The sequence below is a fragment of the Peromyscus maniculatus genome, chromosome 15 (genome assembly GCF_049852395.1).
Source record: "Peromyscus maniculatus bairdii isolate BWxNUB_F1_BW_parent chromosome 15, HU_Pman_BW_mat_3.1, whole genome shotgun sequence".
NCBI lineage: Eukaryota > Metazoa > Chordata > Mammalia > Rodentia > Cricetidae > Peromyscus > Peromyscus maniculatus.
In genome coordinates, this window is record NC_134866.1 from 30,709,655 (window position 1) to 30,853,833 (window position 144,179).

Consider the following 144,179-nt stretch of genomic DNA (forward strand, 5'->3'; position numbering starts at 1 on the left):
CCCCATGGGACTGGACTAGGCCCTGTGGATATGCAAGACAGTTGTTTAGCTTGAACTGTTTGGGGGGGGGGCAGACGGGGGATTGGGATCTGTCCCTGGTGCATGAGTGCGCTTTTTAGGAATCTGGCTTCCACTTCACCCAGTTTGATCATCATCCACCACTCCATTCACTTGCTCACTGGGATTATATTGCTTACTTTCTTTAGAAATAGCCCCTACTTCCCATAGCCATTTTCTTCCAAGAGCATGTACACATAGACTCACAGAGAGTCACCTGCACACATTCTCAGTCTATTTCCCATAGCCCTTTCCTTCCAGGAGCATGTACACATAGACTCACAGTCACCTGGCACATTCACAGTGCAGGACCCACCTAGGCACTCACAACTCTCGTGTAAGAAGGAAGGTAGTCAGCAGGCAACCTTCCACAAGGCTACTTTCTTTTCATTCTCCTTTACTGGTTCCTCTTCCCCACCTGAACCCCACACAGGGATGTCCCAGGACTCAGTCCTGCACCTTATTTTTCCTCCAACTGCTCCCTTCTATGACATCAGTCAGATAATAAGCTAGGGGTCCCCAAATGTGTATTTCTAGCTAAAATTCTCTAGCTAGCTCTTACAAGTCAACAGTGTTTATAGGTGGCCCCTCTGTGGGAAGCAAGATGAAGGCTGTAAGTAATACAGAAATTTCAAACTGGATTTTATCTGGGGAAGCAAAGATCTTGCCATTAAATCTTTTAAAATGAAAGATTTTTTTAAAGAGGAAGGAAATGAAAATATGCCTTAAAGTACTTTACAAAAAAAGTTTAAGGGAGCTTAAATATGCTTAGCAGAAAAGAGTTTTTTCTGTGAATAAGCATAATAAAATCATATATTTTGCGCCCCTCCCCCCCCTTATTTTACACTGGGGATGGAGAGCACATTCAATGTGTGAAGGGCTGAGAGCAACTCACATGAGTTCATTATCTCTTTCTACCTTGTGGGTTCCGGTGCTCAAACTCAAGTTGTCAGGTTTGGCCATTCTGATGTCAAGTTTAGTTTTTTTTTTTTTTTTTTTTTTGAGTAAATTCAAATTTGCTTTTCCTGTCCCCTCAATATTTCTAACAAACCCATATAGCAAGCAAAGGAAACATCTTTATATCTTTATCCAGGTTTATTCTGCAAAGGAACTGAACCCCACAAAAAGGCACAGCAAGTGTGTGTTGTGAGATATTTGATTACACTGTGTAAAGATATGTCACTGTGATTGGTTTAATAAAAAGCTAACTGGCCAATAGCTAGGCAGGAGCTGTAGCCAGGACTTCTGGACAGAGAGAGCTCTGGGAAGAAGAAAGGCAAAGTCACACAGACAGAACAAGACATACAGGAGGAGAGGTAAAAGCCATGAGTCATGTGGCAGTATGTAGATGGATAAAAATGAGTTAATTTAAGTTATAAGAGCTAGTGGGACAAGCCTAAGCTAAAGGCCGAGCATTTATAATTACTAAGAAGTCTCTGTATAGTTTTTTGGGAGCTGGCAGGAGGGACAGAGAAAAACTGGTTACAAGTATGTGGCTCAGTGGGGGAAAGGTAGCCTGTCTCCCAAGCCCAAGCCTTGAGAAGTCACCCTCATCCCACTGCCTCCTGGGCCCCTCCTCGGCCTCACTTACTAGCAGTCCCTAGGATTCATAGTAATAGAAACTTGTTGTCTTTCTTGTTGCTCTTAAGGAAGGAAAGGCTTATTGTGGCCACAGTTTGACAGGACACATTCCAAAGTGCAGCTGCAGGAGTATGAGACAGAGGGTCACACATTACATCTACAGCCAGAAAACAGGAAGACATGAATGTCTTCTGATGTTCAGCCCACTTTTTCCTTTTTATTCAGTTTTGTCTCCTAGCCCATGAGGTATTGTTACTCACTTTTAGGGTATGTGATGGTTTGAATAGGTATCGCCCCCTTAGAGTCAGGTGTTTGGATGCTTGGTCCATAGGAAGTGGCACTTTTAGGAGGTATGACCTTGTTGGAGTAGGTGTGGCCTTGTGGGAGGAAGTGTGTCACTGTGGGAGCAGACTTTGGGGTCTCATAAATGCTCAAGCAGTGCCCAGTACACAGTCCCTCCTTCTGCTGCCTGTGGATCAAGATGTAGAACTCTCAGCTCCTTCTCCAGCACCGTGTCTGCCTGTACACCATCGTGCCCCATGATGATGATCATTGACTGAACCTCTGAAGTGTAAGCCACCCCCAATTAAATGCTTTCCTTTATAAGAGTTGCTGTGGTCATGGTACCCCTTCACAGCAATAGAAACCCTAACTAAGACAGGATATATCTTCCTTGTCAGTTAGACCCTTCAGGAAACATGCTTAGACATATCCAGAAGTGTGTTTCCATGGTGATCCTCAGTCCCATCAAGTTGACGATGAGGACAAATCATCACAGAAGCAGAGAACAGTGCTGACTCTGGGAGTTTTGAGTTCTGCTCCTCACATGACTTCTAGTCTTCTGTATTTGCCACCTCAGTAAGCTTGTCACTTAGGATTTGATCCTCTTTATGCATCCCAGCAGGGAAGTCTGGCCTAAAAGAAGCTAAAAGTCCACGTCCTCTCATGAAAAGTACACTGGAAAAAGATATAGCAGGGTTGGTTTGGCAACTGAACTGTGTCATCAGAAACTCAGGATCTCATCTCTCTGTTCACCTTCATCATGGGCTTTTGTCTCCAAAAGTCCTCCTGGCCTAAGGTGGAATCGGAAGTTCTAGCCTTCAAGGTCATCTTCCAGTCTCACATCAGAAGGAAGCAAGAGAGAGCTGTTAAGCCCTCTCCTCTCCTTAAAATGCCTTTCAATGGTGGCTTATGCCTTGTTTCCAGCACTTGGGAGGCTGAGCCAGAAAGATCAACTCAAGTTCAAGGCCAGTATGGGTTGCATAGTGTGTTCTAAGACAGCTTGGCTGTGCACACACAAGCACAGCGAACTGTAGACACAGTCACCTGCACATTCACAGACCACATCTTAGAAATAAATAAGTAAGTACCTTTTTAAGACATTCCACATATCCAGTCAACTTAGATTTTCTTAAAACCTCATTGCATAACCAAGCCAAGATGCAAGAAAGGGAGGAGTCATAGTCTGTACTCTAACTGGCCAGTCCCCCAAGTCCACCTTAACTTGTACATTTATTTACTACTGTAGAGACACATGTGCCTCAATGAATGTTCTACTCACAGTAGTTAAAACATAGACACAACCTATATGTCTCTCAGCTGATGAATGGATGATGAAAAAGCGGTGCCTTAGACAATTAAATTTTACTCGGCTATAGGCAAAATCAAATTATGACTTTTGCAGGTGAATAGATGGATCTGGAAAGCATTGTACTCAATGAAGCAACCCATATCCAAAAAGAAAAGTATCACATGTCCTCACTCACGTGAATCTTAGAATTAAGTCTTTAGATTTGTGTGATTAGCCTAGAGTGTCTATAAAATCTAAAAAACTAGAAAGAGACCATTGATGAGAGAAAGAGATCGTAAGGGCAGATAGTAGAACACAGGTATATGAAGAGGAAGCAGAAAATAATGGGGGCGAGAGATTTAAGTGGGGAATGGCTGGGGGAGGTACAAGTAATAAGAATGATGTTTGAAAAGTCATATGGAAACCTACTATTTTATAACATATACAGATACAGACATATAGATATATAAGGAATTTATTTGTAGTTACTATATACAGGGGATAATATTCCTTCAGAAACCATAGGTTAACCGATAAAAAGTCCAGTAGCAGATATGGATTATCTCCCCTAGAATTTTTGAATGGGGGTGTCCTAGGGATTCCCCCCACAAGCCAACACAAGCTATTGCTCATGGCTTGCCACCAGATCTTGATGGTAAGACCCTGTCTTAGTTAAGGTTTCTATTGCTGTGATGAAACGTCATGACCAAAACGCAACTTGGGGAAGAAAAGATTTATTCGGCTTACACTTTCATATCACTGTTCATCATTGAAGGAAGTCAGGACAGGAATTCAAACAGGGCAGAGACCTGGGGCAGGAGCAGATACAGAGGCCATGGAGGAGTGCTGCTTACTGACTTGCTCGCTATGCCTTGTTCTGTGGTGATATTTTGTTTGTGGTCTAACAAATAAAGCTTGCCTGAAGATCAGAGTGAGGAGCTAAGCCACTAGTTAGCCATAGAGGCGAGGCAGTGGTAGCACACACCTTCAATTCCAGCACTCTGGAGGCAGCGGCAGAGGGATCTCTGTGAGTTCAAGGCCACCCTGGGCTACCCAAGATTGATCCAGTCTAAAAGAGAAACAGAGCCAGGCCGTGATGGCACATACCTTTGATCTCAGCCCTTGGGATATCACGCCTTTAATCCCAGCACTAGAGAAGTGAAGACAGGAAGTGATATAGCTGGGCGGAGAGAGGAAACAGGAGCTCAGCTCTATTTCAGGCTGAGGAGTTGGTAAGGTAGGGGTGATGGCTGTGGTTTGCTCTTTTGTCTCTCTGATCTTTCAGCATTTCCCCAATATCTGGCTCCAGGTTTTTCTTATTAAGACCAGTTAGGATTTGTGCTACATTGTTCTGCTTGCTCTTTTATAGAACCCAGGGCCACCAGCCCAGGAATGGCACCATCCACAATGGGAAGGACCCTCTCTCATCAATCACTACTTAGTAAATGCCTTATGATCTTACAGAAGCATTTTCTCAGTGGAGGTTCCCTCCTTTCAGATGACTCTAGCTTGCTTCAAATTGACAGACACAATTGCTGATTATGCCACTTAATGTGGCCACAGGACATGGAGAAATCAAGCTGAAACTGAGCAGGAAGCTTCCTCTTTGCTGGCCAGATTTCATAGTACTGGAAGGTGCTGAGTAGGCTGCCTGAGGGTAAAAGTCACCAATAGTCTTACTCAGCTGCAGACACTGTGACCTACAGTAATGAGCAGCGTGGAAATATATTCTCATGGGTGTAATAGTTGCATGAATGTTATGGGGGTAACCAACTGCTTTCTGGTTGGATTTAAGGTTTACTCTGCAAAAGAAATGCATGCCTGGTACCATGAATCTCTCAAAGAACCCATGGTTCAGGAGCTCTGATGGCTACTCTTGGTTGTCGTCTTGACTACATCTGGGATGAACCACAACCACAGTCTAGAAATGGAGGGCACACCTGTGAGAGATTTCGAGATTTCTTTCTTTCTTCTTTTTTTTTTTTGGGGGGGGGGGCTTGGTTTGAAGTGGATGAATCCACTTGTAGTCTGGAACTTTGAGGTAAGAAGATGCACTTTTGATCTGGATCTTGAGGCAGGAAGACACACACTTTTACTTTGGATCCTGAGGTGGAAAGATACACCTTCAATCCAGATCATGAGGCAGGAAGACACACCTTTGATCTGGGCCACGCCTTCTGTTGCAAGTTCACATAAGGACATAGAAGAAGGAGCTTTTGCTCTTTATCTGCTTGCCCTCGCCTTGCTAGCACATCTGTTTATTCACTGGCATTAGCCTACTTCTTTGGGATTCCAGCACATGCTGAAGACCAGCTGAGACATCCAGCCCTGTAGACTGAGCTGGATTGCAGCCTATAAATCATTCCAATAAATCCCCTTTATATACTATGTGTGAGTGTGTGTGTATGTATGTATGTGTGTATGTACGTATGTATGTATATACGTATATATGTATATATGTATGCATGCATGTATGTATGTATATGCAGAGAGAGAGATTCATTCGATAAGTTCTATTACTCTAGGAAATACTGATTAATATAGGACATCACAACCTTAAGGGTAAACTTACTGCCTTATTCTGCTAAGTAGACATATCATCCAGCTGCCTTCTAAATTCATATTTCTATCTCTACAGATTAGTCCTGCCCTCACACATTATCAGGGAAGTTTCTTTGTGCAGTGGACAATGACTAGTTGTGAATCTCATAACTGATCAAAATGCAGAAAATAAATGTTCATGGAGTTTTCAGTCACAAAACGACACATCAATATCATACCCTGCTCCCAGGATCGGGGACCATCCCGGAAGAAGGTATAGAAAGATTGTAAGGGACAGGTGTTGGGGAAGACTGGAGCAAAGCAGTGGACAGGAACACTGCATGCATAACCTCAGAGCAGCTGCGTTTGTCTGCACAAGACCAGCATAAAACCAAGCCAACGTTCTAGCAAGGAGTGGGAAGGACTTTATGATGACCCCCAGCCCAAACTAAAGAGCTATTGACCGTAGATGGTTTCTGGAAGGAGAGTCAGTTTTTGTAGACAAATTTCTAAACAGTCTTATTAAATAAGAAACACAGAGACAAATACAGGAGTGAAAGCCGTAGAGATCAGAGTAATAGCCACCAACTAACCTTCTTAGCTCACCACGCCACCATAGCTTCCCGAGAGAACTGATCCAGCTTCTTCCTGCCTAACCTGTGCCTTTATTGCCTTGCTGTTCTGCCTTCTCATTGGCTCTAAACCCAGCAACATCACTTCCTCATCACTGCCTGTCTATACAGACCTCCGGGTCTCTATGGTTGGTACTGGGATTAAACTGAATACAATAACCTTTATATTGAGGAATAACTATTGAATAGACACTGTGCACCATCATTTAACCCCAGTAATGATATTATGGGAAAAATAATGTTCGACAGGAAGAACTAAATACAGGCTTTGCAACTTGCCCAAGGCCACAGAGCTAATGAGCAAAGGAGTTAGATTATGTCAAATGATTTAGAGACTAAACTGTTAATGACTTCCTGTATCTTTGTTTTGTTCCTTAGCTAAAATAGACATATCATATTTAAGCTTGTTGAAAGTCTTCACAAACTCTGTGAGTTGTAAGGATGCTCAATAACCACTTGTTGGATGAGTGGTTGGTTTTACATTAGAAAAATTGCTTTGTGGTTTTTTTTTTTTTAAGTTCCTAACTACAACATGATGCAATTCTCTCTACCAGCAGGATTATAGCCCTATTTCATACAGAACACTCTTCTAGTTGCCTAATAACTGACAAATTTCTCACCGGAGAATACCATGTAGGAGAGCACTTACTGTCTATGTCTCTATCCATTCTAAAACACAACCAGCAGAGATTCTACATGCAGTGATCGGGGAAACGTGTAACCTGTGGCAGTCATCTGTATTTATTTACACAGCTGTACTTTCCCTTGCTCAAGCAGAAGACTGTGGCCCAGAAACCAGAGATGGAAATAAAATTAGGGGGCTTTTTGATGACTGCTGTGTGGGATCCTGCAGCCTGGGCTCTCAGCAGGGATGTGGTATCCAGGGACTTTCAAAGTCTTCCTTTGTGTTAAGGGTACTGGTACAAAATGAATAATGCTAAGGACTCAGGGCTGTGGGAGAGGTTATTATAAAGTATCCATGTCCTGCAGTGAGGGTTGAATGTGTTCTGGTCCTTGGGGCTCTTATCTGGAGCCCCAAGATAGAATAGGGATAGAGCAGTCTGCCTGAACTGTTTTAGGGTCGCCTTTGGCCTTCCCCTGGGAAAACCTAGCTACAAACACAAATCAAGAGGAAGCTGAAGAATTATTTTGTTAAAGGGTCGTCAAACAGCCAGGCTTTATTTCTTCAAGTGGGGAGACAAAAAGAAGAAATCGGAGCCAACTTTCTTTCTAATTAAGTTCTACGGACCTCCCAAAATACAACACAGATGCTGTGATGAGTATTAACAGGCTCTTCAGTTGAAAGCACTTGTACTCAATGGCAATTAGAGCACGATTTTTAAAACTGAAAATTTTAAAACCAAACACACAGAGAAAGACCATAAAAATGTGATGTAATTCTCCAGAAAGTTATGCAAGAAAGCATAATTTTTTCTCATCCCTAAAGTCAAAATAAATCCTTTCTTCTCTTTCTTTTTTCTTTTATTATTGTTGTTTTTGTTTTTCTTTGAGACAGGGTTTCTCTGTGCAGTTTTAGTGCCTGTCCTGGATCTCGCTCTGTAGACCAGGCTGGCCTTGAACTCACAGAGATCTGCCTGGCTCTGCCTCCCGAGTGCTGGGATTAAAGGCGTGGACCACCACCACCCAGCCCATTCTTTTTCAACCCCGTGCTGATATACAGATTAAGATCAATTCAAAAGTAAGCATTATTTTGTTTCAAAATATAAATTAAGGGACAATGTGTAAGTTTTAGGACTCCACAGAAACATATGGCTCAGGATAATAGACAGAGGTAAAAAGGACTGACCACCCAGAGGAATGAGTGAGTATAAAGAGAGACTATGGTCAGTTTGGGTACAACCAAATCCAATGGGAGAGGAGTGGAGGAGGTGGATATTAAGTGGTAAGTTCTGGGCAATTTTAGTTTCAAGTTCACCAAGCCACAGTGAACATTAGTCTTTTCTTCTAGACTCAAGGTTCATATTTATGATCTCATGGATAACATTAAGAAGACGAAGGGAACACTATGTAGCCAGCTCAATATCACTCAGTAAAACCAGATCATGGACTAGATTCCAAGAAAGACGGATGATGCTATTTTGAAACATGGACCAGTGGAAGAGTTGAACTCCATGTCCAAATTCCAAAAGGGAAGACAAGAATTCCATGTCCGTGAAACTGTAAAAATCATTATTTGTACATCACTTCAAGGAAGAAAAACAATGTAAATTGGTAACTATGTGTTTATTAGGCAACCTTGGAAATCCTTACCAAATATTAGGATACATCAGCTCATCATAAATACATATTTATTTTTGAGATGTGTTTGTGTTTGTGTGAGCATATTTGCACATGTGTCCAGGTACATTTGGAAGCCATAGAGGGAGTTGGGTGTCCACTTCTGTCATTCTCCACCTATTCCTTGGAAGCAGGGTCTGATCCTGACCCTGAGGCCCACATTTTGTCATCTCTGTCAGAAGCCAGCAAATCCTAGCCATCTTCCTGTTTCTACCCACTCAGAGTTCTGGTAACAGATGTTTGTGGGAAAGTCCCCCTTAGGTTAGTTCTGGAAGCTAAACTGTAATCCTTGTGATTGTAAAGAAAATGCTCTTCACCAATGAGCCATCTCTCCAGTCCATATATATATACATTTTTTAAAAGGCAAGAATAGCAAAGAGAGCTGTGAAGAACTATAATAAAGCTATAATGATTTAAACTGTAATAGTATTCACACAGTGGATGTGCACACAAACATGTGGGTTGGATTAGAATGTCCAAAAATAGGTCCATATATTGCAGACATGTGACAGGTCTTTATAAAGTCAGAAGGTGCTGTGCCTGCTCCTGGTGGGAAACGCTGTCAACAACCTTATTGACCCAGAACTATGTGCCACAGCACTCATGTACCTGACAAGATGCGCCCACGGCTGCAATAACGGCACAAATTTGGTGGGAGAAGGTGTAACTGTAGCACGAATCTTAGAAGGTCTTATTAATAAAAACAAACCTGGAGCCAAGTATTGGGGTGAATGCTGGAAGATCAGAGAAGCAGAACAAGCCACAGCCACCTCACCTCGCCAATTCTTCAGCTGATCCTGTTTCCTCAGACTGGATGCCTCTCAGCTGAACTGTGCTGCTCAAAAGCCTAAAAGCTTAACCAGCCTAAGTTCCTGGTCCTCATGCCTTAAATACCTTTCTGCTTTCTGCCATCACTTCCTGGGATTAAAAATTCTTGTTACCACACCTAGCTGTTTCCAGTGTGGCCTTGAACTCACAGAGATCCAGATGGATCTCTACCTCCAGAATGCTAGGATTAAAGGCGTGTGCTACCACTGCCTAACCTCTCTGTTTAATATTATGGCTCTTCTGTGAGGGTTGTTGAAGGGATTCTTAACAGATCAAAGTGTTGAAATTAAGTGGCTGCTGCCTGGTGAACCCTAAATCACCTATATCAAGGAGACGTCTGTATCACTCCTGCCAAGGGTCAGGGATTATCATTGTCTTGGTTACTTTTCTATTGCTGTGACAGAGCACCACGTCCAAGGAAACATATAGAAGAAAGGATTTACAGAGGCCTTGCAGCTTCAGAGGGTGAGTCCATGAGGTTCTGGCTGGCAGGCAGGTATAGCACTGAAGCAGAAACTGAAAGCTTACATCTGATCCAGAAGCATGAGACGAGAGAGAGAGAGAGAGAGAGAGAGAGAGAGAGAGAGAGAGACAGAGACAGAGACAGAGACAGAGACAGAGACAGAGACAGAGAGACAGAGAGAGTGCTAACTGGAAATGCCCTGGCTTTTGAAACCTCAAAGCCTACCCACCCCCTTCCCCCCAGTGACAGGTCTCCTCCAACAAAGCCGCACCTCCTAACCTTTCCCAAACAATTCCACCAACTAGAGAACCAAGAATTCAAACATATGAGCCTACCGAGGGGCATTCTCAATCAAACCACCACAACAATAGAACACAGGGAAGATTTTAAAGGTAAAGGATGAAGAGAGGTGCTATGAGAGTCTGTGTTCTGGATACGATATGGCTGTTAGGATCCTGAGCACATACCTGCTGTGATTACACACAAGACCTGCAGAAGATCAACATTTTGTCATGAAAGGGAGGGGCTTGTGAAGTTCACCTCTCTCTGAGAAGCTATTGGCAGGAGAGTCGTTTTCTTCAGTGATATGGCCACTGCTCCAGGAAATAGCTCAACACTCTTGCTCATATATGCAATGATATGATTAAACTCATCGAGATGTGAGTGTGCTCATGCACACACACGTACAAAGCAGGGGAGGGACTAGTTGCAAAGGAGGGTGTCTGAAGGAGTGAAAGAGGGCCGACAGGGAAATAGAGGGTGAATAGATTGCAACATATTGTATATATGCATGAAATGCCAAAAATAACTTTTAAACAAGATACAACACAGAATGACTTCTAAAGCTAGCATAAAATGTTTAGTGTCATTCATTAGGAAGATAAGTAAATATTAGGTTTTCTTTTCTGCCTATTAAGTTTGCAAAGGTAAACCTACACAAAACACTCACAGAGGAACCAGCAATATTAGTATATTATAATGTAAGAATATAAATCAATAGCTTCTACTGAGAATAACTGGACCATATCAGTTAAACTTCTCATGTGCACACATCTTTTGACCACAGAATTCCTCTTCTAGAACTGCTTCCTGCTAACATATGTGCATGTGTCCAGAACAATATAAGCACAAAGTATTGTCTCCAGCAATTAGAATAATAGCAAAAGACTGGAGTCATCTGAATGTCTTAGTAGGGAGCTGATTGCTTTATGATAGCTATCACTAAGACTATGACCTATGGCAAGAGATTCCTGATTGTTTTGTTCACTGATGTATCAAAGGCAAAAGAAGGGCTTCATGCCTGGTACAATCTCAATAAATACTTATTCAGAAAAGGCTGTTCTAAGCAGAAATTAAAAAAAAAAAAGAGTGCAGAATCTTTTCAAATATAAACATGGAGTGAGATTCAAATATTAATAAGGAGCTTCTTCCTCGGCGCTGCCTGCGAGGTGGCTGCCATCTCTACAGCGGCATCATGGCTGCCCTCCGGCCTCTGGGGAAACCCATGATCGTCAAAAAGAGGACCAAGTTCATCTGGCACCAGTCAGAACGGTAGGTCAAAATTAAGCGCAACTGGCGGAAACCCAGAGGTATCGACAACAGCGTGCAGAGAAGATTCAAGGGCCAGATTCTAATGCCTAACATTGGTTACGGGAGCAACAAGAAAACCAAGCACACGCTGCCCAGCGGCTTCCGGAAGTTTCTGATCCACAATGTCAAGGAGCTGGAAAAGATGCTGATGTGCAACAGATCTTATGGTGCTGAGATTGCTCACAGCGTTTCCTCCAAGAACGGAAAAGCCATCGCGGAAAGGGCAGCACAGCCGGCCATCAGAGTCACCAATCCCAACTCTAGGCTACGCAGTGAAAAAAACGAGTAGGTGTGTGTGTGTGTGTGTGTGTGTGTGTGTGTGTGTGTGTGTGTGTGTGTGTGTGTGTTTTATTTGTGTTTAAACAAAACCACAAAAACTGCCTTCTTGGTTAAAAAAAATTGATAAGCAAAAACAGAAATGTGAAAAACAACATTTATACTATTTTGTGTATATGTATGATGTTTATATGTTTCTTTACTTATATATAAAATACTTGCACTAAAACACAAAAGAAACAAATAACATCCATTACGTCCAGAGAAGGAACTCAAGAGTTGGAGCTGGGGTTAGGTGTGTAGTAACACAGAAACATTTCAATACATAACAATGTGTCTTTGAATCATGGATTGTACAAATATATTTATTAACAAATAAATAAATGCAATGTAAGTCATTTATAAATAAAAATGACTATCTCTATCATAGTGATGGTTGCACACATCTATATATAAGTTAAAACTTTAAAAAAGTAAGTTAAGATTTACCAAATTATACATGTTTATCAATATGCTATGGAGTATACATATATATAATATATAATACAATATACTATAAAGATTCTTAAAAATAAGGTGAGCTAGGAAAAGATTAACTATTCAATTAATGGAATAAAAAGTTAATTTCTTACATTATAACAAATTCCAGTTGGATAAATGTACTGGTTGAAAACAAAAACCCTATTAAAATGTTGGAAGAAGCTGGACCAGTGTCTAACACTCCACTATGGAAACTGAGGCAGAAGCATTACTTCAAGTGCAAGCCAGTCTGGCGTACAAAGCCAATTCCAGACCAGCAATGGCTATTTAGGAAGCAATGTCTCAAAAAACAAAAATTAAGCCAGGTGTGGTGGCCTAGGCCTCTAATCTCAGCACTCAAGAGGCACAGACAGGTGGTTCTCTGACTTTCAGGCCAGACTGGTCTATGGAGTAAGTTCCAGGACAACCAGAACTGTGGTGATATCGTGTCCCCCAATATATTGTGAACACTAATAAACTTATCTGGGGTCAGAGAACAGAACAGCTACTAGATATAGAGGCCAGAAAATGGCATACACACCTTTAATCCTAGCATTCCAGAGGCAGAGATCCATTCGGATCTCTGTGAGTTCAATGTCGCAATGGAAACAGCCAGGCATGGTGACTCATGCCTTTAATCCTAGGAAGTGATGGCAGGAAACAGAAAGGTATATAAGGCATGAGGACCAGGAACTAGAGCCTGGTTAGGCTTTAGACTTCTAGCAGCAGTTCAGCTGAGATCCATTTGGATGAAGACTCAGCGGCCTCCAGTCTGAGGAAAGAGAATCAGCTGAGAAATTGGCAGGGTGAGGCAGTTGTGGCTTGTCCTGCTTCTCTGATCTTCCAGCATTCACCCCAATACCTGGCACCTGGTTTGTTTTTGTTAATAAGACCTTTTAAGATTCTGTTGCACAGAACTACACAGAAATCCTGTCTTAAAAACAAAGAAACAAACAAATAAATGAACAAAAAAATTGAAATAAAATGTTGGAGAGTACAGAACACTTTCATAACTTGTGAATGGAGGAAGCCTTGCCAAGAAATACTCAAAACCCAAAGCCATAAATAAACAAGGAAGAATAAGAGATTCATCTTATAATACATCAAACTTCTGGCAAGAAAAAAAAAAACTCATAAATGAAGTTGATGTCCTTGTTAGTACCAATACCACATCAAGGTGAGACACCTTGGATAAAAAGCAAATGTATAAAGGATGTAAGTTCATAGGCAGCAAGGACTTAGCCTGTCTGCCTCATCGCTCCAGCAAGACCAATGAAATCCCTTCTCAGACCACAATAAAATGCCTATTAGGACAAAGCCAAACCCAAAAGATCATAGGGGGACCCACAGATGTGTTCTTTGTGCTTTGTTTGTTTGTGTGTGTGTGTGTGTCTGCATGTGGGTACCCCAGGGAGCACATCAGATCCCCTGTAACTGGAATTAGAGGTGTGTGATCCACATGATGTGAATCCTAGGAACTGAATCTGGGTCCTCTGGAAGAGCAGCGAGTGCTCTCAACCAATGAGCCATCTCTCCCGTGCTTTGTTGTAAGCCAGTGGGAGATAGTACCAAGTCCATGAAATACTGTGATCTCGTGCAGCAGTGAGCCTTAAAGCCTTGGAGATTCCTGGAACAGTTGGAAGATAGCTGTGGTTTTCAGCTGGTGACAAAGTCCAGAAAGTGATGTGATGTGCTGCCTCCATCCATCAAGGAAGAAATATGCTGGGTTTTATTAGAAAGTTCATAAATAAATATGCAATGCTTTTCCTACCCAAGTTCACGGACCCATGGGTTCTAGACATACAGTTTGGAAGTTCTCTGTGATACAAGGTTCAGTATTCCAGAGAGATCTTGACATAATCTAGAAGGACTAGCAATGGTAAATTACAAAATTCGAACTCCAGTCAAGTTGTTATCACTCAAGTTGCTTAAAGATAGCAAGGAAACAAAACCCCTAGGCATTCACTAATGTGATCATGCAGCCCTTCTCCCGCAAATACAGGATGAAGAAACTCTAAAGAGTGCTTGAGCGTGGCAGTCCCTCAGAGTCCAACTTCCTATCACATGACCAAAGACCCTAAACAATGGACAACATTGTAAGTGAACACATGATCTCCAAGAGTCGCTTTGGGAAAGCCATTCAAAGATGACTTGGATGGTGTAATTACATTCTCATCAGGTGTGTGTCTAAAATACTGGAGAGATTTCAACTTAAATGCAGACATGGCAGAAATCAAACCGACTACATTCTATGGATGGTCTGAGCTTAGAAAGCGTGTGAGAGTCTTTGGCATTTTAAGTTCTTTTATAGTTAAGATAATTGACATTTTAGACACCACTTCAGTTCTTTCCTTTATGACTTCAATGCCTTCTTCCACTGGCCCCAGATCTTCTCCTTTGTACACTCAGATGAGGACATGGGATGATCTCTTCAGCTAAGTTCACGTCCCATTCAAGCACTATGGATATGCTAATAAAACCAAATCTAATCTCTAGTCATGCCTCTCCCCTGAATTCTTCCTTCGGTATCTACAGCCTTCCCAACTTCCCTGTTTGACTGATTTGGAGCTTCCTGACCACGCCCTACACAACCTATTCCCCGTCTTCCCCAAATCAGTCCATTACAACTACCTTCCTCTAGTTGCTCAGGCCAAAAATCCTGGATGTCATCCTTTGAGAGCCAATGAATGCTTAAGGCCATTTGTCAACAATACAAAGCAGAGTAACGGAACTTGACAAGGTATCCCACCAGTTCTTGTAGTTTCCTGGTGAACTCGAAAGCACATGTTAAAATAACTCCATTTCACTTCCCGTTTTTTCCAACCCATGTATTTATGAATTGTCTCAAATGCCAGGCATTCTTATGCTTTCTTGGCACATCTACTCAGAGCTTCAAATTCCATGTGAGTGACAAGTCCCAAATGCAGAGTGCCAAGCCTCGTCTCTCTAGAATGTCGTGCCACCTGGGCATCCCCGTCTGGAGATTTGAAAGGACCCAAAACAAGGCTCTTCACAGTCTGAGCCTTCTGATTCTGTTCACTTCAGTCAAACCCAGGCTTAAAACCCCAGCTTCGCCCTTCAAGACTCCCCTTTATACCCACCGTCCACCACAGAGGCAACGAGTTCTGTGCCAGCATGCCAGGCACTTAAGGATTTGTGGTGGATTTCATCTTGTTTTCTATTTCTGGTGGCTAAATGAAATGTTTATGGCAGCCCCAGAACTGCAGGATTGACTGTAAAGTCCCACTTAATTGTTTGTTTTGGGTTTTGTTTATTTGTAGTTTTTGTTGTTGGCCTCACTTTTTGCAGACCTGATTGGCCTGAGTCAGGCCAGGCTAACCTTGAACTTGTGGCAATCCTCTAGTCTCTGCCTCTCAAGTGCTGGCACCACCATGTCCCTCAGTGAATGGCCTCTTGATGGAAGGGCTAGGCTTTGCCTGGAAAAAGACAAACAACAGGAAGTTACCCTCTTGTTCATACACCATCCCATACAAGTTAGCAAGAGCATGCCCCAGGCTAGGATCCCACTGATACAGCCTTCAAGTATTACACTTCTCTAAAGAAGCAGGAGAAAGCCCTGGAGGAATCTGAAACCAGATGGAAGGGGAAGCTCTAACTCCAGATTTGGGGAAAGATAAAAGTCCCTGCACCCATCTATCTAAAGGGCAGATGGTACTCACTGTCTCCAGGCTGCGAGGGGTAAGTTCAGTTTAAATTAAGCATCACATCTAAAACCGGTTGCAGATAACAAAATCACTGCTCTAGGTAGCAAAAAGGCTCTCTCTGTAGTCTTTTCTGCCTGAGTCTGAAATGTGAGTGATGGTTATTCCTTGGTAAATCTATCATTCTCACAACAGGGCTTCTTCTAATGAATCAGAAGAAAAGCCAGGGCTCTGCTCAAAGCCTGCGTAGAAAAGGGTGGGAGAAGGGGATAGAGTCTGGTGGGTGCGGCTGAGCAACCCCCATGCTGTCCGTCACTGTTCTTTGTGCCTCGTGGAGGTGGGACAGCTCTTAGACCAACTGCTGTGTGTTACGGCAAAGGCTGGGGAAACTGAGGCTTTCTACAGCGTGCATCGATACAAACCTACCCCGGATCTTCTAAATGCTGCGATCGTCCACTGGAGACATGAGGTGTATTTGATATATTTGTTTCTTTTTTGTTACTTTCCAGCTTGTATTATCATAAAGAGTATGGTGTCCTTCTCGTCCTTCTCCACCCCCATATCACACACACACAAACACACACACACACACACACACACACACACACATACACACACACACACACACCTTTTCTCTCTTTTTGTGGTATGCAAACAGAGCACATCCTAGGCCTTCTGCTGGGGGCCCCCTCAACTCTGGGGGAGAAGAAAAAAAAACCTTCCTCTTTTGAGTTCCATCCTAAATTCTGCCTTTTCTATGAAACCTACTTGCCTAGGGAATTTTTAATTTAGTCAACCCATGTTTACTTTGTTGACTCATTTATGAAAATACAAGTGTTGTACGTGTTAATTGGGAGCCATGTAATGTCTCTATACAGCGCATAATGTTTATTTTACATCGGGTTAGATATATTTATTCCTCAAACATAGGTTGTTTCTTGATGGTGAAAACTTTCAAAATCCTTTCTTCTGGGCTTGCGAAATGTGCCGCGTTGTTGTTACCTGTGACCACCCTCCTGTGCAAAGCACCTCAGGGCATTTATCACCTAATCTCTCCCATCAGGACTTCTGGGTCTTTATCTCATTGTGCCTGTTTCCTCCGCTCTGCTCTAGGATCCTTGAGGCCTGCAGGTATTTTGGCCCTCTCTGCATACCGTCTTCCCTGCACTGCTTTCCGGAGTCCTGAGAACTTTCAGACCCCCGAGGGTGGTATTTTCACTGAGAATTATATCTCAATGAAGCACAATTGCAGGGCACCAATGCGCCTGAGCTTTGAGAGGCTCGGAGGTGGGTCCCAGCTCCACCATCCCTCAAGCAGGTTCTGGCCTCGGCAGTTGCTAATTCTAGGAATCCCGGTTCCTTCGCTGCTAAAGTGGGGATAATAGAACTTCCGCTAACAATAAGATTGTTGTGGCAAGCAAGTGAGGCAAATATAAAGGATTTGGCACAGTGCCCGGCCTGCATAGAAGAGACTTAATGAGTGGTCGATATTTTTATGGTTATTACAGTATTCTTAACATTAAACCTCTGTACAGAAACCAAAATATTCTTACCACGTGTTAATCTATTTAAGTAAATTGGTCTGGAGAGGAAATTTCACTGGTCCTGCCAATTCCATCTTCTAACACTGCTCTGTAAGGAGCAATCATTTTGTAGGCGAGGCTACTGAATAGAAATAGAACGTGAGTCGCGTGTGTGGCTTAAAATTTCCACTAGTTATTTTAACAGGAGCAAAGGAAACAGGTGAGATTAATTTCAGCATGCATTTATTTATTTATTTCACCTGTTTTCAATGAGAGTTGTGTTCAAGATCATTCCATCCCTGCATAGTCTGGGTGATCTTTTCCTTTCCTATTGGGCAAGATTGGCTCTCTATTGCTTTTTCCTACCTTTCCCCAGTTTTGCCTGGCGATAGGCACCTTGCCAGGGTGAATGCCCACATGGACAGTTGCACCATTAGCCTTTTCCTGCCGCTCTTGTTAAATGTAAAGGGCCGTTTTCTTCCTAGAACCCCGGCGTTGCTAGCCTACTGACCTATCCTGTCCTCACACACCCAGAATTCCATTCTTTTGGATGGGTGTAGATCGGACATTGTGCTTTCGTCACAAGTCTTTGTGAAGAGACTAAGACACAACCTTCCTGCGGCTATGGATGGTGTGCTGAAATGCCTTTCAGGACTCTCGCTTTAGCCAAGAGTTACCAGGAGATTGACATCTCCCTGATGCAGCCAGCCCAGGACATCCTTTCTTCACTTTGGCAGCGGCTGCTCCAGCAATAGCTGTAAAAGGAAAAGGTGACATGTTCTGTTTAATCCAGCACAATAAAATAATATCATCATATTACGAAATTAATACAAATGATTCTTAATGAGACATTGTGCATTTGGGAGATGGTTGTATTTCAAAACCCAATGTGTGCTTTGCACCTAAATGGAGTATCCCAGTTACCAACTGAATTCAGTTTCCAAGTGACTGGCAGTTATCAGATTGAGCACCATAACTTCATAGCATTACACACAAAACTCCTGCCTCATACAGAAATCCTGTGGTACCAGACATCTACACAATGCAACTCATATCATAGGATGGTATGTTTTTCTGAAAATGATTAGCACTGGGCTACCAAACTTAGATTCTGTTCTTGGTGCTGCCATTCACTTAGTTAACTTTGGGCAAACTTTTTTTTTTTTTGTTACATGTCTCACCTTCATCCTGGGATTTAATGAGATCGCAGGGCCATAAAACATATGATCAACCTCTCAAACTGCTCTGTTTTAATACAACCCATTTTTTCCTATTGTACGAGTGACTGGTCACCTACATTAATTTTACTTCAGCAACTTACGATCTTTCTTTGATGGGGAGGCAGCTGGATGGAACTCTCCTTTGCATCTTCAATAACCCGGAAGTGAATTGTCTCATGAAGGTAACATTTCCCTTATGCAGCCAGCCCAGAGTATCCTTTCTCCTCTAATCTTTCAGTTTAGCATCCATCTAGACTTGGCAGAAGGTGGAACTTTTGCCCAGGAGCACAACATAAATCTTACATGTATGTTTTAATGCAGAAACTAACTGTATTCCAACCTTCCCGCCAGATCGCTATAACAGCATCAAAGGATCAAAAATGATTTCAGCCACTGAGGTTGATTTGTGATCAAGGCCCAGACAGTTTCTACCATCCCCCTGCTTTCTCAGCTCAAAGCTGCATTTTCTGTTGCTTAAAAATTTGCATATTTTCTCAGTGCCTGTTTCTGATTCACAATAAACAATGCTCAGACCTCCTGCCAAAAAAATGTCCAAATGCGAAATAGTTGCTATAATAGTCGTTTTTGTGATGGCAACTTTGAGCTGTGTGCTTTTAAATTATAATTACTTTTTTTTTGCCTTACAAAAGATGTGTATCTGTCTTGATTGCTATAATTATGATTCTCTACCCGCAAACAGTTATAAAAGACTCATGTCATCGCTCTGCCTCATGAAACCCTTGCCTTTCAACAAGCTTTCTCTGGTGGCTGTATTATGTTTGTGTTTAATTTGCAGCCGAGGAACCTAATGAGAAGCTATTAATCATTGAGCATATATAAAAATGTGTGTCCTTAACTAAACAGACCAAAGAGGAGACAGAAGGCAAGCCCATTATTAGCATGGTGCAATTTAGAATGGTAAAAGCGACTTGAGACAAAAAAAAAATCTGGTCGAATCTAACTTTATGGATGACACTCAAAATTGGAAGAGAGAGCGTGCAGTTTTGTGATTGAAAACATCGTGGGGCCAGGAGTCAAGGGACCCGAATTCTGAACCTCAAGTTGACACGTCAAGAGCTATGGCAAATGCTGACTTGACTTCCTTGTCATCTGTTTCCAAACTGTGAAGCACAGTTTCAACCCACGGACTCGGGAGGTACTCCAGCGAAAGGGAAGGCGCTAGCGGAGGGAGGCTTGAAGCGAACACGTGACCCATTCAGTGAGCGCAGCCTGCCTGTGTGTATTTTATATGGCGACGATTAAGAAGAGGGGAACACTTGGCCTTTTTTCCTTTTGAAGTTTGGTGTTTACTGTTACGCTTTCCACAGGTGTTAGCATCATGGATGGACGGAGAGGGAGTACTCAAGGGCTGAGTGGTAATGACTTTAGAAATGTACGCCCAAGGGTCTAGAGAGCACAGGGAGACACAGCAGTTCTGCTGGATTTGGAGACCTGGTGGGTGGGTGGGGGGCTTAGAGTTGACTTCCCAGAAGAAAACACAGATGAAGGACCTTCATTTTAATTCTCTCTCTCTCTCTCTCTCTCTCTCTCTCTCTCTCTCTCTCTCTCTCTGTTTTTTGAGACAGTTTTTTTTCTAATTTTCTTAACTTTCTTTCCTACCTGTCTTTAATAAAAGCTACTGAAAACGTCTTTTAAAAGGAGATTAGAAAAGATAAGAAATTGAAGTTCCAAGAATTATTGAAGCAGAACCCCTCTTTTACTATAATCCTGGGCAAACTGCTTAATCTCTACAAATCTCCATTTCAACATCTGGGCCCACGGGACTAGGATTAACAGAAATTGTCTCAAAAGTGTAATCATGAGATTTCTCCCATTCCTCAGTAGAATACAAGTTTTCCAGTATAAGTGAACCCTCTGGTTTCCTTTTCTCGTCTCAGCTTCCTAACTCAGGGGTTACCCATTAAAGGCTTTACATCCTATCTAAAATTAAAATTACTCATGTGCTTGTGTTTTACTGTTTCCACTACTTGAAAGTATAGTTCAAGATCTTCTGAGACAGTGGGGTTGAGATTAGGTCTTATGCTAAGGCCTAGGGCAGCTTAAACTCTGGGCTATTGCCCTGCCTCAGTCTCCCTAGTACCAGGACTACAGGCCTGAGACATGGCTCAGTGTAAGGTCTTTAATGTGATCCTTTGAGGCGTCCCTACCTCTTCTCCAGCAGGAATCCCACCCTACCCACAATGCTACACTTTCTTGGCCAGTGCCGGCCCCATGACTGCATATCCTGCAGGGGCCCACATAGCTCTCACTCTCATCTTGTTCTCAATCTTATTATCAAACTAACTGGCTAATAGGGCTCCCCTGGGATTCCTATAATACTCTCTGGTCTGCTGCATAGTGTTTATGAATGCGTGGTTAGGAACGAAACCAGCATTTGAAGCCCAGTGATTGCTTCATGCTGACTGAATGAAGACATGAATGAATAAAATTGATAAACTAATTAACCTCTACAGTGAGAAGAGTTGTGTGTTTCAGTCTTCATGTGAGTTTTAAAATGAAATCCGGTCAGTTAAAAACAACAGACTGGGGTTCACCACAGATATTTCTAGGGTGTGTGTGTGTGTGTGTGTGTGTGTGTGTGTGTGTGTGTGTCAAATATATATGACAAAACGAAAAACTGCCTCCAGCCATGCATCTACTCCTGCTCTCTCTAGCTCATCTACACTTGCGCACTAGGGGCCTGCTGTGGATATTGCTCTATATAAATAAAACACTGATGGCCAGTGACCAGACAAGAAGTATAGGCGGGACAAGGAGAGAGGAGAATTGGGGAAACAGGAAGAAGGGGGGAGAGACACTGCAGCCACCACCAGGACAAGCAACATGTAACGACACCGGTTAAGCCACCAGCCACGTGGCAAGGTATAGATTTATAAAAATGGGTTAATTTAAGATAAAAGAACAGTTAGCACCGGGTGGTGGTGGCGCACGCCTTTAATTCCAGCACTCGGGAGGCAGAGCCAGGCGGATCTCTGTGAGTTCGAGGCCAGCCTGGGCTACCAAGTGAGTTCCAGGAAAGGCGCAAAGCTACACAAAGAAACCCTGTCTCGAAAAAAACCAAAAAAAAAAAAAAAAAAAGAACAGTTAGCAAGAAGCCTGCCACGGCCATACAGTTTATAAGTATTATAAGTGTCTGAGTGATTATTTTATATGTGGATTGTGGGACTGCGGGGCTTGGTGGAACCTGGAGAGAAGCCCTCCAGCAACAGGGGCTGATCAGGTTCTTCTCATTATCCTAACAGTCCCAAAAGATTTCCAAACTGTAAGAAGAATTGGAGATCCTGAAGTGTTAGTTGTCTGAAGAAGGAATAACACAAATTCCTCCTGAGCTGGGCGGTGGTAGCACACGCCTTTAATCCCAGCACTATGGAGGCAGAGGCAGGTGGATCTCTGTGAGTTCAAAGCCAGTCTGGTCTACAGAGTGAGTTCCAGGACAGCCAGAGAGAGAGCTATACACAGAGAAACCCTGTCTTGAAAAAGAAAACAAAAACAAAAATTCCTCCTGAAACTAAACGATCAAAGAAGGAGACATTCAACAAAGCTTAAATTTTCTTAATTAACTTCCTTCTGGGGGTTGGTGCACAAAGAATAAAAACCACTTCCAGAGAGTTAGATTATGGGCTCTGACAGTCCTGTAGGTGGCAAGATCAGCCCTTATGGTCACCATCACTCATACTGCAAGCCAGGGGATGGGGTGCTTCATTTACAGATGCATTGCTCTGTTGTTAGATTAGCCTATTTTTCCCAGGTCGTCGTTGCATGCCCAAAACAAAAACTTGGTGAATTTTTCTCAAAACACCAGCATTTGCTCCCTGGATGTGTTTATTAGGAGGTTTGATTTGCTTTTATCTGGGACTCTAGCGCTAATGCTTCCTAGGTTCTGTGTCCAGTGTCCAAGTAGCTTTAAATGTAGTACAGCAGGCAGAGGTTTGTTCATGATGTCTTGATCTTTCGTTTATTTGATGCTTCTGTGAAGCAGGGGGGAATCCTTTTAAAGTTCAACAACGGTCCGCTTATAAAGTGGAGGGAACAGTAGGAGAAATACACAGAACAAATCCAGGCTGCCCCTGGGACATTACTGTTACAGTTCTCCAAAAGAGTAGTGCCCAGAAGAAGTAATTCCCGATATTTGGCCCAGACCCAAACCTTGCGGTTCATATGAACTCTGAACCGAGGCTCTTTGCATCTCATTTTCTCATTAGCTTTTACTACAACCAACAAAACTTCCAAGGGTGAATTGCTTCCTTTCTCTATGAACACCAGACCCCCTTTGCTGTTTGCACAAATTGAAATAATAAAACTGTTTTAGCTGAGCTTTAGGGATTTGGAGAGGGTGGAAAAAAAAGAGGAAAGGGAAGCAAACCAGGCTCGCTCTCCTCTATGTTATCCAGCGTGGTTTTCCGGACCCTTCTCTTGCTGGCCTTGGGAGGTGGGCAGTGTGAGCAGAAATGCTTTTGATTGGAAACTCCACTTAAAAGTGTCCCATTTCTCTTTCAAGTTCCCTTAAAATGCAAATCATGTACAGCAAAACAAAGAAACAAACAACAAAAAAAAAAGTGACCATAGTTCCAAATGCATGACTCAGGAGAAGATGACTGTCTATGTTCTCCGTTATGCGTCCAAGCTCCCAACAGAAAAACAAGCAGAAAGCGGTAGAGCAGTGATATAATCTCCCAGATTATATCAGCCATTCATAAGAATTGCTTAATGCTCACCGTGCATCAGGCACAAGACAGGCTCTTGCCTTCAGTTGAGAAGCCCAGACTCAACATGATCTTAAAATGAAGGTCGCAGGACAAGGCAAGGTGTAATTTAAGTGTTAAGCAACAGGGTGTGGATATTATGAGGTCTGAGGGATCAGAGGAAAGGAAAGATCACCACGGGCTGAGACTGACAGGAGACTGGATTTTCATTAAATTATTAAAGGGGTGTCAAATTAGGAAGTTGTTATAATTGCTGCTAATTTGTCATCTGGGGCACGCCTGGAGTTCACCATTGCTTTCCAACTGGTAGCCGGTCCAAAGCACATACATGACCGATGAAGGCTGGCAGGGAACGTTTTTTTTTTTTTTCTAGCTCCCTGGAGTTGCCAATGAAGAACAAAAATACATACTTTGGTGTTGGATGGCAGACACAAAAGCTGAGCAGCCTTTGCCTGGGGAATTTAGGAAAGATGCAAACAGAACCCTGGCTGTGATCTTCAGGTTTCTAAGGAGCTGTTGTTTCCTTTCACCTAAACAAGGTTTTAAGTTGGGGGGGAGGGGCAAGTCACTCTCAACAATTCATTTTTTAATGTATAGGTTGTTTATTTGTGCAGTCCATTTTCCTTTGAAGAAAAACGGCCCAGCCAGGTGTAGTGGCGCATGCCTTGAATTCCAGCACCTGGGAGGCAGAAGCAGGCAGAGCTCTGAGTTCAAGGCCAGCCTGATCTACTGAGCAAATTCCAGGACAGCCAAGGCTACACAGAGAAACCTTGTCTCAAAAGCCCCAAAAACAAACAAAAAAGAAAAAAGGAGAGAGGGGGAAGAGAGAGAGAGAGAGAGACCAGTTATGTATCAAAACCAGAACTTTCTAACTCATAAAAATGGGGACAGGGACATCCAGCATCCTTTGAGACAGAGGAAGCAACCAAATAGCAATTTACCTTTGGAAATCGTGACTCTTGGTCTTAAAACACCCATTACTTTATAGTTTGGCTACGATCCTGGTACTGTTGTGATTCTTACCTTTCTGGCTGCAGAGCAGGCGGCCAGAGTTCAATTAGATTTGTTGTATTGGAGTTTAAACTGCTAAAACAAGGGCATGTCTCACCTTGTGTTTTGAGTAATTTTATACAAGTTGAGAAGGCGGCTGCAGTAAGCCTTCTCCTCACTATACTTAATTGTATTCAGGATCCTCCCAAGAAATGTCAATTATGTCCCCAATGCTGGGGGTGGGGTGGGGGTGGGGGGAGATACTTAACAGTTGTATGAGCAGGCAAAAGAACACCCTCTGACGTCTCCTGGAGGGGAGGAAACCTGAAATAAAGTGAGGTAATTAAATATGGCCTTGGAGAAGTCTTCCAAACGTTCTAATCGGGACTCCCAGCGACCAAGTGTGTGTGCGCTTTAGTTTCCGATTTTTTTTTCCAGGTTCTGATTTTGCATTTCTAATAAAAGTGAACTGACAAAGCGTGAAAGAGGTCTAAGGAGCAAAACAAAGCGAGCGAGCATGCTTCTGGTGTGCCAAGATTAATCAATATTCCGGAGAGCTCGGGCTTCTCCCTCCTCCCCCTGCTGTTTCCATTTCCCCACTCCCCCTTTCCCCAGCCCAGGCTCCGCCTCTTTTCTTAAGTTGCCTGATAGTAAGTGGCGGTTTCAGAGCACATGCATGTTGTCAGGGCCAGCCTGCCCCGCCGCTCGCTCGCTCGCTCGCTCAGCTGTTACTCCGAGCTACCTGCTGGGGAACTCACCTTGACATTGCCTGGGGTGTCTTCCACCCTTCACAGACTCAGAAAAGGTAAGCGCAGCCTCCGGTACCCCGCGGGGCTCAGTTTCGTGTCCCACTTTTCTGTTCGCCCGAGCGGCGGAGCAAAGCTAGCCATGTTGGTAGGTAAGGTCCTGCTAGGATCGAGTGCCGCCAGCGTGTGCTAACTGGCCAAGCCCAGTCCGCTCTCGATTTGAAATCCAGTGGTTCAAGGTGGACTGGGGGGTAAATGGAGGTCCGAGCTCTAGAAGTGAAATCAAGATTGAGCTGGTGTATTTTAAGGGGAACTGACGGTTTAAGGACATCAGAACTGTTAATTTAAAAAAAAAAAAAAAAAAAAATCTGGGCTCTCCTCTCTCCCTTTCTTCCACATTCTCTAAGCTTTTAATCTAGTGTAAAGTCTTAAACACATTGCAGGTCTTATTATCAATGACCACAACCTGCAATTTTATTTAAAAGTCAAACTGTTAAATCTTTCTTTTGCATTTGCCGAAAGCCAGCTAGTGTCTGGCTTGCAGCTGCCTCCCCCACAGACGCACACGCTGGCTCTGGCTTTGCCAGATACACACGTCCACAGGCAAAACTGATCACCGCCAAAGACTAGGGATTAAGAATCTTGCACAGCAGCGGGAGGAAGCCCATGATTTCCAGCAAGGAAAGTGGTTTAGACGTTTGTATTTGAATAACCTAAGAGCACTTTAAAGAAACCAGAAACCACACGCTGTAATGCTTGGAATGAAAACTGGATTCTCTCCTCATCTGTTCGAGAAATCCTAAATTTCAAAATAGGGAGACGGCAGTGATGGTCTCCCCAGAAGACTCGCGTCACATATGGGTTTGCCATAAGCACAAATGTCGCTTTATGCTCTTGCTTCTAATAATATGGAAATGGATTATGATTCCTGATAATTTGTAGATGTGCCTAGGGCAATGTGCTTATTTCATGGAAAAAGTTACCCTGTAAAAGCCTCAAATGCAGTTCTGCTGTCCCCTGGGCACATATGTTCTTTTTATGACCATATTTACAAGTTAATCTGTTCCTATTTCTTTCTTAGTGAAATTAATAAATAAAACCAAAGATTCACTACATCTATCAATAGCCACATGCCAATATCTCAATTATCTCAATTATTTTTATTGATATAGTTATATCTTCAACCACATACAAGACAGGTGCTTGTCAAGTGGAATTTTCTGTGTGTTCAGCTCAGTTGGGCACTTATTGAGTGCGTGGGTTGTGCAAGGCACTCGGCTAGGCGCTGAGGAACTGAGTGGAAGCGTGGGTGCTCGGTCATATCCAACTCTGAAGAACCCCTCACTCATTGAGGGGAAAGAGCAAATTGGAAATCGGAACACAATTTTTTGCCCATCTGTTCTAATTGTATGTCCATTTTGTACACATAGTTCAATAAAATAAACACAATCTAGCCTCATATTGTAGCTCTCCAGTCTTCGATTTCTAGTTCAGTGTAACCCAGTGCCCACCTTGGCATGAGCCAACATTGATTTCTCAACACAGGAAACTGTAACTTTTATCTCTTTATCTCCTGTTCTAGTGGTATTCTCTAACACCGAAGAGGAGATTTCACTTTCTGGGGACAATTTCAAGACCCTGAAGTAAAGAACACAGTATTCCTAGAAAGATAAAACATGACAAAAAGCAACGGAGAAGAGCCCAGGATGGGGGGCAGGATGGAGAGATTCCAGCAAGGAGTCCGCAAGCGCACACTTTTGGCCAAGAAGAAAGTCCAGAACATCACCAAGGAGGATGTTAAAAGTTACCTGTTTCGGAATGCTTTTGTGCTGCTCACTGTCACCGCGGTCATTGTGGGTGAGTCATCTGAACAAAACCCAAATTACAAAAGCCTGTATCCTGTTTCTGTGGGACACTTGAATGCCGGGGAGTGTTATCAGAGAGACTGATTGTAGGTATTCAAATTGATAGTTCAGGGTCTCCCCTGCATTTGAAGAAGTTCCCTGCCCTCCTCCCACCCCACCCCCCCCCAAAAAAAAACAGTTTACTGAGAGTCATATATATGCTAATCAGAAAGAATTGTCGGTAAGCATTGTGCGCATCCATTGATTGTGTGGATAAGATAAGAGAAATAAACGCTTTCCCAAGTCATGTGAGGATAAAGGAGTGATAACTGAATCATTCGGCACAAGTAGTTAAATACTAACAAAAACAAATAAGCAGGCTAGACCTGGCCAAAATAGAATCCTTAGACAATGCCACTTTTACTTAGAACTGATTTATACAATTAGTGAACCCAAGATGAATCGTGAACCTCTAGTAGTAATTATACCCTAGCTAGTGCAGCCTTGAACTTAGTGTCCCGGGCTTAAAAATGGAAGTCAAGTCGGCCTGTGTTTGCATGCTCTCATTCAGTGACTTGGGAAGGTAAATTGGGAAAACGTTAACACAGGTCTCTTTCATTCATTGCCTCATAGAGGCTGCCATAGCTAGCTACGTCACTTTTTAAATATTTCAGTCCCTTACTAATTTAGCATGGTTGACGGCAATCTGTATTAATAAAACTTCAGTTTGTTTGGTTTATGGCTATTTGAAGTTTTAGTTTATTACTTATAGACGACACAGATCTTACCTTAAAATACAGATTAAAAAAAAAAAACAAAACTAGGTTTCTGGAATTTTTCTCCAAACCAGTGTAGACATCCTTAGGCTGGAAACATCTAAACCAGCATACTAAATCCTAAAATAAGTTTCTACCAATTTGCCACCAAAAGGCATTCATGTCAAATTTTAATTGCTGCTTTGTAATTAGCCAAGAAATCCAGAAATTTTAAAGAATGAATGACTTCATAAAAATTATGAAACTTGTATAACATATAGACATAACTTTGTCAAGGAAATGGACTTTATGAATGGCAGACAAAGAGAAATACAGCCAGAGAGAAAAGTTTGTCATAAACTTTAGATTTATCCCATTTTAGCACCTCTGGCCCTTTCAGGGATGGCTGATTAGTGAGTTTCTGATTGATTATAGAAATACTCCAGGTGGCATGTCCTGATGGAGCCAGAGAAGTAATGGCTTTTCCTAGTAGGCTCCCAGCGATGAGTCCATTCCAGGAAGAAGAGTCAACACTGTGTCCTGGTCCTGGGAGTCAATGCAAACTGCGATACTCTTGCCTTATTTTATGCCCCGAATCCCAGTTGTTGTCAAGCCGAGAGACAGCATAATAGAGTCTTTGCATGAGACCAGTCTTGCCAGGGAGGGTTTCGTGTGCTCTCACTTATGATGATGGGTATAATACTACAGACACCCTCATATTACAGATGAAACTGGTCACAAAGAGATCAAGCAGCTTGCCCAAAGTCACTAGGCTAGAGAGGGGAAGCAAAGGCAGTCTAGGGCCGGACACTGTCCTCATAAGGGAAGAGCCATCTTGCCCTTGCTCTGCTGGCTACCAACTTGTATGAGAAATGCTAAGAAGGGAAATGTCCCATGGTATGGGGGCCAGTGAGGCTACGTGCTAGATGCAACCGTAGAGCATTAGCACTCTACCATTTGACTGATTCAGTTAAACTCAAGGAAAAGAATGGTCGTGCTTCCACAGTTAAGTCTCATCCCTCACACCCAATTATTAAATAACCACTTGCTTGGCAAGACTATAATATGTATGGAGCTCAGTATGGTTGGAAGAGAGACAGAAGGAGCTATTCAAAATGGTGTTCTAAACAAGACTTCAATCCGTATGACAAAAAAGATTTCCATTAAAGAATAAAGGAATGGAAAGGAGTAGAACATGAGCATGGAAGGCTGGAATAATAGAGAAGGAAGTTGTTAAATACAGAGAAATAGCATCACTCCTAACAAGAAGAAAACGCCAGGAATTAAGGGTCTGTTTTCTCCAGCGTGCTCACTTCCTAGCCCAGTGGGGCCCTTCCTCAGATTTGTGAGAACTGCAGTCCGACTTGGCGGGGCTGGGGTAGATAAGTTGGCTGGATGCCCTCATGGTTGGCTTTGCTAGTGGAAACTGGGGAGTTAGAAGCAGCAAAAAGGCACTGACAAAGAAACACAAAAAGCTCATTGACAGTCAGAGGGACCACCAAGCTTCCACCAAAGGTCCTGAATAGCAAACAGACAGCTTATAAGCAAACAGATCTAGGAGAAAAGGAAGAAGCCTTTTGGTTATCTTTTGGTGTGTCTTCCTCGGAGGACCCAGCCGAAACAAGGGCTCCTCTTGTCTTTGGAGTCCAAGTCTATATAAGCCCTAAACAAAATAATGGGGAAGGAATATGTCTGGACATCAGTTCTTACGGGGGAAGGAGTCAAGACATCTGCTAGCAAGTGAAAAAGAAGTCATTTCCCCAAAACCTGACTGATAACCATAGGTTTTAGTTTCCGAATTCTTAGGCGTTGTCAGTTCTCAGGAAGAGGTACTTAAAAGTTTATCCAATACATTTTGTTTTGTCTTTTTTTTTTAATAAGGTGAATATGCCTTTTATGTGAAAACTAGACAAAAATATTGTGGACTAGGGATAGAGACGTGGGAATCCATGACTCCAGAATAAAGCAGAGAAGTGTAGTTAATTCATCATCCTATCTGCAAGTATGAACACGTGCAATTGGGTGTCATCTCTAAGCAGCGGCAAGATGTGAGCGCGCCATGCTGTGACAAAACCTCATATAACCTGGGGGAATTGGCAGGGTGGTAGAAGATGGCACCAAGCTCCAAGTCCCTTCGGAAGGGTTTGTAAGGAAAGCCTTAGACAGCGTGTATTTTCCTGGGCTACGGCACACATTTGTTTGAGAGAAAGAACACACTAAAAAGAGGGGTCGCTGTTTCCCTTTCTCTAAAAAGCACTTTGTCATTCCCAATCGTGGTTGATTATGTTAGAGTGACCTTGCATCTTGCTAAAAGAAAGGGAAAGTTCTTTGTCTTATGAAAGGCACAGAATGTGACCGTGTCAAGGGAATGTGTTTTCACAGCAAAATAACCAGTAGTAAAGTGTCATGAGTGTGGTGATATATCGTGTACCCTAATAAACTTGCCTGATCCTCAACACATGATTCAAACAACACATGAGATTAAGTGCAAGGGACGGGAACCTGAACATAGCAATGCCTAGATCAACACAGCTCTTTGGCCTGAGGGAGCTTGTACAAGTAGCGTCTTCACTTACTGCTGGTCTTGCTGCAGCTACACACACACACAACACACACACACACACACACACACACACACACACACACACACACACACACACATGTACATACACAGCTGGCATCAGCATAGCCTTTACCTGAGTTTGAAAGAAATTGACTTCTCAGAAAAGAAAATATGTTGACTATATTTTTATAAATCATTTCCTCCCATTTTCTAACTTCTTTTGACAATAAGCTTAAGTAGACAATAATTCAATGTAATCCAATAACATCTCCAGAAAGTGGCCATTGTGGATGCCTCTTGGGATGGGAGATGGGTGTCTGGGACTTAGGTGGAAGGGATATTACTTTCCCCTGATTAAGTTTTAGTATAGTTTGAATTTTGTATCTCACTTATACTATCAACTGTTACCTTCTCTCTACTAAAGTAATAAGTTAAATTACTTATTTAAGAATTCAATGTTATTCACCAGTTTAACCGTTACTGAAGGTTGTGTATCGGTCCTGCGCTTTGCAGTGGGTTTCCAGATCTTGGGTAGTTTACTGGGAAGGATGGATAAAAGTCAGATGAAAGGGGAATATAGCAGAGCCAAAGGTTGTAATAGAGAAGTTTGTAATCTGAACCTCTAAAACAAGATAGCATGCACAGTTTGTTATAGTAGATGCCCTCTTTGCCTGCTGGTACCCCAGAGGTTCCATTTTCTCATAACACTTCCTTTGGGAACCCTTCAATGTACCAAATTAATAATAACTGAGTTTGAGCTTTTGATTAAAAAAAATGTACCTGGATTCCTACAGTAGTTGTATTATTCTACATCTATGTAATCCTAAACAAAGTACTTAATTATCTCTCCGAGGCTTGGTGTCCTCAGCTTTCATCACAGTCAGATTCAGCTAACAATGTCAGCCACCTCTCATGCTGGTCGCCACACCCTCCTCTGGATTAACTTTGCTTCAATTTGCTTCAATTTGCTTCACACTAACCCAAGGAGGGAAGCACCTTTATTACTCTTGTTCTGTAGACGAGGAAACGAAAGCACAGACACAAAGTGTCCATGCCTACTGAGGATTCTAGGCAGACATAGTGACACACACCTCTGGTCACAGCATTCAGTATGCTGGAGCCAAAGGATCACTTGGGTTCAAGAATCAGAGAGCCCATCACACGCATGTGTGAGCTCACTTGCACACATGTGTGTGCGCACGTGCATATGTGTGTATGTGAGTGTGCACACCCAGTTCTGTGTCCTGATTCTGGTCCCTGTTCTCAGGGATTGCTCATCCTTGTTTTGCTGTCGATTAAAGACCTGCACTGAGTTCTCCATGTGAGAAATGAGGAGAAACTGAGGTCATTAGAAAGGTCATTCATGAGACTCGATGACTAGATGAAAGAGGATGGTGGCCTTATTCTTAGATGACCAAGTGGTTGAATACAAGGGTTAGAAAACAGGAGAAAGATCAGGAATCAGAGTGTGTTCTACTAATAATAAGCTATTTGGGCTCCCATTGAGTCTGAGGCAGAATGCACCTCCTGGATCCTACAGTTGGAAGGGATTCACTTTTGGAGGATATTCCTATGACCTTGTGGAGGATGGGGATGGCTTTGGATTATGAGTAATTAGTGCATCAGGCCATCATCCTGTGAAAGCTTGGTCCTTCGTTCGGGCCTGAAAGTGGTCATCTTTCAGAAATGCTGCCATGGATTCTGAGCCTCAGACACTGGCCCTGCTCAAGTTGGCTGGCTTAGCTAAACAGAGTAAGCCATATGGATATAACATCGTTTACCATCAGCTAGAGGCCCGAGGAGACTGCTAGTGAGGCCACACTTGCCACCTGCTTGAGTCGTGGAGTGGGCACAGATTGATACCCATACTGATGTCGCTCAGCTTCCTGAAGCCCCTGGCGATCGGCATCTCCAGCCAGGCTGCACAACAGGAATCCAAAAAATAGTAGACAGGTTTTAGGTTCCCTGATTTCTTCAACACTTCTGTGAACAGAACTTCAGAGAGCTGGGAGGGATGATAACCCTGGCCAGCCCTCCCCTGGCATTACCAGAGGCACCCATGCTGCCATTTCTCGGAGGCTCTTCGGGCTGCGGACGGGGGTGGGGAAGGAAGCCATGATTTACAGTCCTTGCTCTAGAGAAGTAACGCAGGGATTGGGAGGAAGGAGTGAGTGCACGCACGTGCATGCATGCATGCATGCATGCACGCACGCACGCACGCACGCATGCACGCACTCAGAAGCCCACCTGCAGAAAGATGATCAGGGTAGACAGCTGCAAGCATCTGCAGGCATCTCTGTCTCCCGCAGTCTCACAAAGTGTTCCAGGAAGACACCAGCTTTGCCCTGATGGTCCCGTGAAGAGCAACGGAGATCAGAGCTCCGGCTTCTGGACTCAGACAACCTAACTCTATAGCCCAGTTTCTGGATCTAAGCCTCCGTTTCTTTACATAGAAAAGCTCTCTTCCCAGTTCTGTATCCAAGTTCGGCCTCGCGCAAGCCGTGAAACCTTAAATGGTTCTGCTATGTACTTGACCGAAGTGTATCCATGGGAAATGCAAAGCTGTGTTCTGCTTGCTCGTTACCATGGCAGAAATCCATATTATGCACTGATTTGGTAGGTCTTGTGGGCTAGAAAAGCCAGATCCAGGGCTTTAGGAGCATGGGGATGAAAGAAGACATTTAACCTGGTTTAGGCTTAAGAGATGTGGTTCGGATTTCCTTGGCTGGAGAAGAGAGCAGAAAGAGAATTGATAGTTGTAAAGGGCTTTGAGAGGCAGAAATGAAAGCCAGAGAGTGACCCAGTCACAATCTGACCCTTTCCACCATGGCCTCTTGAGCAGAACCAGAGAGAATCCCCAGGCAGCCATTATCAGAACACAGCCTACCCAGTGGAAGGAGCTCTTGACAGGAGGTGACTGGCTCCGGAAAGCTGGTCATTGCTGGGAATGGTGCTTTTAATAAATGTGTCATGGTCAAGAGTTTGGGTTTTGTTCATGCCACTTGAGGCCTACGGGAGAACTAGCTCTCTCAAACACCCCACTCTTTCTTTTCTCTAGTATTGTGTGTCTACCGCTCATCAGAGTTGGGGCTGACGGGAGGAACAGAGCTGCAAGAGAAATGTTACTGCTTCCCCAAGAGAGTTGGTTCAGGTTATTTTGAAGTGGAGGCTGAAGACTTGATGTTCTTAGATTATTTCCGGGTTTTCCTTTGCTATGTTTTCCTTGTTGTTAATTCAGCTATAGAGAAAAGTGAGCATGCAGTTTCAAATTTTCATTTTGAGTGGTTGATCAAATTGTTCAGAACAATTACCTGCAATCATAATGCCTTCCATTTTCAGCAGGTTACAGTTTACAACGTGCGTGTTCTCTGTAGTAGTGCAAGCCAGAGCCAGCCCACCCACAGTCTGGTTCCTTTTGGCAGATCTCTAGCATGCAGCTGAGAAACACTGAGAACCTTAAGATCCTGGGTACAGCCCCTGCTCTCCACACACTTACTTGATGATTGACTACCAGTCTCTTGGCCTCATTTCTCCTCAACACTTAAGCGTGAACTAATGTCCACTTCCAACACTTATGTTACAATATTTGAAGCATGCTTTAGCTTTCTCTAAATTTTTAGGATGTATGAAACAGTGTTTATTTCCATACCAACACTGACCACAGCAGAACCCTTTTCCTGGGCCGGATGATTTCCTACTCTATGGAGCCAGTTTCTCCAATGAAACGAGCCTTATCTCCTTGTGACTTCTAGAAGGTCATCATGTATCTGGCCATGTGTCTGATGATAGATGTTTCCTATCCAGGGTTTAAGGGCATGGGGGGAAGCATACCGCAAAAGCCACCTGCATGCATCCATCCAGTAATAGAACACAGGGAGTCTTTGTTTTTGGACTCATATAAACAAGATTGTAAAGAGTCCACGTTGTGTAGGGGAGGCAACCAGAGTTTAAGTGCCATCTTTTCCAAGTTGTACATTCCAGGTGTGAGAGTACACTGTATTTACAGAGCACTGGGATGTTATCATTCATCAGGTATTCGGTCTGGCAGCTGCGAGGCTGTATTATTGCCAGGAGATGAGAAAGCATTCAGAGCAGCAAGTTTAGCCATTAGACTCATTAAGTGTAAGAAATATGAGTTTTATGTCAAGGTTTAGGGCTATCAAAATTGCCCGGAACTTGTTTTCTAGGCCAAGAGTAGTCACATGGCTATGACCAATCAAAAGGTATGCTCTTCAAGCTTAATTGCTCAGGCCAAGGAAGAATACAGAGTCACTCAGTAGATTTATAACAGCAAAAATGTCTTCCATTCATGTATGTAAACTAAAAAAGGTAATTTTTAGTTCTTGCAGTTCTAAAAAAAGTTAAATATCCTAAAGAACTATTCACATACGAAAGAATGAAAGGGAGATACTCAAGAAGTTTTGAAATAAAAAAAAAAGAGAAGGATAAAAGTGCCAAGTAGGAAGGTTTAGATGAGAAAGATACACCCAGAGATAGGTTGAGGCAGGGGCTCCCCTTTTTCCTCGTGTACCATATCAAGGATCCAAGAGGAAATTAGAAGCAGCAGATTGAGATGCACAATTGAGTTTCGAATTTCAAGGCTGAGTTCTTGTCTCCAGAGAAGCCAAGCTCCATTCTTCCTCTTCCCAAGAGACTTCTTAGGTTCTCCTTCTTAGGCCTCCAGGCCACCACCTGAGGACAGGGCTTTGTTAGTGAGAGAACCTTGTAAGAAGAGGCGCAATTATCCCTAATGAGGGTAGAGACAAGGGCAGTTCTGACCCTTCTCACTCCGAAAGGGTGGCCCATGTTGTTCATCCCTTAAGCCCATCATTACAGCAAGAAGGACAGCCTCCAGGGATCCTGTGTTTGACAGACTGGCTGGGGTTTCCAGCTTACTGGTGAATGCGAAAGGAGAAGCATCAAGATTTAGGAGTCTCTTTAGAGATGGCCTGTGACCGGGATCGCCTTTGTTCTTCTTGTTGGCGAATTCGAAAGTCAAGGCGTCAAGACGGAACTTTTCAGAGGCCTGTGATCAAAGTTGCCCTTTCTGCTGCTGCTGATTCCTCTTTGCTTCCTTAGACTTTCATTTTTAAGTTTAGGGAAAATGAGACAATACTGCCAGCAAACTAAAACGTCTTTCTTCAGTAAAGCTCCTACTATGCTGTCGGTTCCACCACTATGGTGCTTTTCACAAGTTGACGGGTGGTGGCGGAGCATCCCGCCTTTGCTGGGTGAGGTACTGTAATTTAAGTGGCCTCTAGTTGAAAGGCTCAGTGATGAAGCAGCCCATGAGCCGAGAACAGCAGCTAAGTCCAGAGTTGTTCTAGATTCCGTTCCTGACCTCTAAAAAAAGAGAGATGTTGGTCCAAGTGATCCACTTACCAAGCTCCAGCTAGAGCCTTTCTCTCTGCTGTTCAAACTAAGGAAAGTCCTCATTGAACCCATTTAAAGCAGAACTCAGGAGAAACCAACTCAGAAGAAAAAAAGCAGCTTCTTAGAAATAAAGAGGTAATGTAGGAACAAATTCAGTGTTTTCAAAGTTGAGAGTTTTCATGGTTTAGACCTTTCTCATTTGTCTTTAGAGAAATTTAGTGAACATAAAAATAAGAATATACTTATTCTTTTTTATAATTCTGGAGTGTTTTTTTTTTCCTCTTATACACAAATAATAGCATGGTATAAAAATTTTGCTTTCTGACTTTCTATTTTCTATCCTGTATCTTGGATGTTATTCCTTACTGACACATAGAAGTTCCTCATTCTCTCTGAGCTACGGCTTATGTGGGTACCATAATTTTTTAAGCATCCCTAGTTGATGGACATTTGGATTGTTTTAACCTTTATATATCATTGTAAAAACAATGTGGTGGATAATACTGTATTGGGTAAATATTGTGTTATTATTTCATGCTGGTAAAAGAGATGTGTAAATTATATCCTTAGAAATGAACTTACTGAGTCTGAAGAAGTTTTGATAAGTCTGTATAATTTCTGTCCCATAAAGGTTATATCAGTTTTGCTTCTCTGAACTGTATGTTTTTGTTTTGCTTTTAAGTTCCTTGCTGATATCACTGCAAGATTTAAGAGGGGGGAAGCTTTAGGTGTGGCAAAAGAAAAAGAAAGAGAGAGAGAGAGAAAGAAAGAAAGAAAGAAAGAAAGAAAGAAAGAGGGAGGGAGGGAGGGAGGGAGGGAGGGAGGGAGGGAGGGAGGGAGGGAGGGGGAGGGAGGGAGGGAGAGAGAGAGAGAGAGAGAGAGAGAGAGAGAGAGAGAAAGAAAGAAAGAAAGAAAGAAAGAAAGAAAGAAAGAAAGAAAGAAAGAAAGAAAGAAAGAAAGAAAGAAAGAAAGAAAGAAACCCATATAAAGAAAACACAATTTGGGGGCTAGAATTAAGCAAACTCAGGTATTCTGTCTCCTTTCACAATTTGGATTTATTTCAGATGAAATGCCCAAAGCTTTTATTTGTATGAGCCATTCAACTTTTAAAGCATGTTCTTATCCCATACCATCTACAACCCTCACATCAAACCCAAAGGGATGGAGCAAGGTTTCGGGGTTTAATCTTTCTGGCCTCAAACCTCTCCTTCAATTTAACAGAAGTTCAGATGGGGGCGTGTTGAGCAGCAGGGGCTTTGGAAGAGGCAGCTGGGATTCGGACTCTTAAAAAAAAATGAGAGCCACTGCCTCCCAGGCCAATCCTGGCTCTTAGATGGGGCATCCGGCCCATAAACACACTCTCAGGGTCCTTGTGCCAGGAGACTGAGAATCTGGTATTGGAAGGTCTCACTGAATGTCAGAGAAGAAGGAGTAAGCTGTAATACGCGTATCAGGCAGAGACACATGTACTTGAATGAGTGGAGACTCTGACGGAACAGAAGTGGGTAGAAATGACTCACTGAGTGTGCAAGCTTAGGGCATGGGAGCAGAAGGCACAATGAGGAACCGGCAACTTTTGCCTGAATTTCATTTTGAGTTTCTCACTCATAATAATACCTTTCTCAAGGAAGTCAACAGACTCTGATGGTGTTGGCTGTGTTTTTTAGAGTAAATTTTAGGGGTTTTTTTCTTTTTTTTTTTTTTAACAGCAGTGTGTTGAATATGTAAAAGGCCCTTCTGATTACTTGAAAATTAAATTTTCATTTCATACTGAGTTCTTTTTTTTTGGGGGGGGAGGGGGAGGGGGAAGGGCATGGTGCTGGGAGTTGAACCCAGAGTAAGCATGTGCTTCCATTCACCCCCAACCTCACATAGGATTGTTAGTACGCTTTTAGGAAGAGCGCTCCTCCCGGCTTTTCTGAAAGGTTTTGCGACTGCTCTCAGTCCCCCACCCAGACCTGTGTCTGCACCCTGGTCATCCCTCAGTCGTCCTGAGCTGTCTCCTCTGAGCACTAATGGTGGAGCAGCTCAGCAACAGGAAATACCAAAGGACAAAAGAGTGACCCAGGCCAGGTCCCGAATCTCCGAAGGATGTGGGGGAGAGCTGAGAGGTTGCCTCCAACGCAGAGAAGCTTCTTAGCAGGAAATGCCTGAAAGTTTGAATTGAAACAAAGATCAGGGACAAGGGCCCAGCAGAACTCTTGGCCAGGTAAATTCACCATGATACCCTTGACCCGTTTGTAAAAACAAGCTAATGGGACCTTATGTCCACCAGATCCACCAGATTGGCCTTAACTTGGCCTATGACTTCTCCAGATTGAGAGACAAACCCTGAAATAGAAATATTTATTTGACCATTCAAATAATTATTTGTTACATTTCTCCATAAAAACTATAATAGGGAACTAGACAGATGGCTCAGTGGTTAAGAGCACTGACTGCTCTTCAAGAGGACCTGGGTTCGGTTCTCAGGACCCACAAGGCAGTTCATAACTACATGTACCTCCAGTTTCAGGAGATCTGATGCTCTCTTCTGCCCTCCATGGGTGCCAGACATTCAAGTGGTACAGAGACATACATGCAGGCAAAATACCTGTACACGTAAAATTAAAAATTAAAATTAAATGTAGTAGTGAAATTGATGAAACTTTTTTTTGCATGAATGCACTATGAAAGATATTAGAATTCATTAGAAGAAATAGGCTGAGTTCAAGTGAAATATCTAAGATTTACATGTGGACTTGCATGGTTCTTTTAAACTCTGGAACATTTAGCTGAGAATCTTAAAGCTCAAAAGGATCTTAGATACCACCTGTTCCAATCTACCTACCCCTGTCCCATTTTTCAGGTTAAAAAAAAAAAAAAGAACTCTGGTGAGATGATTTGAAAACTTCCAGGGAAACAGTTTGGAAGCTCATTTTGCAGCGTTGCTTACTACAACACAAATGATTTATTCCTCCACACCCAGTCTCCTCATCAGAGTGAAGTGATAAACTCTGTAGGTTTCATGGGGAGATTGCCCTTAATGGAAACACAGCCCTTAACTATCTGGAAACAGTGTATTAGGCGATAGAGGATCCCAGTGAGTGTCAACATCAGGAGGATGGAGGCACATTTCCACACTGTCACCAGTAGGAGCCTGTGGAGTTCACCTAATTTTGGAGTACCTCAACTCAGATTAAACCCAAGATTCAGGGCTTTCGTGATCCTTTTGTACATCATGTGTTTTGGCCAAGGCACCTTCTGATTGGTTTAATAAAAGAGTTGACTGGTCAATAGCTGGACAGGATAAGTAAGGTTAGGTGGGAAAACCAGACTAAAGACACTGGGATGAAAAAGGGCAGAGTCAGGGGAGTCGCCAGTGAGACACAGAGAAGAAACAGGAGATGCAAGGTGAAAGAGAGGTAATGCCATGTGGCAGAATGTAGATTAATATGAATGGGTTAGCTAGTAACAAGCCTGAGCCATCGGCCGAGCATTTATAATTAATATCGAGTCTCCGTGTCAGTTATTTGAGAATGGTGGGCGGGAAAGAAAAGTCCACCTGCAAGTCAGCCTGAAGCAGAGCTGGAGTTCACTTAAAATAGAAAGAAAGTTGCCAGGGAAAGAACACAGCACACTATGGCATGGGGCAAGCTTCTCAAAGAAGAGTTGCCACTTATGAAAGGTGTTTTTAACATAGATTTGTAAACACAAAGTGTGAATATGAACTTCTTAAGGGAGAGTCACCATTACACATGTTAATCCCAAAGATGGGAGGAGAAAGACCACCGACCCAAATCATCAGATTAATTAAAGCAAGCAATTAATTGAAGTAAGCTTTTTTTATTCATGTACAAGGACTGCTTTCCTGTAAGGTGGGGTTTGAGAGGTCAGCATTGGATGTGAGGAAGACAAGGCTTTTATAGCTCAGGGGTAGGAGGTTTCCAAATGGGGGATTTGGTGGGCAAAATAGGTGGGGTTACAGGAGCAAGAACATAAGCATAACAAGTTAGTCCCTCCTGAAACAAAGACGTGGTTGTGATGTGGGCAACATAAGGCAGTCATAGGTTCTCGTACAACCTTTTGAAGCAAAAGTAGGGATGCAAGATGGCTGTAAACAACACTTTGAAATAAAAACATGGCTGCTATTCCCAGAACAGGCAGCACAGAACCATTTGTAGTTAAGGTTACAGGTGGGTCATAGCCCAGTGCTTGAGAAACAGAGGTTTAGTGATAAAGAGGAATGAACCTAGCTTGTCTTTACTAGAAGATGGCTTTTAAGCCTGAGATGGTGGCAGGCTGGTTTGTTGCATGGTTTTTTTTTTTAAAGATTTATTTATTTATTTATGTATACGGAAGAGGGTGCCAGGTCTCATTACAGATGGTTGTGAGCCACCATGTGGGTGCTGGGAATTGAACTCAGGACCTCTGGAAGAGCAGTCGGTGCTCTTAACCTCTGAGCCATCTCTCCAGCCCCCTGTTGCATGTTTTAGCATTAGCCATATATTCTGTTTTGGTGACTTTCAAGTTATACCTCAAAGGGTTGCTAAAAACCTCTCCTTTTCTCCTATTTGGTGAGTGGGATCATAGGGTGGTTCCAGGGGTGTCTTGGATGGGATTGTAACTTGATAGAGTAAAGCCAGGGACCACTAGATTTGCCCAAGGTGTTCGGGAGACAGCTTTGTAAACGGAATTTCTAGTGAGATATCTAGAAGATTGTAGGTTTATAACCTAGGAAAGGGAGGGGAGCCTTAAGGAAATGCTAATTGTGCTGGAATTCTTGATTCTTAGCTTGATTCTTGGAGACTTCAGCCAAACTCCAGGGTAAGGGAATCTTCTCCCTTCCCACATCCCCATAATTTTCCCTGTTTCTAAACTTCTTCACAAAGAGCATGAGATGGGATTAATCCAACGTGATGGGAGAGCGATGGAGGGGCAAAGGTGGAAACAGAATCAAGGGAGGGTAGGGTAGGAGGAAGTTTCCTGATTCCACAGAGCCGTCAATCAAAAGGGTCTGATGCCACCAGAGGGAGGTATCAGTGACATCCTACTTCAGATGTTAAAGGGGTCCCTTTGGACATCAAGTTACTAGGGAGGCTAAGTAGAAGCAGGAAAACCAGCTGGAAGGTTACTTACTATAGCAATCCAGGCAAAGAGGTGATAGCTGAAGCCTTCATTTAGATAGATGATAGATAGATAGATAGATAGATAGATAGATAGATAGATAGATAGATAGATAGATAGATAGATAGATGTAGACATGTATGTATGTATGTGTATACACACACATTGTAATCAAAGCATAGGAGGTTAAGGACATGCCCAGGGTCATGGAGGAAGATAAAAGGCATGGCTGGGCCTAGCATCCCAGCATCAATCACTAACCAAGAGTAGAGCATCACTACCTATAAAGCATTCTCAGTGAGTGCTCCCACACTAGAAGCACAGCAGCAAGGAGACCCATAGATTTCTCAGCTTTGAGAGACGCTGACGTGTAGCTGCCCGGGGCTTGAGACTTGTTTCTAAGCAACAGAACACAGCAAAGCAGAGTTCCTTTGTGCCTTTGCACTCCACCTGTCCGCTCTAGCTCCTGCCTCGGAGCATATTGCATTGTGGGAAATAATGCTAGAAGGCTTCAGTCTGCCAATCCATTCAGCCCAAGAGTTTGTGGGTAAAAAAGATCTTTAGGAAAATGTCGCTATTCCAAATACCAACATTCACCAAAAGCTAACCAGAGTGATTTGATCCACATCTAACTTCAACTGTGTCTCACGTTCTCACTTTTTTTTTTTGTCCTTTTCAAGTTTTCCGTGATTTTGACAGTTGACATGTCAGCAAGTTCTTAATGCTCTTAATCTGTTGTGCATATTGAGCCTTTAAAAAACAATCCCACTTTGTCTTGATTTAGAAAGTGAGATGATATCAGTCTTCTGAAGAAATGCATGTGTGCCCTCTGCAGGGAAACACCGAATGCCTGTTGGAGTCCCTGCTGGAGTGTTTTATAAGTGAGAGCCTGTCTTTAGGCAAAAATGCACCAGTGTTCTTAGGATCCAACCACACAGAATTTTCACCACCTTAAACATCTCAGTTACGACCCTTACTAAACTCTAGGCTTCTTTTTAAAATACTTAAGAATCCTGGAAGATCGCAGACTGAATGTGAGCAGCATGACATCCATGTTTATATGTCACCGAGCTACAAATCTGGCTAAGTATGTTTTGGCTCTTACAGAATTATTCTGATTTTTGCAGACTAATCAACAATGAAGATCTGTCTTTTGACACTGACATTCTGGTGACCATCATAAGACTTTGTGTTGGCTCTGGGACCATCAGGCAGGGTTTAAAGTATCCACTGATGGGGATCAGCTTCTCAGGGACTTAGCTGCTAGACTAAAGGGAAGCCAGCTTATCAGAGCTCATCCAAAGACCTCACCTTGCTACCCCTCACTGGTCGGAAGGGCAGAGCAACAAGGGTTCTCAGAAGTCCGGGGCACTCTGGATTTCAGAGGTTTTTATTGTTGTTGTTTGGTTTGTTGGTTTTTGTTTGGTTTGTTTGTTTTCATTGCTGGGGTAAAAGTAATCAGAAAACTTTAACTGCTCACAGAAGGGCGGGGGGGGGGGGGCAGTTTTCCCATTAAGAGCATTTCCTCTTGATTTGGAGCTGATAGCCAGCCGACCTACCACTGGCTTGGAGCAGAAAACTGAAGAAAAATGTCTCTTGTTGACTCACTCGGCAGATGAGGGTGAAAGCTTCCTTGGGTAAAACTGACAGCCCTTTTCTCCCACTTAAACGCCAGAATTAGTTGACCTAAACAGTCTGTTTAACATGTAAAGTGTTCTGCTCTAATGGAGAACAAAAAGCTGGTCAGATGTGATGTGATAACTTTGGCTCCTTAAGTCAGCAGTGTGACTTCGAGAGGCCAAGAACAGTGAGAGGATGAAGCTGTGTCGTGGACAGCCTGGGTGCCGGGGCCCATCAGCTGGTCACTGTGTGCCTTAGGCAGACAGCTTGACCGACTCTAACCCCGCCGAAGCTGCGCTGTTTACCAGCTGTGTGGTGTTGGGGCTTGACCTGCCTTCTCAGTGGCCCTTGTTCTTTGAGATGTGTATAATAATAGTTCTGGCCTCAACAGTATTTGTGACGCAAGATGCTTGCAAGGCCTTGCCACCCACCGTTCGCCCAGAGATGATTTGCTTTTGTTAAGACTGAGCTCTGAAAGATGTAAGAGCCAGAGGGTGTGGAGGACACCAGGAGAACGCTCGGGCCTCTGAAACATCTGAGCAAGGCTCGTATGAGCTCAGAGAGACTGGAGCAGCAGGCACAGGGCCTACAAGGGTCTGCAGCAGGTCCTCTGTGTATTTATTACATCTTTCAGCTCAGTATCTTTATGGGGCTCCTGGGTGTGTGAATGAGTGCGTCTCTGGTTCCTGTGCCTGCTCTTTGGCTCTTTTCTTTCTTTTGGGTTGGCTTGTCCAACCTCGATGTGATGGTTTTTGTTTTATGTTATATTTTATTGTTATAATTGGTTGTTATCTCTTAGAAGCCCCTCCCTCCCTCCCTTCCTTCCTTCCTTCCTTCCTTCCTTCCTTCCTTCCTTCCTTCCTTCCTTCCTTCCTTCCTTCCATTTTGGTTTTTTGAGACAAGGTTTCTCTGTGTAGCCCTGGCTGTCCTGGAACTCACAGATATCATGCCTCTGCCTCCCAAGTGCTGGGATTAAAGGCGCCGCCGCCGCCACCACCACCAGCAGCCTGTTTTTTTCTAATGAGAGACTGGAGGGAAGGGAGATGGGGAGGAGTAGAGAGAGGAGAAACTGTAACCAGGATGTATTGTATGAGAAAAGAATCTATTTTCAATACAAGAGGAAAAATTGGAAAAAAAAAAAGGAAGAAAGAGAGAGAGAGAGACTCTGAAAGATTTTATTCATTTAATGTGAATGAATTTGATGCCCCCACCTTTGATGCTTCCCAGTGATTAGAAAGAGCACAATGGAGAGGGAGAGAAAAAGACAGGCTGTTTTATTTAATAAAGATCACTTAGCTAATTAAACTGTTCCTTAAGAGGAGGATTTGTTAAGATGGTGGTGGCACATGCCTGTGATCTTAGCACTTGGGAGGTTAAGACAGGAGGATGACAACTTCGGGGCCAGTCTGGGCTACATAGCAACATTGGGAGAGAGAGAGAGAAGAAAGGAAGGAAGGAAGGAAAGAAGGAAGGAAGGAAGGAAGGAAGGAAGGAAGGAAGGAAGGAAGGAAGGAAGGAAGGAAGGAAGGAAGGAGAAAAAGAAGGTGAGAAGATCTGTAGACATTTCACAATGTGCCAGGTGCCCCTGTGGCAGCTCTGGGCAATCCAACATCCCTGAAGGCTGTGAGCAACATGACACATGCTGTGAACTCGGGGACTAAATTTGCCCGAAAACTACCCTCAGGCCCAGGCTGCAGAGACGCATTTGTATTGGAGACACTTAACCGACGTGGTAGAAAAAGTACTGGCTTGTGTTTGGACCCTTCCAGGTCAGCCACTTACCAGCTTTTTAAGCTCGAGCAAGTTATCTGACTTAGCGTCGGTTTTATTAATTTTTAAAGTAGACGTGATAATATCTGCCCAGTAAAGTTATGATGAGGCCCAAACCCTGCCATTAACACATAATAAGGGCTCAATAAATATCCCCTTCCCCAGCATAAGCCTCTCTTTCTCAAGAGTACAAATGACTCACTTGGCAAAGAAGGGGTAGTAAACTCAACAAAATACAATCCAGGACCAAACTGAATCACGGTGCCTCTACAATCTGCCTCCATCCTACACGCCTTCACTCCTCCGAGCATTGCTCCTGAAGCGATACCTTACAAATAAATGCTGCTTCGGCTCTGCTGTTCCCACCACAAAGAAGAGCTTTTAGATGCAGCTTGTAGGGCAATGGCTGTAGTTCACAGTGCATACCTAGCATGCGTGAGGCCCCACTTCAATGCCCGGCACTAGAGGAGGAGAGGAAGGAGGAGGAGGAAGAAGAAGATTTCTTAAATGAGATATTTTATTTTTTTGTTTTTTGTTTTTTGTTTTTTGTTTTTTTTTTTGAGACAGGGTTTCTCTGTGTAGCTTTGTGCCTTTCCTGGAACTCGCTTTGTAGACCAGGCTGGCCTCGAACTCACAGAGATCCACCTACCTCTTCCTCCCGAGTGCTGGGATTAAAGGCGTGTGCAACCACTGCCCGGCTTAAATGAAATATTTTAAAGGGCCTCCTATCATAGAGATAATTGTACATCCATATTTATTGCTGTGTGTGTGCGTGTGCGTGCGTGCGTGCGTGCGTTCGTGTGTGTGTGTGTGTGTGTGTGTGTGTGTGTGTTTTTACTGTGTGGCTCTATAAGTCATGAAACTAGAAGAGGGGAGGAAGAGCTCGATCTTCAGGGAGAGGAGGGAAGAGGAGAGGAAGATGGAATATACATAGAAGAAAGCAGAAGGTGGTGGGTGACATCTCGGGAAACAGGAAACTGGCCAGAGCCGGTAGAGAGGGAAATGACAATGCGCGTGAATGTGCTAAACTGCACCCATTGCCTTGGATGCTAACCCACAGAGAAACTGAGGCACGTTCTAGAGGAGCAGTGTGGCCTGCGCTGTCCAGCAGGACCGGTTTGTTGACTGTCAGGAGACACACAGAATGTCACCACCTCCTGAGACGTTGCCTCCCTGACTGTCCTCCGTGGGCACTGTTCAACATCACATATTTGACAGTCAGAACGAAGGGACTTTGTTGGTGGCACGCTGCCCATATGTGAAATGATGTACCGGAGCATTCCAGAAATAAGCTCACTATGAACCACTAACAGTGTTTGCCAGGAGAGGCAGGAAGTGTCAGAGATGGGGGAAAACATGAGGTCTGAGTAGAAACGGCAGGGGCCTAAATCCTAGCTCCACCACCAGAGTGTATTCGACTCTGGACAAATTTTACATTCATCATGATCAGGTTTCTCCACCTATAAGTTGCTGAAACAGCATCTGCATGCTGGGGTTGTTGCTAACAGGGTGAAAGTACTGCCTGACTATGATGTCTGGCATGTAGTAAGAGCTTGGGGAGTGTCAATGATTTCCTTTTTATTTAAGTTGTAGTAAGAGCTCAGGGGCCATCAATGATTTCCTTTTCATTGAACATGGAGCCGACACTTTCGCTCCCAGCTCTCTGCATTTCCAGAATCTGTTTTTCTCTCTTGCCTATTACTCTTGCATTTCAGCAAACTGTTAAGTATTTTCCTGAAGACCCGAGACCTGGGTCCACTGGATTTTCTAGTTACATATATCGAGGTGCTTTTTATTACAAGGTCACAGTTGGAGAATGGGTAGTCGTGGTTTGCTGAGACCCAAGAACTGGCATTGGAGCTGCAGTGGTGGTTGAAGTGAACTTTGTGTTCCGTTTCATAAGGCAGAGAAGCCATTTCATAAGAAATTGGGAAAGTTCAGTTTCTGTAAGAACTTCTTGCATTCCTAGGAAAACCTTGGGTTCACCCCTCCCCGTTCCTACCCTTGACCCCTGGCTTCTGGTTACTTCAATATTAGGTATTTTATTTTCCCGATAATTTATTTGGTCTTTTTAAAATGTGAAACTGCAATGCAAGGCAAATATTTGAAAGTGTTTACAATATTGGAATGACTAAATTTTCCTGGGCAAAGAAAATAAGTTGGAGAAAGAGGAGAGGGAGTAAATGTATTGGATAGCTGTATTAATTTCTGAATGTCAGCGGGGCTCATGCATCATCTAGCTTATGTAGAAGTTTATTATTCTAAAAGAATATTTTAAAATTTCAAGACCAGAAAGAAAGCTAAGGAGGGAGCTTCTTTCTTTTCTTTGTACCCATCATTCACTGAGTTTTCAACAGGAAATCTTTGGGAAAGGTTTTTTTTTTTTTTCTCATTTTGAAGTCTTCTCTTGCCAACAAATAGCAAGTCTGTACGACAGGGTTGCCAAGGCAATGTCAAGACCATGTAGCGAGTGAGAGGAAAAGGGAGATGGTGGGACAGATTAACAATGGGAGCGCCAGGGCCTTTTGCAATTGGAAAGTTGAATTGTTTTTTATGAGTGGTCGTACTCGCAGCTGTACCATCTGTTCCTCAGCAGCTTTCTCTGGAGGCCTTTCCTTTCCATATCACCTTGCTGGGGACTGTGTGATTGGTCTCCTAACTATACTCTAGTCTTCATTCCGACACCGAGGCTTGTCCAAACGGGGTCTGTGTCAAAACGGGTTCCACTGCCTTTGAGTTAGACAAAAAGCAGTTTTCATTTGCTCAGCTCAGAATCGCTTTTCCTGTGAGTGCCACTTAAAGGACTTCCACGTAATGACTGCTAAGACAGATCCATCCCTCGCTCCCAACACTGTATAAATATTTGCTACCTAAAGTAAATGACTCATGTCAGACTTGAGTAAACACCAGCCAGATAGTTGCTCATTTTTAGAGATTGTTGCCTTAGTTTGAAAACTCAATTTTCCTTTCTCTGTCTTTTTCTCCCCCCGCCTTCAGGTACAATCCTTGGCTTTGCCCTCCGACCATATAAAATGAGCTACAGGGAAGTCAAATACTTCTCATTTCCCGGGGAGCTTCTGATGCGGATGTTGCAGATGTTGGTCTTACCCCTCATCATCTCCAGCCTCGTCACAGGTACTCACTCGTCACGGACAGTTTTTGCTGTGTGGGGGTTTTTTGTTTGTTTGTTTTTTAAGTGTGCTTACTGCAAAGGAATGCTTAGAAAAGTCAACGCTTTAGGTTTCTGCTGAATGCATGCTCTATTCTAGAAAAATAAATAAAAAAAAAACAAATCCCTTCGAAATGATGGGAAGGAGGGCTTTAGTAATGCATGAATGATTATGACTCTCGTATTTTTACCAATCACAAGAGGAAATGGATTTAAACAGCCACGTAGTCTGGTCTGCCTCCCCATGAACGAGGTACCCTGCTAAACACCACACAACCCGCCTTCTCTGACCACAGTGATGTAGTTGACAACAGCGTACAACAGGTCCTGTTTTCTCGCCCTCTTATCCCACCCAGATAACATCTGGTTGGACAGCCTATTAGCTATTGATGCAAGAATGCTTGTTCTCAGAGCCACCAGGACATGAGCGGGAACCTTCCTGGAAGCCTCATCAAGAGGTAATGCCCACCACACACCCGCCAACTCTGCCGCCACCAACACTTGTCTCTTCCTGGTGTACCCGCATGATGTCATTTCCTTCTCCGGTTTCCCCCGCCCACCCCCATTGCCTTTTATGCTGGTTGGGAGAATGGGGAGGGGGTGGGAGGCGCCTCCCGTGGGCTACCCTGTCCAGGGACACTTGGATTTTCAAGCGGTGGAAGCTTCACAGGATAGGGTCTCTCTACTGTGACCGTGAGATTGCAGCTTCCGTCTGCACGGGCTCAGGTTGAAGTCATTTAGCCGTGTGCTCAACACCAAACGTAGATGGGGCAAGAAGGTGCAGAGAGAAAAAAATGTTACTGTACATTCCTTCCCGCCCACTCTTCTCTTTCCCCACAGCACATCTCTGACTTGGAGAAAGAGCTTCCGTAAACACTGCCCCAGCAGGATGGTGTCTGGGTTTGTAGCTAAAGCTCCAGACCTCAGGTACTACTTACTGACCCTGGCTTCTTTTTCTACCTGTGGTCCCTGTCCTTCTTGGGCAGGCCAGTTTACCTCAGTGTGAGCTGCCTCTCTCCCGGCCTCCCAAGAGTGTTCAAAGACAGTTAGACTCGTTCAAGCTTTCTGTGTAACAAGAACTTCGTAGAGCAACTCAGAGGTCACGGGGCAGCATTCTGACTACTGCGTGCCTTAGAGGGCTGGCCATTACATGCACAGAAACTATGTCCGATCACTCCTCGGTGTCTTACAGATCTGTGCTGGCTACCACTTGTCCGGGGCCTCAAACAAGTCGTTGCATGTACCCAAGCTCAGAGCGGAGGATAAACGGCCCACAAACTAGTCTTGTCACCTTTAGGGGCCCTGTTTATGAAACTGGACCGGTCAGTTGCAGACTAGGGGTAATGATGGCAGCTACAGTTGTTATCACAGAAGCTGTATTAAATGTTGGCCTGGGGCACATGTTCATGGACTAACCATTTTTCTCAAAAAAAGAAATCTTTGTAGAAATGACTTAGAGGTCGGAGCCCACCTCCAATATTTTATTGAGTGAAACAGTGAATCCCTCTGCGTCGTCCCTAGCAGCTGACTTTCTAGGCTGAGAAGATGCTGTTCCCTGGACACACTGATGTGTCTGGATTCCTTTCTACTGTCTCTTCTAGAGTGGAACCCATGTTTCCGCTTTCTCACAATTGTGCTTTTTTTTTTTTTTTTTTTTTTGAGACACAGAAACTCTTACAACACAGTTAGAAAAAACATTGCTTCCCCTAGAAACAGTCGCCCTCTCCCGTGAAGTGGAATTCCCTGGTGTTTTAAATACTTAATAATCAACTTTATTAAAGGAACAAGAGCTTTGGTTGAATAATTTTTCAACAACAAAAAAAAATTACTCTGATCTAATCCCTTTCAGCGCTTCAAAAGAAAAATTTGGTCAAACATTGGGGAAATTAGCAGCCCTTATAATATGACTGTTTAAAAAAAAACAGAACGGCAAGTTGAAAGGAGTCAATATTAAAATGAACTCATAACCTACGTGCAAGTTGAGAGTGCTATCACATGGGATCATTAAGAGTTTTATCTCTTACCCAGGACTGGGTCAAGGAAAGGGGCCTGCAGCAGAGTTCAGTCAAAGATGTTTTTACAGAGTTCTTTTCCAAGGAGTAATCCCTGAGCTACACAGTAATCTAGATACTTGCAATCAATTAAAATGAATGATTGATTCAATGAGACGTCCCTTGGTGGCTTTAGATACAAAACATTCTAAAAGTGGGAATGTAGGGAGGAAATGTTTGCAAATTACACAGACCCCCTGAGGGTCCCCTGGGCTTTGCTGGGAGCCGTTCCTGGGGAAGGATGTTGCCCTGGGAGGCAACAAAGTGAGGCTCCATTATTCAAGAATGAAAAAGCAATCTCCAAAGCTCGAAGTCATCAAGTGGGTGACGTGTACCTATGAAGATGCCCTTTCAGGCTACTTTTGTTTTCCTACTTTGATAGTCATGGATACAGAGAAATATTTTCTTCACCAGGAGAGAGAGCAGGGCTAAGAGAGACGATTAAATAGAGAGTGACTGCATTGCAGAATAATGTGGACACAAGTCGGGCGAGCAGGCTGCTGAGACCTGAAAAATATAGGATATTATAAGATAATAATTAATCGGCTCCAGCCGGTTGCTGCTCTGTGTCCACTCGAGCAAAATATGACCATGTTTTGAAGAGAATTTAATTCTACAAAGTTTTAGGGGACCTTCTCAAAGCCTTCAGTTTTGGTACAGTTCACAAAACAGGACAATGTGGCCAAGCCAAGTACATCAACTGATTCAGTCAACCCTACTAATATCAAAACCTTGTTTGCGTATCAGGGCTACTGCCTGAGAAATGCCCCACTATTTCCAAACCTCCATCAGGCTTTTGCTGGTGTTACCCGACTCACGTGAGGGTAATCCTAAACTAAACAGAGCTTACTCCGTGGGGAATAAGCTGCTAAACACCACGTTCTTGGCTGTTAAAGGAGCAGCAAATGGGAAGGTTCTCCTCTACGTCTTCTGAATATGGTCATATTGTATCATTGCTGTTCTGTCTGTATCGAACATGAGCATCATAGTAAGAAATCAGAGCTCACACTGCCATACAAGAGACTTTCCTGTGAGAAAATGCTGCATGGTCTTCGTGTTCTTCCGTTCAAAAACCTTGGGGGGTCTGTGCAGATGGAAATGAAGTTGATTAAAAGTCATTATTGCATTTAGTTTTGGAAGAGTCTAGAGAATACACCATAACAGTTAGAGCCACCAAAGTCACATTTTATTTTGTTTCTTACATTTGTATTTGTTTGTGTGTGTGTGTTTATTGTGGTGCCAGTAAACAAAGCTAGTTTACCTAGCACTCTAGCTACCACTAAGCTATGTTCCCAGACTAACCTAAAGAGATCTACAACAGATTTTCGTATTTGAAACACTAGTGTTTGTGAGCTGAGGCATTAACTCTTCATAAGCCACATTCTTGTCCTGAGTTGAAATCCAGTCTTCCCAAACATCCCTGGTCTGTATTAGCATTCCAGAAGCTCCAGGGAGAAGCTGGGAGGAAAGCCCAATGGCTACATTTGTACTCAAGTACCTTTTTTTTTTTTACTTTTCTTTTCTTGAACAAGAAGAATATGCCTGTGCCAACATATCACACAATAAAACAAGGATTTGGCACCAATCTCTATTGCTTTGGTCAGGATGAGCAGCCAAACTGGCTATTTCATGCCAGAAATATGAGTTGGTTTGGCTGGCTCGGCCTGATTTAATGCACAGGATAATAATTAGATGCCATGTCTGGTTATACTGAGTGAACATAGCTGAATTTTTTTTCAAGAATTGGTGCTTTCTTGTGTTTTCATTCTAAGTGTGCATTTTCCTGCAATCACTCACCACACAGGAAAGCTTTACCGTCAATCCCAGTTTTTTGGAAGGAAGGGAAAATTGGTTGGCAGACAGTCTCTTGGAAGTGGAGCAAATTGTAAGTGAAAGAGGTGACAGAGGGAACGTTAGGCACAATTAGGAAAAACAGCAGTTTGAAGCCTATGTTGGGGGCATAGTGGAGGTTAGGTCACAACATAGATGAAATTCATCTTGGGACTTCCATTCATTCATTCTGTAGTCTGTGTCAGACACCAGGCTAGGCATCGGAGGCACCTGAATACAAAGGCAAAGACCCCAAGTAGATGTGCATTGGGTAGGAAGAGAGAGGCTCCCCAAATTCCTCACCTCATAGTCACAACACACATGAGCAAATTCCTGTTCCAGGTTCACTGCTTCTCTGTGTGCCCCAAAAGAAAGGCAGTTTGGTTTTGGTGGGGTTTTTTGTTTTTGTTTTTAACTTTTTGGTAATTTTATGTATGTATACAACGTATTTAGATCATATCCACCCTCACCTTCCTCTTGCTTTATATTTTATTTTATTTTATTTTATTTTTTCTGAGATAGGGTTTCTTTATGTAACAGCTGTGGCTGTCCTGGAACTCACTCTGCAGACCAGGTTGGCCTCGAACTCACAGAGATCCACCTGCCTCTGCCTCCTGAGTGCTGGGATTAAAGGCGTGCGCCACCACTGCTGGGCTGGCTCACTTTTGAGAACTTGATTCCAAACCAGATTTTCTACCGCTGTGGCATCTCCCACTTGATGTCAACTACTCCAGAGTTTACCAGCATAGATGTCATCTGCATTTCCCCATAAACATTTCTTCAAGTTTACATGGTTTTTACACATCTTCAAATCACTGCTAGCAATGGAAATCTCCTGTCCGTTGCCTTGGGATGGAGGTAATGAATTATTGTGTTACCACACTCTGAAGTGACACCACTGCCTGACATAGACTCTGAGGGCCCAAGACCCTCACTATCATATTTTAAGAAGGAAAAGAGAAATAATTAGCAAATGTCTACAAGATGTTAAGTATACCTTAGCCCTGGGGGCTTTCTCTTTCCTCTAACCCGAAGAGCAGAAAGGTAATTGCTCACTTTCTATGTGATTTCATACAAATGAGGAAAGTCTCTCTTCCTCCAGAACCCTATATTTACCCCTGGTTGGGAAGTACTGGTGTTGTTCACCCATGCCTACAGTTTCTTTTCCAAATGACTGTCCAGCTTCTGCCCAGACATTTCCAGGAACAGGAGATCCTTGGAACTCATTTGCCCTTGTAAAACTAAGGGTTCTTTTTGTACCCAAAACAAAAAAAGAAAAAAAATTAAAGAACCAGGAAAACAAAATACCTACTTGCCTGTAATTTCCTCTCCACATGACAGGCTCTCTTGTGACCCAATATTACTTAGACATTTTCCTTTCAAATACATACACCAGTGAATGAATCCTGTGGGAGGGGAGAGCTGACAACATTTGAAGCCGACAGGCTCGAATCGCCAGCAGAGGATTCTTCTGACTGAGGACACAGAGAAAATGAAATCAGTAAATGGACCTCAGAGTGGGGCACTTCGGCTTCAGGAAAATAAAAGTCACAACCAAAGCAAACTAACGTTTTGTCATTTGACACAAGTGATCAAAACCAGAGCGTGAGCTCGACCACTCATCGTCGTTCTGGGGCTTTCGAAACATAAGCTAAGTGCTTGCAAAAAGGAGAGCAGGGGTCAGCTGAGGGAAATTTAATATTTTGAACTGTTAGTTGCCAAGCGTCTAATGTGCATCTAAGGCCAATTTGAATACTCTGGGCACAGACGGACAAGAACTCGAGGCAGGATACTCATGTCTGTGAGTTAGAATAAAAGGCAGCTCTCATTTTCAGTAACATGATGGAATGTGTGCTGTAGGCTGCAGCACAGGAAAACAAAATACCTACTTGCCTGTAATGTGTGGGAGGGTTCAGTCTGGCCCCTGGATGAGAACTCCTGGTAGCTGTTGACAGTAAGAACGGCAAGAGCTGTCCTCTCCTTGCACACATGAAAACTCAACAGTAAGGACAGAGAACTTGAGTGGGGGGGCTTGTCATTAAGTCTGCTGCTTCCACAAGCCTCCTTTGTCTACGATCCTTGCAGTGACCACTTTCCTATTAAAGTAAATTAAAGAGCCCGTAAAGTTAATCCAGAAACAGCATGGAGCCAAAGAGAATTCCTCCCTCACCACTGGGGGCGATTGGTTTCTGCCCTGCAGCGTGAGATTCCATTTCCTTGATCACAGCTGCGTAATTTTAAATATTATCGTTGGTTATGTAACTTCCCAGTCTTTCCTGAAAGACTCAGTCCATGTAGCGCACCCTTGATTTCACTGGGAACTGAACACCACTTCTAGGAGCAGAGCTTTAGGTCATTGAGCTTTGGGCAAACTCAGCATCTACCTTAACATCCAAACCCAACTTACAGAGACCTGGAAGGAGTCGGCCATCAAGGTGCCTCATTTGAAGCCTGTGGGCTGTTCCTATGTCATCTACTGTTCACAAATGTGGGGAAAAAGGCTGAGCAATGCCTACCTGAAAAAGGAAGTCCTAGGATATAGTGAGAGAAGCCCGTCCAAAGGGCAAGTCAACCTCCTGACTTTTTACATCAGGTATAAAGGAAATAAGAGCAATGTTTATGCCCGTGAGCTTGGGTAGAGGTAAGGTATAGACAAAGTCATTGAAATCTGGTTGTCACAGAAATGGTTATTTTTCCGATATGACTACTTCACTCAATAAGCAGTTACTGAAGCTTCATATATGCCAACTATTATATTACCAGGGCCTAAGGATTCTTAAATGAAGAAGACAAGGTCCCTGTCATCCAAGAGTTATTAGTCTGGTTTGTGGAGATTAATCCACAGTTGGGGTATGGAGGGTAACAGTGACAGAATAACCCTAGTAGGGGACATTGTGGAAGAACCATAGTGCTACCATCTCTCTCTCTCTTTCCTCACCAGCATTCAGATTTCCACATGAGCAAATAATTCTGAGCAGGGAAAAGGTCTTGTTTGGTTGGTTACCTGAGTCATTCACTATTAAATGCAATGTGAGCTGGAGGTGGGGCCCTGTGAGTCCTGAAAAACAGGAGTTTGGAGTCCCAGCAAAAGTCACCATGGGAAATGTGGCCTCGCAGAAAGTCAGGGAGAGGGGTGTGTGCCTGATGGGGTTTCAGTGACGGAAACTGTCCCTTTCATAGGGGAGGTAGGAGATGGGAGCCCTTGAGCTAAAAAGGAAGTAGAGGCAATGTTGTATTGTCTTGCTCAGAGAGGCACTCCCCACCCCCCCAGCACTTCAGAAGGTGCTGTCCAGCTACACCTGGCTGCCAGCTGTGGCTCACTTTCTTCAAGTGCTACCTGTTGGCCCTAATTGTGCCATGTGGAGAGTAGAGAGGTCAGTGCTCACTTGGTGTCTCTTGGGTATCTGAACCCCCGAAAGGTGTCCCTGTGCTTCTAGTGGGCCTGCTCCCCAAGTCATCCACCATCCCGACCACCTCCCACACCCAGGCATGTACCCAGGACTGACCCTGCCCCGGGTGACAGGGTGGGACAGTGATGTGGCCCAGCTACAACAGAACAGTCAGTCCCACAGAAATGGATGTTGTGGAAAGATTTTTATGCTGAAAGTGGAACAATTCTTCATTTGGAAACCTCGAGGTCACAGGCTCAAGGTTCAGGGTGGGATGCTGTGTTATTTAGAAATTCTCATCTGTGAATTTCAGTAACTTCAAGTCAGCCGGTGATTCAGGTCGTTTCGGGTTTAGAAAACATTGTCGAAAATGTGAAAGCCTCCCGTTTGCCTCTAAGAAAAACCAGATGTTTCTCACCTTCGTTATCTATGTGGTGGTCTCCTCAAGACCCGCAGTCCACACAGGTCTCTGGGTGCCTTGGGAAGATTAGAAGACCTTGTGCTCTTGATACCGTAACAGTAAGATCAGGATGAATCCTGTCATAGAGGTCTGTGCTTGAGTACAGCAGGTGGCTAAAGGGGGCAGGATGATCCTAAAATGAGACATCATTGTGTCAGTGTGGATTCTCTAGCAGAAACACCGCTAGAGTGAAGATGTATTAAAACAGGTTTATTAGGTTGGCTTTTACAACAGGGTCCAAGTAGTCCAACAATGGCTATCTCATACTTGAGAGGCCAAGAACCCAGCAGTTGGTCAGTGCATAAATTTGGGTGTTTCAGTAGTCCCAATCTGGAACATTCCCGGAGAACCAGTGGTCTTCAGTCCATTTGAAAGCATGAGGAAGCTGATTCTGATACTAGCAAAGGAATCAGAAGTGTCAGGAATGGAGTGGATGGACTGGACCACAAGGGTGAAGGCCAAGCAAGCAAAAAGCAAATGACTCTTCTTCTGTGTCCTTTTATCTGGGCAGCCGCCAAGGGACCACCCACATTTAGGGCAGGTCTTCCTCTATCATTTGTGGCAATCAAGACAAGTCCCCATATGCATGTCCACAAGTCAACCCGTTGTACACAGTCCTTGATGGGGGCTCTCTTACCAGATGACTCTAGGTTAAACCAAGTTGTTGATTTAAAGTAACTATCAGAACTGCTTTAGGCCCTCCTGATGTCCAGAGCTCGCAATCTGAGAAGAATTACTGTCCCATTCAGATTCATCAGACCATTTGGAGGTAGCACTTGGGCCCCAAATCTCTCTTCCCATAAGAGTTCTTCAATTAACTTGTTTAAAATGGGGCCTGGAGATGGATGTTTTCTTAACAGTTCTCAAGGTGGTTCTACTGTGGACTCGGGATTGAGAATTACCATGTTACAATTTCTCTATAATTATCCTCTGGTTTCTAGTGCTAGGGTCCCCAGTGTTGCCGTTTAGTGACAAACAACTCTTATTAGTTCAGCTGCTCCCTCTTCCAGGAAGCCATCCTGGCTTTCCCCTACCTCTGCTCCCAGCAGAGTTCCTAGTTCCTAAAGGCATGGGTTTGTTTCTTTTTCATGGTTACTACAACACCATCTGTCTCCTCACAGAGGCCTCGGGAGAGTGCTGTGTCTTTGCCTCATCTATCCTTCGCATTGCCTAAAGAAAGAGTTAGTTCTTGGCAAGGCAAACAAGACCTTTGACAGACCTCATGAGCCGCTGTGCCAGCTTTGTGGCCCGCAGCTTCCCTGAGAGTTTCCTCTTTCAATGTGCTAGCCCTCAGCACTCCATCCTTCCTCCTCGTGTGTTTTGTCTCTTGGCATGACTTCTTCCACAGCCCTACTGAGACTATTGGGCTCCTCCAAGATCCAGCTTAGCCTTCAGACCGTGCATGAAGTTGTTCTCACTTGCTTGTAGCTTTGAAGCCTGTCCTGGATCTCACTCTGTAGCCCAGGCTGGCCTCGAACTCACAGAGATCCTCCTATCTCTGCCTCCCAAGTGCTGGGATTAAAGGCGTGCGTCACCACTGCCTAGCTTGAACACTTTGTTTTAAGGGTGTGCTAAGAGCTGGTCTGTCATTATCTTAAAGCTAACTTTCTCAAACTAGATTGCAGAAATTTCCAAAATTGAAATATAGGGATCAGGATAAAAAATAAATCCTTAGTGGCAGCAATCCTACACCACACACTGAGTATTTATGAAAAATGAAAGCATCAGCCACTTCTATATTATATTCATAACTTGGCTTCTTTTCACTTGAGACTAGAATTTGAGCCATGTCTTGGGACCAAATACTTGACTTATCATATTCATCATATTCATTCCTTTGACTTGGACCCCCAGAAGCCAGAATTTAATGTAGTAATATATAAGCAAAATAAAATTTCATAACATTGTTGTGAAAACAATTAAAAATGTTTATGTATTAAGTTCTATATGAAGAACTATTTACCATAGGAACATGTAACTCCTATGAGGTATAGTAACAAAGCTGTATTTCCATGAATGTAAAGCTATTAAATCTAAATATATTGTCAATTTCAAATTTTCCAACATCATTTATGTGCATTGCTTTGGATCTGTCAAGTCCCTTTCTGTTATTATTCAAAAAAAATAGGATAGAAGGGATGAAGAAAATCTTATGGTGAAAAAAAAAAACTCTTTAAGCTTGAGACAATTTGATCTATTACCTTGAATCCATTATTTTTCTCCTGAAATGGGCACAGGGCATCATTATTTTATTTTACCAGAAAGCATTTGCATGTAACTTATAGCCCACAGGTGTTCTGTAGGAGCATGTCTTGCAGTCACTATATAATTTACCATTAAACAAACATCTAACTTCAGCAAATGAGATCAGTGTCTTGGGAAGTGCTGTGTCCATCCAGTGAGAACTTCTGAAACAGATATGATTGCATCAAGGTATGTCATACCTTCTATTATTAGAACATACTTTGTGGCCAGAGTTGTCACCTCTGTGGCCTGGCCCTATTCATTAAATGACAGAAACTAACTTCACAGTTGAAAAACAGATTACTTCATTTCTATGAGTTCTCTAAAAATCATTGCTTGTTATTGGTAGACTTAGATTTATTTTGATTGCACAGACTTTAATAGGCTTGTTGAGAATGATTCACATGCATACAGTTTATTTATACATACAAGTGAAAGTCTACAATACAATGGCCTTTACCATATTCACAAGCTTGCATAGTCATAATCACAATCAATTTTAGAAGAATTTTCATCACTTCAGAAAGAAACCATATTATTTAGCCATCATCTCCAAATCCCTCCATTCGCCTCAGTGCTAGACACGCAGTCAGTGTTCATTCTTCACACATCTACGTATCACATAACATTCTAGACATCTCATGGAAAAAGAGCACTCTGCAGTACATGTCCCTTTGTGACTCATTCTTTCACGGTAACATGTTTTCAAGGTTAATTTGTGATTTTTTTTCACACATCAATATTTTGTTCCTTTTTATAGCTGATTGATATTCCATTGACTTTTTTCCACCTTTATTTTTCAATTCATCAGTGGACATTTGAATCATCCTCATTTTCGTTTTGTGTTGTTTTGCTTTTAACTATTATAAAGAAAGATGCTACTAACATTTATAGGCATATCTTATCATTTCTTTTGGGTATGTACAAATAGAATTACTAGACTTTATAGTAGTTTTCTTTTGCCTTTAAAAAATTCAGTGAATTTTTTTTTAATGGCTGCACTATTTTATCCACCAGCAGTAGGAAAGTTCTGTATTTGCCACTTTCTTGCCAATACTTGTTAGAAACTGTCATTTTGTTGACATATATTTTTGTCAAAGCCAGTACAAAACACTACCTTCTTGTGTTTTAATTTGGAGTTTTCAGATGGTGATATTGAATATCTTTTCATGTGCTATTGTCCATTAACTTGGAGGGATGGCTCTTCAGATACTTTCTGTTTAGTACTGAATTTCAGTTGCTCTTTCTACACTAAAATTATACTTTAAAAAACCCTCCGTACACAAAATAATGACAGCAGTTGCTATGTGCATAATTTGTCATAAGATGATCGTGATTATTCTCGAGAAGGGTCCTTTAGTTAGTGCTGTATGTAAACACTCATAAATACTGAATACAAAACATAATGCAAAGAAGAAAACACTAGCAAAAGCTGGTAGTTCTAAACTAATAAGCGCTTTTGAAATAAAACGTATCCCTTCCTTTAGAAAAGTAACTACTGATGCCTTTGTCTAATATGGCGATATGTGGTTTAAACTACATTCTGTTCCTCTAACGATGCACAGGGAGACTGTTGCTTTCATGTGTCTTGTGTTTTAGCTAAAACCTAGACACCTGTAGCACAGCAGTCTTGGTACATGTACACTTGGCTGAACTCCTTTGAAGTATAGATGCTGAATTTGTCAATTGCATATTTTTATGCAAGAGAATCGATTATAGTATGCATTAACTTCTGTAGCTACAGTTAATAAAAATGAAGTTAATTAGAAAATGATGCACATAACGCAGCAGTTTGAATGCATTTACCTCTACTGAGCTTTGTGCTTTAAGAAGGCTGAGGTGGATAATTGTGTTACATGACTTTATACAATTAAAACTTAAAAGCCCCAACCCCAGACAACTGTGGGCAACTAAGGAATGCTGAGAGAAGGAAAAACAACCTTCCCTAGGGAAAAGCCCCCTAACTGGTTATTTATTGCCAAGTCAACCCTGAAATCATACATCTACAAGTAACATGATACAGACTGAGCAGTTTGTGTTTATTTATCTAGAAATATTTGCGCATGTGTGTGTGTGTGTGTGTGTGTGTGTGTGTGTGTGCATGGTGTGTGTAAAACAAGTAAAGAAAAAGAGGCCATAAATTTGATAGAAAACAAGGAAGCACATGGGAGGGGTTAGAGGGAGGAAATGGTGTAATTATATTTTAATTAAAAAAAAGTAAGGCTGATATAATTTAAATAAAAATTTCATTGACATATATTTATTGTACATGGTGATGGGTTTCATAAACACATTTTCATACAAATACATTGCATTCTCTGACCATACCTCCCCACCCTTCCCTTACTCCCTGCTAGCTATTTGCATTGATCCCCACAGTCTTGCTTTACCCCCATGTCATATATATACATACGCACATCTGTGTGGGCCTTTTTAGATCTTCACTGGAGGGATGTCTGTTTAGATTTATTATCCATTTTTAGTCATATTGTCCTCCTATTTTTGAACTCTAATCATTTATTTCTATGTTAAAATTGTACTTTAAAAAAAAATCAAATACACGGTGGTGGCCCACACCTTTAATCCCAGCACTCAGGAGGCAGGGGCAGGCAGATCTCTGTGACTTCAAGGCCAGCCTGGTCTACAGAGCAAGTTTCAGGACAACCAGGACTGCACAGAAAAACCCTGTCTTGAAAACAAAAACAAAAACAAAAACAAATACACTAGATTACATAGCAGTTACTATGTATGCAGATGTGTGTGTGTGTTATGTAGCTGTAGATAATCTAGGATCCACAAAGAAGTGGGGAAATGGTGTTTGTCTTTCTGAGTCTGGCTTGTTTCACTCAATATAACGATCTTCATCCAGTTACATCTGCTTTCCAACAAACAATATAATTTAATTCTTCTTCATTTCTTTTCCCCCCCTTTTTCCTTTCCTTTCTTTCTTTCTTAATGACACGGTCTCACTATGTAGTCCCAGCTGGCCTGGAAGTCACTATGTGGATAAGGCTGGCCTCAATACTCAGACACATTAGCCTGCTTCTGCCTCCCAAGTCCTGGGAGTAAAGGCGTACACCATCATACTTGGCAATTTTATTTTATTTTATTTTTTTGTGGCTGAGCAAAACCCCACAAGCATTCTAAGTGTTTAGTACTAGTCTATCAATTTAACCTACTTCAGTTAATTTTGTTACTGCTGTTTCTGGGTCTTGTTTAGTTTTCAGTTTTTTGAAAAAGCTTTCAAAGCTCATCAGTTGCTACTTTGAGTTAGATAGCTTTCCCCCTGTCTGGTTATACTTTCTGAGATAAATCATTCAAATACTTGAGTTATCCAGAATAAGAAATGTTGGGGCCAGTGGTCAGCTAGCTGTCGCCTAGTTAAGACATTCTTCAGCGGAAGGTGGTGGTTGGGGGTCAGAGAAAGTGTAGGGAAAGGCACAAACTTCAGTGTAAAACCTACTGGGTTTTGCAGGAGTTCCCACTGAGGAATGTGGATACTAAGACCAGAATGTTGACACAGATCTCATTGGTATGAAGTGGATTTTACAGGCTATCTCGTCCCCTGGTACAGCTCAACTTACAGAATGCTGCTGCTGCTGCTGCTGCTGCTACAAGTTCTGTTTGGGTCTTTGAAAGTAGATTGGATTAATATTCTTTATAATTCTGTTTCTGATGAGTTGCAACTCAAAGCCTGTTGTTTTCAATTCAGAAAGTACGCCACTTGTCTTCTGTAGGTCTCCATTTTAAGTGTCTTCCAGAAAGAATCCTCTACTAGTGTTCTTCTAGTATCTTTCTCTTTTGAAAGCATAAATAAAACTTCAAACCCAAATCTATGCAGTGCATCTTAGAAGGATGACCCCTAAAATTGTGTGTGTCCAGGTATGGGTGCAAATACACATGTGTGTGCTCATGCGTGAGCACCTGTGTGCCTGTGTGCATGTGCGCCTGTGGAGGCCAGATGTCACCATCAGGTGCCTTCCTCCTTTTTTAATTATATATTTTATTTTTGGGGTAAAAGCATAATTGCATCATTTCTCCCTTTCCTCCCTCCAAACCCTCTCATACACTCCTCCTTGCTCTTTCAAATTCGTGACCTCTTTTTACTTTTTTTTTTTTTTTGGTTTTTCGAGACAGGGTTTCTCTGTGTAGCTTTACGCCTTTCCTGGAACTCTCTTGGTAGCCCAGGCTGGCCTCGAACTCACAGAGATCCACCTGGCTCTGCCTCCCGAGTGCTGGGATTAAAGGCATGCGCCACCACGGCCCGGCTCGTGACCTCTTTTTTCATTGTTTGTTACATACATGTATGTATATACATGTATATTCCTAAATACGTAAATACAACCTGCTCAGTCTGCATAATATTGTTTATATGTTTTCAGGATTGACCATTGGCATTAGATCACCAATTGGTGTGCTCTTCCCTGAGGGAAGACTGTTTTTCCTGCTGTCAGCATTCCGGAGTTGCCTGCAGTTCTTTGTGTAGGGTTGAGGCCTTCTGTAGGCTTTCTCCTATCCACTTTAACATGTTTTTGGTTGTTGGCCTTGACCAGGTCATGTTTGGGCAGTCCTGTTGGTGAGAATTTACAGTGCAGCTTCTGACGTTACCAGCAGACAGCGTCTCACAGCACACTCCCTGACCTTCTGGCTCTGACAATTTTTCCACCCCCTCTTACAAAATGATCCCTAGCCTTTGGTTTGAGAGTTGCTTTGCAGATGTGTCCATGGGGACTGCGCTCCACAACTCTGCATTTTGATTGGCTGTAGGGACACCATGTACATGCCTGGTGACCCCAGAATCGAGAAGAGGGTGTCAGATCCCCTGAAACTGGAGTTATGGATAGTTGCGACCCATGGTGTGGGTGCTGGAAACCAAACCCAGGTCCTCTGCAAGAACAAGTGCTCTTAACCACTGAGAAATTTCTCCAGTTCAGTTTCTCTTTTTTTCTCATGAGTAGGATAATAGGGTGGCTCTAGAGATGCCTTGAATGTGATAATAAACTGATAAGGTAAAACCAGGAGCCACTAGGATTGCACGAAGGGTTAGGGACATGTCTTTTTGTTATTGTTGTTTTTCTTTCTTTTTAATATTTATTTATTTAATGTATACGAGGGACCTATCTTCAGGGATACCAGAAGAGGGCACCAGATCTCATTATAGATGGTTGTGAGCCACCTTGTGGGTACTTGGAATTGAACTCAGGACTTCTGGAAGAGCAGCCAGTGCTCATAACCCCTGAGCCGTCTCTCCAACCCCATTTTTGTCGTTTTTCAAGTCAGGGTTTCTCTGTGTAACTATAGCTGTCCTGGAAGTCACTCTGTAGACCAGGCTGGCCTCGAACTCAAGAGATCCACCTGTCTCTGCCTCCTAAGTCTTAGGATTAAAGGCATGGGCCACCACACCCAGATGACATGTCTTTCTATATGTGTGTCTGTGTGTGTGTGTGTGTGTGTGTGTGTGTGTGTGTGTGTGTGTGTGGTGTTTCTTATATGATTACTAGAAATGTGTAGGTTAATAGCTGAAAGGGAGAAAGGCCTTAAGCATATGCCATGAACTGTGTTAGAATTCTTGATTCTGAGCTACTAAGAGCCTTCAACCAGACTCTAAAGTGAGGCGCCCTCCCTTCTCATGCCTTACCAACTTTTCTATTTTTCTACCCTGCCTTACAAAGACAGTATTCACTTTAGCTGGTAACAGGGTCCCCCTTAAATTTCAAACTGTGTGTGTGCTCCAGTCTATCGTAAGATGGTGTAGCGTTTGTGTGTAACCTACATAATCCCTTCCCCTTATAGGTTACTTATAATACCCGTGATGGACTTTCTATCTAAGCACTGTTAAGGCCCAGAGATTTTTTTTTTTTTAAAAAAGTTTGCACATGTTCATGCTCAGGACAAATGAAAGTGCTCCCCAAATATTTTCCGTGTGTGGTTGGTTGACTCCACAGGTATGACATCCATAGACGTGGAAGCCTGGCTGTAATGCATGTGTAGATTACAGGTCATTCCATTATGTTCATTCGAGAAAACACTCCCAGAAGGATCCCTAGTACAATCAAAATGGGAGCTACTAAGTGATCTTTAAGGAACCAGAGCTATGCCAGTAAGGGAAATGAAAGGTGCTCGGGTCTCCCAAAATTGGTGCCAAGGAGAGCCACATTGTCACCCTTAAACACTCGTCTGGTGTGATTGTCGGAAACAAAATGGGTGATTAGTCAGACCAAGGGCACCCCGGCTGTACCTTGCGTGCTGTCCTTGATGACAAGGGATGTCTGTTCTCCACTAACAACTGGTTTCCACTGTTTATTTTGCTTCTGCAGATTATCTTTTCTGTGTTGAAATCTACACGGGGGCATAATAAAATACAAACCCTCAAAAAAAAAAAAAGAGTAAACAAACCATCCCAAGCTTCTCAGAAGTCTGAATGTTAGACATTGTTTCACACTGTCCGCTTGCAGCGGTTGAACAAAAACCACACTCTGGTATGTGGATGGGCTTTGTTCTTCCTCCTCGGGCTTTGCTTTCGGTGGCTCGGCACCAGTTTCCTCTCCAGGCACCAGCTACATGATGGCAGGGAAGTGGCAATGCTTTGAACTTTGCAGTCCAGCCTGGCCCGGCAGCTTGCACCCACGGCCGGGCGCTCTGCAAGCCTATGCAAAGGGTCGTGAGGATGCCTCATCCTCCTAGTAAGAAGGGGGAAATACTTGACAGTTTCATAATGCGGTTTATACGGGAGGAAATCCCACATTACCCCTAAGTCTTCGGAATTTTTCTGTTTCGACAGTGCCTAAAAGTAATATTGAAAGGGCTGTTTCTGAGAAAACGAAATACTTTGAACCCTGCCTCCGTGGAAGACGGAGTGTGGTTGGTGTGAGGGGAGCAGAGGTACTGGCGAGAATTTTTTTTTTTTTTTTTTTTTTTTTTTTTTTTCGAGACAGGGTTTCTCTGTGTAGCTTTGCGCCTTTCCTGGAACTCGCTTTGGAGACCAGGCTGGCCTCGAACTCACAGAGATCCGCCTGCCTCTGCCTCCCGAGTGCTGGGATTAAAGGCGTGCGCCACCACCGCCCGGCACTGGCGAGAATTTTAAAGCACATTATATTCACCCACGTTAATTGTGCTATTGGAGTACAAAGGGATTAATGCCATGAACTGTGTTAGAATTCTTGATTCTGAGCTACCAAGAGCCTTAGCACACAGTAGTGTCCATAGCTTGTTTCCAGTTGAAATGATCTCCATTCTAAGGCCCTCATGACATTAGTCAAGCACCCTTTATATATCTGTTCTAATAAAATACAGGGGCTAGGGGACACTATCTATTGTGAAATGTGGTTTCATTTGTTTTTCTTTAATTACTCTATTGGAAATGTGTTCTCTGTCTCTCTCTCATTTCCAATGAGTCAAATTTGATCGTTTTCCTCTTGGAATACCCTCTGGGTCCTGCAAGTTCTCAGCAAACACACATTGTTGGCCAGTTCCCATTTTCAGCCCCATACCATTCACAATGAAACGTATTAAGATAAGTTAAATGAAATAAATTGCCTATTTTCTATTTACAAAGGGCAACATTAGCTGCCATGAATTTCACTGGAACAAAGCATCCTTGATCCTTCCAAACAAATGTTTTCACTTTTGACATCCCATCAAGATATACTCAATTTCAAATGGACTGTTCGCTAAGGGGGAGTATTTCCTCTGGCATTCAAAAATCACTCCAAACATTGGCCAAACGAAAGAAGGAGGCCCAAAGAACAAAAGCATCAGTGAGAGTAAAATCTTCCTTGGCAAGTGATTTCTGCCTTTCTACCCACTGTAAACATAGGACAGAGCCTGGTGTGGTGGCCATGCCTATAATCCTAGTACTTGGAGGAGGCAAGAGGATCAGGAGTTCAAGGCCAGCTTGGGTGACATGAAACCCTCTTTAAAATAAAATAAATTTGCTCGGCAGTGATGGCGCACGCCTTTAATCCCAGCACTCGGGAGGCAGAGCCAGGTGGATCTCTGGGAGTTCGAGGCCAGCCTGGGATACCACCAAGTGAGTTCCAGGAAAGACACAAAGCTACACAGAAAAACCCTGTCGTTCCCCCCCCCCAAAAAAGCCAGTGACCCTTCCAGTAATGATGATTTGTTAGCTCTAGAAAAAGGGAGATTTATATTCAGCTGAAGGATGTTTCTTTAATAAGAATCCAGACTTCAGAGATCTTTTTTATTCTATATTGTTGCTTGGTTTTGCTCTTTTGTGGGGCCTGCCACCCAGCTCCCAAATAAATCACACACAGAGGCTTATTCTTAATTATAAATGTTCAGCCTTAGCTTGGCTTGTTGCTAGCCAGCTTTCCTTAACTTAAATGATCCCATCTATCTTTAGCCTAGGGGCTTTTCCTATTCTCTTCTGTAAATCTTACTCTTACTCTGTGGCTTGCTGTGTAGCTGGGTAGCTGGCCCCTGGAGTCCTCCTCCTTCTTTGGTTACTTCTCTTCCCTCCCAGATTCCTCCTTCTATATATTCTCTCTGCCTGCCAGTCCTGCCTATCCTCTCTCCTGCCTCACTATTGGCCATTCAGCTCTTTATTAGACCATCAGGTGTTTTAGACAGGCAAAGTAACACAGCTTCACAGAGTTAAACAAATGTAGCATAAACAGAAGTAATACATCTTAAAATAATATTCTACAACAATTTTATAACTAGAATCAGTTTTTGAGAAAGGGCAGCAGTTGCCACAATTATTATCATCTATAGCAGCTCTTTCATCTCATTTTATCACAATAACTCCATGGCTTTTTTGTTTCTAGTTTTTTTTTTTTTTTTTTCATCCCAACCTTGATTTGGAAAGGGCTATGGATCCCTGTTATTTGAATCATCAGTACTTTCCTACAGCATTGGAGTTAGAATGCCATGTGTGGCCTTTTAATTGTCTCATTTGGAGAAAGCACCCACTGGCATTAAGCTAACTACTTGGTTTGTATGGGTTCACTTCTTTGAGGACTGATCACATAGAAAGATGCAGGGAATCATGTTTTGTTCTTCTGCATACTTACACATTAAGTTCCTTAAGCTTCATAGTAGGTGGACTTTTCTGTCCTGCCAGCCACTCCCCAAATAACCACACAGAGACTTAATATTAATTATAAATGTTCAGCCAATAGCTTAAGCTCTTTTTCTTTTTTTTAACTAGCTCTTATAACTTAGTATTAACCCATTTCTATTCATCTATTCAGCTCCAAGGCTCATTTACCTCATCTACATACTTCCCATCCTGCTTGCTCTGCATCTCATGGTGCCTCTTCTGACTCCACCTTTCTTCCTCTCAGCATTCCTCTGCCCCCAAAATCCTGCCTAGCTACCGGCAAATCAGCTCGTTATTAACCAATGAGAGTAATACATATTCATAGTGCACAAAAAGATTGTTCCATAGCACTCCTCTGTCTCCTGGGGGCTGGGAAAGTAGTTCAGTGGTAGCACGGCACTTGTTTAGCATGCACAGAGCCATGGGTTCTATCCTCAGCATAACATAAAGCCAGGTGTGTCAGACCATATGCCGATAACCCAAACACTGTGTGACAGAGGCACTTAGGATAAAAAAGAGGCATAAAGAGCAGGGCTGCGGCCTTTCTGTAATTTGTTACCTGCTTCGTTTTTTTTTTTTTTGTTTGTTTGTTTTTTGTTTTTTAAGTATTTCTATCTTCTTCGGGAGCTTCATTTCAACAAATTCATTCTAAAAACAACCCCCCAACTATGCTAAAAGGACAAGAAATAATCCACTTTGAGAAAATGCCCCAAAGAAAAGTCCAGATCAGTGCACCTGGAAAATATGCCAGTCCCAACAGGATAGACCAAAAGCGCCCTCCGCCTTCTCAGTAATGAGTAGTAATGGAATCACTTATTTTGTTTTTAGTGCTGGGGTGGAAGAAGCAGAGTGAACTATTCAAACTTTGGTTTGTAGAGACTTTGAAAGTTACTCTAATATCCCGACAACTCATTTCCTTTTCTCAACACTTGAGTGAAATCTGCCTCAGCAATTGGAGATCTTGGTATTAGTTTTCACAGGATAATGAGCTTTAGACTGTTCCTCCACAGATAACTTTAATGTGTTTAGATTTTTGGCTCTAAGTTTAAGAAGCATCATCAGTAGTCTACCTTGAGGACTATATTGCTGAGCGAATGTGAAAGCTGAGCTTGGAGATGTCTGTCTATTTTATAGTTGGAAAGCCAATGGTGTCTTCACTATAGGCCTGTGGAGGAACAAGAATAAATACATGGGTAAGTGCATACACATCGAGTCTGGGGTGGAGGCAGAAGCCTTCTCTCCTGAATGTGGGACAGTACTGCCAGAACCTGATAGAAAGATTGCCTTTTGCTGGAATCATTTATCTGCCTCTAAAACGGAAGGATGGCTTTTTTTTTTTTTAAGGAAGTTTCCTTTTTCCCTAAATGAAATTATAATAACCATATCATTCTTTACAATTTACCAAGAGCCCTTTATTATCATTGGCCAGTCCAGTTTCAAAAATCTCAATCTCTAGGCCTCACACACAATGAAATCTTGAGTTCAGGGCCAGCCTGGTCTACATAGTGAGTGAGGCCAGCATGACCTACATTGTAAAACCCTGTCCAAAAAATGAAAAAGAAGAATAAAATAGCCCTCCATTTCCTTTTCTTTTCATTTCTTTCTTTTCTTTTTAATTTATTTTATTAAACAGTCTTACTTTATAGCTCTGGTTGATCTGGAACTCACTATGTAGACCAGGCTGGCCTTGAACTCACAGAGGTATGTCTGCCTCTGCCTCCTAAGTGCCTAGATTAAAGGCATGAGTCACCATGCCCAGTATTGCTCTCTCTCTCTCTCTCTCTCTCTCTCTCTCTCTCTCTCTCTCTCTCTCTCATGTGGGGTATGTGAAAAAGAACATAAACCTGGGGAAGAAGTCATCTATTTTAGATTTTGAAAGGAAAAAAAAAGAATTGAAAAGTCTGTTTAAAAGAAGTCATAGATAATACAGAAACTAAGGTTAAGCTAGGAAGTGGTCCATCCTTGGGTTGCTCCCCGATCGGCCATGCTGGCTAAGTCTACCTCCTTTACTGTTGACTTCTGTCTATGGCCCCCTCCTTCACCTTGAGAAAGCACCATGTCAATCCCGATCCTCCGCAGTGAGCTTCCTTCTGGTCTCCCTGGTTTTTTCTCCCAATCCCTCTCTCCAGGGTCTCGCTCTTTTCCTGTACACTTTTCTCTGTTACATGAAGCCAGGACAATCTTTCCAAAGCTCAGCTCTGAGTTTATTCCCACATTGCTTTTGGAATGAAGTCCAAACTTCTTAACCCGTTTGGTGTGGGTCCTGTCTGTGTTCCATCTCAGTTCTCATTCCAGCCAGCCACTCCCTACCACTCCTGCCAATGTGTCTACCTGGACTCTTTTCTCTGCTTCCTCACCTGATATCCTGACTCACTCTCAGGTCTTACCTGGCCAGCCACTTGCTCCAGGAATCCTCTTCTACCTTTGCATTGTAAGTAGGTAGCCTTCACCTCCTCCACCCAACTGTGACCTGAATGCCAGGACCACTGTGTTCAACATTTGCACCCCTAAGAACCAGCCACTGTAGTTTTTGGAGATTCCCAAGAGTTCTTTTATTGTGCTGCGAACGTCTCCGCTTCCACTTTCGAAGGCATTCTATACTGCACAGCAGTTGACAGAGGTTCCTTTGGGAGGAGGAGAAGGGATTAATGTTCCAAGGTCTGCTTGGAACTGCTTCCTTGAGCAGTATTAGATCAGGAGAGAGAGAGAGAGAGAGAGAGAGAGAGAGAGAGAGAGAGAGAGAGAGAGAGAGAGAGAGAGATCGACCTAAGAGATGTTTTGTTTCCTTCTGCCAATTTATGCAGTTGGATTTTCTTCTTCCCTCCCTCCCTCCCTCCCTCCCTCCCTCCCTCCCTCCCTCCCTCCCTCCCTCCCTCCTTCCTTCCTTCCTTCCTTCCTCCCTCCCATCTTCCTTTCCTTCTTTCCTTCCCTCCTTCCTTCCCAGACAGAGAGCTTTGTCATGCTTTTCCTGGAAAGATTCACTGACTCAATCTTTTAGTTAACATCGGTGGAATGCCTACTTAAAGCTGTGGCACGCAATCCGCCCTAGGATACGGGAGTGTGCCAATCTGCCATGAAAACAGTAAGCATGACACGGGAGTTTTCTGTTTGCCAGCTAGCTTGCTTCTCTGACAGGCAGTTCTGGATGTGAAGAAAGATATGTTTTGGCATCCCAGCTCCAACTAGAGTGGGCATGTACACACACACACACACACACACACACACACACACACACACACACACAGAGTTTGCTCACCCTCAGTACCTAGGACTACATGTCCTCAAAGTTTGGAAGCTTCATTCATACTACAATATAATAGCTGGCTCTCAGTAACTTTCAAGGGGAGAAAGGCTCGCTCTCCCTCTCCCAGAGCTGAGTACAATCGCTTAAAAACAGAACAACGTGTGATTGGTGTGCTCTATTCATCCTCTGCATCAATAACAGGTATAGAGTTACTGAGACAAAGGGCTAGATTCACGTCTTCTGGAGGCCTCCCGAGAATTCCCATAGTTACCCACAGAGCAAGAACTGGGCCAGTGGAAGTACCCCAACCTGGCTACATGTTACCAACACTGCTGGATCACAAGTGGCTCCTCCCAGAGTCACCATAAGACGGAAATGCACACTGCAAGAAGCTCGGGAAATTTGTACACATATGGTTTCCAGATCAAGAATAAAGTTAATACCTCCAAAAGTTGAACTGGAGGAATTAATAGGGCCACCGAAAGTCCTGTGAAATGCTCTAGGTTAATGTGCAGAAAACTACGGTGCCTCTGCCGGAGAACATGGGCACAGCTTTGGCACAGCTTTGAAAATCCGTGTGAGAACTCAGATTGAAATTTCATTTGCTTCTTGAAGCGTTTTCTGAGATGGACTCCTTAGGTTTCCCCATCCCTCCTAGAGACCTGGATCCTGACTGAACACGCCTGCTCAGGAGCGGTATCCCGTAACAGTCCTGCAAGTCTGCAGTATGGAAGCAGCTTCCCCAAGCAGCACGCTTCTCGCTTCTGGGCAGCTGCTTTCCATTCCTTCCTGTTCTCCCCAAGAAGATGGCTCATACCAGAGGTGTGAACAGGTGCTAGACGTCACGAGAGATGCTAGCCCTCGAGAGTTGGGTTATTTCATGTCTCCTATTTAGAATTTCAGCAGCCTTCGGGCTTTCCATGTGTTCTTATGTTCGCATGGTCACAAAAGCTCTCAGCTGCTGGCTCCATGTTTCCCCCCTCACCGGCTCTCCTAACCTACTTACTCATTGGTTCTGACAAGATCACTGCTAAATCCTTGGCTCCTGGTCAGAGCTGGTAAACGTGCATGAACAGATCTGATTCGGCAGTTAAATCACTCCTCCTCTTGAGATAAGCTTCTTCAGCCAACCGCCGGGGCATTGCCAGAACACCAACTTACACGTTATTAGTTCCAAGTCCTCTTCTCTGGATCGCCTCTTTTCTTCTGCCACATACAGGTCCTGCTTTCTCAATGTCACATTCTGTGAGACAGATCTGGCAAGACACTGTACTCCCCTGGGTGGTCAGGCTTTGAAAGCACATGCTGTGTTGCATTTCCATCTATCTCTCCTACAGCTAGCATACAGTATGTGGTCAATACATGTATCTCAAATAAGCCAAAGATGGTTAGATAAGAAGATGGAGAATGTTCATGTTTTCTTCTTCATCCACTTAACCTCCAAAGACTCGGAATCCACTTGGCGGGTGGGCTGTGAGGTCCCTCCACTGCTGAGAAGTACACCCCAGGTTTTTCAGGTGCACTGAAAATGCAGCGTGCGTTGTCCACGCCAGTGAGAATGTTCTTACGCTTTCAAATTTCGATTCAAAACAAAACCTAAGGTTCATCTGCCTGTCTTATGTTCCGAATCCTCACTCATTACCATCCCACTCATCTTTCCCCCACCTCCCAATTTAAAATAGTTTGCCTATTTGTCCTCTTTTGAAAGATATTCCACAGCATCCAGGAGGCGTTTTTGCAAAGTACTGTGGCTTCCCAAGGACAGTTGACATGCCTCCTGGAGGCATCGACGACAGCCTTTCTCCTTTATCTCCCTGTCAAACCCTGTATAGCTCTGAGCTATCACTGAACATGCTGTAAACAGTCCGGGCAGCAAATGCGTCCATGCCTCATTCCTTTTCGGGCCGCGTCACACAGTTTTGCTCCGAGTTTTTTGCACGGCACCAAACTGCCTAGCTTAGGTGATTCATTCGTTCAGTATTGAGCGCCTCTGGCAAGACGTTGATGAGGGGAAGCTCGGTGCTGCTAACCTTGGCCTCCAGCCCCTTCATCTGCAGCCAGATGTTTACACCTGAAAAGTTAAACTGGGGCCCATTGAAAGGTACAGAGACTACTCAGGCTACCGTGGGCTTATTTTTGGTTATTCCTGCTTGGTTTTTTAAGAAAATAAACTTAAGGGCTACCAGACTAGTTTCTATACTAGACTCAGCCCTGACTGGCTGTGAAAGTCACTTTTACATTTGGGGCTCATTTATGCAGTGGGAATTGTAGTAGCAGTGAGACTAATAAAGACTCTTTGCACCGGGAGGTGGGCTCAGTGGAGACCTCAGCTGTAAGCCACCTAACCTGAGTCTGGACTAGTACCAGTGATAATCACAACTCTTAGATTCTGTTTAGCATGATGAACATGAACTTTAGAAACTTTCCGTCTTCCGACATGGTGGAGCGTGTCAGACCTAAGGTCTTACATGTGGAGACAGCCCAGAGAGCGATATTTCTTTAGCCATGGCCCAGGTCCCCCTGGCATCCCCACTGGCCATTGCTGGCCAGTTTCAGAGATGACAATGTGTGTGTTTCTCCGCTGCTTTCGGCTGACATGCCTCCTGAGTCTTGTTCACTACAGCTGTGGAAGGTTGCTCACTGGAAAGCTACTTCTTGTGACACTCCCCCCCCCCAAGTAAGCAAGCGGCACCTTTGTATTTCTACAGTAGATTTGTTTTTAAAGAAAGAGAGAAGGAAAGGGAAAGAAAAAGGAGTTTGCCAAGAAAGCACGTGACTTGGTGAGATCAGTCAGATTTCAGGTTTCGTTAGCGTACTAGGTTTCACGTTAGTACTCTGAAACGCAGCCTTGAGCTGACTTGTGTTAGCAAAGGCCATGAAACGTTCATTCAGTCCTGGTTACACCCATAACAAATGGTGTCATTTTGTACATCAGTGAGCCTTTTGGGGTCATTGGTACTGCTTGCCAAACCAGGAGGGCCTGGGCTCTAACTTAGCCCTAGGTTTAGATGGCTAATTTTGTCTTTCTGATGACAGACTTGGTTTCCAAGGGTGTTTGTGGATTCCCTGTGGATTTATGTTCTCTGCCACTCTGTTTCCTTTGCATAAAAACGTGGGCAGGATTGGGAGTGTGACTCTATGAGGGTGCTTGCTTCAACTTGTTCTCAGCTCTGAGTTCAACCCAGTATCACATAGACGGACGGACGGATGGATGGATGGATGGATGGATGGATGGATGGGTGATTTGATGGATAGATGGATAGATAGATAGATAGATAGATAGATAGATAGATAGATAGATAGATAGATAGATAGATAGATAGATAATCAGGCAAGTTAAAAGTCATACTGTATGGTTTACTTAAACTGGAACCAGTCTGGACATTAGTAGCTCTTAGTAATTATGTGATATGCAGCTTGCAGCTGAAGCTATGAATGTTGAACCATGTGTTATTGTCACTCATATCACTCAGCTGTCCACCTTAATGTAGTTAAATGATTTTCTGATTGATGGGTGGCATCATAACTTAACCCAGTACAATTGTCAGCAGTTATTGAGTATAAATGGCATGCCGGCTACTGAACGTAAATACTTAGCATATACACTGTGTGATACTTTATAAAATTTATTTCCTAAAGTTACAAGCTCAGCCTCAAAGTTTTTTCACAAAACATCTTGCAATTGCTCCGTGTACTAAGGATTATTTCTATCATTTAAAAAAAAAAAAAAAAGCTCCTTTACTATAATGACCTTTTGGTTGTGGGATTCCTGATACAATTTATCTCAGTTATTCAGAAAAATGTAGAATCTCCCTTAATCCCTTTATCAGTAAGACAGGGTTTGATAAAAACAGTGAGGTGGCCAGATGTGGTGGCATATACATATAATCCCAGCACTCAAGAGGTAGACACAGAGAGATGGAGGCCAGCCCAGGCTACACAGTAAGTTCAGGACAGCCAGGGTTACACACTGAGACCCTGTCTCCAACAAAGAAACGAACAATAACAAAAGGTAATGAGCCACATTGTAACCCACTGAACATTTATATCTCGAGAATTTCAGGTTCCACATTAACCTGGGAACATCCCTCGTAAAATATCCTGGTGTACTTTCCCCAGAAATACCTATCCTGTTCCATATTTTATCAACAGCTCAAAGCCATGGAAAGCACTCACTGGTGTTTTCAGATGGCATAAGGCCCCTCGCCCCCCACACCCCACCACCACCACCACCAAAAAAAAAAAAAAATGGCTTTCGCTGCAAACGCCTGCACTCACAATGAGAATTACTTCAATAGGCTACAGTGCTGGATGGAAACCAGCAAGATGAACTGGAGCGGGCAAGCGATGTACACTTCCACTTTTAGATTCAAAAGGCAGTTGTGCAATTACAGGATGGGAGCCACTGAGCTTGGCAGCAGTTCCTGTGACTAAAAGCTTAATAAGAACCAACAGTAGGAAGGGACGGCTGAACAGAATGGATATAGCTGTGTGCTTCCATGGTAGAAATATTAATGGTTCACTTTACCCTGCTGTGGTCACACTGAGTTGGGAGTAACGTGCTGGGTTCCAAGCACATTCAGGAGGGACTTTGACAAAGCAGACTAGCTATTAAGAAGGTGTTGAATCCAGTCCAAGATACATTTATGGGGCTCCTGTTTCAAGCAGGCAGTGTGCAAACTAGGGCCGGCCATAAAGCGAGGAAGAGACATTGTTGGTCTCTAGCCTCAAGGACTTGGACACATAAACGGAGAGCCAGACAGGTAGGCACATGACTGCAAAACAAAGCAGACTCGGAAAGCAAGAAGCACAAAGAATGTTGCTGTGGGAATTTGGGGGTGGGGCTGACTGTAGGATTTGTACAGGAAATGAGGAAGGCTTGAATGCGAAGATGTAGAGACAGGAAAACTCACTCGGGTATCGCTGAGGAATACTGAGCAGTCTAGGCTGGCTGGAAGGGCAGGGTAAGGCTGAGAGGAGGAAACCGACCTGAGAAAAGCTTGGGGACAGAGCCTGAGGACAGTGGTTGGGGGTGGAAAAGACGTTACAGTTAACTGAGCCTTGGAAAATAATGACACAGGACAACTCTTGGAGAAGGGATTTAGTCAAGAGGAAAGATGGCCGAATTGCCCTGGTGGCTGTGGGTCAGATTTGCTCTAGGTACTTCCAGAAGCAAAAATGTGTCTCAGAGGATTTCCGATCTTCCTGAGCACGGGTTTGATGCTGTTTGTTTTTTGTTTTTTTAATCAAAACTGCCCACGTGAAGCAGGGAATACTTCAGCGCTTGTAAATACCACCCCGGATAGACTCAGGCCTCTGGCCTGAACGTTGAGGAGAATCTTCATCATAATATAATGCGTGAACAAGTGAGAAAAAAAAATGTCTCAGCAATGAACGTCCCTTTAGAAAGAGCAAGAAATTGTTAATACAACTTTGCAACTCCACCGACTTGTTCATTGTTGTAACGGGCCCTGAATCGTTCATTTAAAGTCCATGTTTGCATCTCATTTTCTCCCTCTGCCTTGTTGTGCGCACCGTATTCCTTCTTAGCGATATCCCCCATGCATCTCCATCGGCTGCATCACCCTTCACCCTGTTCCCGAACTCTGAGTTAAATTAAACCTTCTCTACCAGCCAGTCCCATACATCGTCACTCTCCAGTCAACCAAATGTCACCTCTCTCCCCTTTCTTTTCTTCCTACGCCTAGATCCCTGGATTATTGATAATAAATGTAGTTTATTGAGGCACATTTAAGGCCAGCCTATGGTACATGGTGAGTTCAGGACAGCCAGGGCTACATGGCCATCCTAGATCACTCCCAGGATCCCTGGTCCATTGGTAATAAATGTAGTTTAATGTAGGAAACTGTCCAATTTCCTTTGGAGAATTTTTTTTAAGAATCCTGATCACCTCCTTGAGAAAAAACCTTTAAAATAGGAAGGTGATGGGCGAAAGGAAGAAATGTGCTTGAGCGCTTCAGAACTCAAGCAGCAGCCACAGAACCAGCTCCTTTCTCTAGAAAGCAGCCAGTTGGGAAAGTGTTGGCCAGTGCTGGTGGAACATGTCAGGAAACCTCCAATCCATTGTTGCCCCTGTGCCTGGGGCAGAAACACAGCTTTTCCTGTTGCAAGGTGGGAACCAGTCCTATTGCCGCAAAGCACGGAGATGGGAAAGACTGACTGGCTCCAGACCCGAGGACTGTTTCACTCGTGACTGGTGTTGCTTTATTGTTTGGCTCAGGTAGCTGGGAGAATACAATCTCCGACTCCCTGGGTGTGTCTATTCCTTCATAGATTAGATAAGAACAATCGATGAGCTTTTAAATGCTGAGAAAGCTAGTCAGAACCGAAAGGGAGCCACATACAGCCAAGAAATAACACCAAGATAAAGACACCTACTGAAAACTTTCCTCCTCTGCCTTCCCTTTTCCTCTGCTTTTCAGTTTCCCAATCTGTTTTTTTGTCTTTTCTCTCTTCCTGTCAGTCCATCAACTCCCTTCTCCCCACACGCCCTTCTTTCCTCCCCTCCCAGCCTAAACTCCATCCCCAAAGACTGAATTTGGCACACTCTACCTGATCAGAAAGCGCAACTGAATTTGACTCTTTAAATATATTCTTTTAAAGAGTCAATAAGATTCACATTTAATTTAGGAAATAGATGAGCAAAGTTTATTCTGACTGATTTTTTTAAAAAATGCATCTTCTTTAAAATTCCTCATTTCAGGCTCCGGCCGTGAACTTGAACCCCAATCCCATTCCAAATTAGGTTCTGGCTCCAGAATGGTGGCGTGCCAAGGAATGGGGGTGGGGGTGGGAGATGGATGGATATGGGTTTGCGTGGGCGTGTGTGGCTCTTTTGGCCTTAGGAGGATGCACCCTGGGCAGGAGCCATTGTCCTGCCTCAGCTGTTCTTTGGGGAAGCTGGGCCAGGTTGAATTGGTTTTCAGCATCCATGCTGTTTTCAACTTCTCTGGGGCTTTCACTACACTTCCTTCTCTTCTGTGAGGGCCGAGAGCCTTGCGTGGGAAGAAAAAAGCAACCCACCCCCCTTGACATCTGCCATGTTCGGCTCTCGACTACACACATCCTCTGGCTAACTTTGGACAAGTGGAGCCCAGTTGTAAAATCCGTTCATGGCCATTCAGCATTCTGGCAGTTAGGAGACACACTGTCGTGGTCATCTTCATTAGGAAAAAAAAAAAAAGGCCTGCAGGAAGGTCTATTCCATGGCAGGAAACACAACCCAACTGTAAAAAGGGCTGTTTTGGGAAATCTACTCATCCAGTGGTTGGTTGCTAGTTGTGATTTGGGAGGGGGGAAGACAGAAGGGGGCCCTCAGCTGGGGCTCTGGCCCTCAAAGAACTTCCCCTCATTAACCCAAAGCCATTGACCGCCTCCGCAGGCCCGTTCTATTAGTGAATTCACCTACTTTCCCACTGTTAGGGCTCCTGGTGGCCGCCACTAGAGGCCTACCATGCCGAGGAAGGCACGTCTTCCCACAAGCAAGGGGATTATTTTTCAAAGTCAGCTCTCCAGGTATGACCAGGAGTCTCTGACCACCCTGATGTCCCCTCTACCCAGCACACACTTGTCTTTTATCTGCTTTTTTTCCATGGTCCTGGGGTTTCTAAATCTTGGCAGGAAGACAGTGATTCCTTTGTGCCGGGCTGTTACAATGAGGTAACCAAAGAAAAGGTCTCGGTCTGAGGCTGTCAGCTGTTACTAATCACTCTTCCCCTGCCTGTCGCGGGTCCACTCGCCTCTCCCTTTTGCCCTGCTTAGCACACATAAAGAAGATGAATTACTCTCTGGTTCCCCTTCAAAAAAGCATATTGTGTGACACATTCCAACACTGTGAGTAAAGGATGGGCTAATGTGAAGGGTAAATGGGCATCTAAACCACCTCACAGGGGGGTCTCGCACCCGCAGCTGGGAGCCTCTGAGACAAGAATTTCAGAGTTGCCCCCTACGGCCATTTCCGGTGACCTCTCTGAGAGTGACAGGAAGTCCCTGGGGTAGGGTCCAGAGTAAACAGCACCACCCGAATTACAGGGCTGGATTAGGACCAGAACTAAGAGAGCGAAAGCGTGGGCACTCAGGGATCTCATTGCCATTCAGGCTAAGAGAGGAAGCTTCCAGGCTAAGGTTATGCCAACAGACACTTTGGCGCTGTTGGTATTAGAGGCAGCAGTAATGGACCTCAGTTTCCCCTCTCTGCTTCTTTCTATGTGAGTCGAAAAACAAAGCAAAACAATTGCACCACAACTATGGCCAGAGAAAAAGGAAAAAGACCGTCTGCTTAGTCCTCGAAATCTGAGGAGAAAAGTGATTTATTTGGCTTTTTCTGCCACCAATAATATTGTCCGCTCCACTGATTTTTTTTTCCCCATTGGCCAATCTTTCAAAAAGAGTGTTCCTTATTTACTTTTCTATGCTTCATTTTTCTAGGGAACACTGGAGTTTAAAGATGTGGTTAACAAGTTTTAGAGGCCAAATTAAAAAAATCAATTTTCCTGACAAATTATATACCATCACGTATGCCGTCAAGTGTTAGCGCCGGTTGCTTTCATGTATTCAACCTTCTAAAGCTAAATGCTATTCAGGATAACAAAAAGAAAGGTTCCTCGATATGATCAGCCATCACCAGGAAGGAAACTTTGGCTGAGGTTTTAAAAAAAAAGAAAATATTTATAATCGAAATTGAAGATAAAGCTGTAATATCTCTGAGCCTTTGTGGAGACAATTTAATGTTCAGGATGGCTCAAGCCTGCAATCTCAGGAGGCTGAGAGAGAAGGGTTGTCATGATTGATTGGGCTACATAGTATGTTCTGGGTTAGCTCTAGCTACATAGTGAGACCCTGTCGCAAAAAGAAAAAAAAAATTCTGGGGAAATGACTTACTAAGAAAGTTTGAGGTACAAGCCTGAGGATAAGGACCTAAATTTGGATGCCCAGCACTCACGTTAAAAGTTGGCCCTGGGGTCCATTCTGTGTTGGCCGACTAACCCTGGGCATGAGGCCTGTCCTGGACTGTGGTTGCGTACCTAGTGATGCTCCACTTGACAAAGCTGATTCTCCCTGGCCAAGAGGTACCAATTGCAAATGGCTTCTTGGTTAAGCATGTGTGCTTCCTTTTCTCAGTGCTGGGGTTTTGTCTGGTTTGCACTTTTACAGGTCTAGTGCATGGGCTCACAGTTCCTACGAGCATCAGTCCTATTACGTCTGGAAGACACTGTTTCCTTGGGGTCATTTATTCCCTCTAACCCTTACAATCTTTCTGCCTTCTCTTTCACATCAGTCTCTGAACCTTGAGGTGAAAGGGCATAGTGCTCCAAAGATTCTGCCACTCTGCACATTGTCCAGTTGTGGGCCTCTGTGTGAATTACCATCTGCTGTAAAAGCTTCTCCTATGAGAGTTGATCAAGGCACTGATTTATGGTATAGTAATGTGTCATTAGGACTCATTTTATTGCTATGCTCATCTAGCAGAACAATAGTCTATGCCCATGACCTATCTAGTCTCAGGTTCTTGGCCACTTTAATGTTGTTGTGTATGGATTGTATCTCTTTGGACTGGGCCTTAAATCCAATCAAAAAGTACCTGGTTATTTTGTTTTGTTTTTGTCTTATTGGTTTCTTGCTTTTTTTTTTTTAAAGATAGTTTTGATTTTCAAGGTTGTGTTTTTGCTGTGAAAGAAAGAGACAGACAGATAGAAAGAATGAATGTGAAGTTGGGTGGGTAGGCAGGCGGTGGGAAGGATGTGGGAGGAGTTGGGGAAGGGAAGGAATATGATCAAAACATCTTGTGTGGAAATTAGATTTTAATTAAAAGAAAAAAGTTACTATAGTTATATGTACCTATAACCTAAGGGCCATGAGGACAAGGAACAAAAGTAGGAGTGCTGGTGTTTGCTGGGCCAGCCTCACCCAGAAAAAAACTCACAAGCTCCAGGTTTAATGAGAGACCCCCTCTCAAGGGGTTGAGGCAAAGGGCAACAAAGGAAGACACTTGAGTACCTCCTGCAGACCCCACAAACTCAGGCATCACACACACACACACACACACACACACACACACACACACACACACACACACACACCACAGAGGAACTTGCCTTCTTTACAGAAAATTCTATGAAATGAAGCTTTTCCCTTATCATAATTGTAAAAACAATAAACAGCGCTGGTTACCGCACAGAAAGGTCATGAGCCTCATCTACCCAGTATCAGAACTTTATTAGGAGGAAGAGGGGTGGAAGCAGAAGAACCAGGCCTGGGGGCGGGGGGGTGCACATGGAGAGAGCAGAGAGAAAGATCGTGGGGGGCGGGGAGGAGACAGAATAGAGAGAGAGTGGTGTCTGTGTCCGGCTTTTTAAGGCTTCCCCGTGAACATGCGCAAGCAGGCTTACAGATCTACACCACGCATGCGCTGATTGCGTGACCACACCACGTGCACGTAGTCACTAGTGCACACTAATGACGTAAGATGCAAGACCCCTTGCTTAACTCCCGAACTGCGCGTGTGCAGCATGCAGCTGGAGTGAGGGCAGAATTCTAACAATAATGTCTGAAAGCTTTCTGTCCCGACGAACTGACCAGGAGCAGACGCTGGAAGCCCGCACCCTTACCCCTTTGACTTCCGCTCAAGAAAAGACACTAGTTCCGAGGTCCGAGGAGTAGCCCAGAGTCCCTGGTAGCGACAATGAAGAGAAGGGAGCGCAACAGTTTGTGGTTCCTTTCTAAAGCCCCTGCTGCCAGCTGAGTGGGGACATAACCAGTGTTGGTAAATCTGAACCCGGAATGAGAAATGCATCTCACAGTGTGCATATCTGTAGGCGGGAAGCTGAAAAACATCACCACACACTGCTCATCTTTACCACATTTAATACCTTCTAGTATTTCCCGTGCTATTCTTTTTTGTTAACTGATTTTTTTAAAAAATGCAGTCACGACCAACTGAACCGATTTCACAACCTGAGAAGTAAGCACTCGCCTTTTGTCCTCACCTTTCTCTACTTTTCTTTTGTTGTCTGTTTGTTAACTCACTCACTCTTCCGTCAAAGTATGGAAAGATTTTTTTTTTTTCGAGACAGGGTTTCTCTGTGTAGCTTTGTGCCTTTCCTGGATCTCACTCTATAGCCCAGGCTGGCCTCGAACTCACAGAGATCTGCCTGCCTCTGCCTCCCGAGTGCTGGGATTAAAGGTGTGTGCCACCACCACCCGGCCAAAGTATAGAAAGATAGAACAATAGCAATCACTCCTGGGTGCTGACCTGAACGAATGAAGTAGATCAGCAAGCAGAGAAACTAAGACAGGAGTGTGCAAATGTTCTACCCCAGAGCTACAGCCCCGGCCCGCCGCATACTTTCCCTTTAGAGCTAGAATACCATTAAGATGCCCAGGCTGACCTTGAACTTGCAATCCTGAACTCCTCCTGAGTAGCTAGAATCTACAGGTCTCTATCCACCAGGCCCGGTGTGACAACACACCATTCTTTACCAACAATTTGAAAGCTGACTTTTAAATATTGGTGAATAGAACCATAGAACTTTCGTGTTCTTTTCTGTCCAATCTGTAAAGAGCCAGAAGAAAATATTGCAATCCAAAAGATGTTCACATAGTTTTAGTCAGGGATTTAAAATGACTTGCTTGGGTGCTCACACCCTACCTCCACTGCCCCTCCCTCTGTGACCTTTTGACCCTCTGGTTCCAACCCCTTTGTAGATGACTGTCTGCCCAATACTCAGCAGCAGGCAGCTGCTCAAGACACCGGAACTCGTTTCTCGACCTACTACACGCACATGAAATAAATGGTATTTTTAGAGTTTAATTCTCCCATCTTTAAAAGCCACATCACCTTGTATTCCCATGAATACGGTACATGTTCATCCTTGGGTCCTCTGCTGTAAGTTTGCCCATCTTGAAATTCTAGGAGGACTGGAAACAGGCGGCTTTCATTAGATGAGGGTTTGAGAGTGCACTGTAAAGAAGAAGGAACATGTCTAAGAAGAACTCAGAACCAAAGCAGAGCAATCATCTTGAATCAGCAGCTGCCACTGCCCTCTTCTGTCCCTCCTGGGCCTGCTCCAGGGGCCTTGGAAGAGCAATGAAGTGTCATGAGAATACGTGGAGAGACAATTCAAAACAGAAGGCTGCTTTGCGTTTCTTTTTCTTTTTTCTTTTTTTATTTTTTTGCTTTGCATTTCTTATGCCAAAACCAGAGACTGGAATTGTGAGGGAAGCAGACCAAAACACTTTGTAAGGCATAGATTTTTTAGCAGATGGGAGAGTGGAATCCATGAAAATGACAGAACCTCGGGAGCTTGGCATTATTTATGTTCCCCTTTAAAACTTGGCTGAAGACATATTTCATTTATCCAAGCTATACAAAACATTGTATCAAAGGAAATTTAATTTACGATTCAGAGGTCCACATAGTATGCAGGAAATACTCCTCTCTTCCCCCTCCAAAATATCCCATGAATTTTTTGGTGCATATTTGCTGTACTAAACTGATTACCTAAAGGCCTTCTTCATAAGTAAAAAAGTTATTCTATATTTGCTTCAAGACGTTTGCTTCTTATTATCTTCAAGTGCCTGCCACCTAAGACACACAAGTATTTGTAGCAATTTTTTAATCTTTGATAGTCTAGAAAGCATCCTGTTTAATCTCTTTTCAGTGCTTAACTCTTACGTATATTGAAGGTTTTCGGGAACTTGCATGATAATTGCTTATTGATGAATAGATTTTTTTCAGAAGCGAAATCTGCTCAGAGCCAGAAAAATCGATGGCCTTCCACCCTCCATTACTACATACCTGCCTGCTCTGGACCACTTTTCCTGGAGTGGAGGGAGGGTTCACACTGCCAGGTCAGCTCTCTAGCTATTCCTTCCCATGACGAGGACTACTCAGCCTGGCCCTTGGGTAGCTCTAAGGTATGGAGAGGAACTGAGCAGAGACTTTCCATAGTTACATCCCTATAATAGTGTCCTCCTCAAACCAAGTGGTTAGTCTCAACTCAGCACATGAAAGCTAGGGAGAGTCAACATGGAGAACAAGAAGTGTTATGTGGGCAACTTCTGAGAGGATGTTCAGCAAGGTGGTCTTTCAGAGGCATGGTTTGGATGTTGCCACTGAGGTTATTAGCTGTGAAACACTGGTCAAGTCATTCACTTTCTCTGGGCTCTTGCTTCTTTACCTACAAAACTGTATCAATGATATCAGCATTATGCCACCCCATGGAATTAAATGAGTATACAGCATCAGGACTTTATGAATGAGCCTACGGATTAACGTAGAGGTTAATTCAAAGTATACAAACCATATGGGCATATGGTTGTACCTGGGAGAGCCATCATGATACTTTACAAGAACGCAATATAAGATTTCTTTTGGATTTCAGGATTCTGGTGGCAGGTTTTTTCCTAATACAGATGTTGAGATGTCAAGTGAGCCAAAGGAGGCTGGTGAGATCACTATCTTTACACCTCACTCTGGAATGCGTTTTTCAGACATGTTAGATGAATACACCACTATCGTAACACACTCCCATACCCAGGTGACTTCTCCTCTCCCATCACCTCAGTGCCCTTTTCTCCCCTATATTTTAAACTAAATGACACAGATCTATGCAAACTTTCCCTCTCTAAACATTTGGGACATTCCTGCCAAAGTTTCCTTTTCTGCAAAGTGATTTAGTGTTCTATCTTCCCTTGCCCCAGACTCTCTTCATGTGTGTTTAGTCTCTGCCGTAGAACTTGGTCTCTCATATTTCATCCTGGGGGCAAGGGAGGGTGGTTAGAGTTCAGGTGTGGGAGAGGAAGAACAATGTCCTGCTTGCTTGAGGTTTGTCTTCCAGAATTCTCCTATCCTTTTTCTGGCCCCACTAATTTCAAGGCCATTGTGTGAGGAACAAGTTGTACACATCTGCCCTGCTGTTTCCTTGACAACAACATATGGCCTTGTTCTCGGTAGCGTCTTTAGTTTTAGAAGCTGAAGTATTCCAGGAGCAGGAGTGAGCAAGTGGTCCTGTGTGGGACATCAGACTCCCTTTAGGAGAAGGACTTCCATGGAGAATTGGTTAGTGATGGGATCTTCTTTGGCTGAGACACTAACAGCCTATTTTCTCTCAAAACTAAGGGGCCAATATGCAGATGTGGGCAAGACCTCTTCTTTGATTAATGATTCTCATGTTGCGCTTATTGCTAAGAAAACGCCTTCTGATGGTTGTCTTTGTTATTTCAGAATTAGAAGGCATGAAAAGATACTTTCATGTTGGTTTTCATTCAAAGCATGTTAAGAAACCTATAAACCATTTCCTAAAGGTACTGTCCCTATAGCTGTGGGTACTATGATAATGCTCCCATCCCTCTGGCCAGGGGGAGGGGGAGGGGTACAAAAACCTCCTCCTCTGTCTGCAACTTTGGACCCAATGCTATCTTGACCACCAGTGTTCTCTTTAAATAGCTTATAGGTTGGCAGTCATGGGCAGAAGCATCAGAGAAGACATCTAAGAAGGACTACAGGATAGGAGGCAGAGGAAAAGAAAACCTCCTCTGAGAGGAAGAAAATACTGCCGCCTGGTACCTCCTAGCAGAGATATCAGCCACTGCACTTATGCCATTCACTGAGTAGACAGAGAAAGAGCCGGAAGGGTGATGTAGTCCAGTGATGTCTAGTCAGGCAAGCCTGCAAGAGAGTGGGCCCCTTAGAGGAAATAGCATTGCAATTACAGCAACATAAAGATATTTTGGCACATGAATCAGACCTGAGAGTGAAAATGGGGCATGAACAGGTCTGCTGAGAACATATTAGCCCAGTTATAATGTCGCTGAAGCGCTGAGTGGTGCCATCTCAGTAAATGCCTGGGTAAAAACCCTGGGTTTCAAGGATAAGAGGTCAAGACCATTCACTAAAGTCAGTCAGCTTCCTCATCTGTGAGAGCTGTGGCTGGTTGTCTCAGGGGCATCACATTTACAAAACTTAGTTACATAAGGTCTAAGTTTGACTTTCCATTACACTGTACTTGCTATTCACTAGAACCTTAGACTTTTGGTGATTATTAAGTAAATGCTTATGAAAATTATAAGTAATACAACTCAAATATGATTGGAATTATAAATCGAAAGCCATAACTTCAATCCCTCCTTCAGTACCTTTGTGTCAACATTTTTAGACAAGTTGAAACAGTTACTTAACAATCATGGATACTGTTTTCAATGCTTACCCTAAATATGTTTGTATAAATGTGGGCACTGATATGTATTATTGAAATACACTAATGGGGCTGGAAGATGGCTCAGAAGTTAAAAGCCATGACTGCCCTTCCAGAGGACCCAGGTTCAATTCCCAGCACCCACATGGCAGCTCACAACTGTGTAACTCCAGTTCCAGGGGATTCAACACCCTCACACAGACATACATGCACACAATAACCAATGCACATAAAATAAAAGCAAATAAATCATTAGAAGAAAAAGAAGTACGCTATTACCTTTTAATACATTTATAAAAACACAAATAGTAAATAGTGGGGCTGGACAGATGGATTAGTAGTTAAGAGTGCTTTCTGATCTTCCAGGGGACCCAAGTTCAGTTCCCACCACCCATACTGGGCAGCTTAGCTTGTACTACTGGGAGCCCTTAGAAGTCATATGTCCTTTTCCGCCTGGACTAACACTGGACTTCCCCTTAAGTAGACACTGAATATGTCTTGAAAACAAGGAGAAGGGGTATTTTTAGCATGTCGTGAGGTGTCCTATGGGACAAGGTAGAGGGAGGTGGGGTACAAGAATAAGGAGAACTCCACAAAGAATAATTTTTTCAACTTCATTAAATGAGATTAAATAAAACAGCAGACATGTGGTATGAGAACTTTGGCCTTTAGAACCCAATGTTTGCCTGAAATACAAATTGAAGATAGATTGGCAAGTACTTGTGTTAAATACAAATGTTACATAAAAGACATCCAAAAGACTCCATAACACGCATATAAAATAATAACTCAGTGGCAGCCTATGTATGTGACTCAACACAGTGCTTAGACTTGGGTAAATTTACACTATCCTGATGGAAATTTTTTTAAAATATATTTTATTTTACAATACCATTCAGTTCTACATATCAGCCATGGGTTCCCCTATTCTCCCCCCTCCCACGCCCTCCCCTTACCCCCAGTCTACCCCCCATTCCCACCTCCTCCAGGACAAGTCCTCCCCCGAGGACTGCGATCAACCTGGTAGACTCAGTCCAGGCAGGTCCAGTCCCTTCCTCCCAGACTGAGCCAAGTGTCCCTGCATAAGCTCCAGGTTTCAAACAGCCAACTCATGCAATGAGCACAGGACTTGGTCCCACTGCCTAGTTGCCTCCCAAACTGATCAAGCCAATCAACTGTCTCACCTATTCAGAGGGCCTGATCCAGCTGGGGGCCCCTAAACCTTTGGTTCATAGTTCATGTGTTTCCATTCATTTGGCTATTTTTTTTCAATAATTGAGTAAAACTGAAATTTATTATAAGCCACAGTCGTCCTAGGGACCTCCATGCTATATATATAGCCTCTATGGTTCTATGGGTTGTGGTCTGATTGTTCTTTATTTTATATTTAGAATCCACCTATGAGTGAGTACATACCATGACTGTCTTTCTGGGTTTGGGTTACCTCACTCAGGATGTTTTTTTCTAGTTCCATCCATTTGCCTGCAAATTTCATGCTTTCATTGTTTTTCTCTGCTGAGTAGTACTCCATTGTGTATATGTACGGAAATTTATACTCATACTCCCATACACAAACACACACTACTCACGCCAATAGGTTCCCCCAACTTATAATAACTTATAATAACTGAGGGAAGAAATTAAGCTTTTAGGAAACTGGTGTCACTTGGCCCCATGAAATCAATCTGGAGTAGAACATGGGTGATCACATGTTCACTGACAAATTCTCACAGTTGGTACTTCTGGGAGGGATGAAGGGAAGCAGGTGTAGAAGGAAATGAGGTTCCCATTGTCTTCCGCTGGAGAATCCCTCCAACTGACTTCCTGAAAATTTTCTGTTTGCCTTCCCCAGGAATGGCGGCCCTAGATAGTAAGGCATCAGGGAAGATGGGCATGCGAGCTGTAGTCTATTACATGACTACCACCATCATTGCTGTGGTGATTGGCATAATCATTGTCATCATCATCCATCCTGGAAAGGGCACAAAGGAAAACATGTACAGAGAAGGTAAAATTGTACAAGTGACTGCTGCAGATGCCTTCCTGGATTTAATCAGGTATGTCCTTGTAACCCGTCCCTAGGGTACACACTTCTGACCACACACTTCTTATTTTGGGAAGCCAACTAAACTCTCAAAGAGGTTATCTGACAGGACCAGCCCTGTCAGACTTGAAATGGAAGTCACATCTCTCCCTCCTGCTAACGGAAGTTGATATTGAGGCTCTATCTTCTGATCTCATGCAGAAGAGGTGAGATGAAAAAGAAGGAGATGATCTGGAGAGGCCTGCTGTGGGATTCAAAAATCTCATCTCTGAGTTGTCTCCACTGTGCAGTTCACCCTGGACTAACTGGATAATTCTTGATGTTCTTTCCCCAAGTCTTGCTCTGTAAGATAGTTTTTAGCAAAGTATGGCCTGGTCCTTAGATTCCCTGGTCTGTATCGTCTAGGGCAAGCGACAGCATGGTTCAGCAGGGACTTTAGTGTTCATCTGACCATTTCTGACTAATGTTCCTTCTTTTATACTATTTGCAAAGAAAGGATTTGGCAGATGGGTAATAAAAAGTCCAAGGATGCTCTTCAGTAGTGTAGTATAAACAAACAAGATGCTGATTACAACTGAGTCTTACCCAACACTTGAAGTGGAGTTGGTGATCATCAGAGCAAGACAAAGTTTGAGCCTGACATTTTCTTCCTTTCTCTCCACACACCTGCCCTTGGATCAGTCAGATCTTAACAACAAGCACTCTCTATATTCAAAAGGAACTCTGAAAGTCAGCATGGCCATGCAATGTTGTTGTTTGTTTTTGCTCTTTTAGGGGGCCTGCCACGCATCTCCCAAATAAATCACACATGGAGGCTTATTCTTAATTATAAACGCCCAGCCTTAGCTTGGCTTGTTTCTAGCCAGCTTTCCTTAAATGATCCCGTCAATCTTTTGCCTCTGGACTTTTACCTTTCTCTATTCCTGTACACCTTTCTTTCTTACCCTGTTGCTGGTTGTGTAGCTGGGTGGCTGAGTAGCTGGCCCCTGAAGTCCTCCTCCTTCCTTTCTTGTTCCTTCTCCTTCCCTCTTCCCAGATTTCTCCTTCTATTAATCTCTCTGCCTGTCAGCCCTGCCTATCCTTTCTCCTGCCTTGCCATTGGCTGTTCAGCTCTTTATTAGACCATCAGGTGTTTTAGACAGGCAAAGGAACATGGCTTCACAGAGTTAAACAAATGCAACATAAACAAAAGTAACATATTATTAACATATTATTCTACAATAGTACAAACTATAATCTCCGCCCTGGGTGACTGTAACAGGAGAATCATGAATTTAAAGCCTGCCTCACCTGGGCTACATAGCAAGACCCTGTCTCTGAACAGATTCAGGGAGGCCCTAAGGTATAATGAGACAAATAGGAAGCTGAACAGGTCAAGGGACTGATGGCATTTGATATACTTTTTTTTCTCTTATTACCCTGGAAGCTGTCAGCAAATGCCACTAAACAAAGCCAAAAAGAGTCAGAAAACAAGCAAATCTATATGCTGTGTTCCCTACGGGTTAGATCCTAGCGCTCTGCACAGAATGCTGGAGGGATCTAGCAGGGCAAATGGAGGATGCCTCTAGATTCCTGCCTGCTTTGCATTCTCTAACTCTGTGGCCCTAGTCTTTCCCATCAAAACTTAACCTTTTCTTCCTCTTTACATCTTACCTGCAAAAACCCAAATTTGCCTATGCTCAATAGCCACTCCCAAGGGTTCCCAATGGTTGGTCTGAAAGAAGCTTCTTCAAGGGACTGATTTCAAATGCCATTTCAAGAGTGAGTCAAGAGACATTTGGAGAAGAGGGTCTCCTTTGTGGCACCTCTCCATTCCCGCCAGGGACAACCTCATGTCCTCCACCTGTTAGCCTCACCCAACCACAATGAGACCTTTTCTTGAAAGTCTTTTCATCGAGTACATCCCAATGCTCTACCTGCCTTGTATTCCCTGCCCAGTGAGAGCAATAACAAAGATACCCATCCATGGGGGGAGTTGGAGAGAGGATAGGGAAGGCAAATGATATAATTATATAATAATTTCAAAAAATTAAGAAGTATTATAAAAAGATCCCTGCAAATTAGTAACTGATAACTGTTTTTATTAAGTTCGTGGAACTAATTACAACTTTTACTATGTTTCCAGGAACAAGTGGTTAGTTTGGGTTAGAAATATTATGTTGTCTTTTTTTTGTCATTTTTGCCTTTGAAAATTGAGATCTTGTTATCCCAGGCCTATATCTGTTGGCCCCTCAGAGCATCATAAGTTTCTGTCCTTGGCCCCAGTAAAAAGTGTGTGGCTCTCCTGCCCCTTCCTTAGCTTGGACATTTATCTTAGAAGTTCTTTAAATGTACACTTGTGTCATAGAAAAAAACCCACAGAGCAAAGATTGGAAGGAAAAGAAAACTGGAGGGTCCAGATAGCAACAAGAAAGAGTCAAACAATTATAGCCTTAAAGTATGAGTTTGACAGCACACAGTCTCTAGAATCTCCAGTTCAAGAGTCCTGTCTCCTCCCAGTCTCCCATTGTAGAGTCCCAATGGTGGTTTAATCCACGCTCCTCCTTTGTAGATGAATCAACAGAGACACAAGTGGTTGCCGTTGACTTGGCCAGTGTCATATTCCTGAGCAAGACTGTTTCTCCTCCTCAAATCATCACTCTGATACAATCTCTGAGGAAGTGACAAACCTTGCCACAGAGGCCTCAAGTTCAAATATTGGGTCAAGCTCTCCACTGACTCCCAAAGAGCCTCGGACTCTCTGGGATGCTGTCTCTATCTCCCTGAAAGCCTGCAGAGAAAAATAGTCCATGGTGCAACTAATCATGTCTTTCGAATCATATCTTTCGATCCCTAGATTCATAGCACCACCACAACATAACCTCTTTTGGATATGTACAGAGTCAGCCACTCTGCTGATGGAGAAATCATCTCTGTTTCTTCCAAGGAGGGAGGTTTTAATAATCTAATGGCTGAATGAAAAAATCCCATGGGCTGAAAGGAGGATATTTGGGTTGAATTTGGGACTTCCCTGAAAAACATGAATTGCATGGGCCATACCTAGGAACAACCATGTATCCAGTTTCAAGTCACAATGTCTGTTTTTCCATTTGCTGCTTGATTCATTACCTTAGACACAGTGGTGCAGTATTTAAGAAACAAAGTTCCTATTGGGGAAGTTTTGCAAATGACTGCTGCTTTCTTTGCAGGAACATGTTCCCTCCCAATCTGGTGGAAGCCTGCTTTAAACAGGTAAACGCTCTCCAGCTACCAAGTCACCTTTTAAATTCTTCTTTGGGGACTGGAAAGATGGCTCAGTGTTTATGAGTACTGACTGCTCTTCCAGAGGACCCAAGTTCTGATTCCAGCATCTATGTCCAGTGACTCACAACCCGAGTAACTTCAGCTCCAGTAGATCCAACACCCCTAACCTCTCCAGGCACCTAAATTCACATGCACATACCTACTCTCTCTCTCTCTCTCTCTCTCTCTCTCTCTCTCTCTCTCTCTCTCTCTCTCTCTCTCTCTCTCTCTCACACACACACACACACACACACACACACACACACACACACACATGTTTAAAAATAATAAAACATAAATACCTCTTGGACATATCAAGCCAGTAGGGCCCTCTTCTCTTGCCTTTTCCTTCTCTGCAGTAAGAAATACTTCTGGCCAACTATACGGAAAGCACCAGGATTACGTGGGACACTTAGGTGACCATGGTCCTTTACTTGTGTTAAAGGTGTCCTAGTTGCCAGGCACACTCATATCACACACAAACAGCACACTTAGTCTATGTTATTTTTAAGAGGACTAATTAGGAGGCCCTCTCCTCTCTTTCTTCCTCTCCTTGGGTTCCCATGCAAAAACTCACCAAAGCAAGCAAATTCAAATATTAATAAATGTACTAACAACTTGCTTTAAAGTTAGACAGACTATTCTGGTTTCTGGGCTTGGTTTAAAAATCACCGGCCTACTTATTAAAAGTCTATGCAGGGTCCTAGGGATTCTAGAGAAGAACCATATTGGAAAGGAATGGCATCATCATTGACGAAATGCCTGCTGCGTGCCAAGCACCAATGTTCTATTTAGTCCTCCCATGACCATGGTGAGTAGCACGGTCTTCACTCAGGAGGCTGCTCATTTATGAGAATAGGGGATTACGTAACAAGCACAGGTTCTCACAAGTAGTAAATGGCAAACCCAGAATTCAGATCCGTGACTTCCATCCTCTTCCTACTGCTCCATGTTGCTTCCTAGAAAGCAACCCAGAGACTCTACCTGGAGGTCATGGTGAGGTCCATCCCTTTCCGCCCCTTATCTTAGCAGTTCTTGGCTCTCCACGTGATGGGTACAAACATCTTCTAGTATTGGGAAATATAGTTCTTCCTAACCTCGCTTGATTAAAAAAGCTCTGTTGCCCAAGCTGTGAAAGGGGAAATATACTGTAGATTAAACGCTACTTCCCAAACACTCTTCTCTGTGGTTCAACTCACCCAACCTTTCTGCTTGGGACACACAAAATAAAACCAAACCCTGACCTCATGGAGAACTGGGTTTTACACATGAGAGACACCATCTTTCCCCTCCCTTAGACTATTTGTAAAAAGCTAATGCACAGCAGATTACAAGATCAAAACACACTCCCTTCTAAGCCAATAGAGTGCAGGAGGATCACAAGCCGAAGGCTAGCCTGGGCTACAGAGTAAGTTCAAGTCTACCCTGGGTGATTTAATGAGGCATTGTCTCAAAACATAAAGCAAAGGGCAGGCAAGATGGCTTAACTGGTAAAGGCATTTGTCACCGAGCCTGATACCTTGAAGTCAGTCCCTGGGACCCACGTGTTGGAAGGAGAAATGACCCTCCCAAATTGCTCTCTGACCTCCACACGTGCACCACGGCATGTGCCCCTACCCCCCATTAGATAAATAAATGCAACAAAATTTTAATTTTATACGTGTGTGTGTGTGTGTGTGTGTGTGTGTGTGTGTGTGTGTGTGACAAAAAAGAGGGATGTGGACGCAGGCTAGGTGTAGAGTGCTTAGAGAGCACATTCGAGACCCCGAGTTTAGTTCCCAGGACCCCAAAAGTAAAAAAAATGCTCAGGCAGCCAAAAATCTAACTTCCTTTATTCAAGAACTACAGTAACAATAAAGAATAAATCCCTTTCAATCCAACCAACCAACCCAGCATCGTGAGTCTGTCTGTTCATGAGCTGGCAATGGAGGACATCAAAAACGCTGATCTCTAGATCTGCTAGACGGGAAAAGTGCTGACCTTCACAGGCTTGTGTTTAGTTTGGGTGCATTTGCAGGACTGTGAGGGGGAAGCAAATGTGTTGCCCTAAGATCTATTTGGCTTAGACTAGAATGCAAATAAGGTTTCTATGTCTAAAGGTGAAGAGTAGGAGGCTTAAGACCGGATGACCAGGCCTGAAAATGTACCCTGGAGAATCCACAGAATCCACAAATACCCCAGTGAAGAGACTGAGAGTTGACTGTAATAGAATTTTATGTGTTTTTAAAGTGACCAGCAATCCACCATATTGACAGCTGACCATGCCCTTGTTTGGAGATGGTAGCTTTCCAATAGACCAGGAAGTCTCCTGCTCATTCTTGGTACAAAAATAGCCAAGTACTTCATGTGTGGCCATGCCTTCCTCCCTAGATTCTAAACCCAGTCAACGATCACACACTGGTACTCACTGTTGCTTTAGGACCAATGCTATCAAGGCCAGGGCAGGGATTTCACTTTTCTGGAGGTCACCGAGGGATAGGCTTAACTGTGGCCACAGCAATGTTCTCAGCACTTGCTGACTGGCTTATCTACACAGGAGCTGGGGGGGGGGAGGGCAAGACCTGGCTTAGGAGAGAAGTGACATGGTCTTGGAGCAAGAAGATTGTCATCACCACTGACTAAGCAGGGAGCTATTAAGAATAGGAATTGATGGCCAGGTGATGTGGTGCGCACCTTTAATCCCAGCACTCAGGAGGCAGAGGCAGGCAGATCTCTGAGTTTGAGGCCAGCCTGGTCTACAGAGCTAGTTCCAGGACAGGCTGCAAGCTACACAGAGAAACCCTGTCTTGAAAAACAAAACAAACCAAACAAAAAAACAACAAAGAATAGGAATTTATAAAATCAGGAATGACTCGAAGATCAGTTGTTTGAGGATTTTTTCCTCCTGTCCTCTGAAGTTTCTAACCAAGTCTAATGCTGAAGGGAATTGTCACTGAATATCATTAGTCCACGTTAATGTTGTACTTTACATTTTACACAATGCTGTCCCTTGTGGTGTTTAACATGGCCATTGCCGCAACCCTGTGAGGTAAAATCAGTGGCTATCCCGTTTCACAGCTGTAGGATATGAAATGAAGGATGGTAAGTTATTTGTGCATGGTCTCCATAGAAGACAAAAGGACTTAGGAATATTTGAATTTGTGGCTGTTTGAAAAATCTCACTCGAGTCATTTCACAAAGACTTCAGAAGAAAGCAAAGGTGTGTGTGTGCTGAGTCTGATGTCTTTAGCCAGAGATTTCCTCCTTATCGTAATTTGTCGTGTGTTTGGGTGTATATGTGTGCATTGTGATTCATATGTATTTCAGTGTGTATGTGTCTGTGTTGAGAAATAGGGATTTGCCACAATTTAGATAGATAATACATGGGTAGGTGTATAGATACTGTCTATAACACTGTCCTTTGAATATAAAATAACATGTATCATGATAGGAAACTTGGACAGCAAGGAAGTGTAAAAAGAAAAATAAAAATCACTTGGTTCTTGTTGTGCTTCTTATTTTTAAGTTTAAAACCAGCTATGAGAAGAGAAGCTTTAAAGTGCCCATCCAGGCCAACGAGACAGTCCTGGGCGCCGTGATCAACAATGTGTCAGAGGCCATGGAGACACTGACCCGGATCCGGGAGGAGATGGTACCCGTTCCTGGATCTGTGAATGGGGTCAATGCCCTGGGCCTAGTTGTCTTCTCCATGTGCTTTGGGTTTGTGATTGGAAACATGAAGGAGCAGGGCCAAGCGCTGAGAGATTTCTTTGATTCTCTTAACGAAGCCATCATGAGATTGGTAGCGGTGATCATGTGGTACGTATTTCTATGTGCTTCCTAGCTGTGTATACGACCCCTCTTGCAATGGGTGTGTGCTGTTTTGAGAAGGATGCCAACGAGCCGGACAGATGGTTGCAGTGATCTTTTCCTGGAAACCACAAGAAAGTTAGTGTGTTTCTGGCACTGCAGAGGCCCTGAACCTAAATGTACTTCCTTGTTTTGGAAAGGTTCGACTTCCTCACCCTCCACCCCCTCCACATGTGCTTAGTTATTCATTCACACAGTTATTGAGTTTCTACTCCATGATAAGAATAGAGGGCCCAGCATACTAGCCGCAGCAACAGAGAGAGCAGACGAGGGCACACTGGGTCTCACACACTTTTAAGGAAGACAAACAATGAGCAAGCAAATAAATATCATATTCCTGAGTCATAGTGTGGTGGAAAAAAAAAAAAGTAAAAGGGAGGAGAAGCTGTGTCGTTTGCTTTAGGTGGTACAGAAGGCTTGGGGTGAGATTTTTGCTCAAATCAGAATGACTAGGCACATCCAGTTGTACAAAAAGAGCATTCTCAGGAGGAGAAAAAAGCAAACATAGCCCCTGGATCATTGGAAGAGGGGGTGGGGGTGGGGAAATGAGTTTTCCCTTCTAGCTGAACCCTAAAAAAGAAGTCTATGTCGCAGAGCTGTAGCGGCCTGCAAGAGGATTCACAGGAAGTATTATGGACTGCTCAGCCACAACTTACAACAGAACTTCCTTTAATAAAATTCAGAGCAGGGGACAAAAGAAAAACTAAACCCACAGGGGAGAGCATTGACTTTGGAAAGTAAACTGTCCCCAGCACGGAGAGAGCCCCTTGCTTGGCGTAGGCCTTATGTGGGAGTTGCTTTTCTTTCATCCTTTATTTTTAATATCTAGGGTCCTTCTTGGCACCTGGGGCAGGAAGGCATCAATCGCTGAGAAGAGCATTCACTCACCAACATGATTAAAACTATCCTTTGTCTCTAACGCCCCGGAAGCCCATAGAAATCCACTTTTTAGGAGTTTGCACAAGACGAATATGAACTTGGCACAAAGACAGGTCAGAATGTGGTCCCCACAGGAGCCTTCAATTGGAAGGCCGCTTTGAAACCCTGGCCTGGCTGAAAGTGGACATTTATCTTCAGATTATTAAAATGCCTCCACCTTTCACCCCTTCCATGAAAGGAGCCCATTCAAGGCCACTGAATGAACCTCACATGTAGCTTTTCTAGCTGTACATTCGCCTACACACTCAACATTGAATTATTACATTTCTGAGAACAGGTACTTCTGTGATTTCCTGGCCTGCATTTTTTAAGGACCTTTGAAAGGAGCGTTGTATTGCTTGAGCTGCAGCAAGCCCTCCGCAGTTCCCAGCAGACCCTTCTCCTTAAGGGCGATTGGCTTCTGCGTTTGGCAGTGTGGTTCGTTTGAGCTTAGTGCACCCATCATGCAAAGGGAGTTGAAAGTCACCCCTTTGAGCAAGTAGGGTTAGTCCAGTATGTGTGAGTCATTATAGGGTCATCTGCCCGTTCTTGCAGGCGCTGTGAGTAACAGCCTGTGGATAATTACTTAATGCAAATGCCTGTAACCCAACTGCAGCCGTCCATCCACACACTTTATTAATTTTAATAGCTCTGGGTTTATTTTATGGTCTTCTATTTATGGTAAGTGGTACTAGTATTTAGTTTGCATAGTAACATAAAATTTCCTGTGAAAGGAAATTTACTTAAGTATAAAAGGTGACTTGAAGAAAATCACCAAGTAATATTTTAAGTGGAGCATACCCTATGGGAGAAAGCAATAAAGCGACCCTACAGCCGGGTTTCTCAACCTTCCTAAAGCTGCAGCCCTTTAACACAGTTCCTCATGTTGTGGTGACCACCCCCCAACCATAAAATTATTTTTGTTGATACTTCATAACCGTAATGCAAATGTCAGTGTTTTCTGATGGTCACAGGAAACCTCTGTGAAAGAGTTATTTGACGCCCCCCCCAAGGGGTCGTGACCCACAGATTGAGAAACACCGTTCTGGACTAAGAAAGCTGACCACGTGATGGCATAGCCTAGCAGGGCATAGCGTGCCTCCTGCTTTAGCTCGGGGAAGCAGGCTGTGGTGTGGAAAACGTTCTGGAAAGGGTGTTCCAGGTGCCTAGCAGGAGTCAAGAGGGAAGGGCCCAAGCAGGGCCCCAGTTGCATCTAGGAAAATGGAGATGAGAGCTAAAAATTCTTCTCCTTCCTAAGGTGGAGAGAGGGTGGGATGTCCTAGAGCAATTCAGAATAACTTAGAAATATCTGGGGGACTGTGTATTTTAAGCAGAAAAGAATGACATCTGTAGTTTCTACAGGACTTTGGAAATGCCGTCTTTCCTTCTTTATTCCCCCCACCCACCCACTTGGTAATTTACGTGCAATAACTTATAGGGATCAAACTTCTAATTGAGTGTGTGCTGCTTTCCAATAGGTATGCACCTCTGGGCATCCTCTTCTTGATCGCAGGGAAAATCGTTGAGATGGAAGACATGGGTGTGATTGGGGGGCAGCTCGCCATGTACACAGTGACAGTCATTGTCGGCCTCCTCATTCATGCGGTCATTGTCCTGCCCCTCCTCTACTTCCTGGTAACCCGAAAGAACCCCTGGGTTTTCATTGGAGGTTTGCTGCAAGCCCTCATCACAGCTCTGGGGACCTCCTCAAGGTATGTGCACATATAGGGCTTACTCCCCTAAGAAAGTGTGTCTAAGCCTTTACCTTGGACCTGAGCCTCTTGGGTTGGGGATAAGTAGAGGCATTTCATTTCATTCAGGGTTTTAAATTTCGGGAATATTGAATTGGCTCTTTTCAACTCTGACACTAATCATACCTCCTTGGGATCCAGGGAACAGCTAATCTGTAAATCATTTGGGGGGTGAGGAGAGGGGGGAGGAGGGGAAGGAAGACCCTTTTCCTAGCCACTGGCTTTCTGTCTTCCATTGATGTCTGCCTGAGAGAAAAGGGAGAAAATGATGTGGTCCAGGCATCCATCCGGGGTATGGGAATAATCACAAGTAATTCCTCAGAGGAATCCAGGCCCAGAAGAGTGGCCACGTGACCCTGTGAGGCCACCACACCACTCAAAACCCCCTATGCAGACACCTGCTGACTTAGTCAGGACATGAGAGAGGAAGGAACTGTCTGTGCCAAAGACCAAAGACAAAACACGGAACTCTTGGGGGCCCTCAGCTGACATGCCCTGTTTTGCTGTCCTCAGTTCTGCCACCCTTCCCATCACTTTCAAGTGCCTAGAAGAGAACAACGGCGTGGACAAACGCATCACCAGATTCGTGCTCCCCGTGGGCGCCACCATTAACATGGACGGGACCGCCCTCTATGAGGCTTTGGCGGCCATTTTCATCGCTCAAGTTAACAACTTTGACCTGAACTTCGGACAGATTATTACCATAAGGTACAAGGGAAGATTTCTCTACTCAACGTTTCCTTCAGAATGGTTTTAACCGATGAGTAAATGTGCGAAGTTGGGCGAAGAACTTGATGGGAAGGGGCTCCCACATAAACAGGAGGTTGGAGTGGGAGGGGGCAGTTTGGGGTTTATATATTTTTCAGCTTTTTTAACTTCAGGCATGAATATTCATTCAAATAATGCAGAAGTGTATGACATGGAAAGTATAACTTACCTGTTACCATATTCAGTCTTTCTGTTAGGTAACCACTGCCCATGACTGATTTCCAAAGACCTTTTCCAGTGCAAGGACATGTACACACTTCTTTTCTAGTAATTACCAGTACCATACATACCATGTACCCCTTTGTGGGGCAGCTGCCCACCAGCCCCACAGTTCCCCAGAGTTTCCTTGAGTGAGAGCAGCAGGAAATATTAGACAGAAGGATTTAGAGTTTGGAAATAAACAGATAGAAAATAAAGGATAGCCTTGAGAGGGCCTGGAACCTATTCCAATGGGCCTTGACTCTCTCTGCCCTAGGGTATTTATAGAGATGCCAAGGGGTGGCGCAAAAGACCTCCTCCCCCAGCACAGCCAAGTGCAGACCATCTCAGACACCTGCACTCAGGCCCGTGGTCCAATCATCCTCTCTACGTGGACCTGCTGGGTAAAGCCACTAGGCACCTGAAAATCCCACAGCCCTTGATTGGTTTGTTTATCAATACAGAATTTATAGTTATACCTATAGCTCATTTTTAATATCTACAAAATATATAGTATAGAAAATTCTGTTTTAGAAACATTAAGTTATACTCCAAATTTGAAAACAATAAACTATATCTATAGGTAATATTGGAAAATGAAAATACCCTTGAAAACCAGGTTAGTTTATTCTCTTGCGTTAGTTTTTGGACAGAATAAGATAAATGACAGACCATGCAAGGAAGGCAGAGAACTCAGTTTTATGGAGAACCATTTAACCAGCACTTAAGGTGTCCAGTGAAACGCAATTTTCCTTTTTGTGCTTTTCTCAAATCTCGTAGTTTCCTTCTGCGGCGGCGGCTGTCGTTCCTGGCAGTTTCCCTCGTACCTGCCAAAGACGGCCCCTGCGTAGGTGCGGATTTAATCCTCTGTCCTTTCTCACTACCCGAGCAAATGCAAGGAGCCGGAAGGACCAAGTGCAGGAGGCTCTAAGACTCCAAGTTCAGAGCAGCTGCGCCCTTCACTGCTGTGGGCTTGAATCTAGCTATTTCAGAATTTAACAATATTAGAAATCGAACCTTGGTTCCCACAGTGGCTCCTTAGTGAAGTTTCCCTAGATATGGAAAAGTTGAAACAATATTACAATCTCCTCTACTTAGACCTACATATTAACTTTTGCCATGCCTGTGCTCTCCCTCTCTCGCTCCTTCTCCTCTCTTCTCTTCTTCCCTCTCTACTCCTGCCACGATCATCTCCTAAGAATAAGGACATTCTTCTACGGACCCACAAGAAATAATCTCCAAAGGACTTCCAAAATACCCATCCTATCTTCAGAATTCCCCATATGTCCTTTGCAAATTTTTTTCCTCTCAGATCAAGATCAAATCTCGATTTTATGCCTTAAAGTATTATTTTTGGACCTTTTTGGAAGAGTTTCATCTCCATCACCCACCCCACATTTTTCTTATGTTTATTTAGAAATGTGTTATGCTCTGTATTTGGGTGTATGTTGTTAGGAAGGGGTAATAGCTGCAGTATACACTAGAGTATAATGATGGGGTTAGGCTACTGTGATCAGGGATCATAGGCTGACCAGGCATTGGGATCATAGGCTGACTAGTGATTGGGATCATAGGCTGACCAGCAACTGTGATCATTGGCTGACCAGCAATTGGGATCGTAGGATCACCATGGATCAGGAGCCCCAATCTAACCACACAGGAGGCTGGAGATCAGTGTCTCCATGCCCTATATATAGCCTCTTCTCAGACACACCTTGGCATATTGGCTGAAGAGCCTGAGTTAAGATAAAGCTTCAGCTGTATGTGAGTTAATAATGAAAAAGGTCTCAGTGACCTAAACAAGGTACAAATACATTTCTCTTTAAGGTTTACTCCACACAACCCTCAAGGCTGGGCGGTGTTCCACAATGTAAGGAACAAAGACTGTAGTTCCAAAGCTTCTAGGTAGCCCCTTCAGCCAGGTGGGCCGTAATGGCTTTTCACCACTTAAAATGTTTGCCAGCAGGAAGAGGGGAAGTCCATCTATGTGTCATGAGCCAGAATTTAGGAGGCTGGGAAGTGTTGATTTCATTCTAGGTGGCCATACAAACTAGCCACTCTAGTGCCCCAGCAGGGAAGGAGTATGGGGGAATCATAAGCCATTTAGATCTTGCCAAGGCTTTATTATTCGTGAGGAGACAGTTTCACACTTTCACATCACTCTATCAAATAAGTCTTGGACAATTAACACACATGCAACTGGGTCCATACTGAACACACACACACACATACACACACGAGAGAGAGAGAGAGAGAGAGAGAGAGAGAGAGAGAGAGAGAGAGAGAGAGAGAGAGAGAGAGAGAGCGAGAGAGAGCGCTATAGGATTTTGTTCAGAAATCATTCTGCTTTCGAATTAGTGAATTTAATTCTGTCGCTACAACAATCGTGGAAACTTAGCCTCTTGAGGAAGGCAATTATGAGAAATAAATTGTCACTACAACCCTATGGCACTTTGGAGCTCAGATTCACCTGTGAGTTCCTTGGCAGCGCTGGGGTGAATCCAGGGCCTGGCATGTGCTAGGCAAATGCTCTACCACTGAGTCACCCCCCCACCCCCCCCAGCCCCCCCACCCCCGCTTCCTTTTAGACCTTACAAAATGATTGTAAGAACATAGAAAAGGATATAGCCACCAATTTCTTTACTTAAAAACGGTCACAGTAATCAAGCTCACTTCACAAGGGCCGTGGTGACGATCAAATGAGGCAAACCATACCCGGCCTATCAGCTGACACGTAATAAAAAGTGCACGATCGATTTTAATTAGTATGACTGTGAGCTCGGTGGATGATTCTTATTTATGTATTTCCATTTTTCTAAAGCAGATCCTCCACTCGAGCGTGGGAACATGAGTTTTGCGAGGCGCTCTCCGTTAGGAGGCCTTTGTAAACTTTTCTGTTTGGGTCCTTCTGTCAACAGCATCACAGCCACGGCTGCAAGCATTGGGGCAGCTGGGATCCCTCAGGCGGGCCTGGTCACCATGGTCATCGTGCTGACATCTGTGGGCCTGCCCACGGATGACATCACACTCATCATCGCAGTGGACTGGTTTCTGTGAGTATCGGGGGACTGTGTTCTGACTCACCCCGTAGCTCCCACCCACAAGCCCACCCCCCTTCCCGCACCCCCACAATTCTAGAATATCAAACAGCCTAATGGACCTGCAGAAGAAGAGAGAGAAAGACACACGGGCTGGAAATTAAATCTTCCTCGCGACCTGGTCCCCAGTCCTTATCTCGAGTCCCAGCCTAACATGCCGCGCAAACTCCCTCCTTTCTCAGCCCGTAGGGCCCATCTGGCTGCTCTCCCTCCCACTCCATAAAGCCACTCAGAGTTGGGAAACGCACTGTCTGCAAAGCTGACATCAGTCAGCCAGGCTCTCTCTGGGTTGCACAACACATCCCCTCAGCAGCCGGAGCTACAGACCCCACATGCCAGCTCAGGCCCTTCCTCCCTGTGCTTCCCACAACAGTGGGGGTAATTCAGGGCAGATGTTTGTGTCTGAGACCCACGAGGTGAGGGATAGCCCTGCAGACAGAGCGCTCATATCATCTAGTGGAAGTGATCTGGCACTCCGAGGAAAATCCCAAGGAATGTAGCCTCCACATTCTTAGATTCCCACCATGCAGGGTCTGTCTTCAAGCCTTCTTCTCTCACCCTTCCAGGGATATTCTCTGTCCCTAGTCTCTCAAATTCCCATCTACTGGGAAAAAAATTGTTTAAGGGATGCCCAAAGAGAGTACATAGGAAAACACATTGGATGTTGGAGTCCACGTGGGAAGACTTCCCTAGAGCTAGGAAGAGTCCAACAGTTTGCACCAAGGCCAGGGGACAGAGCATGAGTTCCTGGGTTACCTGGGTCATCACCGCAGGCCCTGTGACAGTATCAGCCTGCCTAACCACCATAGCTTCCACCTCCCTAAAAGTGGAGATACCCGTGTTCTCCGCCTCCTGTTGACGTTAGGGATTACATTCAATGACAGGTAAGAAAGAACTCAGTCCATGGTAGGCCTCTGAGACATCAATTGACACCAGCACTTTGGGGATGTAGCTCGATTGGTAGAGTATTTGCCCAATGTGCACGAGGCTCTGTGTTCATTCTTCAGCACCCCACAAACCGGGAGGGGATGGATGGAGGACTGTGCAAACCTGTCATCTCAGCCACGTGGGGAGTGAAGTCAAAAGGATCAAAAGTTAGAGGCCATCCTCCTAAGCCACACAATGAGTTCAAAGTCAGCCTGGGCTAAATGAAAACTTGTCTCAACAAAAACAAAAGGGACTTTGGTAGAATACGAGCTTCCACTCCCAAGATTTTTTTCAATCTTCATGCGTAAAACTGATTGAAATGGGCGGCATATTAAAGCTATATGGTTTACACCCATTACCATAGTATGAAAACTCACACATGTTTTCGTTTCTTTTAAAAGCTAGAATAATAATTCGTTGTGGGTTGACATAAATAACAATTTTTTTGTGAAAAATAATCACTACTAGACAAAAAGATTAGTGAAAAGAAGGACACTGGGTTACATTTTCTAAGTCCCCTACATGTCCTGCTTAACATCAGATGGCTGCAATGGTCCTGACTGCATGCAGTGTGCTATGAGGTTGTACATCATGTAGTCCATGCAAGATTTACCACAAATTCCTGAGAAAATAAGAGTAAAGGAAGCAAATGAGACCATAGTGTTCCTATGAAATGGTTTGTATCCCAGGACACCTCCCCAAGGAGCCTCTGGACCATGCTTTGAGAACCATTAGTACAACGTCAGGTGAATGGAGGGAAGAGAAAATGTTAAATAGAAACGGAGAAAGGGCCTGGGGAAATGTCTCAGTGGGTATGAGAGCTTGCTGTGTAACATGGGGGTCTGAGTTCCATCCTCAGCACAGTACCCGTTAAAAAGAAGCAGGGCACACTGGCACACACCTATACTTCAGGCATCAGCACTGGAAAGGCAGAGACAGGGGGGCCTTTGGGATTGGCTGGTGAGCCAGTCTAGCTAGGTCAGTGAGCTCTGGGTTCAACAAGAGACCCTATCTCAAAAAGTAAGGTAGAAAATAATTGAAGACCACACTGCTGGTGAGAGCACACACACACACACACACACACACACACACACACACACACACACACACACGGAGTTGCGGGGGGGGGGGGGGGTCAGCCCTTACTGTTCACCTTCTGTTTATAGCCAGACTAATCGCTGAAAACTTATCACCTACTTGTCCTTACAACTTTTGACAGTGACTGTTGTAGGTTTGTGTCAAGTATGAAATCATTCCGTTGGAGGGGTACACACTACAAACAAAGAGTTAAAAGATGCTTCTAAAGCCTCTTGCCGTTAGCCAGTTCACCATAGAAGCTGGGATCTGGTGGGTGTTCATGGGACCCTCTCTTTTCCTCCCTTCCTGCCCCACCCACAGGGACCGCCTCCGAACCACCACCAACGTGCTGGGTGACTCCCTGGGAGCAGGGATAGTTGAGCACTTGTCGAGACATGAACTAAAGAACCGAGATGTTGAAATGGGGAACTCCGTGATTGAGGAGAACGAAATGAAGAAGCCCTATCAGCTGATTGCCCAGGACAATGAACCTGAGAAACCCGTGGCTGACAGTGAAACCAAGATGTAGACCAGCACAGAAGTGCTTTCTCAAGCACCAGGTGTTGGAAAAACTATTCTGCAGTGTGTCCATCTCATTGAGTTCGCTCATGCAGTGAACCCCTTCTCACTTCCTCCCTACTCCGATAGGATTGGAAAAATGTCCAAAAACAAGGGAGGGCTTGGCAGCAGCCAAAATACATAGGTTTCAGACCACATTTGGAATTTTTAAATCGCTTCATATTATTCTTACCAAGTAAGTTATTGGAATCAAACATCGTTTTGATATTACAGATTTAGATGGCAAACAATCCTAAGCGATTGTTTTGTAAGTAAAAGCATTAAACAAATGATAAGTTAAAAAAAAATTTAGAATCAACTTTCAAAATATAAGAACCCTTCAGAACACAATTGAGTTTTAGTCTTAAAACGTAACAACTTGATGAGCAATTATCAGTTACCTTTTGGGTAGCAGAGGTGTTCCCCCATTTCTCCTGACTTCATCAGTACCAGGGCAATGCCCACATGCACAGCCTTGCGGAAGAGCAGAAAGTGTGGTCTTGAGTGAGACTCATCTCATGCCTTGGCCTCAGTATTTTCATCCTGACAATGAGCGATTCCTTTAGACACACTGGGCCTCTCTAGCTGAGATTTTTTGTGACACCAGGAAGACCCTGCCCTGTATAACACAGAGATCTCAAAGAGGACATATAATGGAAATGGAGATTTCTCTTTAAGGGCAGGCTGTGTGTGGCTCACTAGGTCCTGGGTCCAAAATGTTGGTTATATAAGTAGACATGTGGAAGGCCATTCCAGGAGTGGGATTATTTGTGGGGGCCCTTGCCTGTTTTTGTTTGATTTGTTTTGTTTACCAATATTAGAAGCACTCACTTCTTGGGTATTCTCCCCAAACCCAAGGGATGGCTCTAAGAAAGCTTTCCTCAACTGACAATTAGATGTTTAGGAAATAAACAGAAGACTAGCAATTAGCAAGTGTGCTCATGGTCTTACTACAGAACACTAGGGAGCAGAGAAAGAACAGAGCATGGCCCACATTACAGAGGGAGGATTCTTTATAAAGATCAAGAACAGCTGGTCTTCTTTCAGAGGAGTAAAAGGGAGATCGACATCTCGGCCCTTTTTGTTAACCTGAACACTTCAGGTCTTCAGTTTGCAATCAGTCCCCAGAGAAATGACATCTAATGCCACTTCTTTCATACTTCAGAGTCAAACAAATAAGATTTCTGGGGCATATCCATGTACTGAATAGATGTTCTCATCTCTGAAAATGTTTTCTAGTTTTGGGGGAGTTTTTTGTTGTTGTTTTTGTTTTGTTTTACAATTTAAACAGAAAGTACTTAGAATGAAAGAAACAAGATTCTTCTTTGTATAGAAATGGCACTTGGCAAATCGTTCGAAATTCTCATCTAGAATGGAGTTTGCTTTAGTTTTGTTTGTGGCCCTACAAAAAAACGTGGTAGATGAGTCAGCATGAAAATAACGTCAATGAGGACACAAGAAAAGACAGCAGGAATATTCAGTCAAAGATACTCATTGAGAGCCATCAGATAGTACCAGCTGCATTAGTTTCTGACCGAAAATGGTGAATGGACATAATCATGCTAACAAACTGAGTATCTAGAAATGCGTCTCCCAATCTACAATTAGAGCTATTTTATAGAGATCTCGAGCATTCCGTGCATATAAAGGTTAACACTAGGCTATGGTGCAGTAATCATTTAATAACAGCAAACTCTGTTTGGGAAATACACTACAGACGTTAATATACGTGGAAGTTATTTGAAGATACTAGTAGAACAAAACTTAATCATGTCAAATTAATGCTGTTACCCAGTGTGAGGTTTTTTTATTTTTGTTTTTGTTTTTTTGTACTAACCATTTCTTATGAAAACAGATCCTCCAAGGTGATCCCTTTGCCAGTCTGTCAGAGGCTCTGCCTACGCTTGCACCCACTATGGACTGGAAAGCATTACTTTGTAGATGTATTTTCAATAAAGAAAGAAATAGTTTTACATTAACGTATTTGCATGTTGTTATTATTCTTTTTCCCCGTTTATGTAAATGCTGTAGCGAGCACAAGGCATGCCGGAGAAAGATGCGACTCTGGACGGTAAAATCTTAGCAGAACCAGCTCGGGGCGGTTAGCCGAGAGGCAATACATCATGGCATTCTGTAGCTCAACTCCTAGAACGGGAGGCCAAAAAGAGGAAGCGAGGTGGGATGCACGGTGCTGTGACAGCTTGCAATCAGTTGCCCAGGTCGGATTCCGATTTCTCAGATAAAGGGAATCATTTCTGTGCTGGGAACCAGAAAAGCAAGCGCTACCATGGCACTCTTTCAAATAGTGATTTCCTGTCTGGCCTCCAAATTAAGTAGATTTATCTCTGTGGTTACCGCTGCCATTTAGGAAAAGAACAGAGTTAGAACCCAATATCCTGAAATCTCCAGCCTGAAGCAGTATCCTGAAATCTCCAGCCTGAAGTGCTAGCGGTAGATTCTTTCATCTCTCTGGCTACCAGCAGGGGGCAGTCGCCTACAGAAAAATTTCCTGCGTAGAGCCCATGGAGTTTAGGCCATCTTGGGAAGGCTTCAGCGGGATTACAGCGCTTAGAATTATAAAGTTTTGTACATTTTGCATTTTCCTTAATCTTCACTAGTTTCTGTATAGATATTAGGATGGGAGTTTTTACAAATCACCGTATTTGAACGTTTTCCCAAGGCATAGATGATGTTCACTTAGCCGATTTGGGACTAGGAAGGAGATGGCTCACATCTAAAATATCAAAACCTGGTCACCCCGGAGAGAGCGATTATCTGCAAGCCTGCGGGGTATTCCGGACATTGGATTGCGTTCTGGGAGGTGCCACAGCAGACCAAGCCCCTGCTAGAAAGTCCTCGCTCCTTAACCAGTTTGTCTTCGCTCTGCATCCTAAGGTGGAGGCTCTCCCCAGAGCCTGGCCGGTGAGACTGTGGAGGGGACTGAGGAACAGGGCACCTCAGTCCCAGTCTAACCAGAATGAAACGGAAACAGGTCGAGAGCCCCACGTGGGTGGTCATAAATCTGCTCACAAACAGAACTATGAAAAAAAAAATCAGGCTAACCCTTTTCACTGTTTCTAAGTAAATATATTTAGCTTTGGGTTTGTTGTTTTTTTTTTTCCCCCTAACATTTTTAAAAATGTCTGGGTCTTTAGAAGATAGGGCCCATGCCTTCCTTTTCCTGTAGTAAACCTGTCATTCCACACTGGCCAAAGCAACAGGAGTCCTTCCTAAGCGGGGAGGGGGGATCCTAGCTCCGCCTTTTGCATGAGCCTGGAGGGAGCTTGCCGGGGAGGGTTTGCTTCCCCCGGGAGGGGAGGGGAGCTTTGTGGGCAAGACCCCGCTGGGGTCCGGAACACAGGGCCTCTTTCCGGGCGGCCCGCTGGGCACTTGACCCGAAGCTGCTGTCAGTCATCAGGCCTCTGTGTTAGTGGGTTGTGTCTCCTCGGCTCCCACCCGGGTGGTCCCAGATCTGGATCAACAATGCCTAGCTCTGTGTGGCCTCCTCTCCCTCCGGGCCAGGGCAGCCGAGAGGTGTCACGACTGGGGCACATTCTGAATGAATAAGCCCACAAAAAAAAAAAAAAAAAAAAAAAAAAAAAAAGGAACGGAGAGGGAAGGGACTGTGACTGCGAGCCTGCGAGCCGTAGTGTCCTAAGGGAGGAAGTGAAGAGAAATCCGGGGAACATCCGCTAGCTTTCACGGAAGCCCATTCAAGACCACCACGGAGAAGGCTCTGGCCTGCTGCTGGAGAATTCACCTGAGTAAGGCCTCATTCTGAAGTCCGCAGTAACAAGCAGGCTTAATCTGTAATAAGCCATCAAGAGCCAGAAAATTCCTGAAGGTCTCCTTTTCTCGGTTCCCTCTGCCACCCTACCTGCGCAACATCTCTCCAAGAGGCCCCATTTTCCTAGGCATCACTTTTCAGGACCCCCTGCACAAATGGTTCTCAACCTGTGGTCTCGACCCTCGCAGGGGTCACCTAAGACCCTCGGAAAACACCGATATTTACATTACGATTCATAACAGTAGCAAAATTGCAGCTATGAAGTAGCAACGAAAATAATGTTATGGTTTGGGAGTCACCACAGCATGAGGAGCTGTATTAAAGGGTCTCAGTATTAGGAAGGTTGAGAACCGCTGTCCTGGAGTCTAGCGGATTCTCACTCTCCCGTACTTTCGCTTTCTTACTTTCTCAGTCAGATGCCAGCACTCTGAAAGCAGCCTGGCGACACCTCCCAACCATTGGGGAGGGTCCTCCTACCCACAAAACTGCTACTCCAGCTTTGACTTGTAGGACATTCATATTTCACTAAATTCTACTCCTGCAAATAGAGTTGTCAGATGAAACACAAAACACCCCATTAAACTTGAACTTCAGACAAGTAACAAATATTGTTTCAGTCTAAGTATTAAATAATTAATAATATACTGAGGATGCAAAATGGGGCCCTGGGTGTTCCATATTATTTGGTGACTTGGGAGGCCCCCCCGCACAAGTGAAAAGAAAATTAGAAAACGGTTTCTAAATTTATTTTCTGTGCATTGATGTGAAGGTGTCAGATCCCCTGGAACTAGAGTTCCAACAGTTGTGAGCTGCCATGTGGGTGCTGGGAATTAAACCCAGGTCCTCTGGAAGAGCAGCCTGTGCTCTTAACCACTGAGCCATCTCTCCAGCCCTAGACAATGATTTTTCTATTTGCCTCAGCACAGTTAATATGTGAAGGAGTCTGTGTGTTGGGGGAGGGGGTCTTCTTTATCCCCATTTCGATTTGTAATTGTTCATCCAAAGGGAAAACACTCTTTAAAACGTCTAGAACTTCTAGAACTCTCTACCGTTTATTTCTCTTGGCAACATTAGCACTGATCATGTCCTTGTAAATCTTGTGGCCACCATCTACAAGCCTGATGGATCACCTTCGGGGCTCTGCAACCTCTGTCTTAAATATGTTTAGCTTATCCGTGCTGGAAGTATTTGAAGGCTCACACTTGCTTTGTTTTGCTTCCGTCTCATTTTCTCCTTCCCTTCCCTCCCCCTCCTCCCTCTCTGTCCCGACTCCCGACACAGAATACTTTCCGAAATCCATTAAAACACAGGCATGTCACTGACATTGCTTTCAAGAGACGGGGCACTTTTCTTTTTACTTGGGGGTGGCTATTAGAAAAGTACCTGTGTGTCTGTCATACTGTCCTACTCAAACCTGACTATTTTCCAGTGGCCATAAAGAGGGAAATGGGGCATCTTTTCAAAATCTTTTCCAGAGACTGTGAATGGCACTTACTCTGCAGAAGCTCCTACATTAAGCCAGGCCTGAGGGCCAGGACAAGCAGGGACCAACTGGGACTGCGGAAGGAAGAGAGTCACATTCTCCCCGGTGATGGCAGGCACACAGCAGCTTTCAAGACCAGGGTGGATCTCCAGGGAAATGGCATTAGCTGGCAACTTAGGAGTCCCTTCCTCTAACTCTGGAGGTTCAGGAAATCATAAAAAAGTCCCGGAAGTGCCCAGCCAGGAGCTTTGAGACATAGCCATTGGAAGAGAAAATAAAGACGATTTAGGGATCCGCTTAGCTCAGTGTGAGCCGATCGGATGGCCTGTCCTGGGGAGAAATGTGGCCGGCCAAGATTCTGTCAGTAATACTCCTCTGAAAATTGTCACTCAGATCCAGTGCATTGAAGGTACAGGAGCCAGTCTTGGCTTTAAGCCCAGAAGAACTGTGAACCAAACAAACAGAAAACACAGCTATCCTCAGGAAAATGTAATGCCAGGCATGGTAGTGTATACATCATGCCAGGCATGCATGGTGGCTTATGCCTCTTATAAAACCCCAGTGTTTGGGAGATCGAGGCCAAAGTACCACAAGATGGAGGCCAGTCTGGACTACCCAATGATCATATCTCAACTGGAGAAAAAAAAAGAAAAAAAAAAAAAAAGCTTCATGTCTCCTAAAATTTAAAGGCCTTCCACTTCAGAGGTTGTTTAAACCCAAATCTGGACACAACGATGGCTTAATCTCCACCATAACACCTCAGTGACCCCATCTGTACAAGTGGGGGTCAGATAAAGCCCGGTGTCTCCAAATCAGCTTTCACATCGGCTTACCATGTGTCGGAGGGGGTGTTCATAACGTGAGCCTTAGCTAAATGGTGCCCTAACATTGGCACATTATAAAGTCCAGCTTCTTCATCTGAAATGAATGGAATCATTCCTTCTGCAGGGGGGTGGCAATGGAGGGTAAACGGAGTGCATATTCATCGTTTGCACGCTTGTGCGTGTTTATCAAATTCTCAGCTCAGTTCTGGGCACTCGGGATGACTCTTAAAAATGTTTACAACCAAATAGGCCAGTAAAGGCAGAAAAGGCCTCGGGGTGACACTTGAAGTGGGGTGTGGGGGAAATAGCCACGGTGCTAGGCTCCACCTGAGTCCACGGGGGGGGGGGGGGGGGTTACTGGAAGGAACTTAATGGGAAGACTGTAAACCCGATGTCTCCTGGGAGAGAGGCTGTGGGGAGGAGTCCTGTCACCCCTGGAAACCAGCATTTCCAAAATTTGCCAGAGCTCTTCAGGAGGGGCCCAGGCGCTGCTGCACGGGGGGGGGGGGGGGGGGGGGGGGGGGCGGGCACACCAACAGTCCCTGCCAGAGTCTGCCAACCTTTTGTCAGGCCTGGTTCTCTCAGCGGCCTGGCGCTGCATGGTGGTTTTGTGAAGCGCATAATTCAGACACTCTGAAGAGACCACCCAGCTTCCTCTCCCAGAGTCTCCCAGAGAACAAAACTGCCCCTCTGTGTGCCGGTGACCTCCCGCTCTGCCGCCCCCCCCCCCCCCCCCCACTGTCGTCCTGTCCTCTCAGCCAAGTAATGGAAAAGCCAGTCAAGCCTTCCCTTGGTGGGAACCAGGGGATGCGATGCTAAAACTACCCAGAGAGGAAGGCCACTCTGAGCCTGGGATAGTGCTGCCACCACGTGGCCAGCGCCTCCAGCAGGCCCGCCCGGAGCAGCACACACCGTCTAGAAACACAGAACGTTCTCTGGAAACCCATGATGCATGGCCTCAAGGAGGGCTGTGAGTTGCGAAAAACAAACAAAAACTCAGAAGTCCGAATGAAAAACTGAACTTGAAGAAGTCTGTGTCTGCAGCGTGGTTCTCAAAGTGTAGGGCGGGATGGATATAAATACCCCTTGGGAACGTATTAGAAATGCTCTCCTAGACCTGGAGTCAGACCCTGGAAGTGTATGTACCCAGCAGTCCGCTTTAACAAAGACTGTTGCACACCAAGGCTTTAGGAGCACTGGTGCCGAGTCTGAGAAGGAAGAGACTGTGGAACTGACCACCAGCATCCTTGTCCTTCCTTGGCTTTGTGCTCCGGCCCTTGGGCAGGTTGCTTAACATTCCCACGCCTCTCTTTGCTCGTTTTTATTTTCTGGGATGGTGGAGGAATAGATTAGATACAAAACAGAGGGAAAGTCCCTCTTGTGTGTATATATGCTTGAAAAAAAAAGGATCTTAGCCCGGCGGTGGTGGCACGCCTTTAATCCCAGCGCTCGGGAGGCAGAGGCAGGTGGATCTCTGTGAGTTCGAGGACAGGCCCCAAAGCTACACAGAGAAACCCTATCTCAAAAAACCAAAAAAAGAAAGAAAGAAAGAAAAAGAAAAAAAGGATCTGTTCAAGGGCTTACTATTCTGAGCTAATAAATTTGCTCGTGGTACCATTACAGTCCATGGGGAGAATTCAGGTCCTTCGTGTATTCAACAGTTATTTATGGAGTGTCGATCACGTGCCAGGCACAAAAATGGGCACTATAGATAAAGCCCCTCCCTTCGTGGAGCTCTATATTATTCAGGTGTAAAATAGATTTCTGAGGACTAAACTACGTCTCGCTTCCAACATTTGTATATAAAACTCAGCCTCCACAGACATGCATGCTCAGAGCACAGGCCACATACCTGAAAACCAGGAAAGGACCGCTGGCCAGAAGTCAACCATGCTGGCACTCCAAGGGCTTTCAGCCTCCAGACTGTGCCCTGTAAATGTGTTCCCTTCAGGTCTCCCAGTCTGTGGTGTTCTGTTACGGCAGCCCAAGCGGCCTGAAACATGGGATAAGTATAGTCACTGTTAGCAAGAACACCAGCAGAGGGTGAGACCCGGAGACGGACCGGAGAACTGTGAGTACAGGGTGGTCCAGGAGGCTTCCTGGGGAGGTCTTGGGTAGCAGATCTTAAGGAAGTAAGGCACCAGCTTTGGCCTCGGAGGGGAGAAAAAGCTGGTGGTAAGGCATCTCAGGTGTGCAGTGTGGGCTGCCTGGGAGGTAAAGCATCATGAGAAGCCGGTGCGGCTGGATGAAGGGGATGGAGTCAGTTAAGGACCAAGGCTCCATCTGGGAGGGTCTTCTAAACCATGCGGAGGAGGTGGACATTGGGCCACCTAGGATGGGATGCCTCTGGGCATGAAAGGTTAAGAGATCCTTTCCTTAGATGTAAATGTGCCTCCTCCAAAATTCACACATCGATAGCGTTGGGCCATTAAGACCTGAGTAAGCCAAGGACGCTTCTCCTTCATGAACAGTGACTAGGATAATAAAGGCCCTTATCAGAGAGGCTCCCTGCAGCCTTGGGTTGCTCACATTCTAGCCTTCCACCCGGGAGGGCAGTGTTCTTCACTTCCTGAGGGTGAGTTCCTCACCAGACTTCATCTTCAGTTCTCTAGCCTCTAGCATTGTGGGAAGGTAAACCCTTGCTCTTTACAGTGTCGAGTATTTGATTATAGCAAATGGGACTGAGATATTACATCACTTTTCTGTTTGTCCTCCAGCTGGACCATCCCACTGTTTGCCCAGATCTTCGGGGTAAGTCAGCCACTTTCTATAGAGATGGCTGGGATCCTTCAACACCGTCTCCTGCTCTTTCTCCTCCCTCTCTACATTCTTCAATCAGCCCTGGCTGGCCCATCAAGTCAGCTGGCCCCTGGAGACTCCGTTTCTCAACCTGTCATCCCCATTTCACAGGAATGAGAAAAACTCAGCTGTGGAAGTCACCCTCTGTCAGTCAGGGCACAAGACACAGTCAGGGAATGAGGTCAGGGCGTACATCATTCTCCTCAGAAACCTCCCTTGCGGCATCCTTATTTTTCCGCCCGTGCCCACAGCTGAAAGGGCTGGGTTTTTTTGCTTTGCCCTCTTCTCCTTTTGCATAAGAACCCTGTGGTCTGGCTCAAGATAAGTAAGGCCGGAAATGAGGGAATTTAGCAAATGGGATCCTTCTATAATACCTGCTCTCAAGCCTGTTGCCTTGAAACAAGATTCTACTTCGAGAACCAAAACCTGAGTACTGTCGATTTCTCTCTCCTGTAATTACCCCCCAATTTCTTCAGGCAAATGAGTGGCCTTGGCCAGCTTGGCAGAAAGTATATTCTGAGAAGTAAAAGAGAAAATTGTATCAGCTATTCCTCAAATACTATGTCATTGTTGGGGGGGAGGGGCTGGCAGTAGAGAATTCTTCCCTACGATTCTTTTTCATACAAGTTTTTTAAAAACTCATCTCCCATCTCCTAGTTATCCCTTGGAGATTTATTCACTTATGAAACTATTTGGGCCTTTTACGTCAAGCTGAGTTTTTTCCCCATAACTTATTCCACACATCCCTCCCTTGAAATCACAGGTCACTTCAAGTCAGGCCACCAAGTCACATTGGACTTCCTGGACTTTGGAGTCCCATGAGATAAAAGGTTAAGAGCCCCTACAGAAGAAGGGGATGGATCATCCTGGACATCAGATGCTGAAGGAGCTTGGCCCCACCTTCCCGCCCTGGCATAGATTGTGTGTGGATCTTCTCTGGTTCTTTCCTCATAAAAAGAGCCCAAGTGAGGAGACGTGGCTTCACGTCAAGTTAACGGGCATCGTCTCCAAGCCTTTCCCAAAAGAGATGGAGGAAACCTTTGATATAGGAAAGAAGTCCATAGCCACTGGCTTCTTGTCCCGATAGGAAGTAGCGATGGGATGTCGGCAGCAGCTCCTCTCGGACCCACTTCCCACTGTGCGGAAGGAAATCAGGGTCCATCTTAGCAGAAGGAAAATACTCCCTTGTCCTTCACCTCCTACTCACGTTGTCCGGCTCCACCCAGTGCTGGCTGTGAGCTCCTGAGCTGGGAGTCACTCCTGGTTAAGTCTGTGCACTGGCTTTGTAGCCTGAAGCTCCAGGTGACATCAGAACCGTTTTCTTTTTCTTTTTTAATTATTTATGTGTTATTTATTATTGGGAAAGACCTGTGGAGGTCAGGGAACAGCTGGTGAGAGTCACTTCTCTCCTCCCACTTTTTAGGTTCCAGGGATTCAACTCCAGCATTCAGGCGTGAGAGCAAACGCCTTAGCCCGCTGCCGCTGAGCCATCTCTCCCCGGCCTCCTCCTCCTTACACACTGGACCCCGCGCCCTAGTAACTTCCCATCTCTGTACCCAGCGTCTCCCCTTCCTCTGGGGAAGCAGCATTAGAATCAACGAAGCTGGTGGAGGTTTAATCAAGACACTCTTGGCGCATGCCCAGCACCCACAGTGCTCAAAAAGTGCTATCTTTAGTAGGACTGAAATTAAGCAGGACCTCATTGCACATCTCTGGCCACAAGGGCTCTGTGAAAGGTCAATGGCTCCAAAGACCCTTCCATCCTACCCCCCAACCCCCAACCTCCACCCAACCCCCCACTCCCCATCCCCCACTCCCATGTTGTCACTAAGTGCTGCTTTCCTGGGCTTAGTCCCCTGTGACTGTATCTACACAGGAACAGTGCTACCACAGGATGGCAGCAGATCGCCACCATTGCGCTTCCCAGCTCTAAAGCCGGATCAGTCCGTTGAAGTGAGTTATTTAGCTGGAATATTATTATAAGGCAGGTCCAGGGAATTAGTGCTCCGGTGAGGAGGACTATTTATCAACACATCACAAGAAAAAAAGTAACACAGATTAAGACTCAGAGGATCTGGAGTACAACAAAATCCTAGGAGAATTTAAAAACCGGGGTGGGGGGGTGGGGGAAACACAACTTACATAAACTCCTATAAAACAAATCCTAGGTCTCCATTGTTGCCGGTTCTCCAGATCTTCCCCACCACCGGAGACTCCCTCATTACCATCTTCTGAGAAAGGCATCTGGCCCACCAGTTCCAGGCTCATGATAATTACGAATTAACTCATCGATATGTGGGGTGCCCACTACTTACTAGACAAGCGCTGATTCTATCAAGGAAAACGAACAAGCGATGACAGTCACATGATAAGAACAAGAAGAGAGTGAGACAGGGCATCCCAGGGAACAACACTATGAACCAGGCTTGTCTTCAACTCTCCAAATCTTGATGGGTAGTTTAGTCTGGTGTTCGGTCCCAAGCACCATGTTACAGGGACCACATCAGGACTACTCGATGCCTACAAGTCTCTGGGCTCTGGTGTAAGTACTCAGTCTCCCTTGCACATCAGAAATGCTCTGATTTCGTTAAATTATAACGTCTCTTGTCATATATGATATAAAAATCTTCACATACAGAAGGGGGAAGCAAGTCCCAAAGCCCATTACATGTCAGCACCCACAGCAACCTTGTTAATAGGCCTTAATTCCTTTACTTGACTGTAAGAAAGTGGAGGCTCCGAGGATAGGTAGTTTATTCAAGGTCAAGTTGCAATTTAAACAGTGTCTATGTCCAAAGCATGTGGTGTGGTCCACGCTAACCCTGGAAGTTAACTCCAGCTAACCACTGCACACCTAGAACTTCATCTAAAACGTTCTATAGGTTTTGAGGCTAGTGGGCCCTAGGTAGCATTTTTAAATGAAGAAATATAAACTCATACATATGAAAGACCTCCTGTTTTGAGAAATTTTCAATCACTTACGTGTACAGGCTTTTACTCTGAGTTACATCTCATGAATCACAAGCCTAAAGCTTTAGTTCCAAGCTTTTGCTGATCAATAACTAATAACTGATCAACAATTTTTCATCTTATGGACCGTAAGAGTTTGAGGACCTTTTAGTTTCCAGAACTCATGGCTTTCAAAGGTTCATCTTTTAGAGACAGGTTCTACTTCAGGGAGTAATGTCCTAAAAAGCCAAATGCTTTCCTACCACACATTTTGCAAATTCAGTTCTGAGTTATGTTGTTGTGATCCTCTGTGAAAGGAAAAATAACAACTCAGGACCCCAAAGGCCAAGTTCTCAGCACAAAGATTTATTGGCCCCAGGGGGACAGAGGACAGGGAATAAGACACGAAGACAAGAGATAAAGGAAGAGGGAGAAGGGGAAGGGGACAAGAGAAGGGGGGCAGGGGTATTGTCCTGGGGGAAAAAAGAACTGTCTCGGGATAGAGGAGACAGACATGACCCATAGGAAAATGGAGCTTTATAAAGATACAAGGGGAACCCCCGTGTTAGGACGAGGTGTTTAATTTTAACTGGGCATGTTCATTAGGTTAGCCGAAGGCAGCTTTTGATTGCTGGACTTTAAAACTTTGATAGCTGGACCTTGTTAGCCTCAGGAGGAGGGATTGGCCAAATAAGGGAATAGACCTTGGTGCCTAGCTTCAGAAATGCAATCTAACGGTTTCAGCAAGGCAGAGGAACGGGAGAAGGGGAGAAGCCTGCCAGAGCCACACGCTCCGTGGGCTAGTGTCCCTTCACTCCAGTCTGCTCCCCCCAAAAAGCATCCCACACCATTGGTAAATTTGAAGATGGTCACCACCAGGAGGCTTGCTTTATCTGCTCAGTGAAGACCTGAGCGCTCTCTGGAACTACCTCATGAGACAGAACCCGAGAGCAACCCTTTGTCAGCACTGACATCTGGTGGCTGTGGAGAGGCCAGCATGTCAACACCCCACTCAAAGCACAGATCCAGGGAGAAGCTACCAACTCCAACTCCAGCAGAATTTCACTCCTCCTCGACCACCTTGCTTCTCCACAAGGTTACTTATAGGCATACAGGGTCAGGGTCATCTCCCGTCATGTACCCCTGAGTAAGCTAGTCAAACTCTCTCTGAGTCCCTGTGACATCATAGGAAGAAGACCGTCTATGGTGAGAATCGGTATCTTATTTTGTTTACCCTCCAATAGCCCCTCAATATCAAGTTCCATATATCTTTTAGCCTCCCTAAGGCCCTTATTAAGTGTTGGGCTCTTTGCATGTGTCTTCCTGGGTAGTCTTTATGAAGCCCTGGGAGATGGTTATATTACTGTTACTCTCATCTACAGGTGAGAAAGCTGAGCCTAACTTGTTCTCACTTGTAGAGCGAACAGATGGTGAACTTGGAATTCCAACCAGGTGCTGTGGGATGGTCTGTATGTCAAATTGCTCTGATTGGTTAATAAATAAAACACTGATTGGCCAGTGGCCAGGCAGGAAGTAGGTGGGACAAGGAGAGAGGAGAATTCTGAGAAGCGGAAGGCTGAGGCAGAGAGACATTCCCAGCTGCCGCCATGACCAGCAGCATGTGAAGACGCCGGTAAGCCACCAGCCACGTGGCAAGGTATAGATTTATGGAAATGGATTAATTTAAGATATAAGAACAGTTAGCAAGAAGCCTGCCACGGCCATACAGTTTGTAAGCAATATAAGTCTCTGTGTTTACTTGGTTGGGTCTGAGCGGCAGTGGGACTGGCAGGTGACAAAGATTTATCCTGACTGTGGGCAAGGCAGGAAAACTCTAGCTACAACCAGGAAAATCCAATGTTACGATCTTTGGCCTTAACTAGCCTTTCTGGTCTTTCCTGTGATTTCAACCTCCTGGCTGTGATGAAGAAAACTGAGCAGTCTCTGTCCACAGAAGGTCCTTCCTCGCCTGGCAGTTGAAGACATTGGCTGTGACCAGGCCACGCCGGTAAGGGAGGCCCACCCAGCCCTTGTCAATACACCATTACCCTACATTAAGGAGTAATAAACAAAGAAGGGCCTTGTCCCAGGTGATCCTCAGCGTATTTCCTGGCCAGCTCACATTCCTATAGAGTTTCCCAGCCATCATTCTGGACCTGTCCCCCTTCATCCTTATCTCCAACCCTTGCCCTTGTCAGGGTCAAAAGGGCGCCATGCTGAACTTCTTATCCCATCCCAGTGGCACTGGGCTCTCTGAATCCCAGGCCTAATCACCCATGTTTGTGTTACCTCCCACTCCAGCTGACCCCTCCCACTCCAGATGACCCCTCCCACTCCAGATGACCCCTCCCACTCCAGATGACCCCTCCCACTCCAGATGACCCCTCCCACTCCAGATGACCCCTCCCACTCCAGATGACCCCTCCCACTCCTGAACATTACCCACCCTCTCCCTGATCATCTGCTTCAATAGGGGCAGCGGGTCTCTCAGAAAGTATTTCAAATTGTTCCTTTTTATGCCTTGGCCTCCCAGGCTACTACTATTGTACTAAAATGTTTCTTCTTCTTTCCCAGCTGAGATTTTTCTTTGGGGACCAAAAAGTATTTCATTTCACATTGTTCTTCAGTTTACAGCATAAAATTTAGATAGGTAGATAATAGATAGATAGATAGATAGATAGATAGATAGATAGATAGATAGATAGATAGACAGACAGATGACAGATAGATAGATGACAGATAGATAGATAGATAGATAGATAGATAGATAGATAGATAGATAGATAGATGAAAGGGATAGAGAAAGAGAATACATGGCCATTATTAGCATCTATTTTGGTAAGCCCTTCTTCCACTGTTTCTAGGCATAAGTATTATTGGAATTTGGGGTGAAGTAACTCATTAAGGAAGCTGTCCTTCTGGGAAGAAGAATCTTCCCCAGGTCAAGAACCACTATAGCTGAAAGGTGGCTTCAGTTCTGATAGAATATGCCTTCCCTTGAGTCAGGCACACTCAAGGTGTCCTGTTTTGTTTTTAATACTCTGCCTCTAACACTATTGATTTCTCAGTCACACCTCATCCATAAGTTCCTAGAGACTCTCTTGGGTGTCAATGAGCTTGACATGCCCAACCATATACCTTTGTCACTAAAAGCCTGCTCCCCACAGGGACGGGCTGGGATTTTAAGAGAACTCTACCCAGAACTGTTGGTCAGATGGCCAGAGCAGAGAGGGCTACCCTTTTCCTCCTAACCAACCTCGGGAAACAGCAGAAATCTTTTTCTAAGATTTTCCATGCTCTACTGTGAACATTAGACACACGAGCTATAGATATCAGGTTTGGGTTGGGAGTAAGCGACCAGCCTAAAGCGCTGCTTATATGCTGGGATTTGAGAGCTTAGAAGTCATGTTGAGAAAGTAAAAATCCTTGAATTATGGGTGGTCCCAGCATGCTTCTTTGCAAATGGAGATTTTTATTTAATACCTGTTTTCCAACTGTGTCGAAGAAATTTCTGTAACGAGTTTACCATTCAGCTTGCCTATTTGAAGGACAACCTTTATTTATGCAAGGCCTTGCATCACCCTTATCCATGTCAGTGCATGAAAGGGTTAATTGTCATAGAAAAGACGTAAAATTCTGTCTTTAGTTCTTGTATACTCACAAGCACTGGTCACTTTAATACAAACAAGCATGCCACTTAGAACAATCAGCTTCGGCAATCCATGTGTAAGCAGCAACGTTACGTTGTAAATGTGCTCACTTTCTTCTCCACTACACATGCAAGATAACAGAGACAAGAAAAGTAGGTAGAAGATGGCTCTGAGTAATTCCCAGGCATTATTACCAAGTGAGGCTGCCGAGGTTTTTGTCTTTTTGACAAATTGAAAGAAGGCAGCAGAACAAATCTTGTTTCCGGAGAGCGCTTTCACTTAGCTGCCCTCTAAGTGGAGATGCATTACTCCTAGAAAGAAAAAAAAAAATCAAAGTTCTCCAACCACCGGAGATAAAAATGACAAATTTGGCTTCCAGCAATCCATTCTTGACAGCTACTACAGTTTCAGAAAAAGAAAATAAGAAAATTGAATTTGACAGAAGTGAAGGGAAAGAAAAAGAGAAGGACATTTTTTCTAGTTAGTATCTCAACGTCTTGGGAGAGATTTTAGGGCAATCCAGTAGCAGACCACTTCAGCGTCGCCCCACATTCCCTTACAGATGTGAATGTCATTTTATCGGCACTGCCACCCTATGGGCAGTTGGCAGTGCCTACAAGTTAGTTCCCGGATTGATTGCATGATGTCTTGCCCAAAACAATTTGAGAGTAAGCCCCAAACCACGACTAGCCTGGAAGTGAGTGGAACACCTCTCCGTCAGACATAGTTCATATAAACTCAGCAATGCACTTCTTCGGGATGGCCACAAGTGTCTAATCTCCTGGTGTGGCTTCAGATTAGCTTGTTCCCTGTTTGGATAACTACGCTGTCCAATGGGCAGTAGTTATTTGAACTGCTGATGTTATTTCAAAGAAAGTTTAAAGTTGATTCTTTTTATCCTTTTTCTTTTATTTTCTTAGAAAAGAGGAAGAGAGAAAGATCCCAAGCTGACCTCGAACTCCCTGTGTTACTGAGGATGGCCTTGAGTGCTGAGATTATAGGGATGCACCACCATTCCCAGCTTGCCACTCCTGGTGTAGGCGGCACGAAGAAGCAAACCCCAGACTTCATTCGCGATGGGCAAGCACTTTACCAACTGGACTATATCCCCGGTCTTCCATAATCTGATTCTGAATTCCGAATCAATCCCCAACATGCAAAAAGCAAGTCGGTTCTTCAGCCACACTTCCGCGGCCAGTGGCTACCACACTGGAGAACACAAATAGGGCAGGGCCACCATGTCACCCTGAACACGTGGATAGGGACGAGCTGGGATCTGGTGGTGAAACTCTGCAAAAGAAACACATCCGGGGGAGAGAAGTTGCAGCAGATGGTGGATGCTGGAAAACAGCCAGAAGAGAACTCCAGTGGAGAAATAATTGCTGACCACTTACTCTGGGAACACTGAACTGAACTTCAGAGAAATAAAGATGCACAGGGATAAATTCAGAATATGAGGGAAGAAACAGAAACACTCTTTACAAACCAGAAACACACTGTACGCTCCAGTACACCTTACAGTGGGAAACATGACGTATCAGGGGGAGGCTAGGCAAGAGCTCATGGCATTATTAATGCAAATTAAAGAGGAGGTTCCTGGGTGGCGGAAGGTTGAATGGAGGAGATCAGTGGGTAGAATGAACCCCAGGAGAGAAATGGCAGGGACTGGAGGGGACTATGAGAACAGAAATGCTGACCCTATGAGCCCAAGATGGAGCAAGGCAGGTGAGGGTGTAGAGTTCCAATGCCACAGTCCCGTTATGTTTTGCTTTTCATTAGTTTCTTAGCATGACGTTGTAAAATTCATCTCCTTTTGCTGAAATTATGAATGTGATAAATGTAGGTGCCAGGACTTGGTTCTAAGTCCTAACTTTACCGTCATGCACCAACTGTATGAGTTGCTTAGCTTCCAAGTTCCAACTTAGTGTCCAAGTTCATCCTCAGCCGCAGCACTGGGGGATGTTGTAGCTGTTTTGGAGTCCTGACCTGAGGACTGAGTGAAGCGATTTTAACTGTGCCTGGCAGAGAACAGATACCCTGCACGTGTTGAGTCTCTCCCTTTCCCAAAAGTAGTGGAGGAGGCTGCTCAGTTCAGCTCCCGTTCAGCTCCGACGGCTGCTGGCAAGGTGAGGATGCATGCATATGTTGGATTCTCCTGTGACAGAGGAGTGCGGATGTGCCACAGCTCGAGCTGAGCATACCAGTGTTGCAGCTGGAGTGAGAACCACAGTCGTTTGGTAGGCCCCCATTCACACGTCTTAGGCTGCGGATAAACATTTGCCGGCTGATTTTACAGTAACGGTTTGGAAATGGTAGGCAGCAACCGCTCAGGACACTTGCGCAGAGGAGTACTGGGTGGTTCGTTTCTATTGACGCTCGCTGGTCAGCTCTGTGTAAACTGCATCCACAGGAGGCCTCGATTCCCGCATTTGATGCTTTTACAATTTAATCGCATATGTGTTAGGATTATGGAGTTATCTTTTCTATAACACATCATCTGTTGCCTTTTCCTTCATCTTAGCTCCCAAGCCAGTGTATAATTTTCTTGAAAGCAAGAGGTGGGAAAGTGTCTATATACTCATATGGTATTAAGAGCAGTCTTATGCTAGTTATAAGAGGAAGAAAGAATTTGTTTCTGCATATCAGAAATCTAAATTTTACCCAGAAAAAAAAATGGTCAGGTCAGGTAAGATGCAAAGTCCCTTAGAGTCTAGCATTTGGCGTCAGATAGTGTGACATTACAACATTTAATGCTGCTGTGGAATAATCTGGGCCCTTCTTTGCATCAGTCTCAATCCAGACTGCATCCTGGGGGTGGGGAGAAGGCTCAGTCAGTAACATGCTTGCCTTGAAAGCACAGAATCTGAGTGTCATACCCAGAAGCCACACAAAACACTAGGCACAAAGGTGCATGCATGCTATGCTAGGGATAGGGAAGGCAGACAAATCCCAGTGCGTACTGACCTGCCAGCCTAGGTAAATCAGTGAGTTTCCAGGCCAGAGAGCAGCTTGCTCTCAATTAAAACGGAATGCCAACCTAGGCTGACCTTTCACCTCCATTGGCACGTACACCTGCATATCTGAGAACACCCACATGGATACATGCATACACACACACACACACACACACACACACACACACACACACACACACACAATTACTCGCAGTAGCAATGACAGAGGTGCTGACCACACCTTTTTTTTTTTTATGGTGACAAAGCTGAAGGATGTATTCTGGCAATTCTCTCCTAATAGCCCTCACCACTTTCCTCCAAGAGACTTTATCTGGTTCCCTTTAAGGGAACCTTGGAAGATGCGGGATGCTCCCTGGTATAGGAGCTGGCTGGCCAGTTAAATCCTGCACCTCAAGATACTGCTTCTCATGTTCCCGTGGGCAGGGGTCTCCTAAGTCCCAGCCTTCCAGCCCCTTCTGTCCTGTTGCATCAGGGACTCCGGCTTCCTAAGCAGAGCAACTGACGAAAGCTCCACCACAGCTGATGCAAGGCCAGGCTCCCGGGGCCCCATGCCTGAGCAAGCTGGCTCCATGCCCCTGTGTGACAACTGGCCTGCCTGCCTGTGGAACATTCACTAGTCCCCAGAGCCCTGGCTTTGCAAGCAGCCTTTGCCGGTGAAGCAGAACTCTGGAGAATCCTATGTACAAACCAAGGTAGTTTGCAGTCCAGGAGGGAGAAACGGACAACATTCCCAGCCTTTGCTGGCTGCATCCTCTCCAGACTCAGTTGTCTCCATCCCATTCCAGACACAGTGTAGAGGGTCTCCGCTGGGGGAATTCAGAGCAGAGCTGTAGTAGTTTTGCTTTCTCGGGTGATCAGGCATTGAACAATGATGACTAATTTCAAACCTACCAGGAGAAGTTGAGGTCACAGCACAGCGCCTTATTGCATCTCATGCTCTTACTCACCAGTATCTGTTTTACCGCAGGGAAGGAATGGGTTAAATTTCACTGTGAAACAACTGCTTCCAGAACTTTCATTTGCCACCAGTAATTGTTACTCAAGGAAAATAAAATTTAAAACAGTAATGAAACATAAACCCCAATTCCCCACAGCCTGCTACTTTTAATTTTCCCAGTGGCCGGCATCATATTTACCAATATATTTTAAGTCAAGCATGAAAAACGTTAAAAATGCCAGTACTTTTATTATTTGCTGTGCTGACAAAAGGCATAATGGAGCAATTAAAGACCACATCAGATTCCTCTTATATAAATAAGGCCATACACACTCCAGGAACGCTGCACTGAAGAATGAGTGAGTGGATGAAGCCAGGGTATCCACGCAGCCCCTGGCAAGTGGTCCGGGCTTGATTAATAGCAGCTACTGCTATTATTAGTCAACAGTGGGGCCCACATGGAAACTCCACGCAGAATTAGGAAAAGGAGAAGTAAGAAGGAGAAATGTACAGTGAGGGATAGGGGGAAAAAAGAGGTGGCAGGTAAAAAAGACCAACAGAGGGGTTTCCCAAGCTCCCCAGTGTGAACTTACACCCAGGATGCACCATCCAGAATGAGCACTTTGGTCTGACTTTTAGATGCCACCCACCGAGTTAAAATTGTCATACTTTTCATCCACGTCAGAAAACACAGTCTCAGTCTGGAAATGCAATTAGCCCTGTTTATTTTCTTCTCTCAATAAAAACGAAAGCCCCAGGTGGCAATTTTGTTTCGTCTCCTCACCCCTGAGATTCAATCCTGGTACTATGGTTTCGTGGGTCATTTACCTATCCGTAATATTTGGAAAGTGTGGTTGATCAGGTAAAGCTTCTCCCTTCTCACCAGGCAACCAAGAACCTCTTGCTCTCCGTACTGAAATGGGTGACATTTAAGTCAACCCCCCTCTGGCCTGTTGGTGTGCTGGAGTGAGATAAGTAGCTGGTGTTCACTATTTCTCTGGGGATGGAGCAGGCTGTTAATCATTGATGACCTAGAACTTATTATGTGGTGTGTTGGTCTATGGAGGATTTAAAGAGTTTTGTTTTTTGTTTTGCTTTGTTTTTGTTTTTGTTCTTTAAGACAGGGTTTCTCTGTGTAACAGTTCTGGCTGTCCTGGAACTCACTCTGTAGCCCAGGCTGGCCTCAAACTCACAGAGATCCCTCTGCCTCTGCCTCCTGAGTGCTGGGATTAAACATTATGTCATGTGTTGGTCCATGGAGGATTTAAAGAGTGTGTGTGTGTGTGTGTGTGTGTGTGTGTGTGTGTGTGTGTGTGTGTGTGTGTGTGTGTTTTGGTTTGGTTTTGGTTTTTTGAGACAGGGTTTCTCTGTGTAACAGTTCTGACTGTCCTGGACAGTCTTACTTACTCTGTAGACCAGGCTGGCCTGGAACTCACAGAGATCCACCTGCATCTGCCTCCTGAGTGCTGGGATTAAAGGTGTGTGCCACCACCACCCGGCTTTAAGGAGTTTCTTAACAATATATATACACTATTATAATAGCATGTAAGTTGTGATAAAGAGCCACAGCATAAAAATATAAAAACTAAAGAAAACCCATGGGAGTCATAGGTACTACAACTGTGCTTTGATTTAAGTAGAGAAAGAAGTTTCTAGGCAGCCAACGCCAACCCAGGAACTGAACCCAGGAGACGCATCTCAGACTGGAGAGCCAGGGACATCAAGAGCCTCCAGCCTTGCCAGGAAGACAACAAGTATGCCCCTACAACAGGACCAGGCTGGAAGGCCTAGAGTCTGCAGCAGGACAAGCAATGTGGGGTAGGGTTTGCTCGTGTCCTTGAAGATGAGCCCACTCCTCATCCTCTTGCAACGTGGCTCCAGACACATACTGAGGACTAATGTGTAACCACTTAGTGTGCAGATAGAGATGCCGGTGGAGGGTGGTCCAGATGCGTTTGACATCCGGTGAGCCAGAAAACAAAAAGAACCACCGTAGGCTGCCTGTGGGCAAAGCCAGGGATTTGGTGAAGAAACACTCAGCTGCTAACGCATCAGCAACGAAGTACTAACTTCCTGGTGTCCCATATCAGGGGTCATAACTCTAACACTCTTGACACAGAAAATGCTCAAAGCATGTGTTACCAGTCATGCAGCAAGGTTTAAAAAAAAAAAAACTAGAAGTCTCAGAAATGCCCTCATGAGTAATAGCTTCCCAGTGAACCTGTCTGGGTGGATTAGCTGTACCACAGCCCCCAGAGGAGCTAGATGAATTAGCCTGCAGCAGACTAACTGTGAAGTAAGGCAACTGGGAGGACAACTGCCAAAAAGAATATTTTTCATTTTAAAATGGTTAAGCCAGGTGTGGTGGTCCAAAACTGTCATCCTAGTACTGCAGGCTGAGGCACAAGGTAGAGAGAGTTCAAGGCCAGCCTGGGGTGCATGTTGAGAACTTGTCTGCATTGGGGGTTTTAATACCGAATGGCTCTTTTTTCGTAGAAAGTATGGAGGAGGGATCCCCAGGTGTCTGTTCCCCATACCCTTGTTCCTGATTTCCTCACAGTAAATAAAATAGTGTCATAGCCTAGTCCCCAGATCCGAAACGTATGCTAGATTAAGTAGGAATTCTTGGGCTGTCTGGACCAACTAAACCAAAATCTCTGAATGTGCAGTTCAGGACTGTGTTTTAAAGCCTACCAGAGGATCCCAAAGCATGCTTCCTTATTCAGAGTGTAAGGATCACATGGTTATATCATATCCACGAGGATAATCTTCCCGTTGCAAAGTCTTGATTAAGAATTCTATTCTACCTTCAACCTTAATTCCACTTTGCCATGAAACATAATATACCAAGTTCCTTAGTTACTGTTCTAGTGCTCTGAAGAGACACCATAACCAAGGCAACTCTTAAAAAAAAAAACAAAACATTTCATTGGGGCTTGCTTACAGTTTCGGAGGTTTAGTCCACTATATCATGAAGGTGAGCATGGTGCATACATGGTGTAGGGCGGTAGATGATAGCTACATGCTAATCTGCAGGCTGGGAGAGAACTGGGCCTCACATGGGCTCTTGAAACCCCAAAGCCCGCCCCAGTGACATACTTCCTCCAACAAGGCCACACCTCCTAATTCTTCTAATCCTTTCAAAGAGTTCAGCTCCCTGGTAACTAAGCATTCAATATATGAGCCTATGGGGCCATTCTCATTCAAACCACCACAGACTCTCATAAACTTTACTGATGTGATAAACTCTTACATTTGTATGATTTAAAAAAATTATTCTAGGTTATCAAGAGCACACGAGTCTTTGTTCATTCAGACATGTCATCAACATAGTGGACAGGTCTGTTGTTCTATGGCAGAGCTTACATTTTCTCCACTCATGACCTCTATTCACACAAGAAATTCTTACATGTATATCAGCCTGTAACACAGATGTACAAGTCAAACACCTATGCCACAATAAATCATAAAGAAATTTATTTCTAAAACAATTATTTGATATACATACAACTTATTAGAGATAAAGGCAAATTTAAACACTAGTGAGTGGGTGTGCTTTATTTTTATGTAGAAATCATGGCTTAATATTTTACTCTGAAGTATATGGAACATCTTCAGTTTTTTTTCAGAGTTGGTTGATATTTTTCTTTCATGACCATCTGTCATGGCTCTGGATCTGCAGTGGGACCTGGGAGATTAGAGCCAATAAATGAGGCAGACTAAAGTCTCATGCAATAGCCAACTTTATTCAGAGCATGGGACAATTTATACTCTGAGGGTTAAGAAGAATCACATGAGTAAAGTGTATGATCACAAGGATGAGCTGCACATGGCAAAAACATGTTTTTTTTCCATAAAGGCATATAAAGGATAGTTTAAACATGCAATTGAACAACATCAGCAAGCAATAATGAAAAATCTGAAGTCAACTCACTCCTGTTTGCTACAGCTGGGAGGAGCATGAAAACACATTCCAAGAATAATCCCATGTTTTGAAGAAACTGAGGTCACAAGACTCTTGTCTGTTTTCTTGGTAGTTTTCTCACAAGCACTCAGAATTCTCCTCACACAACCCCATTCTGGGAGCATGTTCTGACAAACATCAATGCTGAGAACACTGCTTTACACAAATATTATATACCATGGAAGATATATGGTTAAGGCAATTTCAAAAATTGTTGAAAAAATCTGTCCTATTCCCATGCCAAAATTAGTTTGATGATTTGTTATGAAACTCAAGCCAGCAGCTCATAACAACAATTTTTAAAGTCAAACATTCTAACACAATACATCACACAAGTGGAGGAGTAGTTTTTGTTTGTTTGCTTTTCATAATCTAACCATTATGTTTCTCCAAGCACAGTTAAAAACACTACAGTTCATAGCATACCACAGTCTCTGACCACAGCGTTTCAGGCACATTCATTGGCATTCCATGTCTTGACGGCATCCACAGTGCTAAGTGCACATGCTCTGCCTTTAGAACCAAGGCTGCCATGAAGCCACATGATACACTATGGGTAAAGTGCTGCCAGAAACAGCTAGGATTATGTGTGGGATTTTGAATTGGCATTTGTTCATTGTAAAGTTCGGGAATGTTTTACTATCGCCTCGTCGTTTGCAATTCCTCCTTTAGTTCCATGACCCCATTAGGCAGTGATTCTCAACCTTCCTAATGCTGCGACCCTTCCTCAGGCTGTGGTGACCCCCAACTATAAAATTATTTTTGATGCTACTTCATCACTGTAATTTTGCTACTGTTACGAATCGTAGCATACATATCTGCATTTTCCAATGGTCTTAGGTGACCCCTGTGAAAGGGTCGTTCGACCTCCGCAAAGGGGTTGCTGCCCACAGGTTGAGAAGCCCTGCCCTAAGGGATGGCAGCCCACAGTTCAAGAAGCTGTGTTCTATGGCACAATATGATGACAATGTCCCTTCAAGCTAAAATCAAACTGATCAGTGAGATGGCTCAGCAGGTAAAGACATCCACCACCAAGCTCAGCAACCTAAATTGGATCTTCTGGGCTCTACATAGTGGAAGCAAAGAACCATGCTCACGTAGTGGTGTGCACATGCCCCCCATCAATCAATCAATCAATCAATCGATATGAAAGAAAATAGGTAAAATAATAATGTAAAATGGCCTTGAGAACCTGATGCTTGGCGCAGCCCAGAGATGATGAAATGAACTGCTGTGTCTGTGAGGTGAAAAACAACTGATTCTACTATTCCATACCAACTGAAACAGGAAAAAGAAGAAAAAAAAAAAAAAGAGTGTGGTGGTTTGAAAAAAAAAATGGCCCCCAAAGGGAGTGGCACTATTAGGAGATGTGGCCTTGTTGGGGTAGGTGTGGTCTTGTTGGAGGAAGTGTGTCACTGTGGAGGCGGGCTTTGAACTCTCCTATGTGCTCCCGTCATGCCCAGAGAGACAGACCACTTCCTGTTGCCTACAAGATGTAGGACTCTTGAGCTACTTCTCCAGCACCATGTCTGCCTGTGTGCTGCCTGTCACACCATGACAGGCAGACCGAAACTCTGAACTGTAAGCCAGCTCCAATTAAATATTTTCCTGTGTAAGAGTTACCGGAGTCAGCTGGGCAGTGGTGGCGCACGCCTTTAATGCCAGCACTTGGGAGGCAGAGCCAGGCGGATCTCTGTGAGTTCGAGGCCAGCCTGGGCTACCAAGTGAGTCCCAGGAAAGGCGCAAAGCTACACAGAGAAACCCTGTCTCAGAAAAACCAAAAAAAAAAAAAAAAAAGAGTTACCGTAGTCATGGCATCTCTTCACAGGAATAGAAACCTTGACTAAGACAAAGGGTATTTTCCAGTTCAGTAGCTGCTTACCAGGAACCGAAGCTACAGTGATTTGACATGAGGGACAGTGATTATAATTGTGGTCACCATCTGATGAAGTGGTTCACTGTCAGTCTCTAAGACCCATAGCTTTCCTGTAAAGCCCAACTGGATGAGCTCAAGGCAAATTCGAGAGAAACGACCAAACCCTTCAATTTTCAAAAGCCTTCTGCGAGGTGCTGATCTCTGATTTCCTTGGGGTTGGTAGCATTCTCGTTTGTTCTCCTATTGTGACAGGTGACAGTGGTTCCAGCTCCCCTCATCCCTTAATCATGAAGTCTTTACACTACAAAGCCAGTGCTATGTTCCTGCTGCTCATATGCGTCTGCTCTACACACGTATTCAGAAGTTGAGAACACAATCACAAGATGGCGTCACAAACCTACAGAGATACATTGTCAACCACATCTCGCTTGCCGCCTCTAGAGAACCTCAGTGGTGTTGTGGGTCTTGGGGCATTAATATACCAATACACCCTCCCAAGTCTTGAGTTCTCCCTTCTCACAGGATGGAGTTCAGTTATCAAATAGCTTGGACTTTATTTGAGAAAGTGACCTTAGCTCCTCTCGACAGGGGCTCAAGACCCTGGCTTCCCCTTCTTTCAATGGCTCTAGGTTTATAAACTTCTTAGGTCTGAAACTTAGATTAAAGCTTTTTCAATTTTACCCTAGCAATTCAACTTGTGACAATGGTTTTCAGATCTATGGTATTTTTTAAAATCATTTATATGTACACACACACACACACACACACACACACACACTCACACACACACACACACACACACACTCACTCACTCATGCATATAGATCTAAATGAACTTCAAGTGTGTCTTTCTGGTAAACCGGGTATCTATTAATTTCTAGAACTTCCATAATCAATTAACTACCAACAAAGATGAAATGACAATCTGTCCTGTTGCTGTATGACCTGCTGGTGTTACACTCAGAAGGAAATTGAAGTGTCAGAAAGCCGTCACATAGGGAGTAGGATTCAATTTCTTCAATCCTTTCTTCTGCCATTAGGGATTTCTTATTTCCCTCCTTACTCCGGTATCTCAACAGACACACTGAATTTCAGGAGCATCTCCTACCACTGCTTCTGTACGACTTCACTGCAATACTGCCCAAGAGTGAATTCCTCACCCTTGCGTTCACAACATTTTGATGAAAGGATCATTTTGGCGGGTTATTGGTTCATGCATGACATATATGTACAAATAATGCTCCTAAGTGTTTGGAATCCTCCCTGTATATCACAATTTCCTTCCAAGTATACCAGCATTTGGTTCTGTGTCCAGTCAATAAGACAGGCTGAGTCACAACCATGTTTCAAGTTGTAACAACTAGAAAAATGAATTTAGAGACTTTTGAAATGCCCCCATACCAGAGAATCAAGTTAGATTAAAAGTTTTGCTTTTTTTCTCTATATTTTATATTCTTATAATCTAGTCTCTTGGGGTTTACTGATATAAATGAGCAAAATCCTGCAGTTCCTTGGATATGTAAACCTGTGCCTAAGCTCTTTGTACCTATCCTTCTGGGCCCTGTTTAGGGTTTTACTCTAGTTACAAAGTCTATAAAGATCAGAGTCTCCAAGCAACTGATTGACTAGGCATCCCAGACAAAGCCAATACTCTAGTGGCCAGAGAGAGTTGATGGGATTTTATTGATAAATGAACTCAAGTTTGACTGAACCCACACAAAGGACCCCATTGCCGCTCTCAGAGTCCTGCTTTTTCCCAGTCAATACCTAAACTTATGTATGTGGGACCTAGAGACACTGTGGGTTCCATTCATCTTTTAGTCATCAACCCACAGAATCAAACTGCATTTGGCGTTAGAATGCACTGGTCTTGTAGATACACCGAAGGAATGAGTTTCCTGGGGAGTCACAAAAGCTCCCTGCTCTCTCCACCCTCCTAATTATGCCTCAAAACAGTAAATTTAGTCCTCAGCACATTTTTCCTAAGTTCTCTCAGTGTAGGGAGAAACAAAATTTCAGCACCACAGTTGTTGAATACCTCGTTCTTACCGCCAGGTACTCAGCCCGCCAAAGCTTTGCCTTCACTGGATGCTTTATTCCAAGTGACCAATGGATGATAACTATTTTGCCATGGCCTGCCAGGCACTGCCAGTGCTCTGTGCTTCAATACTAACTGAACCAGTGCTGCCTCCATACCAAAGCACATCAGAAAAAACAAATTTGGAGTTCTATTTTTTTTTTTTAGTCTATTGCCCCCAAACTTCAGGATACAAATGGGAGTATAATCGGGGCTCTACTGAAGAGGACATAAGCCATTCTAGCAAGTTTGAGAATGAAGGGATTTGCTATAGGACATTAAAAAGCTCACTTAACAATTGGAAGAGCTGAGTAAATGGGCTAAGGTCGAGATTCCAGAAATAGCTCCCACAGCTACATGGTAGAAGTGGGTCACCAAGGGAGGTCTTAGCCCTCCCAAGAGTAGGAATCTGCCACCTCTTCAACCACAGTCTCGCTGTCAAAGTCACACAAAGTAGAAGCTCTCACGGACAAGAAGTTGGCTTCACACCAGGCCGGACATGCTTTTATCCTCAAATGCAAAGCCAGATCTCTATGGCCTGCCTCTTGACATCCATAATGCAAATACCACCATGATTGATTTTTTTTTTTTTTTTTAGCAAAAGAATAATAGAAGCAGCAAAGGTGTGGTCCCTACTCCAGTCTGTCCTCCCAGCCTTGCACCCATACAACATCGTGGTTAGATTTAAATACAATCCAAAACCCTGAGGGCCGGGAATCTGGGAACTCCAGGCTCTTCAGTGCAGGTAAGGTGGACATTAGGAGCAGATCTACTAATCGCAAATACTGGCTTCTTGCCTAGAGCAATAACAAAGATCCCATGTAAGGTAACTATTTGCAAACCTTTTTTTTTTTTTTTTTTTTTACATTCCCCACCCATCTAGCATGATCCTTCGACAGCTGTGGGTCAGGGAAAGGTATTTGTTTGTTTCTGCTTGCTTGATGGCATTGAGAAAGGACTCCTTCACCCTGCTGCAGCACAGAACATTTTCTGTTCATCTTCAGATCCCCCAAGGAGCTTCTAAACCATCCGGGTACCAGTAAGTGATATTTGGGAGCACTACAGTTGGAAACGCATTGTACAATTTACTCATTTCTGAAAACCGATATGGGGAACCAAAACAGCCCTTTTTCCCATTCACTCCCAAAAACAGAGAGTTTACTGTCTTGAAGAAAAGCACTTTCATGGCCTCTTGCCTTGAAGTCAATAATATGCCATACAGAAGAGTCCCGGCGGGGATGACCAGTCTACTTTTTTCAAGATATCCTCTTTCTTATCTTGCATTCAGTTGTCTTGAAACTCCCAAGGTCTCTGGAGTAATCCCTCTGCCCGAAACAGTGAAGATCTTTGTGAGTGTCTCTCAAAGAACAACTGGCCCAGACAACAACAGTCCCCTCCTTGAAAGTCCGCTCTCAGCACCAAGACCTATTTGGAGTACATACATATTCATTTTACACAGGGCACCAAGTATCAGGCAGAACCTACCCATTGCATCACCTGCCTGTCAATTTGGAATTTGGAAGATGGGGTCATTCTATTCATTCCTCTGCCTTTAGTCGAGACGACAGAAAGCCACTCTTGATCTAGCAGAAACTGACTGTGATTTGCAAATGACAGGAGACACTAAATAGCCATTTTCTTTTCAAATCAGTTCCCCCTATTACCTATCAAGACACTGATTGAAAGGGAAAGGTAGCCAAGAAGGGTAAAAGGGATCGGTTTCAGGAGCAAGATCTTGCCAAGGCCCATACAGGCCCAGAAAAATATTTACTCAAAAAGTTAATTTAGGAGGCAGCTTCAGCCCAGTCTCTCTCTCTCTCTCTCTCTCTCTCTCTCTCTCTCTCTCTCTCTCTCTCTCTCTCTCTCTCTCTCTCTCTTCCCCTCTCCCCTCTCTCCAAAAAAGGAAAGAATATGGAGATAATTATTCCAGTAATTCAATAGTTCCCTCTCCACCTGAATCATTGGAATAATTGCCTCTCACTGGTGGAAACTGGATTACAGGTTTAGTAGCTGTTCTGGGCTTGGATCCTGAGAGCAGTCATCACAGTACAGTTAACTTCTCTTTCAACATTCCTGCTGTGAACTCCATGCTCCTCCACAGAATGCGTACACCCCCCTCTTTCTGATGTCTTTAAATGCACTCTGATCCCAGCTTTCCTGTCTAGTCCTAAATCCGTTACTTGTCTGTCAAATAGAGGCAGGTCCCAGCTGGTACTGGCTGGTGTGACTCCAAAAGAAGGTATTTCATGGAGAAGAGAAAAAAAAAAGAACCATTGATAATTATATGCTGTTCCTACTGCTTTATAAGAAGTCAAGGAAGGAATAAGAGAACACACACATAATGCACACACACACACACACACACACACACACACACACACCCACACCCACACACACACCAGGGATTTCTTGCTGGAATGCTGCCTAGTTTGCTGCCTTATGGTGTCTTTCAACTCCCTCCCCCAACACACTCCAGTGGAGATTTTTGAACATTCTTGTCTTTCTGACCTAATTTCTGTCTTGTATTCTCCCTCTTAACTTACACACACACACACACACACACACACACACACACACACACACACACACACATTGTATTTCTAGCATGGCCTAGCAGTCATAAATAACAGCAGTTTACTTTTCAGGCTCCTTAACTATGTGATGTCCAGTCATAGAGTCATCTTTGAAGTGCTGGGAAAGTTCTAGACCCCAGTTAGTTAATCTGTAAAATGAGAATAGTCAAACATTTATGGCAAATCGCTGTTTTGAGGGGTTAAATGTTAATAAAGTGCTTAGAAAAGAATGTCTGAAGCAAGGTGTGGTCCAATCTACATTAGTTTTTACTGTTATGGACATGCCTCTGGGTGGTGTATTTATGTTATTAAATCTTTTTTTTTTTTTTTTTTTTTTTTTTTTTTTTTTTTTTTTTGGTTTTTCGAGACAGGGTTTCTCTGTGTAGCTTTGCGCCTTTCCTGGAGCTCACTTGGTAGCCCAGGCTGGCCTCGAACTCACAGAGATCCACCTGGCTCTGCCTCCCGAGTGCTGGGATTAAAGGCGTGCGCCACCACCGCCCGGCTATGTTATTAAATCTTAATACTAAGTGCTAGTCATATTCATGGCTCCAATGTGGGTCACTCTTCATCACTACCACAAATCATCAAGAGGAAACACTTGGAAGGAAAGATTTCTTTTGGCTCATTGGTTCAGAGTTTTTCAGTCAATGGTCAGCCAGTCAACACCATTGCTTTTCGGACCATGTCAAGGCAGAAACATCATGGCTCAAAGACATGGCAAAGGAACACTGCTCACCTCATAGCAGCTAAGAAGCAGAGAGACGCAGAGAAACGAAGAGGGCAGGGATAAGACACACCCTTGAAAGTCGCCCTCAGTGACCTACTTCCTCCAACCAGACCTCACCTGATAATCCATTCAGCTATGAAAGCATCAATGGGTTAATCCATTGGTGAGGTAGAGCCTTCAGGAGCCAATCACGTTTGAAATGCCCACTAGCCTACAACGAAGCCTTTAGGTGACGCTTTTAGATTCAAATCATAACAGATCTCTTTAGAAGAAGAGATATTCTTTATTAAGAGACCAGAGCCAAGCTGGGAAGATGGTTCAGTGGGTAGAGTAGGTAAGCAAGCATGAGGACCTGAATTTGGATGCCTAGAATCTATGTAACAAACTGAAGGCAGTAGGTCTGCTGGTAATCCTAGGACTCCTGTGGTTAGAAGGACTGTGGAGACAGGAAAGTCCTCGGAGCTCATGTGGCAGCCATCCTGGTGTATGCAACAGGGAACGAGATATTCTTCTCCAACAAGGTGTGAGGTAAAGAGTAACACCCAAGGTTGTCCAGTGCTGTGTACATGCATGCCAGGGCACACACTGCCCACCCCCCACCCCCACAAGACACATGAGAGAGAGGAGGCTTTGTTATTTTTTTTTTTTTTTGAGGAAAAAAAAAAGATACCAGAGCCAATTAGATGGTCCTTGTCCTGAATAGCCCTTAACTGTAACTTGACACAGCCTAGATTCATCTGAGAGGAGTCGTTTCTATCAAGGAATTGGCTAGATCAGAATGGCCAATAGAGATACCTGTGGGGAATTGTCTTGATGACTAATTGATACAGAAGGGCCCAGACTACTGTAAACAGTACCACCCCTGGGTAGTAGTTCTGGGCTGTGTAAGACAGCTTACCTATTGTGTGAGTAGCTGGATGTGCACCTTCCAGTGAGCCCCAAAGTAAGGCAGCCAACAGCGTTCTTCTGTGGTTCCTGCTTCCAGGTTCCTGCCCTGAGTTTCCCTCAGTGATGGATTATGACTTGGAAGCATAAGCCAACAAACTCTTTCCTTTTTACATTGCTTTTGGTCATCATATTTGTCACAGCTAAAGAAGGAAACTAGGAACATTCATTGCACCAACAATGAGTACCCCCAGACAAAGGCACGTGCATCTAAGAAAGCTTGGAACATGAATGTTGCCAAGGAAACAATGTGTTTGAGATGCTACTCAATTGAAGAGAGCAAGAGAGACCTGCTTGGAAGAATAGATTACTAATGAGGCAAATGCATTCTGATTGGCAATAACTCACAGCTATCCATGAAGCTGAGAAACAGAAGACCTACGGATGGCATAGACACTAAAATGAGTTCCCTCATTTCTTTCCTTCTGGTATGTTTTTCTCTTCAAACTGATCTCCTAAGCAGTGATTTACAAACCTTAGCAATAACAGGAACCTGAGAAATTTGTTAGAATGCAATGCTCCCTCTTTAGAGATTCTGACTTAGTAGAACTGGGTGAGCCTTCATTCACTGCATCATCCTTCTTGGGGCGTATTGACTACAGTGTGGATGCTTCTTGATAGTTGTATAATGTACAAGCTGCCTACCCGAATCTGGCACCACGGGGAAGTCATGTAGGTGGCTCCAGATTCATACTGAAGATAAGTTGAAATAGCTTGCCATCTGAAAAGGAACCCAGCTACCACTGCCCACCCTAGTCACTGCTTACAACAGTATCTACCACAGGCAAAGGCTGCTCCAGAGAGGGGGAAAGTTAGGTGGAGGAAAGCCCAGAACATTCGTGTTTCCTTATATACAGAAAGCTTTAATAAAAGGCTGGACGTTTATTCTAAATATATGTCCCTTCTGAGTGCTACTGGCTGTGAAGCAATCCAAATAAGACCAAACACAAAGAGTGCAGAATGAATTGCTGATGGAAAAGTTACAGCACCCCAAGGTACTGGCATTGTGCTCCCAGCTCCCTGACCCTCATTAAAAATGCTACTTTCCGAGCTCCATTAATTGGGAGGTCTCAATATAGTTAGAGAGTCATGGACGACTCCACAGGCCTCGGAAAACAGTAAGGCCTGTGGAGAGAGGATTTATCATCCTCCAGTCAAGCTCAATTCAACAAGTTTTTGCCGAGCACAGTTAAGTACAAAAAGGTGTATAAAGGAAGTAGAACATACAATCAGAAGCTGCCAAGGAGACTGGAATCTGTCGCGGGCAGAGGAGGCACAATCAAGACGCAGACATTAGAGAACAGGGAAGAAAGGGTGGCGGCCCGTGCTACATCGCTGACACTGAGTGTGCAGTCAGGGCGCAGAAACCCACACACAAGCAACTGAGGACTAGCTTGGGGCCACTTTTGCAAAGGACTTGACAGGGGAGACACATGTCTACTTTTCTGCCAACCGAGTCTTGTATTTGACTTGGCTTTTGCCCACTCCAAAAATCTCCGAACCTGGCATGGTACTCCATTTTTTCCAGAGGGCATTTTATTGCCAGAGAGGTTATGAAGGTTTCGAGGTAATGAGTGGGTTTAATCCGTTGATGGATTCAAATTTTTAATAGACTATTAGGAGGTGGTGGAACTATGGAGGGTGGACCTGTTGCTACATGACCACACATACGCTCTTCAGTAACCAAGCAAGGGGCCTCTGGTCCTATGTAATCCATGCGCTGCATGATCACGCAATCTATGCGCATGCATGGCATAGCTATGTGAGCCCATACACGCATGTGCTGGGGGAATCCATAAAAGAAAGAGTCACAGACTCCTCCCCGTTCTTCTCCTCCTTCTTTCTCTCTCTCCATTCACAAACTTCCATAGGCCTAAAGCACATTCCCCTCTGTTCCTCCCCTTAATAAACTCTCATAGTGGGGTTTTCTCGAGTGGTAAACAGCACTGCTTAATGAATAACATTGTGCCGCATAAAACCAACAGGAGCCTGGTTGAAAGCGGTAAACATTTGGGGCCTAGATCCTGCCCGGGCCTCTTCCTGTTAGTTCTCCGCTCTGACCTATCCACCACGACGTGAGCGTCCTTGCCATGCCCTTCCCACCCTAACACAAGGAAACCATAATCTGACATCAATCTTCCTTCCTGAAGTTGCTTCTGTCTGTTAGCACACGAATGCTCTTTCCCACCCATAATTTAACTCACAGAGGTAGGCACCTCTCTTGAGTGGTTTGGGTTTTTTTGTTTGTTTGTTTTATGTTTTCAGGTTTTTGCTTAGAATTCAATGATCTGCAGCAATTAGTTAGCACTTTAATCTCTCCAAATTCAGAGATATAGTTGGTCCCTTCACAAGAATGAAAGCCAAATCACTACAAAATGTGTGTCCTGTGGATCCCTGTCTGCTACACGGTGTGTGCTACACCCAGTCAGCCTCAGTTTGGTTCTAAAAAACACAAGATAAAGCCATCTGGCTGGTAGTGAACACAGAATATGAGCCAGGTCATAATGGGAGATTTATTAAGGCAACTCCACATAGTTAAAATGGAGGTTTATTTTGGGGTAACTTACAACAAGTAAAGGGATAGGTTACAGGATCTGGGAGAGGTTAAGTGCAGTCCTGTAGTGTTCTCTGGAGAACTCTGCTCAGTCTACCATCCAGCATCCAGGATCACCAGGAACCAAGAGAGCCGACACATCTGGATCTCGGGTCTTAAGGGCTCCGGTCTCAGGCCTCGCAACAGGGGCAGGCCATAGGTAGGCATGACAGTTACCAGAAGCCTCACTGAGGGTAGTACTTCCAGGTCAAAGCTGGAACAGCTACCCACTACAAGGTCATTATATCCCTAGTCCTATGCTGAGCACATAGAAGGTACACAAGAAATATTGTCCAATTTACCTAGAAGCTCTGAGAGACGTAATTCCATTTTATTCTAAGTGTGTACTGTAGGTAAACTACTGTAAGCAGAATAACAGATGTCTATACCACCTATACTGGGCTCCACTTGTACACAACACGCAAATGATACCTCACAGAAATACTAATCATCTCCACACATTTATTAAGTCCCTGTACTGGTGGGTTTTATGTCTTCTCATTACAATCTAAAGTCATCAGAGAGGAGCCTCAACTGAGAAAATGCCTCCATAAGATCCAGCTATAAGGCACTGTCTTAATTAGTGATTGACAGGGAAGGGCCCCACCCATTGTGGGTGGTGCCCTGGTGCCCTGGGCTGGTGGTCCTGGGTTCTATAAGAAAGCAGACTGAGCAAGCCATGGGAAGCAAGCCAGTAAGCAGCACTCCTTCATTGCTTTTTGCATCAGCTCCTGCCTCCAGGTTCCGGTCTTGAGTTCCTGTCATGCATGAGTTCCTGTTCTGACTTCCTTTGTAGATGAACTGTGATGTAGAAGCGTAAGCCAAATAAACCCTTTCCTCCCCTACTTACTTTTGAGGTCACGGTGTTTTACTGCAGCAATAGAAACCCCAAGACAGCCACACAACGGCATAATGCCAGGCTTGGTGGCACAGGCTTGAAATCTCAGATCTGGGAGACGTAGAGACAGGAGGTTCCTTGAGGATCTCTGGCTAGCCAGTCTAGCTTAACTGGTGAGCCCCAGGACAATGAGAAACCCATTTCAAAAGGTTCCTGAGGATGAGACTCAAGGTTGTCCCCGGCATACTCACATACGTACATGCACATACCAGTATACGCAACATGCATGTACACCCACACCCCCCCATGAACACACATTTACACACAAACACACACGTGTATAACAAAAAACATTTTGAGAAGGAGACTCCCTCGCACTCCTGAAATAGTCTCGCTCTCAGCTCTTGGAGCTGTCTCTCTTTTTCTTGCTCCTTGGTCCCTGCTGCTTTATGTCACCGTTCTCTGTGCGTTTCCTGGTTTCCTGATTGTCTACGAATTGGCCGACTCTAGTTGTTTATTATTGACTTAAAAGTCAAGGCAGAAATTGAAAGCTTAAGTCTGCATTCTTGCGCTGCTTTCTACATTCTCTGTGACCAAACTACATCTCAATATCCACGCTCACCTTGTGTCTCCAGTCACGGTAAAGAAGGAACCAGAAGCGTTAAATCCTCAGAGAGAAGACATGTTCATTCTCACTGATTCATTTGTGTTTACTGAGGCATTGCTTTCTATATTATAAAAAAGTAGTTAGTCTCTGTAATTAAAATTTTTGACTATGAAGGTACAATGGAGTTAGGACTCCTCATGCGGTATTTCTCAAACTGTGACCCATCAACCAGCTACATGAGTAACATGGAATGATTGGGGAGAGTTCTTGAGTTGCAGCCTAGATGATTGGATCAGAACCTGGTTTTGTTTGTATATGTGTCTCGTTTGCTAGATAATTGTTAACTAGATAATTGTTAGCTAGACAATTGTTAACTGGAAGAGGCTCATTACGCTGAAGCCGGAGCCTGCCAGGCCAACGGAGACCTGGGTAGTTAAAGTGGCCGGGAGATGATGTCACTGGAGACCTGGGTAGTTAAAGTGGCCGGGAGATGATGTCACTGGAGACCTGGGTAGTTAAAGTGGCCGGGAGATGATGTCACTGGCGCATATCACCACTGCTGTGTTCAACTCAAGGAGCTGAGCCCAGGTGACTGTATCACCTGACCCTCCTTCACTCGGTAGATTTCAGGCAATGTATTTATTTGGTGCAGGTGAGAAAAAAAACTGGGAAGAAAATTAAGAAATTATAATCCAAGAAGTTCACCAGAGAAAGAAAACTGACCCCAACATAGACCACAACAGTGCGCCATTGCCGGCACACTATACTTTTCTGCTCTCTCCTACTTGTGTGTGTTCCTTAGACCAGTGCTTCTCAGCCTTCCTAACGCTGCAACCTTTCAACTCAGTTCCTCATGTTGTGGTGACCCCCAATCATAAAATTGCTTTCGTTGCTATTTCCTAACTGTAATTGTGCTACTGATATGAATCATAACGTTAATATCTGTGTTTTCTGGTGGTCATAGGTGACCCCTATGAAAGGGTCATCTGACACCCACGTTGAGAACCACTGTCCTACTTGGATTCCAAAGCCAGTTTAGCTCTAGAAGAATGAAAGGGTAACCTTGTTCCTTGTTATTTAATTCCATTGAGAAGATAGGAGAATTTTGGCTATATGCTCTAAAAATAACAATCCTTTCTTATATTTGAAAAGTCAACTGAGATTTCAAACATCCTTAAATTCTCCCAGTTTTTTTGAGATTATACTGTAATTTCATCATTCTTTAAGAACAATATATCATTCAAAGTTTACATCGTTAGAAATACTAAAAATCACCATTTTGAGACTAATCAGGTAAATAGCAAACCAAGATTTACTTACTTCCTCCGAAAAAAGATTCTTTTCAAATATACTGAAGTCTCAAAAACCAGGTCAGGAGACATTCTTCTGCTAGGATGTAAGAAACTCACAAAATCTTATTCTCAGGTTGGCTGGGTTTTTCAAGTTGATCTTAATCACCATATACACAGTCAATGGCCATTTTTTTTTGTCTGTTTGTTTTTTGTTTTTTTAAATCATGATTTGCCAGGATGAAAACCAGCTCCCCTTAGTCACTGTATTGGAGTGTATAAAAACTGTTAATAAAAGTACCCGTCAATTGATTAGGTCCTGGGAGGGATGTCATGTCTTAAATCACTTCCTGGATCTGTGCAAATCTGCCTGCCAAGCAAGGTTTGTTCTCAGACATTGCGCCTTTGACCACAAATAAAGTCTCTACCATCTGCTTTCACACTAGGAAAATGCTATTTGGATTCAGTGATGAAATAAAAAAAAAAAATCTCATTCACATAAATCCAGGTCCTGTTCTCTTACCCTGAGACATCTCCCGCAGAAACCACAAGCAAAAGAACTTCACCAATTAAAGTGATGAAGTGTGAACATATGCTGTTCAAGAATATTGATACCTCCACCTACATCTCCAAACTATTAATATTCACATAGCCTTAGTTTCTAATGTGTTTATTGGCAATGAAAGCTTCTTATAATCAGGGCTTCAATGCCAAATTTTTTTCAGGCACTGAAGTTCCTGGGAGTGTGGGGGAAAGGTGCCTTTATTTTTATAGCTTCTATTAGCTCTTCAAGGGTATTTATCACCATGTAATTCCTCTTCTTGAAATGAGAAAATGTGGGAAGATTAGAATACTGACAAACTAGACAAAGGAATTGAAGTCTGAATAGACAAAATAAACTTTATAATCATGGTGGGCAAAGGTGAATTCTGAATCTTTAAACTCTACCCCACTAATGACTTTCTGCTTTGGATACAGAAGAGGACATTGCTCAAAGGACAATGCATAGTCTTCAACATAGACCTGTGTTTTAGTCTCAGGATCTGAGTCCTACCCTGGGTTCTGAGACTCACCCATCCCCTTAGCCCCAGATCTAGAGTAAAAGTTGGTGGGATGCCCCATTGGTTGCCCCACTTCTCAGTTCCCACCTTTTCCTTAATGCCAGTCTTACCATTCTTCGTCCAGCAGAGGGAAATATGGGCATACCCTTCCCCTAAACCATTCCTCTCTACTTCTGTTTGCTGACTCCACCCACCAAGACTTGCAAGGGCTGTTAGGGGACTCTAAGGTCCCTGGCACTCACTGGAACACAGACCCTGAAGAAAGTCACCTGGAGAAGATGAAGGACACAGGACAGGTCTCTTTACAGTTGCTTCTTGCCTTCTCCAAGCAAGAGCCCCTCCTTTGGAAGGCAGAGCGTTTGACACTAGAGAAGACTTTGTCCCTACATCTTCGAAACTTTATAAGCCCAATACCTCAGAGGCATGCACACACATTAGGGGTACCCCTACTTCTGGCAATAGCATCACCATTCTTTCAGGGTGAACATTCCAGGGTCTCAAATCAGGTCAAATACAAGCTTGTCATCATTTCCAACAGCTATGTCTCTCCTGACAACTGCAATTCAGACATTCATAGTCACAGATGAGGATTCCGAGAGACTCTGTTGCTAGATTCTTTGATGTCCTCATGCACTGCTCCCTTTTCATTTCCAAATGACTCCCGGTAAGCATCACTATCTTTGTGCCATGCTTCTTTCCCAACTTTCTACGGCCTTGGTGCAGGGAAGACTTACGAGCACAGATTCTGAAGCTAGTCTGCCCACATTGGGACTTGATTCCACCACTTAATAAATGCATTACTTTAGGGAAGTTACCAGACTCCTCTGTGCTTCAGCATCCTCATCCTAGAATCAGATAATACAGTACACGCCCTACCAAATTGATCTGAGGATTAAGCAGGTTAATACAGACCCATCCGGCACTTACTGAGCGTGAGGTAAGTGACGGCTCTTATTACTGTTGTTACTGAATGTGGTCCAAACATCTAAGCTCAGCATCCATACAGTGTACACCCCAGAACGGCACCTTCGAGACTGGCGATGCTATCCTGGGGCTCTCTTAACAGCTTCTGAAACTAATTAGAAGCACATTTAAAGCGGTAAGCACGGTTGCCAATGAGTCATTCTTTGCTCCAGCAGAAAGAAGATTTAATTTGAGACACAAGCCTAGAAGGAGTACAGAAAGCTGAGAGGAAAGGTAGTTTTCGCCCGTCCGCTGCTCTAAGAAGCCAGAAGGGAAGAATTGAACTGATTATACTCTAATGAGGCTGCCAAATCGGTTTTACTCTCCAATACAGCATAATGACTGGTGAGTGTTATGGGCCCCCGAGCCAAAATTAACTGGTAGCATTTCCTGGGTCGGCCTGGTCAGCCTCGGTGGGGAATACTTCAGGAACAACCATCTTTTTTTTTTTTTTTTTTTTTTTTTTTTGGGGGGGGGTTTTGTTTTGGTTTTTCAAGACAGGATTTCTCTGTGTAGCTTTGCGCGTTTCCTGGAACTCACTTGATAGCCCAGGCTGGCCTCGAACTCACAGAGATCCGCCTGGCTCTGCCTCCCGAGTGCTAGGGTTAAAGGCGTGCACCACCACCGCCCAGCAGGAACAACCAAATCTCAAGCCTGGGTGGATGCCTCCCTCCCACTGAAAAGACAGTGATGCACAGGGTATGTGGAGGGTAGCTTTGACTAGTGTGTCATCCCAGGGGACTGCAGAATAGAAACCGTGAAAGGGAGGAGAGAAGGAAGAAGGGCAAAGGAGCGGGGAAATGGACAGTGCGCGCTAGAGGGATTAAGAGGAAGGCAGCGGCAGGCGAGTTTTCCAAGAGCAATGGAGGATGGAAGTGGAAGTAGCAGCGTACCAGCCATAGAAGCAACCAAGGCTGGCTGCCAAGTGTCGGCCACTCTGAAGATCCAAATACACCAAACAAGACTGTGAAGTAAAACCAGGAGAGCAGCATGTCTGTTCCCAGCAACACAATTTGTAAACATTGTAATGGCTCCATGAAGGACCGAGTAGAAGCAGCTGACAGGGAAGAAGAGCGAACACCATCCGTACAGATTGCTGGAGCATTGGAGTCCGCTGAGTCTTCAGCCACCGCGGTGGCTGGGGATGAAAGTTACTTGGGACTTCCCCCAACGTCCTAGTTCTTTCTGCTCCCTGGGAACGAGGAAGGCTCAGCATGCGTGGTAGCCCCAGACAGACCCCTCACGGTTCCCAGAGGAAATCGGGCTCTTCACTGATTGGCTGGTCCCGAGGTTATCCAAAGAGGTGGAGCCCCCAGCAATGTCTATGCTTTCTGTGACTACAGAAAGCTTTGGGGGCATCTGATACACTTTGCAGCTATGATACTCCAAAAACTGCCCAGTGTCCGGCAAGTAGTCACACTGCTAAGCGAGCAGTCACTCGTGGCCACACTACAATGCAGAGAGCCGGGGAGAGAACTTATCTTTCTGGGCTGTGTTTTACTCATATGTGGAAAAGCACGTGGAAGCGGCTTCTCCTCACCTAGAGTCAATACCAGGTACTGGTTTCACAGGTCAGATTATTGTATAGGTACACACACACACACACACACACACACACACACACACACACACACACACTGAAATAATCGTAGGGGAAAATACCAGAGTGAGCATTTGTTTTAGGCAATAGTTTGCAAAAGCTGGGGGGGGGACCTCAAGAAATCTTGGGACTTTTAAATAGATGCGGACTTAAAATGGACGAGCAGATTTTAAAATAAAGATGAATTTTAAATGGATGGATGGATGGCACTAGATGGATGCTTTTGTTGAAACAAGAGAACAGATCTTTAGAACAAAAGATACCAGTCACTTTTCTTA

General features: G+C 44.1%; 1 protein-coding gene and 1 pseudogene across 1 annotated transcript; both read left to right on the top strand.

Annotated features, from left to right (window-relative positions):
- The first annotated feature begins 11,444 nt into the window (after positions 1-11,444).
- Positions 11,445-11,849, top strand: LOC102904821 (large ribosomal subunit protein eL32 pseudogene; annotated as a pseudogene).
- A 13,250-nt stretch (positions 11,850-25,099) lies between these two features.
- Positions 25,100-105,367, top strand: Slc1a3 (solute carrier family 1 member 3). The gene is made up of 10 exons (XM_042261452.2): positions 25,100-25,279; positions 26,803-27,077; positions 47,249-47,386; positions 86,767-86,971; positions 90,147-90,189; positions 93,746-94,038; positions 96,486-96,719; positions 97,272-97,466; positions 100,643-100,777; positions 103,148-105,367. Exons 2-10 carry the CDS (start codon positions 26,897-26,899, stop codon positions 103,353-103,355), a joined length of 1,632 nt encoding a protein of 543 aa, XP_042117386.1. The 5' UTR covers positions 25,100-25,279; positions 26,803-26,896; the 3' UTR covers positions 103,356-105,367.
- The last annotated feature ends 38,812 nt before the right edge of the window (positions 105,368-144,179 follow it).

Coding starts and splice junctions, on each gene's coding strand:
- Slc1a3 (XM_042261452.2), top strand. CDS start 26,897: ATGACAAAAAGCAACGGAGAAGAGCCCAGGATGGGGGGCAGGATGGAG. Junction 94,039..96,485: donor TTGGTAGCGGTGATCATGTG/GTACGTATTTCT, acceptor GCTTTCCAATAG/GTATGCACCTCTGGGCATCC. Junction 100,778..103,147: donor ATCGCAGTGGACTGGTTTCT/GTGAGTATCGGG, acceptor CCCCACCCACAG/GGACCGCCTCCGAACCACCA.